The 111,459-nt window shown below is 40.4% G+C and overlaps 3 protein-coding genes across 4 annotated transcripts; 1 reads left to right on the top strand and 2 right to left on the bottom strand.

Moving 5' to 3' along the window:
* Positions 1-6,230: 6,230 nt before the first annotated feature.
* Sod1 (Superoxide dismutase 1) lies at positions 6,231-8,444 on the top strand. Its single transcript, XM_065235847.1, has 3 exons — positions 6,231-6,241; positions 6,314-6,395; positions 7,832-8,444. The coding sequence occupies exons 2-3, from the start codon at positions 6,330-6,332 to the stop codon at positions 8,225-8,227; spliced, it is 462 nt and encodes a 153-aa protein (XP_065091919.1). The 5' UTR covers positions 6,231-6,241; positions 6,314-6,329; the 3' UTR covers positions 8,228-8,444.
* Positions 8,445-9,367: 923 nt separating this feature from the next.
* On the bottom strand, positions 9,368-10,952 carry LOC135712791 (uncharacterized). The gene is made up of 2 exons (XM_065235846.1): positions 10,787-10,952; positions 9,368-10,725 (listed from the first exon to the last, which is right to left on the bottom strand). Exons 1-2 carry the CDS (start codon positions 10,880-10,882, stop codon positions 9,385-9,387), a joined length of 1,437 nt encoding a protein of 478 aa, XP_065091918.1. The 5' UTR covers positions 10,883-10,952; the 3' UTR covers positions 9,368-9,384.
* A 6,477-nt stretch (positions 10,953-17,429) lies between these two features.
* LOC135712735 (uncharacterized) lies at positions 17,430-87,901 on the bottom strand. Of its 2 annotated transcripts, none has more exons than XM_065235776.1 (7): positions 87,828-87,901; positions 70,430-70,890; positions 51,248-51,850; positions 32,696-33,114; positions 32,478-32,633; positions 18,115-18,418; positions 17,430-18,045 (listed from the first exon to the last, which is right to left on the bottom strand). In XM_065235776.1, exons 2-7 carry the CDS (start codon positions 70,545-70,547, stop codon positions 17,879-17,881), a joined length of 1,767 nt encoding a protein of 588 aa, XP_065091848.1. In that variant the 5' UTR covers positions 70,548-70,890; positions 87,828-87,901; the 3' UTR covers positions 17,430-17,878. The 2 variants fall into 2 exon arrangements, with proteins under 2 accessions (XP_065091848.1, XP_065091849.1); XM_065235777.1 differs by lacking the exon at positions 87,828-87,901 and adding an exon at positions 87,227-87,268.
* Between the last annotated feature and the right edge of the window lie 23,558 nt (positions 87,902-111,459).

The raw sequence follows: 111,459 nt of genomic DNA, 5'->3' as shown, positions 1-111,459 counted from the left end.
TGAGTGTTCAACGACTACTACAACAGTAGATGTTAAAGGTATATAACAATATTTAATTAATATTCCACAGAAACCCTCACCGAAAACGGTCTACGGTTGTCTTCTGTCCTTAACCCTGCATATGTGACATCACCATGTACCTGTTACTGTAGCAGGTTTACTCAAAGCGAGAATAGCTCCAAGACGCAATAACGTAAACATCAACAAAGATAACAATAACAATGTAAAAAAAATGGATCTTATCCTATTGAAAAATAATAATAAAGAAGATTGAATATTTATCCACTAAAATTAAAACCAATTTTTTTTTGCAAAATAAATATTTTTTGAAAATATTTTAATTTAAATTCAAAATGCCCATTTAATTTTAACTATGCCACATTTTCAAGTCAAAAATAATCCACCATTAATTTCAACACTAATATATTTTTCATTTGACAGTTCTACAATTCATTTTGAAAATTTGAACTTTTAAAAGTATCGAGCGGACAACTTTTGAATTGACGGTTGGTTGACTTTTATTTTGAAAGCTAACCGCTTTCTACCAAAAAGAACCAATGCAAACTTTTAAATCTACCAATGGTTTTTTTAATTTTATAAACGACTTTTCTTTGTGTGTAGCCGCTTTGACAGTTCAATAGGTAGACTTGGCTTCACTCTTGGCGTGACTCATTATACACCGACTCTAATCCACCTATTTGAGAAAATCGAAGTTGAAGTTAGACAGATTATTAATTTAACTGTTTAGAAACAATACATTTCGCAATACTATTTTTAATGTAGCCAGCGTATAATAACGTTGAAAATTCAGAAGAAACGGTAAAATCACAATTTTACTTTGAATTTCATTCTACAACATAGAAATAACCACATAGGGCGTTTTGACCAGTCGAGTTGTACATCGGACATGTTACATTGGACGATTTTTCTCAATGACATAATCAATGAGTCATTGGACGTTTTGTCTACATCATACTAGATTCCCTTTCACAGATTTCAGAGTATAGTACCTAACTTTAGATTGGCCCCGCCAATTGGACAATTTTTGATCAATGATTATTTTAAATAAATGAAAGTAAATTTGGATGGATGTTTTTGTATCGCATACAATGAAAGAAGAGCAATAGTTTGTATCGCTTAACTCGATTTGTTTACATTTGTTACATTGGTCTATTTGAAAAGTGACGCGAGAAATGATCATTAAATGCATTCGTATTCGTGGTATTCGTGCCCGAATACAGTAGTGCAATCACTGTAACTGGCAAGTACCCATTAATGGGTATAAAAGTACCCAATATTAGTAAGTATATGAAGCTGTCAAATAATGGGTATTTGAATATTTTCGAAAATGGGTTCTTTTGTACCCATCTTTTTGACCTCTTCAGGGAAGAAAAATGAGTATTATTTCACCCATTATTGGGTAAAAATTATCTTAATCAATAGTGAATATTGTCTAACACAAAGTATCTTACGAGGCCTTCAAAATGGATTTTTATGCTATCTGTGCCTAATAAAATGAGTATTGAAACGTAAGTTTTTATTTGGAATATATCTAGGCGCTGTACATTATGAAATTCAGATGAAATTTAATGATTTTCAATTGCTTAATTTCAGATATACAAGGAAGTGGCCGAGCACAAAGTGTTCCAGGAATGTTTGGCAAGAAGGAACTTCGGAAGCAAAAGCAACACATTGCACAGCAGGGACAGTGGATGCCAAGTAGGAAAGCGGTATGATCTTTCTAGGAGCACAAGAAGACTCTGCGGATGTAAGTGGCTGATGTATGAACCTCGCTGGAAGCGGCATTATTACAATAATTATTATCTAAATTAATAAAAACAAGTTTTTAATGTTAATGTTTCCGACATTTCAAAGAAATATGTGAAAAATCAAATTAAAATTAATTTCTAAATAGCTCAATCATCGAAAATGTAATCATTTACCCATTTTCTAAAACTTTTCATTTCTGAAAATGGGTAAAAATGACCCAATGATTTGACGTACAAGCTCTTTACCCATTATTGGGTAAAGACGTTTTACCCATTTTATGAGTTTACCTACTTTACTTCGAATTGGGTACTTTTTCACCCATTAATGGGTACTTGCCAGTTACAGTGATTGCACCATTTAAATCGAACAAGTGTGAGCTAGAGTCGGTGTATAATGAGTCACGCCAAGAGAAAAACAGTTCAACTCGCATCACGGTTTTCGAAAGATTCCCTTTCTTTTCACTTGGCAACAGAGGACTTCTACATCAACTTCAAATGACTTCTAGCGAGAAAAAAAATAGCGGCTGTAGTAAATCATTATATCAGTGATTTAATCAAATTATCTCAACCAAAAATAGTAGAAATTCTCATAAGTGATCATTACCAAACGTATCCCATGAAAATTTATTGCTCACTGTGAGTTTATGATCATTTCTTCGATTATATTTTATATTTTATTGCAATACCTTTCGTGGACCTTTCATAGCATCGTAATGTTTGTTTACTCTGCACGATAGGTAGCCGGTTTGACAGCTCAATAGGTAGACTTGGCTTCACTCTTGGCGTGACTCATTATACACCGACTCTAGTGTGAGCAAGAACACGGATACGAATTTTGTTCATGAATTATTCAAAGTGAATTGAAAGCATCTTTAAAACTAAAATATTTATGTTTGAATTAAATTCAAAAGCATGTTTATTTCAACAATATAGGATTTGGGTAAACGGTTTTTAGCGTGTCATGCCTTTTTATTTCCTTCTTGTTACACGGCGAATGAGAACGACTCAAATTTGAGTTTAGTTCACTCATAATCGCCAAAAGTGCAGGAACTCAGCGATGAGTTAATTTGCCTCATGTTTTCCCAGGTTTTTCCAGGATTTTCCAGGGAAAAATTCCCGAATTTGAGAAAAGTAAAGATTGGATTCACTCAGTCTATTGGTACTACTCCGAGACTGAATAAAATTTTCGTCAATTTCCTTATTTTCCGGCAGATTTTTTGGGTTTTCCACAGGAAACCATGGGACAAATTTTACTCATCGCTGAGTTCCTGCACTTTTGGCGATTATGAGTGAACTAAACTCAAATTTGAGTCGTTCGCATTCGCCGTGTACATTCGGAAAAAGTTGCCCCAGCTTTGCTCAATCTCAACAGAAAACGACAATCCATTCCGAATCCATTCCGGATCCTCCTCCGATACCGAACATGGAAAGAAACCGGTATGAGGACCAGTGGCAGAAACGGCAAAACGACGCTAATAACACAAACTTGCATCGGTTCCACTGAACTGGAACCCCCGGACACCAACCCCGACGGGTCCTCGCATCCCAGACTAGGACCCTCAATACCCACAGGTCATCCTTAATCGCACCCGAAAAAGAGCAGGAATTAAGATGCCCTGCCCGCAGATCTTTTTTTTTTCATTTCTTTGCAAACCGTTTTATTTTGCTTTACCCTGCACTCAACTACTAAAATAATTCCAAAATATGTATGTTTATTTTAAACATGAGAAGCATGTTTAAAATAAACATATTTATTATTGTTCGCATAGCTGTCAAACCAAACAAAAATAAATACGAATATTTTTGAAATAAACGTAACATTATTTTTATTTTAAACATTGATTTCACATGAATTCAAACATGGAATACGTTTGAAATCAACCTAATTTATGTTTGTGGCCAGAACAAACTGAGTTTACGTTTAAATTTCCTCAAATATTTTTGTTTCGACCATAGTTTTTTCTGCGTGTAGATTATCTTTTTTAGAATAAATTTTTATCATTTTTGATTCTATTTTAATAATTTTTTATTGAATTCTAATCTTTTTTGATTATATCAGGCATAACATTTGATAACGGCACAAAAGCATTTGTAAACAAACTTTCTAAGGCCCTTTCACGCGAACCAAAGAACGCCCACGCAAACCAATACCACTTTCGGAAAGCTGATAGTTGCCCCTATCCGAGGATTGCGTGGGCGTACTTTGGTTCACGTGTAAAGGGCCTTAGAAAGTTTGTTTACAAATGCTTTTGTGCCGTTATCAAATGTTATGCCTGATATATCAGTATTGAAAAAGAATCAAATTTAATACTGAAAAGATTATTTCGATTTTAATCATGCATGACTACTGCCGAAATAATCATGGCTCGGACTCAATAAGGTGAAGCGGCAATCTGCATACTTTTTAAGCTTTTTTGATTTAATTTATCTTTGAGTGTAGACCGAGGTGTATCCAATGTAACATATCCGACATTTTGAGAAAATCGAAGTTGAAGTTCGACAGATTATTATTTTAACTTTAGAAACAATACATTTTGCTCGACATTTTGCAATACTATTTTTAATATAGTCAGTGAATCACGGAACCAAATTTTGTTCATTTAATTCAAAACTATATATTTTTATTATATAAAATTATGAATAGTTCAAAGTAAATTAAAAACATGTTTTAACAAAAATATGCATGTTTGAATTAAATTCAAAAGCATGTTAATTTCAACAATACTTTATCTAGATAAACAACAAATGTAAACAAATCGAGTTAAGCGATACAAACTATTGCTCTTCTATCATTGTATGTGATACAAAAACATCCATCCAAATTTACTTTCATGTATTTAAGATAATCATTGGTCAAAAAATGTCAAATGTACAGTTTGAAATGATTGTTACTTCGGTCATTCGGACTGTCTAACATGATTGGTGCTCATTTTCTAAAGACGGGGCCCGAGATGGAAGATGACAGGTGGGCAGGAACTCACGGTCTTCCAGTGTTGGTGAGTTCTTTGCCGTTAATGTTCACGAAAAGTTCACTATTTTGCTATACAAAAATCAAAACAAAAATTTTTATCTGCGGTTTTGGACAGTTTTTGACCTGTTTCATACGACCGGAAGGTGTATGCTGGTTACAAATGCCGTGCCAAACTGATTTCCTACGCAATTAATCAATCTTTGATGTGAATTTCACTAATAAACACGAGGAGCATTTCTTATAGCAAACTTGCCATAACAAAATGGGCGATTCATTTTAGTAAACAAACTAAAGGCCGGCGCACAATAGATACGTTTTCGGGTTTTTTGACAGTTAGCCCATGCATTATCTGTCAAAAAACCCGAAAACGTATCTATTGTGCGCCGGCCTTAACACTTCTTCCGACTGTGGCACCTATGTATTAGGCGCCTAGGACGGGGCCAATCTAATGTTAGGTATTCTACTCTGAAATCTGAGTAATAGTACGTTCAGACTACAGAGTTATAACATGTTATAGCGCTATCTTGATGGTGGTTTCTGTGTTGCAATTAGTTGACAACCGTTATAACATGTTATAACTCTCTAGTCTGGACAGTGTTTAATAGTACGTTCAGACTACAGAGTTATAACATGTTATAGCGCTATCTTGATGGTGGTTTCTGTGTTGCAATTATTTGACAACCGTTATAACATGTTATAACTCTCCAGTCTGTACAGCGTTTAAGGGGATCTAGTATCATGTAGACAAAACGTCCAATATAACATGTTGGATGTACAACGTGATTAGTCAAATTAGTGTTTTTTTCTATATTGTAGCATGAAATTCATAGTAAAATTGTGATTTTACCGTTTCTACACGCTAACTTGAAAGTACCCATTAATGGTTGAAAAAGACCCATTTTGAAGAAAAGTGGCTTAACTCATTAAATGAGTAAATTTTTTACCCATTAATGAGTATCTGTTACCCATTAATGAGTAATTGTTAATCATTAATGGGTAACAGATACTCATTAATGGGTAAAATTGTTTAATCATTAATGAGTTAAGCCACTTTTCTTCAAAATGGGTCTTTTTTTACTCATTAATGAGTACATTCAAGTTAGCGTGTACTGAATTTTCAACGTTATTATTCACTGACTACATTAAAAATAGTAATGCAAAATGTATTGTTTCTAAACAGTTAAAATAATAATCTGTCGAACTTCAACTTCGATTTTCTCAAAATGGTGGATATGTTACATTGGTCTATTTGAAAAGTGACGCGAGAGTTGATTTTATTTCTCAGTTACGTTTCTGAAAGGTTTTCTACCGTTTTCGAAAGCAACCCTGTGAGCAACGAATCGTCGCACAAAAAAATCCTCGTCGTTATCACGCAACGAAAACAACCGTTGTTCGGTTGCAATCGTTGCAATGCAAAAATAGCCGACTGCGAACAGTCCATTCTCCATTCGTTTAAAAGCCACCGGAAAGTCTAGACATTTTTGCTGCAAATTTCTTCAAGGTATTAATTATTTTCAGGATACTCTAACCTCTGGTGCTGACCCTATAAATTGCATTCAAATTATTCTTCCAGTAAACCCCACATCAAAATGAAGACAAAAGCAGTGTGCGTACTGAGCGGTGATGTCAAGGGCACCATCTTTTTCGAACAGAATGTAAGTATTGTTCGGCATTTTGTTAGCAGTGTCGTCACCTTTCGTATAAATATGCAAGTGCAATTATCAGGAAGGAAAATGTCCGCTTTATGTAACTGTATATAACGTTAAACGTGCTATCGTTCGAATAATGGTGGCCGAATATTCTGGATTCCGGAAGTACTTGATTCGTTGTGAATGCATAATAGTTGGATTTGCTAGAAGAAAATTGTTTTTTTTTTACAAATTCTACCGGTATTGTACTAACAATGGTGCCGTGTGCAAAAATCATTCACTTGAATACGATGATTAGATAGTGGAATATTATTTTCATACCTATGTATACAAGATGTGATATCTTCCGCTTAATCGATTTTCTCAATGAATTGTGTTTGTGTTGGTGTTGTTGTGTACTTAAACATAATATATCTACACCTACTACTAGTTACTTTGTAGGTAAGCAATCTATATTTACAATTACTACCGCGATGCTGATGAAAACATTGCGTCGCGGAATTTTAAAATGTTGTAATACTGCCTATGTGCTATTGAACTTGGCAATGAAGTTCTTGACACAGTTTAAATCAGATTCAATCAGCGGCTGTTCATACATACATTTTAGAAATTTAAATGGACCCTAGACACTCGTCAAACTGGACACGGCCAATGAGAATAACTAAGGCTGTGAACCATTTGCCGAGTTAAATTTAACTCGTAGTTAAAAGTGACATTTCGAAAGTTATTTCTTATGTTCGAAAATCCCCGTGCTGTCGATCGACCGGTTTTCGAGCCACGGTCGTCAAAATTTAACTTTTTGTCTGTCAGAAATAACCACGCTCGGATAGCAGGGTTAATCGATAACTTTCCATCTGTCAAATTTTAACCAAAAGTTAAAATAATCCACCAAATGGTTCAGAGCCTAAGAGAGATTCATTTCGTCTCAGTCGTTTGAGGCATTTCTAAAAACTGCTATTACTTAGCGCTGAGTTTCTTCAGTTTTAAGCTATGTTCAAGTTACAGTTATGTTAGGTAGGTACTATTAAGGCCATTACCACTTCTTAGAAAACCTCTAGTGCTACATGCATTCCACAAATAAATCGCTGGGATCACATGTTCATCATTCAATGTTTGCCAAAATAAACGTTATTTAAACGGGGTTGGTTGGTAATAATCCAATGTGTATGAAAAATGATATACGCAAGGGGGGCAAGGGGTAGTTAATGAACAGACCTCTAACTTGTGAAGAAATTTAGGAGACCCTCAGAAAGAATTTTCTAAACCCTCTTCGTCTCATTTTGCTCCAGGTTTTAATTCTCTTTGGTTAGTTTATACGATTAATGCTAAATCATCGATTAATGGCAAATTCATTAATTATTTGAACCCGACGATCTCATGCCACCGCATCACTAACATACATTATCTGTGTCTCGCGCACATTTCTTCTCTCACATTTGCAGGGTGATTCGGATGCAGTTAAGGTTACTGGTGAAGTTACCGGCTTGAAACCGGGCAACCATGGATTCCACATTCACGAGTTCGGTGACAACACCAACGGGTGCACCTCGGCTGGACCGCACTTTAACCCCCACGGAAAGGAACATGGAGCCCCGGATGCTGCTGTAAGACACGCCGGAGATTTGGGAAACGTTGTGGCCGATGACAGTGGTGCCGCCAAGGTCGATCTCAGCGATAAGCAGATTTCTCTGACCGGACCTTTGAGCATCCTGGGACGTACCGTTGTCGTGCATGCCGATACTGATGATCTGGGTCTGGGAGGTCACGAACTGAGCAAGTCTACCGGAAATGCCGGTGCTCGTTTGGCCTGCGGTGTGATTGGGATTTGCAAAGCATAAATCATCCAAGCTATAGCATCAACGGAGAGTTCAAAAGACATTCTAATGGTCATGTCAAGTCGTATCCTTACTAAACCCCATGGGAAGTGGTATCCGTGTCCTCAACCGGGAATGGTTCTGATAGGTGGTCCCTAAAATATTGTATCAATAAGTTCAATGAACAAATTCCTTAATGTTTATTTTTCTGGTTTGAATAAAACTGAAAGTACATCACTCATTCGGTGACTAACAATGCTTCCGTATCCGAACAGCAATCTCAATTTCTGTACATTCTAAACATTACATCGCCTTACAGGGTGGGTCAGTAGTAATCACCGGGTACGTAGAAGGATTGACCCCGGGTAAGCACGGTATCCACATCCATGAGTTTGGAGACTTTTCACGCGGTTGCCTTTCGACTGGACCACACTACAATCCCTACGGCAAGGATCACGGTGGCCCAGATGATGAGAACCGGCACGATGGTGATTTGGGAAATATTGTAGCGCACATTACGGGACTGGCAAAGATCCAGATGGTGGATCACAAGCTAACGCTGGTTGGCGAGCACAGTATTCTGGGGAGGACACTGTCAATAACGGAATTTGAGGATGATTTGGGCAAAGGAGGTCACGATTACAGCAAAACCACCGGAAATTCGGGCAATCGAATTGCGTGTGCTATCATCGGCTTGGCCAGGGAGGAATTGTTTCCTGAAAGAGGACACCTCACGACGAGGGATTGAATGCTTGTAATTAACTTGATAAGTGCAATAAGACATGCTTTCAACCTGATTTAGGAACCCTTCCATAAGCTCTGAAATCTTGGTCGGGGAATGGAATTGCAGCAAAATATGATTGAGACTTTTGTAAATAATAATAACAGTGTCTAGGTATTTGGATGAATACTTTAAAAGGATAGGAACGCGTAAATACTAAACGATTACAGTGTAGGGCAGCCATAATTTCACTCGGGGGTGAAAGTAGGTGCTTAAATATGTATTAGGTTGCTATCTGACCAAACAAGACAGGTTAGGAATCATGTTCAAAGGAGCCATTTTTAAGAGATGTATTAATACGATAATGAAATGATGAAGGCTTTTGAAACATGAGATTTATTAACAACGTGACTTTCTCAACCTGGTAATAATATCACCAATCATCAATTTAACTGCATATTTATTCCAGCAAGCTATTTAGCGATCCCATACTGTGAATCCTCCGAGGAGGTGTCTTCTCCCATTGCTGAACACGGGTGGGTGAAGATTCAGCGGACCGAAACCCGATCGCCGGAATGTTGTGGTACGGCTGAACTTGTGGCTGCACGGGATGAATATGCATCAGGAGATTTTCAAACGAAGGCAACGAATGATTCTGATCATTTTCCGATGGCAGTTGACTGAGCGATCCCAGACCGCTGTTGACCGATTTGAAGGGTGATGGAACAGAATCTGATATGTCCTCTTGTTCCGATTCCGATGTGCTGTAATCGAACTTGCTATCCTGGAGAACAGCGGCAGAGAGGGAAAGTCGCTTTGTTTGCCTGTGAATTCGATGTTTCTTCACCGGTTGTTCGATGGAACGTTTCGGCGGTTGTTCTACGTGTGCAACGGTAGCCTCCGGTGTGGGTTCTCGTTTCTTCATACTTCGCTCTATAAAGTTTAACATCCTTTCCACCTTTTGATTACTTAACGGTTTTACTCCCGCCAATCTCGGCTCAGCAGGTGGAGCTTCCTTTGGCTGTATGCTATTCATAGTTTCAATAAAGTCCAACGGTTTCATTCGGCATTTCCTGGAGACTTTATCCACCGAACTACTGTTGGAGTGATGCGTCCGACGAACATGTTTGTGTCGACGCAATGGGGACAGTTTCTTAGATTTAATCTTTGGAGAACTAGGAACTTCCGATCCGGGTAGGGGAGGAACTTTGAACACAACTTCAGTCGAAGCACTGCTATCTTTGAACATTTGCAGGCATCGCTTCAGTTGACGGTTTGTAGTGGAAGGATCATTTTGTACAACACGAACCGGGCTTACCAGCACTGATTTCTTTTCCGGTGATGGTTGGCTTAAATCCTGCAGAATATCATCTATGAAACCGGTATCGAAATCCTGAATCAAATTTTTGTAGCTAAGGGAAGGACTGTCGAAAATGTTTAGTCCAGGGCTAACCTCTGCAAGCTTCGAATCAGCATGGCTGTGTTCAGGAGAAAGGAAATGCATGTTGAATGCTATAGGTGGACTTGCTTTTACCGACTGGTGCCCTTCGTGTGCACCTTTGAACGGTGATGGAACGTTCGTAAACGTTGTGCTAAAATCTTCCAATGGCGTTTCTTCGGCAGCTGATGAATAATAGTACACCGTATTATCGGTGTAATTTTTGAACTTGAAATTCTGGAATGGATACATGCAGAATGGCGACTCGCATTTGTAGATGGCTTCCTGCAGGTTCACATACATATACCGAACGGTACTCTGATGATTCCGCGCCATACATTTGGGGCATGGTTCCGTTTCCTCCTATTGGAGTTTTAATCAAGAGTGTCAAACTAAATCCGGCTGTTATGTGTTAAAAACTTACCGTATTTGGATCTTCATTTACGTACACTCTGCGGATGTTGATTGTCTTAGAGGTAGAGGCTTTATTTGCGACTAAGTACGCGAAAAATTCCATCATAAATCCAATAGAAAATTAAACAGGAAGAATTTCGCGATTCGCAAGACACAAAACGTGATTGACGTGAGGATTGACGTATATCGTAAACAAACTTAACGGCGCAGTGACAGACATCCAATGACATTTATATAAGGTCTGGGCCAAAGGGCTTATTGGTGTTAGTGAAATGTGCAAATGGTTAGTGGTGTTCGTATTATATGGCAATGTTTATCTTTTTACACGAAACAGCTGTTGGCAGTGACGTATTTCTATCTGTTCTCAGTATGTTGGCAGTGACGTATATCTATCTGTTAGCAGATGTTCAGCAATGTTTACAACATTTTTGCTTCTAACACCAGCAAGCTGCCTGTTGGCCCAGACCTTATATAAAGTCATTGACAGACATCATGGACGCCCTTCAGAAACGCGTTAGCTATGTATCGCATATACTACGGGCCATTCAAATAATACGTAAATCATGGTAACTGTTACCGCGAGGCAATTAATTTAAAACCAAAACCATAAGATAACCACATAGTTGCATCTCGTTTGCATAGCCCTAGCTAGAGTCGGTGTATAATGAGTCACGCCAAGAGTGAAGCCAAGTCTACCTATTGAACTGTCAAAGCGGCTACCTATCGTGCAAAGTAAATAAACATTACGATGCTATGAAAGGTTCACGAAAGGTATTGCAATAAAATATAAAATATAATCGAAGAAATGAGCATAAACACGCAGTGAGCGTTAAATTGTCATGGGATACGCTCGGTAATGATTAGTAATGAGAATTTATACTATTTTTTGTTAAGATAATTTGACAAAATCACTGATATAATGATTTACTACAGCCGCAGTATTTTTTTCTCTCGCTAGAAGTCATTTGAAGTTGTTGTAGAAGTCCTCTGTTGCCAAGTGAAAAGAATTGGAATCTTTCGAAAACCGTGATGCGAGTTCAACTGTTTTTCTCTTGGCGTGACTCATTATACACCGACTCTAGCCTAGCTGACGTTGATACCAAGGCCAAGAATATGAAATGAAAAGTAGGGCAAAAGGAGCGAGAGCTTGTTTTACATAATCTAACTGCAGTATTTACTTAGGAACGTTTCTGCGTTCAAGTGGGATAAACACGCCCACGCATGGCATGCTTGCGCATCTGGGTTACGTTTAGCTTTCCCTCTCTGTTTATCCTTAACGAAGAATATAATTATAATGTTTAAACGTTACAAATGTCACATTCTTATTTGTAGAGCCAATCAGATCTGAGTTACAAAAATAAATAAACTTACAAGATATCTGAGAAATCCCAGATCTGAGAGGGCATAGTATATAAGGTCTAAACAACACAAATTTACCCTTTCAAGGGCGATCGGAATCCTAGCTAATTAGAATAGGCAAAATTAGGTTAAAGTTCGGTATTGAAAGGGATATGTTAAACCCTGAACAAATCATGTAAAGGTTTTACATAATTATAAGTTGCTAATGCAACACATAGCCGTAAGATCACTTTGTACAATTTTGTTGAATAAAATTAAGTTTCGTAGGTTACTCCAGATTGTTCTCTTTTAGAATCCGAAAGAACTTTTGGCCTAGAAGTGAAAACTTCTCTCCTTAACCGGAGAAAAAAGTAGCTCCTAGAAGAACTCTTGACTTGGAAGTGAAAACTTCTCTCCTTAACCGGAGAAAATAGTAGCTCCTAGAATCGAGAAACAGTGTCTGACCTAGTAAGCGAAAGACTCTCCCTAACCGGAGAAGAAAGTAGCTTTTGGCGGCGACAGTGACAGAAAAAAGAGAAAAATACCCAATTTTGGGAAGACATTCCCGGAAATAAATAACCGAACAATTACTCTCGCATTTTTTTATAAAATAAAATACAATCACAACAAAATCTATTGCCAACAATCGATCCTATTGTACATCACACAAGTAAATTTAAATTGTTGTTATTACAACGAGTATTACCAACAATCAATACGAAACTAACGATTTTAAATTGGTTCACTACTTGACTAGCCTATTGGTCCCAAGCAAACGATTAACTTACCCCATTCTAGTCGAAATTCTAGTACTACGAAATATTTGTTTTGATTCGCTATGAAAGTTTGACAGATAAAATGAGAGGTTAGTGGTTTTTCCAGTGTTTCGAGGGGTGAATCGATTAGCTTGGGACCGAAGCGAGTACCAGAGCTGAGCCAAAAAGTTGAGCACGTTATTTCGGGACCTTCTAGTCTTAGAGTTACCTCTATGGTATTGCAATAGATCTACAATACGTTCCATATAGCATGAATTTTCAACAATAGAAACACAATAAAAATAATGGTATATGACTCCAGTTTGTTCGGGAAAAGTGAATTTTTGTGCGGTTAAGATACATAACAATCCCCTTGTTCTATTGTAGATTTCCCTATTTACCATATATTATATGGGGAAACAATACATTATATGGTTATTTTATCGTTGTGGACAGTACGGTTCATTTTAAATACAATAAATTCTATTGTTTGGTAACAACCCTAATAAAAATAACCATAAAAGAGCTTAACGACGTGTTCGGGGTATCATCCAAACCATTTGTGGGATAGTTTTCCCATCCGGAATACAGTTCGTTTATGGTATTTTTTTTTATATCTTTATTAAGGAGACTTTCAGCCCTGGGCTGGTTCGTCTCCCGAATTTATGGTATTTGTTCATTAGGGAATACATTGCATTGTACTTCTATGGATCTTTTTTTTACGGGTAACGCAAACTATAGAGGGTCTAGTATAAGATAGGAGCGCACAGGCTGGTTTTGAGCCAAACGAATTGTCAAAGCCGGAGCCAATCGAGCAGCGTATATCTTGATTGCATTGACAGTGTTGCAAGAAATCATCTAGCCATAGCAACCGGTGAGCACTCGTGTTTATTTCAGTTACCGTGGGGACGTAATTTGTGATTAGCCCCGGTCCCTTTCAAATTGTATCATTATTTATGTACGGTCCTTATATTTGAAATGACGTTTCACATTCATCTTTGGCCATAGGTTGCCAAGGCAGTTTGTTTTAAATCCGCTCCTCTCTTAAACGCTGTCCAGACTGAGCAGTTATAACAACAATCAATACGAAACTAACGATTTTAAATTGGCTCACTACTTGACTAGCCTATTGGTCCCAAGCAAATCGACTAACGTACCCCATTCTAGTCGGAATTCTAGTACTACACAATGTTTGTTTTGATTCATTATGAAAGTTTGACAGATAAAATGAGGGGTTCGTGGATTTTCCTATGTTTCGAGGGGTGCATCGATTAGCTTGGGACCGAAGATAGTACCAGAGCTGAGCCGTGAATCGATTAGCTAGGGACCGAAGAGAGTACTAGCACAAACGAAGTGACAGACGGAGCGGCTCGAAAACTTTGGTGACGCACCTGCTATTGCAATTTTTCAGTGTACCACATGGCAACACCCTACTACCATAGAGGTAACTCTAAGACCACTGGGTCCCGAAGAAAATCATTATTATTTTTGGCTCACTCAGTACCAGAACAACGGTCCCAAGCAGTCCCAAGCTATTTCACTCACCCCTGCATGTTCTGCATGAATCCACACACCCCTGATGTTATCTGTCAAACTTTCATAGCGAATCAAAACAAACATAGTGTAGTAATAGAATTTCAACTAGAATAGGGTACGTTAATCGTTTGCTTGGGACCAATAGGCTACTAAAGTGGTGAGCCAATTTAAAATCGTTAGTTTCGTATTGATTGTTGGTAACACCATAGAGGTAACTCTAAGACCACTGGGTCCCGAAGAAAATCATTATTATTTTTGGCTCACTCAGTACCAGAACAACGGTCCCAAGCAGTCCCAAGCTATTTCACTCACCCCTGCATGTTCTGCATGAATCGACACACCCCTGATGTTATCTGTCAAACTTTCATAGCGAATCAAAACAAACATAGTGTAGTAATAGAATTTCAACTAGAATAGGGTACGTTAATCGTTTGCTTGGGACCAATAGGCTACTAAAGTGGTGAGCCAATTTAAAATCGTTAGTTTCGTATTGATTGTTGGTAACACGGTACAATAATGAACCAAATAACTGTCTTGTCAGTTAAATTGCAGCAAAATAAACAAAAAAATACTGGGTTTTCCAGTATACGCAACTCGAACCAATTACTGAATGAACAGTTATTTTTGACAGATTGACTTTACGGACAGTTCGGTAATGCAAATTATGTCTGTGATGATTACTGGGCGATCCGCAATTCAAAAACCCAGTAAAATTGTACTGACTCCAGTAATCTAAAGTTAGTGTGTAGAGTTACCTCTATGGTTATAACATATGTTATAACGGTTGTCAAATAATTGCAACACAGAAACCACCATCAAGATAGGGACCGGGGCTTATCACAAATTACGTCCCCTTGGTAACTGAAATAAACACGAGTGTTCACCGGTTGGTAAAAGTATGGACGTCTATCAAAAGTTGTTCCAATCGATCCGTCAAAATGCACCGCTTTGCTCGATTGGAACAGCTTTTTTCAGTTTTGTGGTGACAGTCGTCCATACTTTTACTGTAGGGCTTTAATACAGATTAGCAGAAAAGGCGGCATATGAGACGTCAGTGCAGCCAGTAAAACATCGCTGAAGGGATATTTTTGATAGTTGTACAACTTTTGTTTAAAAAAATTGTACTTTTAAAACCACTAGTCAAAAGTAAAAACAAAACTTTCAATTTAAAAAGCTAATTTTTATTTTTAATATTTTTGTTGTTAAAACTATTAATTTTAAGAAACTTATAATTTGAAAATGCATCATTTTTATTAATACAATTTTCGTTGTTTGTGTGTACTATCTTCGGTCCCAAGCTAATCGAACCACCCCTCGAAACATAGTAAAATCTATAAACCTCTCATTTTATCTGTCAAACTTTCATAGCAAATCAAAACAAACATAGTGCAGTACTAGAATTTCAACTAGAATGGGATACGTTAATCATTTGCTTGGGACCAATAGGCTAGTCAAGTAGTGAGCCAATTTAAAATCGTTAGTTTCGAATTGATTGTTGGTAACTCTAAGACCAGAAGGTCCCGAAGAAACGTGCTTAACTTTTTGGCTTAGCTCTGGTACTATTTTCGGTCCCAAGCTAATCGATGCATGTCCCTCGAAACATTAGAAAATCCACGAACCTCTCATTTTATCTGTTAAACTTTCATAGCGAATCAAAACAAAAATAGTGTAAGACTAGAATTTTGACTGAAATGGGGTACGTCAATCAATTTGCTTGGGACCTATAGGCTAGTCAAGTAGTGAGACAATTGGGTTCTTTAAGGGTATTGAGGTAAATGCATATTCGTAATCTGCATTAAAAATGGAACCCAAACCCAAAATTTCACCAATTTTGGTACACAGGAACTATTTTAAATAAGAACGATTACATTTGCAAAAATCACCTAATTAGCGCCCCTCGGTGTCACTTTGTATGGGAGCGAGCTGTCAGTTTGTCAGTTTAGTGTCAAACAGTGAAGTTGTTAGTTTGCTTTAAATCTTGATTTAATAATCGAGATGAAAGTTTGTGGGTTCGAAAAAAAATATCGCTGTGCTCAGAAAACGAAGCTCTTTCAGATGATATAGAAAAACCGATATATTTTTCAAAATTAAAGAACCCAATTTAAAATAGTTAGTTTCTACCGGTTTGTAATACGACATGCACTAAACTATAGGCACGGGATATACTACAATAGATCAAATCAATGTCAACATTTTAAAAGGGCGAAATTACTGTACTCTCGAATAAAAACTTACACATGCAAAGTAACGAAACCACAGGTAGAGGAGTGATTCTTTTCGTTAATTTGCAGGGGTAAGCCTTAATTTGCGAGAAAGTGGCGGTAGAAGTTGAGATTGTATGCATATGAGTGAGAAGCGAGGGGCACGCAATACAAAGAACCGGTGCATTGAAGTTAAAATACAATCAAAAGTACCTAAAGTAATTAATGCGTTTTGAAGTAGTACTGACGGTAATTAAAATTATCTATCCGTAATTGATGTAATTAAAAGTATTGAAAATGTTATTATTGTACTCCAATTACGAAATTTCAACTGTAGGTAATGTAACTCCAATGTAAAAGTAGTTAATGTTCTACATTGTGTAATTAATGTAATTAAATCAGTAGTTAATGGAATTATTTAATGACAGCCGTTGCCTGCGTTGGAGTTAAAGGTTATTGCGTGCGCCTAGGTGAGAAGTAAATGCAAAACGAAACAATATTTCCCATGCTTGTCAGAGGCTCGAGAGTCCTTGAGTCCCCTCACTTTTACAAAATATATATGTAATCAAAGGACGATCAAGTCTCTCTCAATTTTTCAAAATGTATTTTTGGACATATATTTTTTTATGATGTTAATGTTATCAATTTAAAATGATTGTCCGGGAAATGATATTCCTGGTGAAGATTATCAGGGAAATGTAATACAATTGTGTTTTCTCATAAACGTTTCTCCAGTTATTGTTAAATTATATTTACTTTTCCAGGAAATTTTCACAAATAGATGGATTTTTTTTCGGAAAGATACACTGTAACTTCATCGCTGCATGGTTTATTTGTCACGTTTCGATAACAATAAAAATAATAATTTTATGTACAATTACAACGTCGATACATCGAATACTAAATGGAACATTATTACTTTCTTGAATCACATTGAAGTTTTGTAGGTTGCCAACTTTTTCAAAGTTTCCAGCGCATAAAAATGATAAATCGAAAAAAAATACATTTCCAGAAAACGTTTGTGGAAAATGACTGAGACTTAGAATGTTAGTATAAGTATGAGTAATGTATGAGGGTTTGGTTATCGTTAAAATTATTAAATAAATAATGATCTCAGCAGTAGAATATAATCGATTGGATGACGATAATGTAGTCGAATGGCGAATGAAGGTTAGAAGTGGGAAGAATAAATAAATTATTAAAAATATCAAATAAATAGATTTGTCTAAGTTCTCCTAGCACGGTTGAGAATGAGTGATGTTTTGCTTAGTTTTATCGCTTTTTGCACTTAAAATGGGGTTTCTTTCTCGGTATCCCCGTGGGACCGTCCGTCAGTTCGCAGATATGTAGCCCGATCCGCTTCAATGGATGGCATCGGTTTTTCGGATTCCCCCACCGTCCGTTGAACTTGAGCCATTTGGGATTGAGTGATGTTCGCCCTGCAATAGTACAAACAGAACAAAAAGACAACATTTAAAATTACGTCTTCCTGCTTCCAGAAACCTTACCCCTGGAATCATTTTCGTGTATGATTTCGACACTTTTCCACGTGGTCCACGGTGTTCCGAAGCCGTTCACGTCGTACAAACGGGGAACGCGGACGTATTTGTGCTTTCCAGGGGCAGTCCACAGGCCGTGGGATCCCTCGGCAGCAAACAGAACCGGATGATTTCCGGAAGTGATGACCGTCTTTGGGAATGTAGGCCTCTGCAGTATTCCCTTCCGTGTTTCTTGGCTGCGATATTCGAAGGTCCCCGTCAGTCGTTCGTAGGAGTAGAAGGCCCCGGCATCGTGTGCTGAGACATACATTTCCTATAGGAATCGGGGCGAATGAAACATAATATGAGCAGTTTTAAAAAATATGCAAAAATGTGAAATTTTTGGGGGTGAACCAAATATAAATAAATAAATATTGGTTCAAACAGCACAATGGATTCTAAATCAACTAATTTGGCTGCAATCTGAACCTGTCCAGCCCCGTTCTAGCCCCAGGCCCAAAGGTGATATAAAAAATGTTAGTTTTTTTTTTACTAAAATGAACTATGACCATATTATATGGCAAGTTTTGCTACAGATAAAGAACAGAATGAGCCCAACCAATGACATGTAGTTGGGCTTTAGCTCTGTGTTACAATTTTTATTACGGAGCTGGAGAATATCGAGAATTAGACTTCTTGGAGAAAAATTTTCTTCATATCTGAATCGGGTTGTTTGAAATGTGAGATTTATTGAGTGGGGCATGCGCTGATGATAATTTTCAGCACAGTAGTGGGGCTCCTTATTTTGGTTTGCGCTGTTATTCGAGTGTGTGAACGCAGTCTTACGCGGAATAATGTGCTGCTTCGGCAAGCATTAGGATGTGCGTAATAGTAGTAAAATTACGTTTATTTCTGTTGTTTACGATTGTACTGACGGCAGGAATGCGAAACAGAACAACAGCGAACGGATTCGGATCAGTTGTGGAAAAATAAAGAGCACACGCGAGATTAAACGTTTATCTTATTTATTGTCGAGCACTAAAAACACCGATCAGAACGCGGTAGCGAAACTTTGTATTGTTCTGATTGTTCACCCTCATGCCAAGATGAATATATGTACAAAGGTGTACACAACAAACAAGGGGTGAATCCTGGGGTGAATAAAGTGGTAAACCTTGCACATTCCACACTCCTCCTCAACGCTTTGCCACTTCACTGATTCTTCTCCAATCCCAGCATCTCGAAAAAGCGCCCATGCTTCTCCGGACCCAGGGGCTTCGTCATGATGTCGGCGATCATAATGTCCGTGGGACAATATTCCAAAACGATATCACCTTTTTCGCATAGCTCCTGGATGAACTTTTCCTTCGTACTGATATGTTTGGAACGCCGGCTCGATCGCTCCGTTTTCACGAATGCCAAACACCCTTGGTTGTCCTCTTTCAACACTGTCGGATCTCCCAGCGATTCACCGAAATCAGTTAGCAGCTGTCTTAACCACACAGTTTCTTGACAGGCTTCTGACAGGGCGACATATTCTGCCTCCATGGATGAAAGGGTAACACACTGTTGACGGCGGCTAGCCCACGAGATTAAGCCACCATGATAGTAGAATACTGATCCTGACGTTGATCTTCTGCTTGCAGGATCACCCGCCCAATCTGCATCGGAATACCCGACTAAGCCTTGATCGACAGCTCCACCTAAACGCAGATAGCAATCCGACGTAGCCTTCAAATATCTCAGAACGCGTTTAGCAGCGGTCCAATCTGCTTCGCTGGGAGCCGAAAAACTTCTACCAAGAATCGCCGTGGACGCAGCAATATCCGGTCGAGCAACAACCGACAAGTACAGCAGTCCACCAACTAGACACCTATATTTGGTAGCATCTTCGAACACTGCACTGTTGTTTCCATCTTTCAAAAAACCCTGATCCATCGGCGATCTAGTAGTCTTCGCTTCATGCATACCGTTCTTCGAAATGAGCTTCTCGATGTAATTCTTCAGCCGTATCCTGTAGCAATCTTCTCCACGTAGCACTTCTATTCCCAAGAAATGGCGAACTTCACCGAGATCCGTTAATTCGAACTCGTTACACAGACTGTGAACGATCTTCTTCACGATAGCATCCGATTTTCCAGATAACAACATATCATCCACATATACGAGCAGAAACACTTTTGTCTCACCTTCCATCTTCACAAACAAACACTGATCTGCACTAGATGCCTTGAATCCGAGCTTCGTGAGAACACTCTTCAACCTTGTGTTCCAGCATCTGGCCGATTGACGAAGGCCATAAATGCTTCGTTTTAAGCGGCACACTAACTCCTCCTGTCCTCGAGCTACGGAACCCGGTGGCTGCCGCATAAAAATTTCCTCTTCCAGCAATCCATTGAGGTAGGCTGTCTTAACGTCGAGGTGCCGAACCACCAACTTCTGGCTTGCAGTAATGGTGAGAAACATCCGCAAACTGGCTTGAAGTGTCACCGGGGCAAAAACCTCATCAAAATCTATCCCGAACTGTTGGGTGAAGCCCTGTGCTACCACCCTGGCTTTGAATTTCACCACCTTGTCCTCTTCGTTACGCTTTACCTTAAAAATCCATTTGGATCCCACCACTTTACGGCCTGCAGGTAGCGGTACCAACTCCCATGTTTCGTTTCGTTGGAGGGAATCCAATTCTTCCGTCATTGCGCCACGCCACTCTGAGCTCTTCATAGCTTCTTTGTAGCTTACAGGTTCCTGCACTGCACAAGCTGCTATTCCTACGACGTAATCCTCAAGGAGGTGGGGATTCACTCCTTTGTTTCCCCTCTGCGACCGACGAACCAGGTCCGAACCTTCAGCTTCGTCATCTGATGCGTCAAAGTACTCGTCGTTGATCAAACTGGTATTCTCATCTTCCTCATTACTGGGTTCCTCCTTGAACGGCCGCAATTCTATGTCGTCTTCAACTTCCATTTGCTCCATAGAAACTGGGAACTCCACCGAGGATGTTCCGTTCCCGAGTTCCAAGAATCGGGCATCTCTGCTAACGGTGATTTTGGCAGTTTCTCGGTCAACGAATCTGTACCCCTTGTGTTCCATGGAGTACCCCACGAATGTGAGTTTACGAGCCTTTCCGTCAAGTTTGCTCCTCTTCATACCTGGCACATGTACATACGCAACGCTACCGAAAATCCTAAGGTGTCCCAGATCCGGCTTTCGTCCCCACCAGAGCTCGTAGGGAGTCTTCGGCACAGACCTAGATGGCAATCGGTTCTGGAGATACGTTGCGGTAAGAACAGCTTCGCCCCAGTATCGCTTCTCAAGACCGGAATCAAGGAGCATGCATGTTGCCATTTCCGTGATCGATCTATTTTTCCTTTCGGCAACACCGTTGGACTGGGGGGAATACGCGGTAGTATACTGCGGAGTGATACCTTCTTCCATGTAAAATTTCCGCAGTCGCTTATTATCAAATTCTCCCCCGCCATCGGAGCGCACAACCCGTGGTTTACGTCCAAAATTGTTCTCTGCCCAACGCACATAGTCGACAATGTTCTTCGTTGCTTCCGACTTGTGCTGCAGCAGGTAAGTGACTGTGAACCTGCTATAGTCGTCGATGATGTGCATCACGTATCTGTTTCCACTAGGAGTGACGGTTTTCATCGGGCCGCAAAGGTCCGTGTGGACAATATCAAGGACTTGTAACGACTTCCTTGTGGTTACTTCTGGGAATGGGGCACGGGATGCCTTCCCCTCTAGACAACATTCACACACAAGTTTTAAACTACAGTCACTCACCTGCATTCCGGTCGCAAGCTGTTCCTTACCGATGCGCTCTGCAGCCGCCCAGTCGCGGTGCCCTAAACGCCGATGCCACTGATGTTGACAGTTCTCCTTGTGCTGTCCCGATGTTGCCTGCAACGATGATTCAGCAACTCTAAGGTGATACAGACCACCATGGCGGAAACCCGTCGCCACGACAGTCCCAGCTTTCACGATTCTGCAGCCTTCATTGTTGAAATGCACTTCGAAGTTCTTCAAAGTCAGCCTCTCCACAGAGATTAGGCTGGTCGACAATCCCGGCACATATTTCACATTTTCCATGTCAATCTTGATCACTTCATTGTTACCGTCAATACCGTGTATAACGCCACTACCTTCCCCAAGGATCTGAGTCTTGTTCCCATCGGCCATGGTGATCCAGCCACCAGGAAACTCATTCAGGGAGGTAAAAAACGACTTATTGTTCGTCATATGTGCACTAGCACCACTGTCTATGATCCAAGATTGACACTTTCCACTCGAAACGATAAACGCAATTCCTCTGTTGTCACTTTGGGCAGTTTTAGCCTTCACTTTATCACTTCTCTCCTTCTTGGAGGAACTTCCTTCTTCTTTCTTCAGCAACCGGCAATTTCTTCGGAGATGCCCCGGTTTATTACAGTAATGGCAAATACGGGTCTCCTTACTTCCCGACTTGTACTCGGCGGAACGCATCGCCTTTTCGGATTTCACTGAAACACTTTCTCGCTCAAGCCGCCGGTGGTATTCGTCCGCGATTTTTGATTTCACTACATCGATCGTAACATCATCCCCGGCGCGGCTGTCAAGAGCGGTAACCAACCCATCGAACGAAGGCGGCAGACTACGCAACAACATGCAGATCTTCGTATCTGCATCAAGCACTGTACCGGCCGCGTCAAGACGGTCAAACAACTCGTCAATTTCCACTAGGTGCTGTTCGGTATCACTTCCTTCCGACATATTTGTCGAGCAAAGCTTTTTCAAAAGCGAAACGCGCACTGAACGAGATGACTTTTGATGGTAGTTCTTCAGCGCCACAAATACATCGTGAGCAAGTACACAGTTCTTCACAATGGGGAGCTGGCTGTCTTCAAGTAGCAGAATGATCGTGGCTTTTGCTTTCCGGTCATTCGTCTTCCATACCGCAGTACGAACATTTTCCGCCGGGGAATCACTGACAACAACGTCCCACAAATCTTCCCGACACAATAAACTTTCCACTCGTATCTTCCACGTAGCCCAATTCGTTCCATTGAGCTTTGGAACCGAGAACTTCGCGTCCGTCATTTCGATTTAATTTTTCAACTTACAATCAAAAAAGAACAACACTCGCGGCTCGAGTCCTTCTCGAACGTTCTTTCCACACATCGCACGTAGCGGTAAGCACAAAAGAATGGCGTCACACCGGGCCAAAACTTTTCAACGTTTTCACTTTTCGATCCGATCCTACTGGGCCCATAACCTGACGGCAGGAATGCGAAACAGAACAACAGCGAACGGATTCGGATCAGTTGTGGAAAAATAAAGAGCACACGCGAGATTAAACGTTTATCTTATTTATTGTCGAGCACTAAAAACACCGATCAGAACGCGGTAGCGAAACTTTGTATTGTTCTGATTGTTCACCCTCATGCCAAGATGAATATATGTACAAAGGTGTACACAACAAACAAGGGGTGAATCCTGGGGTGAATAAAGTGGTAAACCTTGCACATTCCACATGTACATGGACATTTTAATTGATAAGCCTATCTGGCTCTTCATCGTTGTTCCATTGGATGTTCTAATTTAATGTTTGCGTTTTTCAACTATTTTGGGGGTGTGTTTTGTTTAAATTGGAAAAATGTGATAACCTACGTAACTATATATGAGTATAACCTTGAGTATAACTTTACCTAACGTGCTAGATCACGCATGATCTGTTGATCTGATCTCAGACAGGTGTCTCTGAACCTTTCCAAGATGAACACTCTCTGTTCTGCTAATGTCGGATCTCAGAATTTCGAGTCCACGGGGACTATTTTGGATCATCCTAAGGATCTTGTTCTGGATCCTTTGCAGTTTAAGGTGATGGCATTTGTAACCCTCGTCTAGGGTGACAATTAATAACCAACCCTTTTAAGTGTTTGCCGCTTTGCACGGTCATGTGCCTAGTCTGTTATGATTTGTTTTTGTTTTGGTCACACACTCGGCAACATACTCACCACTGATTTATTTGTAAATATGTTAATTTGTTGTTTTCTTAGTAGATTTTATTCGTGTAGGCATGTTTTTAGAATTAGAATGTAGCGTAAAAATTATCGTTTTAAATTGTCTCGCGTCTAGAATAAAATTAGATCCCGTTTCTCCTTCCGCTGCAAAAGAAGGCGAAAAACATTAGCAGCATAACATTCGAGCGCGGTTGCAGGAGAACGATGGCGGTTGTTGTATTGTTTGTGATTGTCGAGAAAGGAGAGAAGTTACGAATCACGGTTAGAATATGACGCGTTTTATTTGCCCCGTCCGTTTGAGTGGAAACGAGAAGTTTGAGTGCTATTTTTAATGGCGTGTTTCCGCTGGAGGCATAATTCCCTCGTGGAAGTGACGTAGTTTCCCCGAAATGTGCCGTGGTTCGTGAGCTGCATAAGCGAAGGGTGTCGGATCGCCGCAAAGGGAAGCTAAGCGTAAAGGATTCTATCGCTTCGCGGCTAACCACCAAGGATCCCCGAACACCCACCGTCATCACTGCGGTGGCTCAGCCAGTAGAGCCAGTCTCGCCACCGTAGTAAGAGCCAAGGAGAGACGAAGCAGGCCAAACCGAAGGAGTGTTCGTCTGGGTAGTCCACTGCGGTGACTACCGGGACCACCTTCGGCGAGTATTTGTTTCGGTGATTCGTCACCATCGCCGGGGGGTTCCGACAAAGGAGCCTCGCCCCCCCCCCCCCCCCCGATAAACGCCAAGGACCGCTGCTAGGCAGCCAGAAGTGTGGAAGGAGAAAATGCTCGGCACAGACCGTGTCTGGAGCCGACGTTAACCACGTGAACTAGCAAAACCGCATCCACCGCCGCCGTCATCAAAAAGCCCCACCAAGTGGCACCGAGGACAGAGAGGAGAACAGGTGATCAGAGTAGAATAGACGTTGTAAATCTCATATTTCTTTCTCTTTTTCTTATCAATCCATCCAAATCCGAACGTCTTAGGGGGAAGTACTCTGCTCGTACCCGTTCGGTAAAACTTTGATCTTCATTTTAAAGGCTATTGAATTTGAATATAATATCATAACATGTTCAACCTTGTTTAAATGATCAAATCTTGTCATTTTAGTGGAGATTTAGTTTCAAAGTAGCTGAAAAGCAATTGAATTGAATTGCATAAATTTTACCGAAAAGTTCAGCTGTTCAGATTTCGGTAAAAATTACCAATGTCGGCGATAATTTCTAAGTGTGTAGGCTGGCAGGTAAGCCGCAACTTACACATTTGGAACAACTCTCCCAGATTGACATACCAAACTCAATACAGCTAGGATTAGTTGTCTATGGGCTACAAAATGGTGAGTGACAATCTGGAAGGAGCTCCGGTTCTCACGCTCCACGAGTCATATGATCACAAAAGACTGCCCGCTGAAACATGGACACAGCTGGATGGCGTAGCCTGGGCAATGTTGTCAATCCGACAATAGCAGAGTGAGGAGGTGCGACGCGAACACTGGCGCGGTAACCATAGCACGGTGATACTGGAAATGCTTCGCCAACCCGAGCGTCTGTTCACCATGGAGGTGCGGCTCAAACAGCGTCTGACTGGCATCCAGCGGCTGAATAAGAAATGCTCTTCCCCGGAAGCTACACCTAAGATGGCAGCCCCATCACGGCGGATAGGAGACCTTAGGCCAACCACTCTGAAACCTTTACAACTGTTACAGAAACCAACAGAGAAAGACATCGAATTGATTTAACGGCAACGACTTTTAGCGCAAAACAACGGACACGAATTGGATCATGGAATGTATTGACGTTAGCCCAGCAGGGTAAACTGGCACAACTCGCCAACGAGGCGCGACGCATGAAGCTAGAAATCTTGGGACTGAGTGAAGTTCGTTGGCCAAACTTTGGAGAACACAAACTGCCGTCGGGACAGGTACTACTATACTCTGGTATTCAAGGTGAAAACGCTCCCCGCCATCGTGGAGTTGGTCTCCTACTTAGCGTCCAGGCAAGTGCTGCGCTCATCAAGTGGAAGCCTGTTAATGAGAGGATAATCGTTGCCAGATTTAGAACACGGGTTCGTAACCTTACCATAATCCAATGTTATGCCGTCAACTGAATGCCGTCGTGGATAAGGTTCCAAAGGGTGACATCAAGATCTACACTGGCGACTTCAATGCGAAGATCGGCTCCGACAACACGGACTATGAGCGTGTCATGGGACGCCATGGTCTCGGCGAAATGAGCGAGAACGGTGAGCTGTTTGCAGAATTTTGTGGCAATAACGACATGGTGATCGGGGGCTCGCTCTTCCCCCATCGGCCAGTGCACAAAGTCACGTGGGTTTCCCGTGATGGACATACCGAAAATCAGATCGACCATATGTGCATCAGCCGAAAATGGAGACGGAGCCTTCTTGATGTCCGGAATAAACGCAGCGCCGACATCGCGTCTGACCATCACCTTCTAATCAACGAAATCCGCCTACGCATGGCGCGGATCCAGCGACGGGAGGAGAGACTCTGGCGGCGGTTCAACACACGCCGACTTGAAGATCCAGCGGTAAAAAGGTCTTTTGTTAAAGAACTTGAGACTTGAGCTGTGGACGTTCCAGAAGGTGGCAGCGTAGAACAACAATGGACGGTCATCAAGAATGCCTTTATAGAAACAAGCGAGAACAACTTGGGTGAGCTGCGCACCCAGAGGAAAGAGTGGATCACAGATGAAACCTGGTGGGAGATTGAGGAGCGTAGAGAAGCAAAAGCCGTGATAGAGCGGGCGAGAACCAGAGGAGCCAAGAACGAAGCCCGTCAACGGTTCTCGGCTCTAGAGAAGGAAGTCAAGCGCTCTTGCAGACGGGACAAGCGAGCGTGGGTGAACTCCCTGGCCAACGAAGGGGAGAAAGCCGCAAACACTGGCGATATACGCCTCCTCTACGATATCTCACGACGCCTGAGTAGAGCAAGGATGAACCCGAGGATGCCAGTGAAGGACACGACTGGACAATTGCTTACCGACCCCACTAACCAGCTGAAACGCTGGTTTGAGCACTTCGAACAACTTCTTCAAGTTTCGACGGCCAACCAGCCATCAACATCTCGGCATGATCCGCCTAGGGTGTGGCGCATCACTCGCGTCAATTCCGAGGCCCCATCACTGCAGGAGATTGAAGCAGCTATCCGAAGCATGAAATCCAACAAGGCTCCAGGGGTCGATCGCATATCAGCAGAGATGCTCAAAGCTGACCCCATGCTATCCGCCCAAATGTTGCATCAACTATTCTGTAATATCTGGGACACCGCGACTTTTCCGGCCGACTGGATGCAGGGCATCTTAGTGAAGGTCCCAAAGAAGGAGGATCTGACTGTGTGTGACAATTGGCGAGGCATCATGTTACTGTGTATTGTTCTCAAAGTTATCCTGAATCGGATACAGGAGAAGATCGACGCGACTCTCCGACGGCAGCAGGCAGGATTCCGTGCCGGAAGATCTTGTGTGGACCATATTTTCACGCTCCGCATCATCCTGGAGCAGGTCAATCAATTCCAAGTATTCATTGACTACGAAAAAGCTTTCGACCGTCTCAATCACGAGAATCTGTGGGGCGCCCTGAGACGCAAGGGAGTCCCGGATAAAATCGTCAACCTCAGCGAAGCGCAGTATGAGGCTTTCACGTGCAGAGTTCTGCATAACGAAGCCTTGTCCGACCCTATACGGGTAGTCGCTGGTGTGAGACAAGGATGTATACTATCACCGCTACTGTTTCTCATCGTAATCGACGAGATCATGGTAGGTGCAATTGACCGTGTACCGAACCGTGGGCTGCTTTAACAGCCTATCACCATGGAGCATCTCAACGACTTCTATTTGGCTGATGATGTTGCTCTACTAGCACAACGGCGCTCTGATATGCAGATTAAGCTCAATGACCTAGCCGAACGCTCCTCTGCGGCGGATCTCACCATCAACGTCAACAAGACCAAATCGTTGGATATCAACACGGGCAACCCTTCCAACTTTACGGTAGCGGTGCAAGCAGTGGAGAAGGTCGAAAATTTCCAATATTTTGGCAGCAAAATAGCGTCGGACGGCGGGACCAAGAGGGACACAGGTGCACGAATCGAGAAGGCTAGGGCTGCCTTTGCGAGTTTACGAAACGTATGGAGATCCAACCAGATAAGTCAACGCACCAAAATCCAAATTTTCAACTCGAACGTGAAATCTGTGTTGTTATACGCCAGCGAGACGTGGTGTGTATCAGCGGAGAACACTCAAAAGTTGCAGGTCTTCATCAACCGATGCCTGTGGTATATAATTCGTGCCTGGTGGCCTCACAACTGGATCTCGAATGCCGAGCTCCATTGTCGATGTCATCAGAAGCCGATAGCAACAGAAATTCGAGAGGCAAATCAGGCAGGACATCGCAGCAGAGGCAGACCCAGGGGCTCATGGCGGCGGAACCTCAATAAGGAAATTAAGCAAGTCGATAGGAATCTGACCTGGGCCCAGTCAAGGCAAAAGCGAGCAGCCGCCCAGGATGGAAGTCTTTCACGTTGGCCCTTTGCACCGCTGGTGGTGCACATGGCCCTTAAGTAAGTAAGTAATTAGTTGTCTATAGACAGCAAGCTTATTTTTCAAAGATAAGGTGGACTTCCTATCGATAAGCGGATATACAGTGATCTTATCAAGATGTTGCACTTGGTGTTAGTTTTGTCAATGTGCTCCCTGAAAAGAAGCTTGCTGTCTAGTATTAGTCCGAGGTACACAACCTCTTTGGCCCATTCCAGCACTAAGTCTTGGTGATTGGGAATGTGGAAATATGATAAGCTGTCCTCTTGATAGGCAACCGGTTGCGAGATGTGGACCATGTTGCTCATGTAGATGCTGATGATGGCGAGAGCACCGGACCAGGTGGGAGTGTCGGGACTCAAGATGCTTCCTGCAGGTCGTTGTTCAGGATGGTGCCGTTTTGATTGCGCCGACTGTTGCAGCAAGTTTGATGTTTGGCGTTCAGGTCACCAGCGATGCTGAAATTTTCCAACCGTCGTGTTAGGTTGACAATATCTCGTCGCAGGTCTGCTACCAATCCGTCCCTGATGTAGATTTGTTTGGGGCAGTAAGCCTCAACGATGGTGATAGCAACAATCAATACGAAACTAACGATTTTAAATTGACTCACTACTTGACCAGCCTATTGGTCCCAAGCAAATCGACTAACGTATCCCATTCTAGTATAAATTCCAGTACTACACTATGTTTGTTTTGATTCGCTATGAAAGTTTGACAGATAATATGAGGGGTTAGTGGATTTTCCTATGTTTCTAGGGGTGAATCGATTAGCTTGGGACCGAAAATAGTACCAGAGCTGAGCCAAAAAGTTGAGCTCGTTTCTTCGGGACCTTCTGGTCTTAGAGTTACCTCTATGGTGATAGGGCCGACAGGAGTAGAAACTTCGATGGTCTTCAGCTGAAAGCTCGGCAGCCGCCGACAGCAGATGTTTCTACTTAGGGCGATGGTCATTCCTCCTCCCCCAGAAATAGCCTCACGAGCCGAAAATCTGGAAAGTAGACGTTAATTTCGGGCTTCATGTGGGTTTCAGTTATAACAGCAATGTCGATGTTTCGTTCATTGAGAAACCTAACGAACTCGATGTTCTTACTCGTGAGCTAGCAAGCGTTCCAGTTGACTAGCTTCAACCCTTCAGAGGCCATACTGGATGACGAAAAGGCCCAGAGTGTAAATCTGGTCGTAACGGGTTTTGCAACTGCGCAAACGTGTGGAAAGCTGGGTGAATACGGGGATCAGTTGCTCCGCTGTGAACAGAGCATCTGTGTTTTCGTTCGACGATGGTGCATCATCCTGACGCCTGAATAGTCCCGGTGGGGACGCATACGTTTGACGATTCGTGTATGCCGAAGGATTGGAGAACCCACCAGTTGACGAGACTGATGCAGCAGCGGCAGCAGCGGTGGAAGCACCGGAATTTGACGCCGTTCGTGGATGGCAGGAAAGTTCTGCCCATGGTTCTCCGGTACCCTTTTGCGGCCTGGTTTGGGCATGACTTGCTAGTTAACCGATGAGCAGCCTCAAAATTGCCGTATGTTGGGTCGGTGTTCTCCATAATCTCACAGGCATCGAGCGCGTGCTTCTTGCCACAATCGTTGCAACGGTAAGCCATATGGCAATTTTTCGTGCCATGCTCGAGCAGGAGGCAGTTGGAGCATTGGGTTACGTCACGGTGGACAGGCTTGTACTGATCCCATTTCAACACGACGGTGTGGAACAGGGCACTAATATTCTACAGATCCTTGAGGTACGTTGAATTTTTTTTACAAGGTGGACCAGATACAGCTGGTCTCGATACTTGCGAGTGTTGTCTTATCGATTCATCTTGAAAACATGAACTGGCTTGTGTCCGTTCACCTTCAATACATCAGACAGTGAGTCGGTTTTCATGTCCGGAAGTCCATGCAGGACCACCTTGAACGGCTTTTTCGCCTCAATATTGTGGGGGAAGTACTCCACGTTTTCTTTCTTCCGCAGCGTGTCAACGGCCTTGTAGTGTTTCATAGCTGGAACCATCAGCTTGAAGCCTTCAGTGCAAAGGCGGTTGGTACATTTGAGACCTTTACCGATATAATAGTCAATTTTCTCCATCAATCCGGGCGGGAACCCCTTCATGACGAAAGGCGGAAGTTTCTCTTTCTTTTCCACCTGCGGTTCATGGCCATTTTCCAGAACGGCGTAGCGGTTGTTCACCGGCAGCTTCTTCGATGCCAACTGAACGTCGGCGGTGTCTGATCTGGTTCGTTTTCCAGTCGGAAAGGCAGCCACGTCACGCCGTGGTTTTCCCATGCTTAGGTCGAACGATGATTCACTAAACAGCGCGAAAGAAAAGCGCAAACACTATCGCAACGAACTATGCGAATAACTCAAGAGAGCAAGCAAAAACCGAACTGAACTGCTTGACCGTCAAGCAGAGAATTAGTTAGGATGTGCGCTGAGCTTACAGTCTGTTGAGGAAACTATGGCAGGACTAGGCGAAAATTCACGGTTGTTGCGGTTTTCAAAAATTGAATTGTGTCAACAACTATGATTGAATCCAAAGTTTGCACATGCGCACTGCGCAGGCGCAGAGATATAGCAGTGTTGCCAGAAACTTGAAATACGAAAAAAAAATCCAACAATGGGATCCAAACAGTGCCAATGAGTGTGCCCAGGTGTGCCCAAATTTGATTTTGACGCACTGTGCGGAGTGACCAACCCCTTGTTCATAATAAACAGCCTAAGAGCCTAAACCATCAAGTCAGAATCTTCATATCTGTAGCAAAAATCTTCACATATCTGCTTCTAATTTAAACAGCTTCCGGAATTCATCTTCAAGATCAACATCAAACATTTTTACAAATAAATATTTTCAAAATGTTCGCAATTCTGTTGTATTTTATAAGGACTGTTTCAATTTGAAACTAGAACAGAAACGCACCTCTCGCAATGCTGAGTTGCAGTTTCATTATTCGAGCACTATTTTGCACCAGATTTGCAACTGCTCGACTATTCTGTTTTATTTCTGAGCGAGTTTGAAACACGAATGGAACTCTGTTTCAAATTTCTTTGGATGTGTTGATGATGTTTCGAAGAGCTCCACAAATAAAAAACGGAGAACTTCATAGAGAACAGTAAAGTTTATGGAACTTGCTGATTACAAACATGTTTTAGAACTGTGCGTTGCGCTGATCGTGTTGCAGTTTTATTTTTGACAGTTTCAAATTATAGTATTGACGAGTAGTTTAAAACAATTTTGAAACTCAGCATTGCGAACGGCCTAAGTAATAGTTGAAAATTAAATTTGAACAATCCTATATTATCAACATTATCGATCAAACGATTTTCGAACAGAAATTGGTCATGGTCATTGACTCGAAAATTTATGTTTGATGCTGATGCTTAGTGACAAAAACGTGACCATGCATCAGAACGCTGGTCCAAACCTTTTCTGGTTTCCAATCTCAGTTTCTCGGAGACTCTCAAAACCGAGGCTGATAGCCGTCAACAAGAAGAGCTAAGCGCCAGAATTCGATGCGGTAGATCTTACACCAGTAACGCACCACGAAAAGTTGATCCATCCGCGTTACGGGTAAATTTGGAATTGCCCCCCCGACGCCGAAAAAATCCGACAACCACTCATCATAATTTGTTCCGCGTCTGCTCGTGCGACATGTACGTCGCTCGATACACCTCAAGAGGTCGATGTTAATACCCTTTTAAATTTTTTTAATTTTTTTCAATTTGACAGAATGCTTTTCAAATTACCTTCACAATTTTTACGACTTACGCTTCATCTTTTATCTATTGCATTTTAAGCATTATTCTGATCCACTTCGTTGTCTTACCTTTAATAAAATTAATTTACTTACGTCAGGTTCTTTCCTCCCTCTAAAGAACAAACTCATATGTTCCCAATCACCGATGTGGCTGCCAAATTCCTTCTTTGTTCCCAAGCACATACCGAATATGAGGGGAATCGGCCATGGGCCTAGCGGTCCCAGGTTGACTGTACAGATGACTTTACCCTAAAAACAAGTAAGTTTCGATTGATAATAAATATCTTGCAGGTTAATCGCTACAGTGTTACCTGGCTATATGGATAAAACATCCAGTAAGTGACATGGAAGTGCGGATACTCGTTCGAATCTTCCCCATTGTGGATGGTGATGTCGTCTCGTCGCTCGGTGATCGTTTCCCAATCATCCGAATCGTTGTCATTGTCGTCTGCTTCGTCGTCTGCGTCTTCAGCTCGACCTTCGATGCTCTGGTCGAACAACAACTCCTCACTGGGGCTCTCGGTGCTGTCCTCCTCAGTTTTCCCATTTGGTGGCTCAACAATCGAAATTCCCCGCCGGCGACGTCGTTTTCGTATCAGCCGAATGCTTTTCTCAATTTTGTTAATGTCCGGCCTCAGCTCCGGCTGCAGCTCGAAGAGATTCTTGTGAACCGGTACGTACTGGGGATGGCGCTTGTAACCGATGCGATCGATTGTGTTGTATACGACTTCTGAAAAATGGATTCAAAGAAATGATTTATATTAACATCATTTATCTACACCTAACTCTGCTAAGCAGCGTATGATCAACTAATGTTGACCGAAAAACCTGTGGCCTCGTTTGCTGCCTACAGTGTCTGATCGAAACAGACCCAGCAGACAATCGTACGAAGAGCATTATGTGCAGTAGACTGATGCAAAATTTGAAATTTTCGCATCACAGTGTTCAATCGGTTCCAAATCGGGTCCTGATCAACATCCCAATATTTAAACTAATTTGGTAAGAAACTGACTAGGCACAATCCATTTGAATCCATTATATGGAAATTTCTATTGTAAACCACACTTTTCGTTCATTATCTTCTAGCCGTTTTTCATATTGCACTGTTAAAAAGTTCTATAACTATTCGTATGGGAAATTTTTTCAGCTACAACTTTGCAGAATATTTGTTTTCAGTAAAAAATCAAATTAAATAGCTATTTATTGTTTAAAAGATTAATAACCTGATGACATGATCAAGCAGATGTTTCGTGGGAAACACTGTGACATAGTAGCCATGATTTGAGATTGTGAATTTTTGAGATAGGTATGAACAAAACATTTGGTTTACCCATAGTAATTTCCATATAAACTTCATAAGGTTTGTGCCAACTCAGTTTCCTAATAAATAAATTAAAATTTTAGGAGACTAATCAGGACCCAACTTGAAACCGTTTAAGCAGCGTGGAGTAAAAATTTCTAATTTTGAATCAGTCTAATGTGTAGTCATCCACGCATCACTAACATGGAATCTAGTATAGCTAGCGAGGTTTTCAAACCAAAAACAAACGTAATTTATGCTTCTATTCTGCACCGGAGGAGCAGACGGAGGGCCGTTGCACTCAGTTGCACATTTCGCGTCATCCACATGGGCAGTGCGCACGAACTGCGCGTAAGGCGCGTGGCGTGATCCAATTGTTTTAATAAGTCATCGTGTGAGTCAGTTGCGATTACTGAACTCGTTACATGCTCGTGGCACGTGCTCGTAGTGCGTTTACACGTGGGATACGAGCGAGATATTTTCTATCAGCTTTGGAGTTGCGCACGCGAGCAGTAAAAGTTTTGAAAAGTTATTGTGCTCTCGATATGAATGCTGCTCAAATCAAATCAAGGAAGTTTAAAAGGTTTTCTTGCATCACACTATATTGTCGTTACAGATAAAAACTGCAAAAACCCACTTGCGCATTTTTGTGCGGTTACGTGGTGCGGAGTCACTCGAAATGGTTAAAAAAAATCCAACGATCTGAGGCAGCACCAAAGCTTATGACCCATAAACAGATTCGTTCGAAAGATAAAGTATTAGGATCAACACTTTAAATATTATGCTTAATATAAATTGGAAAGTAATAATAACGGGCCTGAGTGCAAGCAGCAAAAGCATATTCGACCGTTTGACTTGATATTGATCAGTTTTTTACTTGATAACCATTTTACAGCTTATTTCGAACTTCACAAAATATTGGCATATTCAAGGAGTTGTAATCAAATAATGAGAAAGTCACGAACGAGTTCTCATTTTTGCTCTGGAAAAAGGCGCCAATTTGTGAACGGTGTTGAGACGATGTAGAAAAATTAGCATCCTGCGTCAGATTATTTGGCAACCGCAGCCTTAAAAGTAATGCTATTTTTTCTCTGAAATGCCTATACACTATTGATCATCGAAGTCTTTCTATTCTTCGGTGCACAGGACACGGAATTTTCTAATCTATTTTAAGTCAATTTAATTTTAACGAAGTGCCCTGAAGCTAAAAGAACTTTTATGAAGTATTTTAAAATTAAAACTTGTACAAGGTTCCCAATTCTACAAAGCTTTTCCGATTTTTCATAAAGCACGTTGAATTTCTGTTTGTATCCCCACGGCCATGAAATGACATTCCCAGGTATTTAAATTACACAGATCGATGAAAGAAGCTTTGGAGAATCTAAGAGAATCGATTAATGTTACTTAGGACCTAATGCAATGTTCAGTTTGAAATATGCTTGTTTATTTCGCGCGGGAAATATTTCCATGCATTGGACGTAGCGACTATCTCACGGCTATCTTCACCTGCGTGTTATTGCGGCCGCCAGACTCTAATTTATTAAAAGACACGCAATAACATATTCTTAGTATTGTCGCGCTTATGTTAAACTCTCGTTTGGTGACGGTCCAAGCGCGCCGCTCATAAGCGCGATGCAGCCCCGCCCATAAGAATTATACACAGGTGTGTAACTTTGATAGTATTTTATGGCAGCGGCTTGCGGAGCGAATCCTGGATAAAGAGCCGCCGTGTGTTAAATCAATGGGCGCAGTCGTACGACCATAAACAGAAAACAGATGGTATAATCCCATTTTGAGAAATTATCCTGCCACACACAATATGTATGTCAGCAATGTCAGCCAACTCTCCACAACTCGATATTCTATAAGTTATAGTTTGCATTCATTTCATGCATTCATTTACATTCATTTGCCCCTAACTTTTCTCATTAACAAAATTCCGCAAAATGATGTATCGAACTTTTGTAAGTTTTGTTATTATGTGCAACTTTTACTAACAACTCAAATCCGTATCTCTTATGCATGACGAACCAGAGCGAATAGAAGCCACTACTGTTTTTCAGTGAATGTATTTTACATTCACTGAAAAACAGTAATAAGTTCTGCCCGCTCTCATTCGTGATGCATAAGAGATACAGATTTGAGTTACAGGCAAAAGTTGTAGCTAATAACAAAACCTACAAAAGTTCGCTACATCATTTTGCGGGATGCTGTTGATGAAAAAAGTTAGAGACAAATGAATGTAAATGAATGCATGAAATAAATGTAAATGATTTTCCATGCCTGTCTATAACTCGATGGATTCAGCGGTCTCTTAATTTTTTCATGTATCGCACGCTCCATACGTCACAAGTGGATACCTCCTTTGGTCGATGTTCTATGTAGTGTCATTTTGATTCTACAACTCGATATGTCGAAGGCAGAGCTTCTGAATTTTGAAATTTTGAGGTTAAAAACATGATAAAACTGATGGTCATATTGAGTACCCAGGACCTATAAGCCACATCAGAACATGCACCTGATGTCCTCGTGGCAATGATCCGCACCTTTTTTTTAATAGTTCGTTTATTTACTAGGCTCAGTCGTGTGCGACACTGCTCCGCAGTAATGTTTGGATTTACACTTTAAACAGCAGTAGTTCTAGGTTAGTATTGGGTACCAATTGCTCGTGGCGGGTTTGAGGTCAAGGTTACTTCAACTCACCTGCTATAATTTTTTTTCAGAATTAAGAAATCATTAGATGTTATAATTGTTGTATACAAGCTGTAGGTAAAATATGAAGTATCCGTTTTCGATGTTATTCGGTAAGACGGTAAAATGTGAGAACGAGAGAGTTCTGTCAGATAAAGATAGAGGGTATGAAAAAGAGAATATAGAAGTGTAAAGTTTACGAATTGGAATAAACAGATCAGAAATCATTTGGTGATAAACCAGAGCACAAGTGTTTTTAATTAACTCCCGGATATCTACCCCGAAACCATACATACCAAAGTCTCATGTATAAAAGTGGCGACGTAGGAAAAAGTTTGAATACTTTTAGAAGTTTAACACCGCGTGTGAGTGAATTATAGTGGTGAAACCTCGACGTAAGTGAATAAGTTTTGTACTGTGAAGAAAATTGGCGGTAACGCTGATTTTACGTGCAATTTTGCTGTTCAGCTGCTAAAGCAGGGCCATTTTCATCATATGCTGAGTATCATGCAGTGATTTTTGTTTAAAGGCGTTTCGTAAAAAAGGCGCATATTTAATTAAACCAGTTAGCAAAGGTTGATATTTTACGAATCCTCACAGCAGTGTATAGATTTTGTATTTTTGAAATTATAGAGAAAAGTGATTAGCAGTATTTTCCGAGGGGGACGACTCTATCTACGATGCAGGAAAGATTGTGTTTTGCTGTGGCTAGCTGCGCGCACGCTGAGTACATAGAAAGAAGATTGACGACGATTCTGAAGATTTCCTGCAAAAAGATGATGCGCGATGCAAGTAGATGCAAGAAATGAAAGAAGATTTTTCGAAGATTGATTCGCTAGTGTGAGATTTGTTGAGCATCTAGACTTGAGATTTAGATGTGTCGCCCCCCTCGGTATTTTCAGTTGTGTGAACGCCATTTTCTTTTTGACCTTTTTGACCGTGAACGACGACCGGCGCTCAATGCTTTTTCTTTTATTTTCGTAGCGCTGTGTGTGTGAAAGCCAGTCATCGCAGAATTTCATCGTCGTGCTCACCAAGTACTGCCTGAAGTTTTGGTTACAGCGGTGTGATTATTTTTTTTAGTCAGCGGTTGCAGCCTTTTTGTTGCATTGAGGTGCAGTTTTTTGTGGTCCGTATCGACCAGCGATCGGTTTAGTGAACCATACAGAAGGGTCAGTGAACCATTCGGAAGGGTCAGTGAACTCAGTTGGCACGAAGTGATCTGCCATTGGATTGCTGTTGAGTTGCTGCTGCTGTTTTTTTGGTAGAGTTGTTGTTGCTTTACTGCTGTTGCGGTTGCTGGACCGCTTTTGGATGGGTTAACTACCCCATTTCCGGCCTATTAAGCATAACCCGTACTTAGTCTTTCTTAATCTACTTAAGTTTAGCACCAAACGGAATGTTATTATTACTGATGGCTTCCAAATTTATTAACCTTTCCGTACGTACCGTAAGGTTTGAAAACGAGAAACCAATCGTTGAGATATTGTCAAAAGTCCAACACTGCTTCTTGACGCCAAACTCGGCCTACGGATTTTAAACTCGGCCTAACGCATTGAAACGCAATTGAAACGCCAGTCAATTCACTTCGGCCTATCGGATGAAGATAAAAATTGATTCGGTCGGAGCGCTTCTTTTGTTTTTGGGAATAATGGGTTCAAACCTGTATACCACGCGTTCTCATTGACTTCGTTCGGTAGCTTATAAACTAAAGTATCGCACCAAACGCATAATTGAATTGTTAACTCTTAAATCATGGATTTATTTGAAGTTTTATGCTCGATTGGCCCAAAATGGGCGATTAGGCCGAAGTAGTTGTCTACCCTATTTAGAGGCGAACCAGCCCAAGGCTGAAAGCCTCCCTAATAAAGATAAATAATAATAATTCTCTACCCTACTGCGGAAACATCTCTCTAGTAGGATCGGAGCAGGAAGGAACTTCAAGGAATAATTCAGGTAGGGGAAATGACGGCTTCGGCATGCCAGACTATTTTCGGCAACCCAAATTGAAACACTATTTTCACTGGATTTTCTTACGAAAACACTTCGCTGAATGCATGCAAACGATTCTTTATGCTTTCAGCTTCAATTTGACTATATTTTTACCACTGAGAAAAAGCAATCTAGCAAGGTTTTCTTGAAATGCAACACACGCACTACAAATTGTAGCTGATTTCGAGTTGCCGATAATAGAACAGCAGATTTACATGCAGCTCAAATGGAACGGTTGCCGAGAAAAAACTGGTTGCCGACAATACTCGCTCTCACTAGAGAAGATTGGAGCTTTGTAAAAGCGTTTCAAAACAGTTTTTGACAATTCTTTCGACTGAAATTGTTAGAGCAGCTGGCAGCAAAAGATTGTAAACAAACCAATACTGCATATGTGTGCGTTCCTTAGAGAAAAAGGCTATAGAAAGAAGGTCGCTGCTTAGGTTGCCGAGAATACGTAAATTCCCCTATGTGATTTTTTTTCCTTTTTCTTTTCATTTTGATTTCAATTTATTTTGTAATTTGATTGCACTGGGGTTGCATTTTAACAAATTTTATTTGTGTTTTGTCATTTCTTTTTCTTGCTTTTTTTTTACTAAATAAAAGAATGCTACAAACCACTACTGAGCCATTTATACCACACGCAAACCAAAAATCTATTATAATGAATGTTAGTTCCAGTTCCTATCATCCTCTGTTCATGAACATCGCAGCGAATGTTAGAAGTTGACCTTGCAGGCGATGTAATGGTTTTTTGTCTTTTTTAATTCGTGTTCTGTCTGTGCTTTCACCTACACAAGCAAGCATTTGCCTTGATTTTTATGTATAACATGGTAGAACGACGCACACCCTTGCCTCGAATCTCTCCAGCAGAAAAAGCATACGAAGTCGAGTGTGAGAGGAAATGAGCGCTTCTTGTTTGCTTTTAGGCTATCCTTATTCAGAAGTATGGAGAGAGCAGTGGAGAAAGCACAGGTCTGATAATCGCAACGTTCGTTGTTCGAGTCCAGTCGGCAACCTTTTTCCTATTTTTTTTTCGACATAATTAATTTACCTCACTAATACACTCTACATTTTTTGGTCTCCAATTTTCTTGCATTGGACCGCAGCTAGGTATATCGCATCCTCGGTTCATGCGGTCTCCACTTACATCCTCTGATGATGAATCCCACATAATTGTAAGCGAATCTTACATCCACCGGTTGGGTGCAGGTACCAGGGCGTCACAATATCAGCTTCAATCGACTAAATCGATGCGACGAAGAGACTGCTGGCTTTTATTTTCTGTTAAAGTCGAACAGCTTCGCAGCATTCTAGAACATCAGTCGGCGTGCACAAACAAATCGACAGTGAGCATGCATAAGGGCCTATACGCGATGATCGATTCTCGTCGTCGATTTTCTCTTTTGTTAATAACTCGCTAGATTTAACGTTTCTCGGTGCGTTTGCTGTTGCTTTTGATAGCCAATACAACCTGTTACTACTCTGCATTGAACAAATTCTAGAAAATTGTTTCGCTTAGCTGTAGCAATGCAAAGAGAAAATCGATGAAGAGAATCGATCATCGCGTATTCGCCCTTTTGCATGCTCACTGTCGAAATGTTCAATCGCTTGTCTCTCTTTCTCCCGTCGCTCCATTGGTCTTCCTTTCAAGCTTCGTCGAAACGGATGAGCGAAAGAGCACTCGACTTTGATAGTTTTCTCTTTCATGAAACACATCAACAGAGGTTTCATGACGTATATGACGGAAAATGAAATAACACATTTAAAGCATTTCTCACGTCAAAACACTTGAAGATTACACGTCATATTTTTAATTTATCTTCCATCCATATATTTATCTAAAAAAAATGATCGAAAACGGGACATAACGCATAAACAAATTGAAAGAGCGGTGATAGAGTGTTCGTGAAAGGGGATTGAAAGCCATAATGAGGTTCGTTTAACTAGAAAATCGACGTTAGTTACATTGAAAGCGATGAGCAAAGCAACGACGAGAAGTTCCACAGCCAGCCTTTCCTTCTAAGCGTCCTGCTTTTTTATTTTCGTTTCTTGCTGATAGTCTAGCTAGGCGTTATAGAAATGAAGTGTCGAACACGTATGTATGAGAGAAACAAAACACGAGTTCATTTTAGAGCTTCGAAATTGTAGAGCCCTGGCAGGTACTATCCCTTTTGCTCAGTACCAGGAGCAGCTAGAATGGCTGTTTTTACATTATGACTTAAAGGAAGAACAATATAAAACATCATTTCTAGCAGTTCGTGAACGTGAAGTCTATACGCAGTTAAAACTTTTATTCCCTGGAAAAGATTTCAAGGATCTAACATACAAGTAAATGACTGACGAGTTAAAAAAGCGGTATGACAAGAAAGATTTGGATGTTATTCACAGTTACAAGTTTTGGACTCGTCGTCAGGGTCAATACGAGAAATCTATTGATTTTGTTCTTGCTGTTAAGCAATTAGCGGAGGAATGTAATCTCGAAAATTTTAAAGAACGTGCGATTAGAGATGTTTTGGTAATTGGAGTTTTTGATCGTCAGTTACAAAAACGTTTATTCGACGAAGATGACCTGACGGCTGCTAAAGCTGAAAGGATTATAGTTAATCAGGAAATATCAACTGATAGAACGCAATACTTGAAAGATGACGATAATAGGAGAAATAGTTCGCGAGGCAATGTGATCGCTCGACTCGGACGTAGGGTAGATCATCCTAGATTTAGATTCAACCGTCGTAGTAGAAGCAGAAGACTTAGCAGAGATAGGTCGTTTTCGAGGGATAATAGGAAACATAGGTTTGAGAACAATCGTGATAACAATAGCAAGCCATCATTTGTATGTTCCTATTGTAAGAAACGTGGTCACACGAGGAAATTCTGCTATAAATTAAAGGAATAAAGCCCGCGTAGAAACAGAAGCAATGTTAATTTCGTAGACTCACCTAAACCCTCAATATCCGATACTTCTGGTCTTTTTAAGAGATGGAAAACTGCAACTCACCATGCATGATGATTTCGGCGATAAATAAAATTAATGAACCATGTTACGTAGAGGTAACGGCTGACGGAAAGAGACTAAAAATGGAAATCGACTGTGGTTCAGCGGAAAGTGTAGTTTCAAAAAGCCTATTTTTGAGAAACTTTAAGAATCATACTTTAAAGCCTTGCAACAAAAAGCTAGTTGTGATAGATGGTAAAAGTTTAGGTGTTTTAGGAAAAGTTTTCCAAAAACAACTTTCTTTAGTGGTATTGCAATGCAACAACGATTTTGTGCCATTGATGGGCCGTACGTGGCTTGATGTTTTCTATACAGGATGGAGAGACACCTTTGCCAGACCTTCAACAGTAATGGAAAGAGTAAATGCTGTGGCGGAAGAGGATGCATGTTTTTGACAAGGATTTTTCAAATCCGATAGTTGGTTTTACTGGGGATTTGGTTTTAAAAGAAGACAATCCAATATTTAAGAAGGCCTATGACGTTCCTTTGCGTTTAAGGAAACAAGTTCTTGCATATCTTGATACTTTGGAAAAAGATGGAATAATGACTCCAGTGGAAGCTAGTGAATGGGCTTCACCGGTCATTGTGGTAATTAAAAAAAATCAAGAAATTCGATTAGTCATTGATTGCAAAGTTTCAATCAATAAAGTAATTGTGCCTAACACATACCCACTTCCTTTGATACAAGATATTTTTGCTGCTCTTTCTGGATCGAAAGTGTTTTGTTCTTTAGATCTTGCTGGCGCATACACTCAACTTTTCGTTGTACCGGACAACGATTTTATCGGTTTTGGAGTACGGTAGTTTTTGCTTCCAGTCGGCGGCTAAAACTCACATCATCAAACTGGAACGTATCCAGTATCGTTGTCTTCGTATCGCGTTAGGATGCATGCACTCGACTCATACGATGAGTCTCGAAGTGTTGGCGGGCATGTTGCCACTATCGGATCGGTTTTCGGAATTGTCCCTCAGGCTCCTCACCCGTTGTGAAGTTATGAACCCACTGGTAATCGAAAACTTTGAGAAGCTTCTTGAGCTAAACCCTCAAACTCGTTTTATGTCATTGTACTACGTGTACATAACTCAGGATGTCAGCCCTTCACAGCATAATCCCCATCGTGTATGCTTCTCCGACTTCGGCAATTCAGTTAGTTTTGATTTATCTATGACGCGGGAGATTCGTGGAATCCCAGAACATCATCGTTCCATGATTGTTCCGTCAATTTACGCTGCAAAGTTTGGCCAAGTTGATTCCGCAAGATCGTTCTTCACAGATGGATCACTAATAGAGTCGTCCGCTGGTTTTGGTATTTTTAACGAATTTCATAGCGTCTCTCGAATGCTTCAAGCTCCTTGTTCCGTATATGTTGCTGAACTGGCGGCAATATACTATACGCTAGAAACGATCGCCTCACTTGCACCAGATCACTATTTTATTTTTACGGATAGTCTCAGTTCTGTCGAGGCTATTCGATCCATGAGGCCGGTAAAGCACTCCTCGTATTTTCTCATGAAAATACGAGAGCTTCTGAGTGCTTTATCTTTAAGATCTTTTGTCATCACCTTTGCATGGGTCCCATCTCATTGCTCGATTCCGGGCAATGAGAAGGCGGACTCACTTGCTAAGGTGGGCGCTATGCAAGGCGATATTTACGATCGACAAATCGCCTACAATGAATTTTTCTTCATTTATCGTCAACAGTCGCTCGCCAGCTGGCAAAATAAATGGAGTGAAGGAAGTTTGGGACGATGGCTATACTCGATCATCCCTAAGGTGTCGAAGAATCCTTGGTTCAAGGGGTTGGATATGGGTCGAGACTTCATTGGTCTGATGTCTCGCCTCATGTCCAATCACTATTCGTTAAACGCTCACTTGTTTCGTGTTGGGCTGGGAGACAGCAATCTCTGTGAATGTGGACAAGGTTACCAAGACGCCGATCACATCCTTTGGTCTTGTGCTGAGCATCGTGGAGTCAGATCTGAGCTGTGCGATTCCCTTCGGGCTCGAGGTAAACAACCTAATGTTCCAGTTCGGGATATTTTGGCTAGACGTGATCTGGAGTTTATGAAACTCATATATGTTTACTTTAAGAATACTAACCTTAGATTGTAAGTTTGATTAACCTTGTGTTTAGTTTGTGTATTGTGCGTGTAGTTTTTTTTTTATGTTTGTTTTCAAGATGAATAGAAATAAGTTCATGTTTTAGGATTAATTAAATATTTATATAATAAATCATATTTCAAACCTCCTTCTCCCTTTCCCCATCCAAAAAATTGTAAATCTCCACTAACCTCGAGACGACCGCGAGTAATCGGTTCAATTCCTTTAACTCTAGATTTAAGACATTATTCATGTATAATGCACTGTACGGCTCTGTAAAGTTTATTCGATTGAGCCTGTACAAATAAATTAATATAAATAAAAAAAAAAAAAAAATACACTCAACTTTTGCTTTCGGAAAAGTCCAAGAAATTAATGGTAATCAATAATGTTAATTAGTACTTGTAAGTTACAAGAAGAGGTCGTGAAATATGTGTTTTACACCTGGTTTTACACATAAAATCTGTCATTATTGCTTTAAGTGCCTGCCTCCTTCAGATACTACTCTCGGACGGTGGACCAAATCCTGACTGGGCAGGGGCAAGTAGCAAGGTCTTATCGTATGGAAAATAAAGAGGAAGATCATTCCAGTCTGAAACATCAAACGAAGTATAGGTTCTTTTATTTTGCTCCGTAAAGTCACGGTTTCCACCATTGTATATAGGATACAAAAGTTGGCGATGAGGATGGGATATATAGGATACAAAAGGGAAGATCACGGGTTCCCAATACATCTCTTACTTGTAACCAGTGGTGTGTCTATCTGTCTAAGAATGTTGAGATTGTCGCGAATTTAGTGTTTCGATTTAAATGTAATGAATGCCAGGAAAGGATTCAAATATTAGTGCCAACACCGCCCACCACCCACTGGACAGCACGCAACCACTCCACGAAGTTCCGCTACTCACAGCCAGATGCCGCTGACAGCAGGATTGGGAGGCCATCGGGAGGTGGTGTAAAAAGGGGCCATGATGGGGCGAAATTGAGCTGAAGGAAAATGGATCAACGATCGAGAGCGCAAGAAAATCACCCGCCATCGTTGCTAGCTGATTGCCTGGCAAAAGTCAAAAGTGGTAGTCGAAAACCAAGCTAGACAAACTCAAATCGAATGTGATATTCATCATAGTGAAAGATTGTTATTCGAGTTAAAGTTATTAGTCTGCACGAGTCTTGAGGCGCGAAGCTCGATCAGTAGTGGAGGAGGAGCCAACCTACTGAAATATCCAGGACCCCGTAGTTTACCGTTTACCGTTATCATTATCTCCGGCGCGAACCAGCCGCGTTTACTAGTCCGTGTTCATCGCCATTGTGGATCGGCCTTGAGCGTCGTGGACACGTTATACCGTTCGCGAACGGCTCGGCAAACGGTACCGTGGAAGCACCCGTAGGAGAAGAGGAGAGTGAAGGGTTAAGAGGTGAATCGACTGCAACCCACAGTCGAAACCGAGGGACGAAGAACAGAAGCAAAGGAAAGGAGAAAGTGAAGGTGAAGGTGTAGCGGAACGGAGGAGAAGGGGCCCCATCGACAACAGATCATCGGAAGGAAGAACTAGTGAAGGCTAAGGTAGGAGATAACCGATAAGAAAGTGGGAATGTTAGGGAAATAAACGAGACCTGTGTGAGAGTTCATCGGGGTGTGCTAAGAGTATTTGAGTGTTTCCTTGGCCGCGATAGTCACACGTGTATGCCGACCCTGAGGCAGTGTAGAGGGGGGTCTCATTAATGCTGGGCAGGGAGTAATGCAACTGTTACATACTTCACGGTGAAAAATCTTCTATTGCATATGGCTTGTTGGTACTTTTCAGCAAAAATACGGGGAATTGAGATAGGTCGAAGTTGATCTGGAACTCCTTGAATAGCCTGTTTCATGGAGAGATCATAGTCAATGGGAGAACTGTAGTTAGTAAAGCATACACGAGGGGAGTTATAGTACGGAAGGCTAATATCCGATGACATATAATTAAGATAGATTCGCACGAATCTAGACTGGATGCTCAATTCGAGCATTTCTTCGAAGTTTTCAATCACAAGGTTGTTACTGACACTACATTTAATCAATATTCTTAATTAGAGCTCCCAGAAACGTTTCTGCAGGGGTTTACTCCCGCTAGAACCTCTAGGCTCATATTGTGTGTTGAATGCATACAGTCAAGGGCAATACGTAATGATCCGTACCTTTGATTCATACCAATGTTTATCATAAGGTAAATCAAAATTTATCATGAGGTAAATCAAACCGGCTTTATTGAGTGCTCAGGGCAACAGCGGCACATCCAAAAATGTTACAGATGCTCCCAGAGAAGTAATCAAAAACAGTCTAGAAGCAACACCCGTTGTGCAGAAGATCAAATCTCATGAATCATTTGTGATTATATTGAACTTCATTCAAATCCAGCATTTTTTCGGGTGACCTTGGGGCAAATGACCAAAACCTATCATGAACCAGAACCTTTCATGTGATAAATTAAATTTCAAGAATTGTCAGATCCTATAAAGCATTCCATGTGACAGCTGCGGTCAGCTGATTTTTTTGTTTACCGAGAAGTTTTGACAGATATTTCCAATTGAAAATAGCTATATTGCATCGACAACATCTGATCACTCACACACTCAAAGCTTTTTAGCTGTCAGGTCAACTTGTAACGTTAGTGTTGTGCACACAACGAACAGCAGCTTAAGCGCCACTCTCTGACTAGAGAGACTGCTGACGCGTTTTCCGGTCCGGCTATGAGACTGAGGGCGAGTTTAAGTGGCTACGGTTTCCCTAGCTTACCCAAACGGGAAACAAAATATGCGGAAAGGAAGGAACAAACTCTTAATATTACCGTATTTAGGATGAAGCTTCACAATCCCCTAGGAGAAGAAGCATTTGTATTTTCAGGGAACTTCTCATAGTTAAAACAATATTTACATTGGTCTGGGCCTGTTCATAAACTACGTAGACAGTTTTTTGGGATTATTGACCCCCCCCCCCCTCCCCCTGCGTAGACAATCGCCCATACAAAAATTTTAAAATTCGTATGGATTGTGGATAATTTTCAACACCCCCCCCCCCCCTAAACTGTCTACGTAGTTTATGGACAGCCCCTCTGGGGAAGGTTCCTCAAATTGGTTGAAGCTCAAATTATCTATTCTTAACTTACAGTTTCGAGGCTATTGTCTTCTGCCCTTACTACAGCACTGTGGACGCCGTTCCGATGAACAAAGAATGCTGCGACGTTGCTCGATGCGTAGTGATCACGATGCGACAAAGGCGGTGTTCTACGACGAGGAAAAGTTGCAGAGCGATCGCTTGGTGGGAGTCGGCGAATGTGACGTAGCAGTGTCGAAAAACGAGAGGCCGACGCTCAACCACACTTGGCTTAGTGGGAGTCAGCAAGATTCCGATTCGATCAATGGGTCGACTTGCGCTCGATTTCCAATAGCGTTCACGAGCGGTCGATTTACTCGACGGATGAGTGGCAGTGACGGAAAGCGTGGATCACTGGGTGGGGTTATCTGATGAACTAGGGCTCGACAAATCGTTCACCCTCTGGGGTCACGAACGGATGGAAACCACCGGATATCTCACGATCCACGGTAATCACGTGATAACTTCCTATGCACTCGTCGAGGATTCGTAGAATATATAAAAAAAAACCCTTCGTTGAAGGGAAAACTACCCCGCAACGAAATTAATCTCTGCAATTCTCATACACCACGCGATAACACATACCTGCGTTTTTTTCTTCTCACAATTAATTGTCGGATTTCGACGGTTTATAATGGGTAATGAACTAGAAAAGACTACAATAACTATCAATTTAAGTATTTCACTTGTAATCTAATATCTCTGCTCACCTCACTTTTCAAATAAATTGGTACAGTTCAACTGGTATTAAGCAATAGACACGTCTGATTAGAATGCGTAGCTTCACGAAAGTGATTGTGTGGCTAATTGAAAACGCCTGATCAAGGTCCAGGCTAATTGCGTCGCAGAAAATTCAATATACATTTGTTGGCGGAACAATTGCTCAAACGCCGTGATGATCTGGAAAAGTCCGATCAAGAGGTTTTTCCATCGCATTCCCGCCTACAGTACAAGCCGCGCTATTATTTGAGATCCATATCTCTGAGTGTGAGCCATGCCGGCGCCGGTGGTGTAGTGGTAAGCGTGACTGCTTTCTAACACCCCATTTGGTCTGGGTTCAATCCCAGCCGAGGACGGTGGGATTTTTCTGAGGCATAAAAATCTCTGGTCACGTCTTCCTTCGGAAGGGAAGTAAAGCCGTTGGTCCCGGCCCATGTGTGTTGAATGGGTGCGATATCCTACGCAGGTGTGGAAGCTGCCTTCCTGCACATTCGATTGCCGTCAATGGATGGCAATCGATGTCCGTCGGTGATTGGCACTAGATTGCGGAACAGAGACCGACGTTAAATAAAGGAATGAAAATGAGTGTGAGCCATCTCACTACGCTGGCACTCATACTCCAAACATCCGGTTTGCTACCTGTGTCTGCGTAAGTGAGAGAATTCTAATTGAGTGAAGCCATAAAAAAAACAATCGTTACACGCACGCCGCACTTTATCTAGTGGTTGAAAGATGGCACCGCCACATGCTGTCAGATGGAGTTACAACAGTGTAGTCCACATGGACTGTTACAAACTGCAACATGATTTTGTCGGATGTGCGGTATTACCTGAGTACTTCGGACTCACTCAAAGTGCTTGTCACTTGGGAGCCAGTGTGAGCTGTCAAACGAACGCCAAACATTCAGACGCAACAAATGCACTTACTCTTCTTATCCATCGTCAAGCATTGTAATCTTATAAAAATGATCCATACTCTTTCATAACACATTTCTAATTTTTAGCTCAAATACAAAAACAAACAGGCTCAGTGATGAAAGCATAAAAACCAGCATATTTTTTATGAATAAGCTGAGTTTTCAATTGCAGTAAAACATACTTTGATGCAGTGTTGGGAAAATATCAAAAAATCAAATCTCCCCAACGCGCAATATCACGCTAGATTTTCGTAGACAAAAATCAACAAGCAAACAACTGCGGTTGATTTTGCAAGCTGTGATATCGCAGCTCGGAGTATCAAGCTAACAAAACTCACCAGCTGCAAATCTCAACAAACTGTGGTGAGATTGAGTTTCATGATTTTTGCTTTACACCCGAATGCAACTGGAACTGCCATAACGGCTGGCAGCAGTCACTTCGTGTCTGCCATCGGTGAAGAGTAAAAAGAGATAGCAAACTGGTATAGGGTATACGTCCCTAACCTCGGTCTAATATGCAGCCATAGATTACGTTTTTAATCATAACTCATCAATTAATTTACCTGCAAACGATATTCTACTGCTAAATGGTATGCTTAGATATGCTTATCATGTCGTTTGCTATCAGGAACCGCAAAAAGTTGAAAAACTTACTTTTTTTAAGACAAAAACTCACCAGGGAAATGTATGTAATATCGGTCTATTGTCCCCAAATTGGGTCTATTTATGGATGCAACTTCGTCCTATCCTGTTTGATTCTCAAAAAAAACGCTCTTGGTAACGTTTTCTTATGTATTTTTTTTTATCACTATCACTGTTAACTTAATACTCTTCATTCCTCAAAACATTTCTTAGAGAAAATTTTACGAAAACTACATTAAATCACTCAAGTTAAAAATTAAAAATTAAAAATTTCGCTTATCGTCTTTCGACCGCAGAATATCTAAATCAAAACATTGTGATGTTCATTATACAGGTTTGGCAGAAAAAATCTCCCTTCCTGTTCGTTCCTTATCATCCAAATGCAAACCACATTGTTGACGTTACTCTTATTGCTATATGCTGTCAAATGAATTTCATGGGCCAAAGTTAGGAACATAGAAAAGAAATGTGTCCCTAAAGTTGGGTCCATGATTTACTTGTGAAAACGTTGTTAAACAATTAAAATAAACATAAAATATTCAAACAGTAACTGTGAGTTTTACGTCTAGTGTGTATTATCAGGTAATTCCATTCAATAAATGCCATAATCAGGCCATTTGATGATCGTCAGTGCAACCTTCCCATCTTAACCTTAGAAGTCATGGCGGCTAAAAACTCCGAACAGAGTGATATTCTCAACCAGTTTTATTACTTACGAGAGCTGAAAATGTATTGAAATGTTGTGATATAAATTGATTTGTGTGTGGTACACATTTATCAATCATCAGTGATCAATATTTTCCTTATTTTTTGTGTAATATTCCTTAATTAATTATTTATTTGCGTGATAGGCCGAATGAAAGGACTAGACCCACATTACATACCGTAACCCTACTTTCTCTTTCTAAGAAAACGATGTGCAACAGAATCATTTTTGTGTCGAATCAACTCTCAGCTTGGTTTTTGCACGTTGAGAATAGTCTCGCAATAGGAGCTTGTAAAATCAATATCAAGCATGATATTTTGTTTTGCGCTTGACGAAACATATATGTAAACAAACTTTGATAGAGGCATGGGGGCTCAAGCCCTCCTGTTTCAGAGCTTTTGGCGGGAATAAACTGAGAACGAGCAAAACAGTTTTAAGCTTGAGAAAATTTTCAAGCAGTCTTCCATTGGCTTGCAAAATAAAATCGAACGACTCCGGAGTACCCAGTTTATTACAAACTGGACTAGACTAGATGCATGAAATCTTCAGAATCGTCATCAATCTTCTTTCTATCTACTCAGCGTGTGCGCAGCTATTCACAGCAAAACACAATCTTTCCTGCATCGTAGATACAGTCCCCCCCCTCCCCGCTTTTGTTCAGATAAATGGAATTAATAAAATTCATTCTAGTTTTGGCAATGTGATAGGTTACACGTGGAAGAGTTCTTTTTAAAAAAAACGTATCACAGAGCCATGAGTTCTTAACTAAAATCTTGTCTATGTACCGATTGGTAATTGGGTTGTTTAGGGGTATTGAGACAAATACATATTCGTTATCTGCATTAAAATGGAACCGAAATCCAAAATTTCATCAATTTTGGTTCACTGGAACTATTTTAAAAAAGTACGATTACATTAGCAAAAATCACCATCTTTGCCCCCGAATAGATTTAGTGTCAACGATCAAAAATATAAATCTTGATTTAAAAATCGAGATGAATGTCTACAGGATTGTTAAAAATATCGTTGTGCTCAGAAAACAAAGCTCTATCAGAAAGTGTATAAACATCGGTATATTTTTCGAAGTTAAACAACCCAATTAAAACAAATAGATGTTTGTAATTCGGATATATGTACTACTAAGTGTAACTTATCGTTGTTTTAACCTTTTAATTTATTGTGAGATATTTAAACTGAATTTTAAAATAACAGTTTTCCTCTTAAATTTCTCTAGAGTCGTTGGAAACAGTTGAATATCGAAATTAAACTTTTTGTGATGAAAATCATATCTTACATCTCACACACATCGGAACCGACTTGTTATGACTTGCCGATTTTTCTTTCATCTTGGCCTAATTTGTGCACATATCCGTGTATCGTGTGTACAACAAAAAAGTGTATGCAATTTAAAGCATTCGTATCAATCATCATTGATAACCGTGGGCCGTGGCATCGGAACGGAAATGGGGAAAAAGCGTGTTGCAACAAACAAATAAAGACCATCTACGCAGGTATATGAGACGTCCAGCAATACGATATGCCGTGTAGGTGCGTCGGAATCGAATTAAATTACAACACATGAGCCGTAGAGTGGAAATAATGAGCCTATCGAATTTAAAGCGCAATCGCGATACGCACAACATTGTAAAGTAGTATTATACTAGTATTACCGTTCTCGATGTGGCTAAAGTGATGCATAGCGGCCGGCGGCGTCGGGAAGGTAGTCGTCGGCGGTTGTAGTGGCACGGTTGACGAGAGGGGCAGCGGTTGCATGGTGACCGTCGATGAAGCAGAGCCGCCATCCATTGGGGACCCGAAACTGCTGGAGGACCCCGAACGGCACATGCTAACCACCGCGTAGATTGGCACATTTTCTTTTTGTGGATTTTGTCCGTGTATGAACGAACTCTTATCGGTTATCAGCTCTTCGATGTCGGTGTTGGTGACAAGGTACCAATTCTTGGACTCGTTACCTATGGGCAGATCAAACAACCGATCCAACGAGGTAGACGGATCGCGGAAGTTACGCTTGTTACGGTTACGTGCCTGACGCACGGTCGGATCGTAGTAGGTCAGCTCGTTCTCGTTGTCATAGTAGTAGGGGTATTGGTTCAATTCACTCACGTCCGATATCTCATTACCAGGGTAAACCGTTACGATTTTTGCCTCCTCTGCATGCACGTGCTCCAAAAACGTGGATACCGATCCCGGTAGGTATTTTTCGTTCGGTGCCAACCAAACCAAAGGGGCCCACTTTCTTACGAGTGTTTCCACTGGAAGAGAAGAAGAGAAAAGAGAAAAACATGACATCAATTAATTGTCCAACACTTAACTATAGATCTCTTCAATGGAGAGGCATGCTTGACCTACGACAACAATATATGCAGGTACAGTACAATTGAATAATGAAGGCATTTCACCAGCTGATAGCTACCGAACGAATGCTTCGTCACATTTCGATGCTCATGTCCGTTTTGGGCTTTGTTTCACTTGAGCATTAAATGAGCGTTGCGGCTGTTGGCCGTTTACTGCAATATTCTTTTATGGTTTTTACTCGAAGCTAATATGCCACTAATTATGAAACTTGATATCACGTAGTCAGTGCAGGTATTAAGGTAACCTACTTATTTGAACGAAATTCATTGGTAATCTCACGCTCCAAATGCATTCGGTATGGGTCGCTTCAGTAATCACTTTCGCTGCAATGCAAATGATTTACTTAAGCTAACCACTCCAACCATGTACGTACGGCGTACCGTTTTTCCAGTAAATTGATTCTGTGTCGTCGGTTTGGCCAAGTATCGTTGTTGCCAAATAGGATAGGCTGGCACTTTATTTTAAAGCTTTATTGTATTACTTTTACTAGAGCCACAGTTTGTCACTATGTTTATAATGTATATATTTAGATTAAAAAAAAGCACACATTTCTACAAGGTCAGGCGTGTTCTTTATTGTACAACATAAATACGATTTTAAACCATTGACGCTAGGGGTTGTTCATAAACTACTAATTTCGATTGATAATTTGATTTGCAGCAAAATAAACTCAATAAATTCCTCCAACAAAAAAGCGTTAACAATATTTAACCCGGCTTCATGAGTGATTATTGGATAACTGGGAAAAGGTTGAATAAGCGCCTTTCAAGTTCACATACAACTAAACAGCAAGATAACAGCTGTATAGAAGCGTAGAGGGATATGCGAAAAGAGCTTCTCCCAACCGTCCCAGTCCTAATGCAATGATAGGGTAAGTGTGCTAGTTTTGGTCCTTGTGTATCGTTTCAAGCTCATAACATATAATGCAGGCTTCTATCTTTTCACGAAATTATTTAAATAAATTGTTGAATAAATACAAATAAATCAATCACTATAGCCAAAAACTGGTACACTAACCCTATTACACCCTTTTATAATACTTTTATGCAAATATTGCGTCTATTTTATGTTCAAAATTGTCTTCTTCAATGCAAAAAAAAAACCGTTCGAACCGTGCCAAAACCGAACGGAAATGTACCGGTACATTGAAATTAACTGTATTTTCATCGAACAATGATATAAATTTACATGAATGTGTAAATGTCAGTTTGAATTCATTGAACAACGATGTCAAAGACTGAAAATTGATTCGACTATTGAGAAAAAAGTTATCATTATATTGATTTAGACCTATTGCTTCGCGGATACCTACGGGCGTATATATGAGCTTGTAGACACAGACAAACAGACGTAACACTTCATTGTGTATCTTCGTTCATGCATTTAACGGTTGATTTGAATATTATCAGTTCCGCGAACTACTCGCCGCAGCGCTGGCATCGGATCAATTTGACGTTTCTATACATTCTATAGAACTTTTATGCAATATTGTTTACGAGTTAGCGAGCAAGCTTGTTTTCCGCGAGAAGCCAGAGAGATGTCGTTACTGAGGTTATATGTTTTGAGATACTATGTTTTCAAGAACAAGTTTTTCAAAGAGTTACGTCTGTTTGTCTGTGTTGTAGATATGTGTAGAACAGTTGGTCTAACGCAAAAGATTAGTAACTTTTTGTTGCGAAGATCAAATCGATTTGCAGTCTTCAAAAGTTGTTTTGTATAGTATTCTCAATCTAAGTCCGAGATTTGGTAAACATTTAGAAATTTTTGGATTTTTGGTAAGCAAATGAATAGGATCGTTTCGTTTCCCATACATTTCCCATACCACATTTGAAATTCTCCCCCAAATCGAGATTATAACCAAATTCGTTAAAATGTTGGACAGTTTTTGGGAACCTCAATACGTATTAAAAGAGTAGTGGAGAACAGGGGGTTGTAAAGTTGATCCAATTTAATGTACATACTAGGAAAGATGGTCATGAATACAGCAAATCGTAAACATTTGAACAGCAAACCGTAACAATTTAACGTATTTGAAAATTTATCAGGATCCCCCTATGAATTGTAGAATTTAAATTGCTGAATGAAATGACGTTGAAATGATACACCCCTTCAATTTCCAACCAACTCTGAAAATCGCTAACTTCGCGTATGAAGTAACATAAAAACACTTTGAATGTAACAACTCAAGGCGGGAGTAGCCGTCAACAATGCTGATGATGGTACAGCACGCAACAACCACCCTACTGCTTTCTCTCTCACGTTGGTCATGACGAGAGGAGCAACACAATAGTTGGGTAAAGAAGAATTGCATTATAACACACCATCGACTGGAAATGCTCTCGCAACGTGGGGCTTTAGGTAGTGATGAAAACGTCGCTAGAACTATTCCACAGCCGCAGTCAGTTTATGAGCAATAAGAGGGACGCACATTTTTGCCTGTGGACTTGGAGACATACTTCAAGTCCCCGCGTACATCGTACGGGTTAGGCAAAAGATGTGCGTCTATCTTTAAAAACTGCCGCATTACTGGCCCTTCGCTCATTTTCAACTTCTAAAGGGTGATACGGTCAAAATTTGGTCAAGGGAAAACGCGTGTAAATCGGTGAAATCGTTTATTTAAAAAATCAAATTAAATTTCTTTTTCAAGTTCAATTAGTATAAAATTCAGGAAAAATATTCAGTTAGGCTTCCGCTTTTCCAAATCCGAATTGCCGGGCCTTACGCTTGACCCCTGCCATCAGATTTTGTACAGCCACCTTGTCCACCTTCTTCGCCGCAGAAAGCCAGTTTGCCTTGAACTGCTGCTCGCCCTTAGCAGTTTTTTTTGGTCTTCTTTAGGTTCCGCTTGACAATAGCCCAGTATTTCTCAATTGGGCGGAGCTCTGGCGTGTTGGGAGGGTTCTTGTCCTTGGGAACCACCTGCACGTTGTTGGCGGCGTACCACTCCATGGCCTTTTTACGTTAATGGCAAGATGCCAAATCCGGCCAAAACAGTACGGAACAACCGTGTTTCTTCAGGAAAGGCAGCAGACGTTTATTCAAACACTCTTTCACGTAAATTTCTTGGTTGACAGTCCCGGAAGCTATGAAAATGCTGCTTTTCAAGCCAGAGGTACAGATGGCTTGCCAAACCAGATATTTCTTTGCGAACTTTGACAGTTTCATGTGCTTGAAAACATCTGCTACCTTTCCCCTTCCTTTTGCCGTATAAAACTCCTGTCCCGGAAGCTGCTTGTAGTCGGCTTTGACGTAGGTTTCGTCGTCCATTACCACGCAGTCAAACTTCGTCAGCATCGTCGTGTACAGCCTCCGGGATCGCGCTTTGGCCGTCGTATTTTGTTTATCATCGCGATTTGGAGTCACTACCATCTTGTAAGTCGATAGTCCGGCTCGTTTTTTGGCTCGATGCACGGTTGTAGACGATACACCCAGCTTATTTGCGGCATCTCGGAGAGAGAGGTTAGGGTTTCGCTTGAAACTACCGGCAACACTCTTTGTCGTCTCAGCGGCTTCCGGTTTTCGATTTCCCCCCGATCCAGACTTCCTGGCTGTCGACAAACGTTCCCCAAACACTTTAATTACATTTGTAACGGTTGATTTGGCAACTTTTAGCGATTTTGCCAACTTTGCGTGCGAGTAGCTCGGATTTTCGCGATGCGCGAGCAAAATTTTGATACGCTGCTCTTCTTGCTTGGACGGCATTTTGACAACTGAAGAGAGAATTCCAAAATCAAAATAGGAGCAACATTCTACACATACACACCTTCAAAATGAGGGGTGTTCAGGTTTTTTAAATGCAAAATTGAAAGAAATACGTCAAGTTGATATTGACCAAATTTTAACCGTATCACCCTTTATTCAATTTCCATACTGCCGTACTCTAACGGAACTATCCACCTACTCTCTTCTAAAAGATCATTCTCTAGCTAATAAATTATCACACTAAAAGCTTCATGTTAGCATTTCCAACCAACTCTGAAAATCGCTAACTTCGCGTATGAAGTAACATAAAAACACTTTGAAAGTCATGTAAAATTTAGTGCTTCGAGACTGAAAATTTCATATTCGACGAAAAGTACGGTTGATTGTACTGAATTTCGCGTCTATTATTACTCAATTTTATGTCAAAATTGACGCTCGTATATGTTAGTCTCAGAGCACCTAAATTTACATGAATTTTCCTAAGTGTGCATTTACGAGGAAGTATACGTTTACGATGCACTTTTTGAATAACCCTAGTGTTAAAAATATTAAAACGGACGTAAATCCTTAAAACAAAGAGATAGCGATTTGCTTTCTTCTGCAAAAACGTGCAAGCACTTAAAACCAAGGTGACTACATATAGGTGTTCTAATGTGTCAATTCAGCCATGTTGGATTTTTGTATGGGACAGCGACCAAGTTTGTTTACAATTTTCTCTAAAACCAAATTGGTAAACAATGTTGGGAGTGACAAGTTGACAAATTAACAACGTCGATCGGAATCATGTCGATTTTGTTCATTTTTCAACTTGTAACTCCCAACACAGCTTACCCATTTTTGGGTAGGTTCAGTTTTGACCGATCTGGGTGGATTCTACCCAAATCTAGGTAGTTTTAAAATTGCGTGCACTGATGCCACTGATATGAACAGTGTAATATGGGAAAAGGCTAGAAGACAATGAACAAAACAGTTTCGATTTCCCATAGTAATTTTCATATAAACTTCAAATGGTTTGTAAAAAGTCAGATTCTTACCAAACGAGTTTAAATTATCGACATCAATCTTCTTTCTATCTACTCAGCGTGCGCACAGCTAGTCACAGCAAAAACCCGAGGCAAAACTCAATGTTTTCTGCATCGTAGATAGAGTCACCCCCTCGAAAATTTAAACAAAAAAGTTATGGTAAAAAATGCTTTTAATGAGTACTACCGTTTGTACTCCATTTTCACCAAATAACTTCGTCCACATGATAGATAGAAAATTGTTGTCTTCCAAAAAGTTTATTAAAATGACTTTATAGGGTTAACTACCCCATTTCCGGCATATTAAGCACAACCCGCACTTAGTCTGTCTTAATCTAGCGTAATTTAGCTCCAAATGGAATGTTATTATTACTGATGACTTCCAAATTTATTTACCTTTCCGTAGATATTGAGATATTGTTAAAAGTCCAACACTGCTTCTTGACGTCGAACTCGGCCTACGGGTTCTAAACTCGCCCTAACGCATTGAAACGCCATTGAAACGCCAATGAATTCACTTAGGCCTATCGGATGAAGATAAAGATTGATTCGGTCGGAGCGCCTAATTTTTTGACGTAGGACTACGTCTTTGATTTCTATACACTTTGTGAAAACTGAAAATGGAACATGTAACCAAATTATGAAAGATTTTGAACGTTAATAACTCAGCTGCCCCTGATCCAATTTCAATAATTTTACCACCAATCGATCAGGGCTACGCTTACGCATCGATATCAATGCTTTTGACTGTTTATGTTCAACAAGAGAGTATTGAAAAAGTAGTAAATGTCAAGCATTGTCCAAAAGCATCGAAATAATTAACAAATCCACCAATTACGTACATGCATATGGTGCTTCCCCAGCACAGTCGTCAGAGAGTAGTAAGTAGACAAAACAAGCCGAAGTGGCATTCGCCTCCGATCCTCGGGCGCGTGCGAATAGGGAGGATGGAATTGCGAAATATTTTGCACACTCATCGCCATATTCAGAACCACACGCTCCCAACGACCACACAAAATGCTCTCCAGAGTTGTAATCTTGTAACCAAACTTGGAAACAGGGGATACACTCAAAAAATAGGGGAAATGTCTCTAATGTTGGCCTATGGATCTAAGATTGGGCCCATCGCTAAAAATCTGCTATTTATCAATTTTATCTAGATGAACGCGTTATTGGGACGTTACTAATGGATATTTTGGTTGCTATTGAAAATTTAGTCGATTGCTGAATTTATGTATGGGCCCAAATTAGGGACACTTAGGCCGACATTACCTGCATTTCCCTTATATAACATATGTAATGCATGAAATCCATGTGAATTTCATATAGCTTTCCAAAAAAGTTGACGACAACCTAAAGAAATCGTTTATGGACTTTGTCGTTCAGTTCTTTCCTGGAATGTTTTGTTAAATAAGCTAGAATTAAATAAAAAGGTTTTTTTTCCAAGAGAGCCAAAACATTCAATTTTGAAAGAGAAAATTCACTCTCACGATCTCAATATCTCAACATGCCATGTATTTTGATGACACTTTGTAACATTTGGTGGGGGTGGGAGGATTAACACTCCCATTTTGCATATTCTGCATAAAAACATATTCTGCAAGAAAATACTATTTAACAAAAATTTCTAGGAAAAAACTGAACGATAATGAATGATTTCTTTTGCGTTATTTTGAGCATAATGCATCCAAAGCGTTCCATCCACTTTTCCAAATTTCTAACTTACTATCAATGGAACAGCACCATCAATAAGAAAAAATAGCCTTGACTTAATGGTGAAAACTATTTTTGTAGTTCTTTAAAAATTCTACTCTAAAAGGGCCGTTTTGTTACTTGGTTGTTGGTGATAATGATGCGTAGATGACATCCATGGCCGTGACTGTCTGCGCTTGGCGTGTTCAGTGATTTGGTGATTTGGTTAAGGAGGTGCCAAGTGTCATCGTGTTATAACATCCAGGGACTGCCATTCTTCGTCTGGCTCGATGTGGTGGTGTCAAGCTCATCTCCGGTCTGATGTACGAGGAAACCCGAGGTGTGCTAAGGTGTGCCGAGAAAATGTGATCCGTGATGCTGTCACTGAACACGCAGCTGCCTACACGTCATCATCATCTTCCAAAGGCCAAAGGCCTGTACTACCATCGGCCGTTTTCAGGGCCACCAACATTTTCCAAAAGAGTTAATTTTCTGAATATGTCCCAAATAAAATTCATATCAAAACGTTCTTTTCAGGGCAATCATAGTCATACTAAAGAGTATAAACAGAGAGAACCCCGCTAAAATTCCTATTCCTACACAAAACACAATCTCCTGCTGCAGTTAACAAAAATATGTATTATATCATACCACGTAATCTTACGTCATTATTGCGTACAACCCCATTGGGCTGTCCCTTGTAGTTTTATTTTTTTTTAGAATAATGGGTGCAAACATTCATATCACGTGTTCTTATTGACTTTGTTCGGTAGCATTAACTAATGTATCGTACCAAATGCATAATTTACCTGTTAACGCCGAAATCATGGATTTATTTGGTGTTTTCTGCTTGATAGGCCCAAAATGGGCGCTTAGGCCGAAGTAGTTCCTACTCTATACAATGTTTCCATAGATGTTCATCAATTTCAACAAGTCATAAAAAAGTGTGATTTTTTATCTGAGTGCATACCCCCTTTAAGCAAAGCTTTTTGCTACTCATGTAAAGTACTCAAAAAATGAAGGAACATTCTAGAAGACATCAAAATGTCACACTCAATAGTTTCATCACAAATAGCTACGTTTAACTTTTTTTTATTCGTCCCACTGTGCAACTGGTTGAAAACCCACCGAGAAAAAACGGTGGTTAGAACTCAGTGGTTAATGCGTTCTTCGGGGGATAGCTGTAGTTCTAAACTCACAGAATTCACACAGAACACAGAAGTAAAGGGCTTTTAATGAGGATGTAACTGTCACAGCGGGTCAGGAATGAAATTAAAGGAAATATAGCTAATATCTCCGAAATAAATCAGTTCCGTGGCTTGGTTTCTTGAGTGAACTTACTTATGGACCATTTATTGACATGAACAGATAGTTAAAAAATCATCTGCATACACACTTAAAAACAAAACAGGACGACAGTGACCAAGGACAGAGCTGCAATATTTTACCGTAACAGCTCGGTAAATTAAAAATTTGCCGCAGTTTCGTTGAACATATAATAGTTTATTGAAATTCGAATCTGGTTTTAGCAAAATTTCGGTAAAAACAATAATTGACCAAGCTTTGTCAATAGTAATCACCTGGGTACTGCGGAGTCGACCAATTTTATTTAGCAAGCCAATGGAAAACTGCTTGAAAATTTTCTCAAGTTTAAAACTGGTTTGCTCTTTCTCAGTTGATTGCCGCCAAAAGCTCTGAGCCAGGAGTGCTCGAGCCCCCATGACTCTATCAAAGTTTGTTTACATACATGTTTCGCCAAAGTATGTTTTACTGTAATTGAAAACTCAGCTGCCTCATAGAAACTATGCTGGTTTTTATACTTCCATCACTAAGCCTGTTGGTTTTATTCTTTCAGCTTAAAATTAAGAATGTGTTATGAAAAAGTATAGATCATTTTTATGATATAACAATGCTTGACAGTAGATAAGCACAGTAACTGCATTTGATGCTTCTGAATGTTTGGCTCCCGCTTGACAGTTCACACTGGCTCCCAAGTGACAAGCACCTTGAGTGAGTCCGCAGTACTCAGGTAATCACATGATCTAATTGCTGAAATTCACATAATAAGTTTACGAATTTTACGGCATTCACATTTTACTACGCCGGAAATACTTAAAATATCTGTCTAAACGAAGACGAACACATTTTCGAGGGGGACGACTCTATCTACGATGCAGAAAAGTTTGTATTTTGCTGTGGCTAGCTGCGCGCACGCTGAGTAGATACAAAGAAGATTTATGACGATTCGGAAGATTTCCTGCAAAAAGATGATGCGCGATGCAAGTAGATGCGACAAACGAAAGAAGATTTTTCGAAGATTGATTCGCTAGAGTGAGATTTGTTGAGCATCTAAACTTGAGATTTAGATGTGTCACCCCCCTCGCACATTTCAAACCTTCGTTTGGCGAGAATACGTAAAATAACTGTCATAATGAAATCGATAGAGTATTGGATGCGCATAGAAAGCGAAAGTGGTTGCCAAGCTGAAAAGAAGGTTGTTGTTTATTAATTTATTTGATAAGGCTCAAACGAATTAACTTTACAGAGCCGAGGATTCTTGTTCACTATAAAATACATCTTAAAACTATAGTCAAAAGGTACAGCACAATAAACACTTTATCTTCCGCTATCCAAAAAGCCTCCTCCATCAGAACTGAACTCGCTTCCAGTGGTTTCATTGTATGGCAGTTACGCCAACGGTGGTCAGAGCGCTTCCATAGCAGCAATGGGCGCAAAACGTGGTCAGCACTCACACACTCATCACTAAACGGTTGCTTTCCTAAGTCGACGACGCATCGACCGAAAGAACTGCTGATGAAGAACAATGAGGAGGACCACGCAATGGTTGCTGCCGAGAAAACAGACGATCGCTTGGCACACATCGAGAGTGGCCTACATAATTACAAATGACAGTAAAAATTAAAAATATACCTGTTCATGCAAGCGACTACTACTGCCTATACTAACCTGTGCGGCACTAGCAGGCAAAATCTTTAATTACTAGCAAGCAACATAGCTACTAACATGATACATTTTGTAACTTTTTCTCTAAACGTAATGGATAAAGGATACTATGTTCAAACGTTATATACTGTACAACACATTTTGAAATTCCTCCATGTTTCAATATATGCAGACGACATGAAACTTTTCATGGAGATAAACATAGCATCTGACATTCCAACATGAAATTGACGCTTTATTACACATGATGTATGAAAAATTTGTTAGAACTTAATGTAAAAAAAATGCAATTCTATATCGTTCACTAGAAAGCATGCTGTTTTTCAAGACACAGTGATGTTATCAAGTTAGAGACTTATGTGTTGTTCTCGATTCTAAGTTGCCATTTGCTGATATCTACAATAGCATTATCTGTAAAGCAAATAACGTACTTGGCTTTATCAAACGATTTAGTATGTACTTTAATGATCCTTACACAATTAAAGCACTGTTCGTAGCATATTTGAGGCCTCTTCTTGAATACTGTAGCTTAGTTTGGACTCCATATCATGATATACATGTAAACCGTATTGAGTCTGTTCAAAAGCAGTTCTTGTTGTTTGCTCTAAGAAAGTTAGGTTGGACGAATGTTCCGCTACCATCTTATGAGTCGCGATGTATGTATGTTAATAAATTTGGATGAGCTCAAAAAGCGAAGAGAGTTCGCAATCATAGCATTCACAAACGATGTTATTTCGAAATATATAAACAGTCCAGAGGTGTCAGAAAATATTATTATAATTCTATAATTTTCCAGGATCTCAAAAAGATGTTCAATGATTAATTTTCGTGCATACATTTGTCAAACAGTGCAGAATAAGCGAGAAAATATTGTTGGCCACCACTTTTAATGGAGATTCCCCATAGTGTTCTGATTTGTCATGATCGTCCGGCACCGAAACGGAATTCAATTTTTGAAGGTTAAGATTTTCACCGCATATGGTTATACCTATTTCTTTTCATTTTCCACCTTTACTCAAAAGCTTTTCTCTACCTCGTACGATTCTTCTTTAATAGCTTTTGAAATATTTAATCTGAAATTACGCACGTGGTAATGAAATTTATCCGGCGTCAATTTGGTTGCCCCATTAGTTCAATTTTCAAAAGCAGATGGTCAGGGTTTTTTTCTTCTTCTTTATTATTATTTACTGTGATCGAAAATCGACTACCACTTAAAATTATCGAATTGATGTTTGTTTGGCCATTAGTTTCTGGCATTTTGCTTCGCCGATAACCACCAACGATGTGGCAATCAATGCTAGCAGTGGCTTGCAATGGCACATAATAATAGATGCTATAGCGCAGGAGGTGTAGTGAGAAACAAATCTCATGACCGAAGATGCCTCCACACTACTTTTTACTGGCTGTTTGGTGTGAACTCTTTAGTATTAAGAAGATGTAAGGAGATCAGGGTCATATTCGAATTGAGTTTTGACTGTTGTAAAATAAAAAGGTCTAGTTAATTACTGTTATGGTTTATGAATTCATAATAAACAATATGTCAAATGCAGACAACTGAGCTTCGCTAAGAATTGACTATCTCAGCGGTTCCATTTTTGTCTTAACAGACACCATTCAATTATGATAAATGATCAGATAATCGTAAGGTGCTTTCTCATCCTTTCTGGAAGGCAAAATTTTGAATTACGTCAGCAACAAACAAATGATCCGTCATAATAGGATGTTGTGCTCACACCCAAAATTGTGATTTTCACAGTATGAACCGGACAAATCGGGTCGTCGAACCGGAGCTACAACCGTCTCCCGTGCGGCACACGTCGTAAGTTGTTTTAATTTAATTTATAGAGACGAACCAGCCCAAGGCTGAAAGTCTCTTTAATAAAAAAAAAAAAAAAATTGTTTTAATTTATTTATTCTTTGTCTCAAATTGTATAAAAACTCTACAGACTGATTCTCAACCTTATGCATCCGTGCACCTAAAATCAAAGACAGTGCTCACATTATTAAACGATTAAATCCAATTATCAGCAGGGTTGTTATAACCATACGACGTTCTATCATAGAGGTAACTCTAAGACTAGAAGGTCCCGAAGAAACGTGCTCAACTTTTTGGCTCAGCTCTGGTACTATCTTCGGTCCCAAGCTAATCGATTCACCCCTCGAAACATAGGAAAAACCAATAACCCCTCATTTTATCTGTCAAACTTTCATAGCGAATCAAAACAAACATCGTGTAGTACTAGAATTTTGACTAGAATAGGGTCCGTTAATCGATTTGTTTGGGACCAATAGGCTAGTCAAGCACCCATAAATAAAGGAATTTGTATCGATAAATAAATGAATTTGTACCCATCAACGATTCTATAACAGTGCCCAAATACACAATTTACTCGTTAGTTGGGCAGAGTTGGCACCAAGGTAGTGCTTCGTACAAAAGCGAAGTCTGACTTGGTCGTCGCCCACCTGAGGACTTCCAAGGCGGAATTCTTCACTTACGACATTCCCGATATGAAACAAGGTCGTCATCAGGGGCCTATAGAACTTCGACCCGAAGCTGAAATCAGTACCGGTACAAGCTGACCCCAAGTGCCATCTATCGGATGACGAGGAGGTACGAGAATGTGAAGGCATTCCCGGATTGCATCGTCCGCTGGGAGTCATACCGTGGCGGCTATCACGATGTGACTCAGTGCCAAAGGTGTCTGAATTTCGGACATGGCACCCGCAACTGCAACATTAAGCCACGCTGCGGAAATTGCACTCAAGACCACGCCACCTCCGGATGTGCTGCGGATGAAACTGTGGCGTCCAAATGCGCCAACTGTGGTTATGCTCACCAAGGATCCGAGAAGCAGTGCCTTAAAATCTAGGATTTCAAGTGCATCCTAAAACAGGCGTCCACCAACAATCAACCAGGACGAAGGAAGATTTTCCGCCTCTTCGTGGACAAACGAATACTCGGATACGATCCGCTCCCCCTCAAGATCTGCTGGACAAAGTTCTCCATCCCCCTATAGATTCTGGAGAGTACCAACAGCTTAAACAAATAATCCCGATCTGTTCTCAGCGCATGAACTGATGGAAATCTTCGTCAACATGACCGGTCCTCTTCGTAAGTGCCGTAATAAACCCGATCAGATCCAAGTGCTCGGTAAGTTCATCATCCAGTATGGCGTCTAAACTGCTAACTATCGGCACCTGGAATACTTGCTCTGTAAGAGCAAAAAAGATTGAGCCTTCTAACCGAGACCCATTTAAAGTCCGGTGACAGCTTCTGGTTACCCAACCACAACATTATCGGGCTTGGTCGCACCGCTCCAGGGGTGGTGAACCAAGTTCTGCACACTGCCCCATATCCGCACTTCTATCATCGAGGCCCTAAATGTGGTGTTTACTGCTCTCGACAGTGTTCCACTAACAAAGTAAATTCAAGAACAACCTGACCACCATTACTCGTACTAGCTCCCAATTTATTGTTGAGAGTGACCTGAATGCCCGTCTTGAAGCTTGGATGAACTACCAGCGGAACCGGAACGGATGTCTGTTATTCGACCATGCATGGACATGGACTTCCGGACGCCCCAACTTTCATCTCTCCGGCGGGTAATCCCTCCACCCTGGATTTTTTCCTATCAAACATGGTACTATCCAAGCCGGTACACCTCCGCTCTCAGTTCCGACCGCATGCGAAAAGACTACCACCATGTCAACTGGCCGCAGTTCGGACAGAGAAGAATGCTTTTCGGACGAAAAGTGGACAGCAACAAAGAAGAATATACACCGCTTGACACCGTAGATGACATCGACCGGGCGTTGGAAGAACTCCATCAGACCATATTCGTGGCTGACGAGTTTGACAAGTTCCTGTGAGGGGTAAGTTTGTTGCTATTGATCCCCATACCCAATTGTTGATTTGGTTGAGAAATGTTCGTAGACGCCACTTTCAGAGGACTGGAAATCTTGGCAAAAAAACGTGAAATGGCCGATCTGAACAGGCAGATTGCTTCCAGAATGGACTCACTCCGAAATGCAAGTTTTGGGCGTGTTGTCCAGAATCTGGACGACCACTCCAGACCATTTTGGAAGGTAGCCAAGGTCTTAAGAACCCAAACTCGTTCTATCTCTCAGAGACGAATATGATGACGTTCGGGTTTTAATCACCCACAGGAGAAAGCAAATGCGATCGACGAGCATGTCGCTTCATCGTATTTGCTTGGCTCAACTTTCCAAAGTCCGCTCGAAGATAAGGTTGCACAATCCATTCAAAATCTATATGCCTCCCCTTGTGTCGTGCCTCCGGCGGATGATTACAGAACAACAGATAGCAAAATTTATACCAATCCGCAATTCCAGTAAGGATCCAACATTGTCTTTAAGCTACAGACCAATCAGCCTCTTTTCAGCACTGAGCAAATTGTTTGAGAAACTCATTCTCAATCGTTTGCTCGAGTTTGTCGACGAAAACTACATTCTCCTTCCGGAACAGTTTGGGTCCAGTAGTAACAAAGCTGTATCCAAGTCCATAGCCATGGCCTTGCTAGACGTCGAAAAGGCGTTTGACAATGTCTGGCCTGACGAACTTGTGTACAAGCTTTCTAACTTCCATTCCCATTACATCTGAGTAAAATCACCCGTAACTACTTCCAGCAAAGGTCGTTCAAGGTATCGTTGAATGGTTGTCTTTCAAACACGTTTTCCATCCCTGCAGGTGTTCCGCAAGGAAGTCTGTTGGGCTCTTAGCTTTACATCTACATTTCCGACATTCCTCCCCTCGGAGACGACTGTTAATTTTTTTTTCTTTATTTAGGTTGGTTCATCTCCGACTGCTGTTAGCGTTGTTATGATATACTTCGTAGATTGGATACCAGCGACACTCACGTCTCTTCTGAAATTCTCAGTTAGACTACTTTCAGGAATAATGCTGAGGAGTAAACATTGGTTCCAATCTAAACAAGAGTAACAGAAGCATGACTGTCGCTATTCCCGGCCACGCCCATCTTTACCATAACTAGGGATAGGGAAGGAAATGTTGATGTAGTACTTACTTAACGAGAGGCCACCGACTTAGCGACACCCTCATAAGTGCTACGGAGTTGGAGGGTTGGGTAGGGTATTCGGTTAGGATTCACCTCAAGTTGGCGATGCAACCAAAAGTATGTATTGTTTATTTGTTGTTTATTTAATCTCTCGATAGCCGGCTATCGAAATAACATATTAATTTTGTTTAGTGATAATGAATTTTAAGAGTCATGACGGAGAGCTTGGGATTAAACCCATGATTTTCTGCTCAGTAAGCAAAAACGATCCCTCCAGGGTCATCGAGCATCTCAGAACCATAACGCTTCGCGACAATACTGGACTACGTTTTCGCTTGATATGCAAATAGTTTCCGAGGTTAATGTTCAATATCAAATATACAAATGGTGGACGATTTATTGTGCTGTGGAAGAGCTTGGGGTTCAATCCATGATTTTCTGCTCAGTAAGCAAAATCGATCCCTCGAGGGTCATCGAGCATCTTATAATCCACAGCGCTTCGCGTCAAAGTACGAATATATGCATGAACTATCTATTATTGAATAACTAATATTTACGATAATTAAATGAAATAAATAAAATATAAACTACAAACAAAACGTGACTGCTAAAATCACAAAAAGATATTCTCACAAATATATTTCACGCCACCAGGAATCTCAAAACCATTAGACGTTATAATGATACTCTGCACATGTTAGACACAAGAAGAGGCCAAAAAGCAAGCGTCCGACACACAAAACCCGTAAAATCCACTTGCAGTCACAATCAACGATTCTACGAATCGTAAGCGCTCACGAATCATAAAACCGCTGACTGCCGCAGATCCCGCCACTCAAGGGTGCACAAACTGGCTGTCTGCAAACAAATTATAGCACCTGCGATCCTCTACGCAGCTCCGGTGTGGGAATCATGTGCATAGAATCATAGGAATAAAGTCCAGTCCTTCGACACAAGAATTTCAGACCTCCACCAAGAGGCGAACGTACAAAAATTAAATTTTAAAATTACTGACATTAAAACTAGGTTTGTGCAGAAATCCAACACATCTGAACATGCTTTGATAAGCAATTTGTATATAATAGGTTAGGTGTATATAGTTATTGCAGGTTAGTTGTCGTTGTAAATAGTAGTTATAAGTAATCTCCTATATCAAATTTTAAACAAACCAATCCCACCAAGGTGGGAATTGTCTAAACAGCCCTGATAGGACTAGGAACTGTAAATATGAATTAAAAATTTAAAATTGACTAAAGTTGAAAAGACACGTCTGTGTCACTCGGTAATTCATTCAACCACACAAATACAAGAAATAAAGATCATTTAAAGTAAATAAAAAGTTTTTTTTCTATCATAGTAATTATATAACGACTATACTTTCTATGGATTTCCGGGTGTAAACTGATCTTATAATATATGTAAACCGTTTTATAAAATAAAATATAATGAACCCTGGATATAAGCCCTTCTTGTGTCTCTGCCTCATTTGATATAATTTCGATTACTAATCGGGAAAATGCATGGCACTGCCATGAATATGGAATGTTACTTCAGTAGTAGTATGATTTTCGGATTAGTTTAAAATTCAGGGTTAGGCTTGATGCATATATTGTGTCACGCTCTAGGGGGGCGGTTTTAAGATTTGACAAGCAATGCATAGGTATAGGAAAAACGTCACGATATGGGGGGGGGGGGGTAAATTTCTTCTCGATTTAGCGTGACATAATTAATGCATGGGCCCTTACCGCGTTTGAGTCATGTGTAGACGTAGCTACTATTAATAATATCCCATAAAATTTAAAGTGATTTATCAGCATCTACTCTCATCCTTTCAAATTTTGATAAGATACTTGATTATTTACATTGCATGCATACAATGAAAGAGAAAAGCATGTGATCCTAAGATAATACTCATTGCAGGGTTGCCACAAATCTTTGTTCACTGATGACACAGACATTTCCACTAAAGAAAGAAGTCTTCATGTTATTTGCAGCAGACTACAGAAAAGTTTAGATATTATCTCTTCTTAAAGCTATAGTAGTAGTCACATAATCACTATGAGCGGAAACACAATTTCTTGGCCAAGTCAAGTGAAATATCTTGGATTCGTTTACAGCTTATAAAAACAGTTGCAACTCGAGGGCAGAACCGCTATTACCGACATTTTGTGGACACTGCAAAAAGATCACTGTAAAACACCCAAAAGGGTGAGAAGGTCAAGTTAAAAAAACAGCAAATTGACTCTGCCTGATAAATAAGCTAATTAATAGGGTAGATTAGATAACTAGGTTTTCTTTCAATCCCACATTTCATTCAATCTATAACTGCCTATATAATCGCAGATCAGTCCTATATGGATTTTCGTTAACCATGCTTTACACTATCAATTAGCATCTACTTTTATATTATGTGATAAAACCACCGACAAACCGACATGAATGACCATAGCAAAAACAATAACATGCAAAAGTTATGAATTGGTTCGTGTCTGATCTATTCTGGACAAATTATTTTTTATTTAGATCATGGTTTTGAAAGTTTGGATCAATGCACATTTTAATCGGCCGTTTACGATTTTCGGGCATAAGTTAGAATTAAGTGCCATGTCGGTTTGTCGGTGATAAAACTATGGACTTTTATCATGAAAAATGTGAAAACAACATCAAGTCAGTTTGTCTCATCAAACAAAGTAATCGCATATCAGTCCCATCCTGAAATTCAATAGTCCATAGTTAAATTTAAAGGTTTGCTTTTCGAATTGTCATGTTTTTCGCTGATATAACAAAACATGGAAGCTTCATTGCAACAGATTATGAATTAGTTTACTACAGACATACAATTAGTTTACTATGATTTATCAAATATTTACTAGGGAATTGCATTTCGTAACTTCGACTGCCATTTTCTCAATGCCTAATTTTTCCATATGGGACTGATATGCAATATACACCTAAAAAATCGCTACCAACCACACCCCTCTCCCTCAGCCAATTTGTCGCTATGCTGGTATCATAATGAGGATGAATTTGAGGTAAAATGCACTTACATCATATTTGGTCGAACTGTGCTGCGAGCCTAGCGAGAAATTCGTTTATGCTGCCGTGGCCAAAGGAAATTTGATGAAGAGAATCGATCAACGAGGATAGGCCCTTTCCAAATGTTAAGCGAGAGTTCATATATATGACATTTGGTGAATGTCTTTCGGGTTTGTGTGACAATCGGACGAAACAAAAATAAGCTAACATAAAAATTTCAAAATTATTTTAAAACCCTTCTGGCGACCACATTACAGGATCTGTTAATGTCACGAAACATTGCAGATTCGGCATTCTTTTCATGCAAATCTGTAATAGAATCTTACATTTCCCGGTTGGGTGTAAGTAAACATGAATTTGTGTCTTAAAAATTTGATAAAATGATTAGGTTTAATGATATTTTATGTAAAAATGGTTTGCAACTATGAAATTATCAAATCGATACATAAACGAAATTTGATATGGTATCATTATTTTTTTTTTATTTGTTTGTAATAGGTATATCGCTAAACCGATCACTGAAAGACGGATCACATTCAAAAACTCCACGGTCCAAAACTATTGCTTAACCACTTTATCCTAATTCAAACCATTCCATTCACCCATGCAAGCAGGGGAAGCCTCAAGTCATGCCACGATTTCGATGACCAAAAGCAAAACGTGAGCTTTATACTTTCTCTCGGACGTGTGCAGTTTTTTTCCACCGGCATTTGGGCTCAGTTGGATCCAGCGTGAACCGGCCCGCACCAGGCTAACAACAGGTTGATCAGGAGATGGTAGTTTGGTTGTTTTTACTTCGAGCTGTTTTGCCTTGCGCGGTGTTCAAAGTCAAGTTCATAGCTAAACTGTTGTTGTTGGTGGTGGTGGCGGTGCTGCTAGGCGCACATGGTACCCCGTGTTTAAATCACAGGATTTGCTTCGACAACCCTGGTTGGGATGAGATGGCAATAAATAATGCACTGGCGGACTATTGTTATACTGAAAAGCACACACAACTGTTTAGAGCCAATAAAGAGACACCTACCTACTTCTCTCTCCGACAGACCAGATAAATCATCCGTATTTGTAGAGTGGCATTTTTCGGTGGTGAGCAATACCAGGAAAATAACAATACTCGGCCAGATCGAGTTCCGCAAGCTCATGTTCCTCTTTCCACCGGACCTGCACCTGTGTGTGGCCTTTTCGTTCCTCGAGGCTGCAGTCGTTCGGATAAATCGTGAGGTTTGTCGCTTGTTGCTGCACGATGACGTTCAAGTCGCCGTCGGCCTGCCGACTGGTTGTCGAACCCTCTACCAGCCACACTGATTTCACAGACAGACTTTCGCTGCTGCTGCTGCTGCTACTACTGTAGTGCTGTTTGATTCTGGATGTTCACATATTTACAAGCATTTCTCCATTTCTTCAACGGCGTATTTCGACACTGCACAAACCGATAGTCTTTTTGGATGCACTTTTCCTTCTCTTTCGTACCCTCATTGATTCATCCTGCAATTGAATTCGAAAAAATATGGTCAACGTGCTTCGATGTGTGCAACAAAGTAGAAAAAAACCTCAAAATTTAAAATAATAAATTACAGCTATCCCTCGAAGAACGTGTTACCCACTGGGATCTCCCAACACTTTTCTCGGCGGGTTTATAACTAATCTTATGTTTTACTCATTAATGGGTAACAGTTACTCATTCGTGGGTAAATTTAATGGGTGTAACGGCTTGTCCCTATGGGTGAAATGGGTGAAATTGTACCCATTAATGGGTACTTTCAACTTACAGTGTAGAGTCATCTGTGTGACAGTAGAAGAAATCGACAGTGAGCGTTCATAAGGGCCTAATTGCAATGATCCCACTTGGATTGCCATTTATCCATGCGTTTGCTGTTGCTTTTGATAGCCAATATAACCTGTTACAGTACTGTATTGGACACATTTCATAAAATTGCTTCCTTTAGCTGTAGAAATTTAATGAGAAAATTGATGAGGAAAATCGATCATCGTTAGGCCCTTATGTATGCTCACTGTCGAAATATGATTGCGAGTGTAATTTTTCCTGTGCATTTTACGTAGCGGATATCTCGCAGCTATCTTCACGTGCGCGTTATGGTGACCCCATACTCTAATTTATTAAAAGACGCGCAATATTATTGGCCACGCATATAATTCGATGCCAACATTTCATTAGGTCGAAACTGATCTTGTAAACAATGATTTCAACCACCGATTTCTTGCAAACAATTGCTCATAATTTTCGTTGCAAGTAGGCCCTTTCGCAAGCCTTTTCTGAAGTTTTTTTTTAAATTACTCCTTAATGCATGTGACCACTCTTTTCCCGATTGCCCAAAATATTTTTCCCGATTTCGTATAAATAACTCAATATGGTTAAAAAAAGTAAGAGGTTGTATCCAAGACACGACCGTAGATTTGAAGAAGGATTACGTGCTCGGTATCAATATTCAGTGACTGTGTTAGGGAAACCAACTTTTTCTATCACGGAACACCTCGTTTGCTGATGACAAAATTACGCATTTTCGTGTACAAAACTCACGGAATTTTTGGACAAATTTATCATTAATACAGTGCATGAACTGACATTACGCTGCTTTAACTGCATTTCTTTATGTTTGTGGCCATAAAAATTACATGAGATTTTCGACATGATTGAAGTGCATCCTCTTGGATGTAATATTAAAATCTATTTTTTGCAGTGTATACATTCGAGATTTTTTTGCTTTTTTCCAGCGTCCTGGAGAAAACCTTACATTAATTCGAACTGTTTCTGGTTAATTGACAAGGTGATGTGGTATTCGGTCATTGCGAGAATTTTTATTTACCATTTCAATACTTGACGCATTTGACCACAAAAAATTGGTTCCTGGGTACATTATCGAAGAGCTTTGGGGGTGATGTGGCTGGCAGCAAGGCGAGCGAAAGTTCAATGAAAATTAACTCTTAAACAACAATAATTTATGATGTTCCTGAAAAGAACAGTTTTATTGTGATGGTTGAGTAATGCTGATCTATTAGGGTGTTTAACACGGATGAGGTTAGCGAGCTGTATGTTGTTTGGAACGAGGGTGACGCGCTTGGCATATACATATAGCCCACAGCAACTCACGACAGCTACTGAATCCGATCAGTAGCAATGCGGATTCTTCCTCCTTCTTCGGTGAATGGACACTCATGCGGGCAGCCTTTCGTTGTGTACTGGAGAACAATGTTCAACGCCACGCACCGAAAGCACTCCTGCTGCTGCTGCTGATGATGATGACCGACCGGACACCACCACACACGGTGATTGCATAAGCACCGTTCGGCGAGACCGGATGGAATTCGATTTTGAAATCTGTGTTAAGGAAAGCGCTTTTTGGCAGGCAATCGGTAAAAATTTTGATCACCATTGCAACAGTTGGACATTTGTGTTATTTTCAATAGTGACCTATTGGAAAATTACAAAGTGTTCATTTTACCAGATTTGTAGAAAAGTTTCCAATAAACTGGCTTGTTTAGAATTAAAATCCGTCCGCTATTGACAGAGTTATAAGTGGTCATAACCTGAACACTTAGAAATACCTAATCTTACACGTGACGGAATCCATCTTTGGATGAGATGTAAACAAACATGTGCTCCGAGACTGAAAAGTTTAAAAGTACGTTTGATTGAGCTGGAGCCTTGAGCCTGGATAAAACCTATGATGAGTGCCCTAAACACGACGTGAAGATTGTCATCGGAGATACAAACGCGCAGGTCGGAAGAGAGGAATTCTTTCGCCCAATCATTGGAACAGAGAGCCTTCACTCTGCAACGAATGATAATGGCCTGAAGCTGATAAACTTCGCTGCTGCTCGTGATTTGGCCATCAGTAGCACCCACTTTGCACGCAAGGATATCCGAAAGCACACCTGGAGACACCCTAATGGCGAAACTTGCTCCCAGATCGACCACGTGTTGGTGAATGGTCGGCATTTCTCGGATGTCGTAGATGTCAGGACCTTCAGGGGTCCTAATATCGGCTCGGATCACTACCTCGAATTCGAAGAAAATTCGAGCGCATCTATCGACCATTACGAGTTCGAGAAACCGGAGATCGATGCGTTTCAACATCCAGCGTTTGACAGTAGATGGTGTTGCTGCAGAGTACCACCAGAAGCTGAATGAGCGGATAGCGGAAATCAACGTGAACGAGAATCTCAACAATCTGTGGGAAGCTGTCCATGGAGCGGTGAGCACAACAGCACGAGAGGTGATAGGTACAGCTCATAGGCGCCCCCGGAACGGGTGGTTTGACGAGGAGTGCCAGCGAGTGACAGAGGAGAAGAACGTCGCCAGAAGCCGGATGTTGGTGTCTGGTACGCGTCAGAACAGAGAGCGGTGCAGGGTAGCAAGGTCAGCCGAGAAACGAACCCATCGTAGGAAAAAAGGCAGTACGAGGAACGCGTTATTGCTGAAGCGCAAGAAAGTATGGAGCAGAATGATATGCGAAGGTTTTACGCAACTGTCAATGGCGTGAGGAGTAAGACAGCGCCGTCTCCCGCCATGTGCTATGACCGTGAAGGTAATCTGCTGACAGATAAAATGATGGTGGCTGCCAGGTGTAAGGAGTACTTCGAGACGTTGCTGAACGGAGAGAACGAGAGAGCATTTACAAACAGAACACACATCGACGACGATGGTCAAGCTGTGGAACCACCAACGCTAGAAGAGGTGAAAAAGGCAATACGAGAGCTGAAAAACAGTAAGGCTGCGGGGAAGGACGAGCTCCCAGCCGAACTTCTCAAACACGGAAGTGAGCAGCTGCACCAGATGATCCACCGTATACTGCTCAAGATATGGGAGGAGGAAGAATTGCCCGCTAGTTGGTTGGATGGTCTCGTTTGTCCCCTCTACAAAAAGGGACACAGACTGGAGTGCGCCAATTACAGAGGAATCACGCTTCTGAATTCGGCGTACAAAATATTATCACGTGTTCTGTTCAACAGATTGAGACCGCTTGAGGAATCCTTCGTCGGCGAATACCAGGCTGGTTTTCGTGAGGGCCGATCAACGACGGATCAAATGTTTACCCTGCGTCAAACCCTTGAGAAGTTCCGGGAATACAACTTGCAGACTCATCATCTGTTCATAGATTTCAAGGCAGCGTACGATTCAGTAGAAACGAGCTATGGCAGATAATGCATGAAAACGGTTTTCCGACGAAACTAATTAGGCTGATTCGTGCAACGCTGGATGGTTCGAAATGGTTGCAGACGAGATTTCGGCCTCGTTCGTGACCTTAGATGGGTTGAAGCAGGGAGATGCTCTTTCGAACTTGCTATTCAACATCGCCCTCGAAGGAGCGATTAGGAGAGCTGGCGTGCAGAGAAACGGTACCATCATCACAAAGTCGCACATGCGCCTTGGTTTTGCGGACGACATCGACATCATCGGAATCGACCGAAGAGCAGTGGAAGAGGCGTTCACGCCTTTTAAGAGGGAGACAGCGAGGATTGGTCTCACGATAAATTCTACCAAAACGAAGTACATGGTCGCCGGTAGAAAGCGTGGGAGCAATAGTGGTGTTGGTAGTGAAGTGGTGCTAGATGGCGAAAAATTTGAAGTTGTGGACGAATTTGTTTATCTTGGTACTTTAGTGACGTGCGATAATGATGTTACCCGCGAGGTGAAAAGGCGTATTGCAGCCGCGAACAGGACTCTCTACGGGTTGCGTAGTCAGCTGAAGTCCCACAGCTTGCGTACGAAAACGAAATTCGCGCTGTACAAGACGTTGATTCTGTCGATAGCCCTTTATGGCCACGAATCGTGGGCATTGAAAGAGGTCGATCGGAGAGCTTTCGGTGTCTTTGAGCGTAAAGTACTGCGAACAATATTCGGCGGTAAACTGGAAAATGTCATCTGGCGGCGTCGCATGAATCACGAGTTGTACCAAGTATATAACGGCATGGATATTGTGAAGCTTATAAAACACGGCAGGCTACAGTGGGCTGGGCATGTGGCACGAATTCCGGAAGAGCGTCAAGCGAAGTCAATATTCAGCAGGGAACCCGGAAGAGGACGTCGGCTTCGGAGTAGGCCACGCACGCGTTGGCTTTGTGCAGTTGAGGAGGACATTAGGTCCTTGAACGTCCAAGGCGACTGGAAGCGATTGGCTCAGCACCGAGACCAATGGAGACGGTTACTTCGTTCGGCGCAGATTTGAATTCAACGAGTCGTCGCCCATCAGGTACTCAGGTAGGTAGTGTATTATCTCACTTTAGTTGGGAAACTAGCTTCAGGATTTATTACAATCTCCTTTGATGCAAAGAACAAATTCTTCAAGTTATCATAGTCGAACTACATTAGAAGCATCCCGACCAACCATTTCGTTAACGGCGCCGGTGGTGTAGTGGTAAGCGTGATTACCTCTCACCCCAGCAGGCCTGGGTTCAATCCCAGTCGGTGCCGCCGGGATGTTCTGAGGCATAACATCTCTGATCACGCCTTCCTTCGGATGGGAAGTAAAGCCGTTGGTCCCCGGTTCATGAGTTGATGGGTCGATAGGTAGGGTCCAGGTGTGGGAACTGCCTTCCTGGCACGTCGGTAGCATTGGTGCTCAGCACGGAAAACAAGATCGACGGAAAAAACAAACCAAAGGAAAAAAAAAACCATTTCGTTAATTTTATTTCATTTTCTATACATCGATCTTCAAAGCCATTCATAAGAAAAATCGATAGCGATCGTCACTATTTCATGAATAATTGTAAAGATGCTTAAAAGTCTAATCATGAATCGTTTATAAAGATCTTTCTCAAAATATTGCTACCAATCGTTACCAATGTTAAAATATCGATTGTGTTGTCAGATCAAAATATCGATTTCTGTTGTAAAATCAAAACATCGATACACAACTGCTGATTTTATTTGTGATTTTTTATCTGCATAATTTCTAGTTTCGATCCCATGCCATCTGGGGTGTGCTGATTTCGTTGTTGGTTGCTAATCCTCGGGTCCACGACTGCTGTTGATGAGCTTATCAACGACAGGCAAACACACTCTAGTATGTGGTGTATTGAAATTTCTGTAAATCTTTCATACATGAATTCAATATTTATTTGTCATAACCATCAATCAGTCAGCCATGTAGGTGTAATAGAGGTAAAAAAGGTATCAATTTTTCTCATTGGGTTTCAAATACCGAGAATCCCACCACGCATGCTATCACCATAGAGGTAACTCTAAGACCACTGGGTCCCGAAGAAAATCATTATTATTTTTGGCTCACTCAGTACCAGAACAACGGTCCCAAGCAGTCCCAAGCTATTTCACTCACCCCTGCATGTTCTGCATGAATCCACACACCCCTGATGTTATCTGTCAAACTTTGATAGCGAATCAAAACAAACATAGTGTAGTAATTTGTAACTTGCTATCACGGGTTATTAAATATATAGACGTAAACTTGAAGAACTACAATGGTAAACATTTGCTGCGTCGCGGCCATCAGCTTCGACGGCATCAGTTTCATCATATAATCCGCTCGGTGTGTGCGTGTGTTCATCAACCTTTGCATTTAAATCCAAGACGTCCCGTGCCAAACATTAGTCTCCAGAGAGGACATTTTACTCACCATTGTAAAATACGGTACAAACCGTAAAAAGTGCGCGAAGTGTTAAAACCACAAATACGTGGACGGTGTTCTTGACGCCAAAAGGGCGAGCAGTGCGGTGCAACAGCATCGAATTAAGTGCACAGTGCTTAGAACTTCGAAAAAATATACTCGTCGCCAAGTGCGAAGAAATCAATAATCCAGCCCGCATCGTGCTCTCTTGCCGTGCGGATCTATTTACTTTTTGCTGAAGGAAGTGTTACTGCTACCTAAAGCTACAACAAATTTAAAAAAAACTTTTCAGTGCTCAATATTACCTGCAAATTTTCTACCTTTTTCGACTCTTATTCCTCTTCCTTCCATGTTTGGACCCTAGCCGAGGTAATCCTGCTTGGATATCGATTTAAAAAATTCCTCTTCGATCCTTCGGATTCTTATAGTAATCTGCTTGGAAATCGATTTGGAGAAACGTTTTACTGCCGCCATGGCGCCTAAACGCAAAAGAAACGGGTAATCTCTTTATCCCCCTTCTGATGAAATTTATTTGAGCAATGAATTTGATATGCTCACGGATGATGAGAATGATCCATCATCCAGGTAAAATTCCACTAAACTTTCCCGGCTTAATGCCATGAAGGAAAAGGTTCACCCTATTGTGGTAACCACTTCCGATTTCCAAGTATTCAAAATGAAAAGGAAATCCCGTCCTGGCGATTAAGCTCCATGCCCGCGTGAAGTGGGAACACTTCAGTAAGACTGGAGGAAATTTCCTAAACCTCACTCAGTGCCGTAAGTGCCAGGGATGGGGTAATGGAACAAAAAATTGCTACATGACAGCTACATGCTGTGGTGATTCCTCTCACGCAAAGGACGACTGTCCTGAGAGAGAATATCCTAAGAAATTCAAATGTGTCCCATAAATCAAATTTTCGGGAATGTAAGACTCGCAAAGCGATCCTACAATCTCGTTCTAAGCGACACGTTGCCGACCTGGTACTAATTTCTCTGCTGTTAACAACGGTCCCAAATTCTACCCGCACAAATAGGTACAAATAGCTCCCTTGCTTCAAATTCTTCACCTATCTGCTGCTAACAAAGTTCAGCGTGTAAATGGAGCTACCTATAAACCGGTGGAATTTAACCATTATAAATTGGCTCACTACTTGACTAGCCTATTGGTCCCAAGTACTAAGACCAGAAGGTCCGTGCTCAACTTTTTGGCTCAGCTCTGGTACTCTCTACGATCCCAAGCTAATCGATGCACCCCTCGAAACATAGGATAATCTTCGAGCCCCTCATTTTATCTGCCAAACTTTCATAGCGAATCAAAACAAACATAGTGTGGTACTATAATTTCGGCTAGAATGGGGTACGTTCATCGATGTACTTGGGACCGATAGGCTAGTCCAGTGTGATTTTTAGTTTTAGTTTTAGGATGTCAATTGTTATACTGACATGCAGGTATAGAAAACCTGTTTAAAATACTGAATTGCCAAGGCAGGAACAATGTAAACACACTTAGATATATATTATAACAATTAAAGCTGGTAAGTTACGGTAGTAGTTGGAACACAGCGCAACTATCGAAACACAAACAAACATTGAAGTTTAATTATTGTTGCAACCTTATCTCCATAAATGCTGCCATAAATCTAAACGGGTTAGGATCAAGCAAAATGACTTTAGATAAATACACTTCAGCCTGCCTGTAAGTTTACTTCATAAAAGCCATTTTAAAATATTATGAATTTGTTAGGGATTTCATGAAAGTAAAACAACTTTTCACAAATAAGCCATGAAAATCAAATGTTTTGCTACCGCCATATTGCAATTATTTGTTTGATTTTTACAATCTTCCTTTTTCAATATATTTCCTATTTATATTTCCTTGGATATAACTTTATTTTGGTCAATTTAGCAATAAGAAATTGATCAAAATAAGAAAATCATAAAAAAATACATCGGCTGATGATCGATCGGAAGAATAATTAATTTGTTTTTCTCAATTAAAAATAATTGGTCAAATCGATGTTTTTAGGGTGGACTTAGTTTTTTCGATGTTTTCATTTACATTTCAAACAAGATTTAATATGGCACCTAAAACTAGGCCATTAAATGAGAATTATTTTAATAATTTTGGTAAATGATTCGCTTTTAAGATGGAGAAATCCAACAGGATTTTTATACGAGCAATTTTATTTTAATTATTTTGATAAGATCGGATGGTACTTATGAATCGTTTTCTATCTTGATTGATGCTTTTTCTAGTGGATTTAGCTAAGGAAAATGGTTCGAAAAAGGTTTTTATTGTTTCCATAGTTGGAAATGTGTACACGTATACAATAAAATCACTGTACATTTCATATGTAAGATCAATACTTGAATATTGCAGCATAGTTTGGTCACCTATTTCATTCACGCATGAGGAACGATTAGAATCAGTGCAAAAGCAATTCTTATTATTTGCTCTTCGTAAATGAGGTTGGACAAGATTTCCTCTTCCATCTTATGAAGCACGCTGCATGCTCATCAACATTCAAACATTGAAAGCGCGTCGTGAATTTGCAATGGTTTCGTTTCTGAACGCTATAGTATCGCATCGGATTGACTCAGTAGAACTGCTATCAGAGCTTAATGTTTACATACCTTCTCGACAACTGCGAACTCGAAATATATTTACTACAAATCACTATCGCACAAATTATGCCAAATTTGGTCCACTAAATCAAATTATGACTGATTGCAATAAACATAGTGAAACTATTGATTTTATAATGAGCAAAAACCAGATTAAAGCAGTACTTTAATTTTATTCATAATTTTAATACATGACTTGTTACTTGTAAAAAATGGTCTACATCTGATTGACGACAATAAATAAATGCTTAACGTCAAATTTCAGACTAATAGTGGTCATTTTATGCGATAGAGGAGGACATAAAAGTATAGAGTTGATAGTTCCGTTAGAGTACGGCAGTGTGAAAATTGTATATAGAGAGTATAAAGCTAGTAAAGGTCAATTTTGAGGAAGGCACGAATCGCGTTGATGATCTCCTTTATCAAACTCCCCTGTTAGGGAGGGATGGAGAGAGGTATCTCCCCCCGCCACCACTGGCAAAAAAATGATCGTTTATTTGCTCACGTACCTTCGATGTTCGGAAACAGTTCTATCGATTGTTTCACACTCAAGTCGTCACGTGACGTAAGCATTTATTGTTGTCAAATAGCTTTTATTGTAGCTCAATTGCGATTTTGAAATGGTTCTAATTGCGTTCGTCATACAACCATTTTGCAGTAAATCAATCTTGAAGAATTTTTAAAATATACCCTTCAGGACCCTCTCCAGGATGGGCCAACTAGACATATTCTAGTCTTAATGGGGTTTTGGTGGAGCAATGGCAAAGCTGTCTTGACTAGGGTTTTATGAATGTTGTTTTATGGGCCGTGACCGTCGGCTTTATAATTTTTTTTATATTTTTATTAAGGAGAATTTCAGCCCTGGGCTGGTTCGTCTCCTAACCGTCGGCTTTACTTCCCTTCCCAGGTAAGACATGACCAGAGATTTTATCGCCTCAAAAAATCCCAACAACTTCTGCTGTGATTGAACATAGACACGGTGGCGCCATCCTTCGAATACACGAATGAATGGAAAGCTAAAGGCTTTCCAAAATCAAACTGTTTGATGACGTTCGATTTGTTTACAATCGCTCTTCTTCTTTTTTTCTCTTTGCATTCTGACACGATAATTATTTTATACTCAAATCTAATATGAGCATTATTACATGGCAGTAATAATTGCTGTCTCCCATGAAATATATGAGAAAATAAGTAGACATTAATCTTTTTGCTTTATGTTATCGTTGGTATTAGGCTCTAACAGCAGTTTACCACACTGATCGATTGCGATCAATGCGAACAATCGTAGCCTGTTTCACCCTTTTATAAGTAAAATGGCTATTTATGCAATGTGCAATTGCAAACACGCGTGCTGTTTTTCATTTTGGCGCAGACTTGTGAAGATAAAAGTATGTCAATCAAATAAGGCAAAATGTTACCCAGTAAAAAAAAGCACAGGAAAGACGGAAAACACATAATAAACACATTCATACATCGACAATCAAGTTTATCAATGAAAATATAAAACATCAATCATTTGCATTTACAGCCGTTACAATTATCCAACTCCTTAGCCTAATTTTCAATGCAGTTACATGCACCGTCGCTTTTCACATAATGCTTGGGCGGAACGAAGCTCAAAAACAAAACAAAAAAGGAAAAGTCGTCGCCGACATGTGCGGTTCTTCCTATCGACGCGGCCTGCTGTACCGTCGCGTCGCCGTCGTCGGCGAAAAGCGTGGCGTGGAAATTTCCTAACAAAAGATAAATAACAACAAAAAATACCACGCAAGTAAAGTGTGTAAAGTGTGTACTGTCGTAAATATACAGAAAAGTACCGTTATTTGCGGATGGAGTTTTCGCCGATATTTCTTTTTCCCAATTCCTAGCTTTCCTGATCTTTGGTAGGAAGGATACTAACCGCAAATGGTATCTTTATTACCAAAACCCAGGTATCAAGGATCCCAGGAAAAAAGAATACCGGTTAAACACCATCCGCAAACAACGGTTCCTCTCTGTAGCGGAATCGTTTTACGTAAAAGTTGGAACATATCTTCCCCGTCGCGTTGATTTCCCTTGTTGTTGAGCCGCTCGTTTTACGGAATATTAAGTTAGTAAATCAAATACATACACACACGGACACACGCATTACCTTTACGGGTTATGCAACATAACTAATCTGTCATTTTTTCTCACTTTTGGAAGTTTCAATCACATCTCACATCTTTAACTGATGATGCCAAAGTATGTTTGGGAAAACCAAAGCTAATTCGTACTGAGATGAGCAAAAACAAAAGCAAAATAAACTGGAAGCTACTTCAATTAGCTTGCGTGAGGTGATTGTCGGAAATGCGATATTGATTGCGCTAATTGGTTGCAAGCAATACACACTTTTCGGAGGAGGGCGGAGGATATCTTTAAAAACAGTGTGGTCATAGTTTTTCCGATCAAATTTCGGTGTAGCATAATCTTTGCTCATTACTTCGAGCGCCCGCAGTAGGCTTTGCCCATTTCACATTCACTCATTTCGTATGTTTTCCGTGTACTTTTCGGATTATCAGCTTTAATAGCATGGTGTGGTTGTCAATTGCGTCGATTTTTTTTCCCTGAAGTACCAATAACAATTTAACGAATATTGTAAATAATTGTAAAACATTATGAAGCAAGAAGTTGGTTCGAGTAGCTGTGTTGGTGTAACGTCGCGTTAGTCATTTATTTTTATCGCAAGTAAGGGGTTTTCCCAGCTGGGTGGCATGCCGCCATGTTATTGAAACCAACATCTGAAACGTCACAATTCCAGTGTGAACTGCAAAAATGGCGTGACTGAATTGTCTTATTTTTATCAAATGAAATTATTTTCCCTTTTATGCCATATAAATGGTTGACTTCGTGGTAGAAAATCAGAAAATAATATTTTATGAGTCCTAAGTTTATTTTTCACAAAATGTAAGCAAAAATTTTAAGAATATCCATAATATCAGTCACGCCTTTTTTGAAATTCTGGATTGAATCTTCTATTTGTTTACAAATTATGAGCTGTCAAAGGGGCCCACAATTCGCGGGCCCGCAGCGATGTTAGCTCTTTTCAAGGCAAGGCAAACAAGATAGGGATGCCACCTTGCTGGGTTTTCCGAATCCATAGTTAGGAGATAAGCGGGGTAGAGTGGGTTTCCATGCCAAAGGACGAATCGATAAAACTCGACTTTCTCCGAGTTGCATGAAATACAGCATAATTTACCATATTTTTGCTAAAATCAAGCTGAACATTGCATTAGGTCCTAAGTAACATTGACAGATTCTCTTCGTCGACTTTCTCTTTGTATCCCCACGGCCATGTAAAGACATTCTCGGTTATTTTCAGCGCATAGATCGATAAAACAAACTTTCATCTAGCAACTAATATCACACACACAATAAGAAACGGTTATGTGCTCAAGTTATTAACGAAAGAGAAAAGAGTCGACGAAGAGAATCGATCAATGTTACTTAGGACCTAATGCAATGTTCAGCTTGAAATGTAGGCATTTTGGATCTTGTATTTTGTTTTTGTCAAAATGGCGTCTTTGACATTTTTCAATTAATTGTAGCACGAAAACATCACTTCTGATCGAACTGACGTCTGACCAGTTCCACGCCAAATAGCATAAAATAAATAAATAAAATTGATTCGGCCTTTTTATGTAATCTTTGCACAGAAAACGATTTAAAATGTTTCAAATATTGTTTCCCGTGCAGAAATTTCATAAAAAGCGTACACGCAAAAAAAAAAACGTTTCGATATCCAATATAAAATTCCAGAATTTTCATGCTTAGCATAAATAAGACCCTATTTTTTCGAGCCTCTATCAAATTTTCTATCAAAATCTGCGTACAGCTATGAAGGAACTCCCTGGAAATGGAATTCTAAGGAAATTTTCAGAATACATCTAAGATTATGATGAACCTAGTGCTGAACCAAATTCCAATGCAATTCTCAAGACTCCCGGAAGCAACGTTTGCCGTGTCTTTTTACGAATTTGGTTTTGACGTTCTGCCCCCTGGACAATAACTGGGAAAGATGACAGGTTATGCAGGTTAGACTACGATGCTTCCGCGCCGTCCGAAATGCTTTGCTCGCGGATTTCGCTTTTTGCTCGCTTTTATCAATTGTTAGTTCTAATGTTGTGCCTTTTCAAAATAGCTTTTGTTTAAAAAAAAGTAAGTAGGGTAGAGAACTACTTCGGCCTAATCGCCTATTTTGGGCCTATCGAGTAGACATTACATTGCACTCATTATTCTCAAAAACAAAAGAAGCACTCCGAACCAGGGTTGCTTCCACTCACTTGCTATAAAAACATATTTTTCGGAATTATGCAATCATTAGATGATATAATGATATGCTGTACTCGTAAGTAATGAGACGAGGGTTTAAAGTATGTGTTTGACTCATAAAACATGCCAATTTTGCTTTCAGAGCGTCACAATCAGCAATTTTACGACTCGTGAGTGCTCACTCTGAGTGAACGCTCACGAGTCGTAGAATTGCTGATTGTGACGCACTGAAAGCAATATTGACATATTTTATGTGTCAAACACATACTTCACATGCTCATCTTGTAACTTACAAGTACTAATTATCACTATACCATCTCATGATTTCATAATTCTGAAAAACATTTTTTAATAGCAAGTGAGTGGAAGTAACCCTGCTCCGAACGAATCATTTTTTATCTTCTTCCGATAGGCCAAAGTGAATTCAATGGCGATTCAATGGCGTTTTAATGCGTTAAGCGAATTTAGAATCCGTAGGCCGAGTTTGGGGTCAAGAAGCAGTGTCTAGGGGCAACTTGAAACGCAGTAGGCTCTGCCCGCGAACGGTTGGTTTTGTTTTCGCTGGCGCTGATTTCATCTGTTTTTCGCATATTTGTTTAATTGTATCAAATCAAACAAATATTAGTTTTCGCGTGTGGATAAGGGTAAATTAAGATCTATCACGTCTTAAGAAGTTTTTTTTAGTGATATTGTAATTAACGTGAAAAATCAGGGACAAGAATTTGTTTCAAGAAGCTGTGTTGCTGTGGTGTCGCGTCGGTTGGTTTTTCATTTCGTTTGTTTCAGGGTTGCGTCCACTCACTTGCTATAAAAACCTATTTTTCGGAATTATGCAATCGTTAGATGATATAATGATATGTTGTACATGTAAGTAACGAGAAGAGAGTTTAAAGTATGTGTTTGACTCAGAAAACCTATCAATTTTACTTTCAGAGCGTCACAATAAGCGATCTTATGATTCGTGAGAGCCACTCAGAGTGAGCACTCACGAGTCGTAAAATCGCTGATTGTGACGCACTGTAAGCAAAATTGATAGGTTTTTTGTGTCAAGCACATACTTCACGTCTTCATCTTGTAACTTACAAGTACTAATTATCACTATACCATCTCAAGATGTCATAATTCCGACAAACATATTTTTTATAGCTAGTGAGTGGAAGTAACCCTGGTTTGTTTTTGGTGCTTTGCCTCCCTCCCAAGAAGAGTTTTACCGGGTATTTTTTTCTTTGTTGGTGTTGGCGTTCTGCCTTCCGGAGGTTGCACGCGAATGAGGTGTCAAGCAAAAATTCGGTGCAAATGAAAAACTTCGAATGTGATTCAAAATGTTGTGTTGGGTTGTAAAAACAACGCGGAAGATTTTTTTCGATTACCGCGAGTGAACAAATCGGTCCTTTTTTGGAGGCAGAATTTGGTGAGATCCATCTGATTTATAATCAATCATAAATGCATATTTCCATATATTACTAAATACGCGCCAGATTTCGAAACATCACATTTCGATATCTGGAAGTGTGTTTGCAGTACCATTATTCATATGATAACGATAGTGTTTACATGTGGGGCTTATTGTATGTGAAAGTTACCTCGGAATGGACGTGAATTACCACGCATTCTGAAATGGATTGCTGAATCTGCAGTAGAGCTATCGCTTTCTAACTCCCGGATTAAACTTGCTTCAAATTATAACATCAAGGATTGTTGTAAGCAAATTTCTTCCATAATACCACTGCCGGCCAGTGGGAGTTAGATTGAATACACACACACACACAAGAAGCAGTGTCTAGGGGCAAGGCAGCGTTCAATCATGAGTAATGTTTGAGCAAATCTTGAGTAACTCAGAGTTACTCGCGTTGTTAAATAATTAATTTTGTTTTCAATATGTCAATTTGTATCGCTTTAATTTGTGCTGGTGGTTCAATCGGCTTCAGAGCCGTAACTACACAGTTCGAAAAAGTAGTGTAAATTTCTGTCACTATGATGCACATAAATGGAGCGTCACATATCATACAAATTCACATTACAGATTGTGTAAATTTATGAGTCATTTAATGAAATAATCTAAATATTGTATGCAACCATCCATCTTTGCAAGCAATATTTCTTGCAAGTTGTTAGTTTACGTGAAAAGGAAGTTTACATGGTTCAATTTTAGCATGCATGAATATTTACATCACCATTAAAATTCATAATTTTTTGGTGTGTACATGTTCATTGGAACAACAAAGTTGAACAGGTTTCTCTCCTTATTTACATACTTGTGTAGCTGCTCACGCAAATGAAAATAACATATTAGTTCTAAAATAATCTGGGAATAAGAATACGGGATTTGATCAGGGTAAAACTTAACGACGGTATACGTCCCAAGTAACATTTTAAGTTTTATGAAGTAATACAAAGCTTCTATAAAACAACATTCATAAAACCCTGGTGAAGGCTACTTTGCCATTGATGCATCCACCCAAACCTCATTAAGACTAGAATCTGTCTAGTTTGCCCATCCTGGAGAAGATTCTGAAGGGTATATTTTCGAAGCCCTTCAAGATTGATTTACTGCAAAAAGGTTGTATGACGAACGTATTGAGAACCATTAGAAACCCGTATTTAAGCTACAATAAAAGCTATTTGGCAACAATAAAAACCTTTTTCAAGCCATTTTCCCTAGCCGCTAGCTGAATCCACTAGAACAATCATCAATCAAGATAGAAAAGGATTAAAAAATACCATCCGATCTTACCAATATAATTGAAATATAAACTTATCAACCTATTCAATTTCCAACATAATTAAATCAACAGCCCTCTACTAAGTCAGTATCTAAAACAGACTTGTGTAAATATAATTTACCCTGATGACGCGTTCATCTAGATAAAATTGATAAAAAGACAATTTTTAGCGATGGGCCCAATCTTAGATCCATAAGCCAACATTAGAGCCTTTTCCCCTATATATCAATTGTAATCGGTTGAAGTAAAAACCGCTACGATCGTTTCAAGTATTGTTTGCCACACTTGACCCCATCCATCAATTTACTTGACGGTTTTTCTGTAGCACATTCTAGAAACACAACCTTCACAATTGGTATATAACTTCGGTACCCTATTTCATTCGATCGATACTCCCCAGACAGCAAACAATTAACGCAAGTTTTTCACACAGTATACTGTGGTGTATTGATGTACTGTAGGCCTCCGCTGTGGCCTGATTGATCCTCAGCGATCATCAGACGAAGGCCGGCATAAAGCGAGGCATAAAAGCGAAAACAATGGCTGGGTATAGTGTAAACATAAGACGGTATACGTAAATAAATAGTTGCAACACACTCGAATGCACATTCGGCCACACTTTTCACCCAGATATCAATCGATGAGTTAGTTGGATCCAATCGCATCATGAATTTCAATCAAAAGGCATTGATTGTCTGTTATCACTCGATTTACTTCTTCATCCGGATTCGCAACAACACAGAGAGTCATGTGTTTTGGCGTTTTCCTTTCCAACATTCTTCGCAGCATGTTTGCATCACAGTGATTGATCAGAAAACTTCTTTTCAGATTTTTAAAAACTTCCAACGCTCACGTAGCAATTATTTTCATTCCATGCACCTCATGTTCACCACCGTCGCTCGAAGGCGGCACTTCTTCCTTTCGCGTGGTCCCGCACACCCGAAAGGCAAAGAAAATTTCACTTTCTCGTAATCGAATTCGTCCAACCATAAGCCGTTCGCATTCGCCTACAAAGACATGGCATGATTTTGTTTTTCTCTTCACATTCCAGCTAAGGCTACCACATAACGGAACCGCCCCCAGCGCACAGGCCCTGATAAGAAATTTGTTTCACTCCAAATTTGGATCCGCATCGAAATGGTTGCCACTTCCATACTCGTAAAATTTTCGTAGCGCTCAAAACCTTCCAGATAATCACCATAAAATGCTAGAACTCATGGATCAACGGTGCCTCATTTTTGCCTTTACAACATCACACCGAGGAATCACTGAGACACTGACAGCAAATAATTCACGAGATTCACAACGTTTCACTGCGCTGCACGACGGCGATAACGACGAGCACGATAATTTCGATTCGAACCGAGCACACTGCACTCGCGGGGGTAAGTTTGGATAGTATGGCGGTACGTCCGTTTCGAAGCACAATTGTGCAGAAACTGAAATCGCGTGATCGGCCAACGGCTGGTAAACTTTCATTCGGCTGGGATCGACAACGAGAGCGGTCGGTAACGTAGCGGAGCATATCAGCTGGCGGCTGGTGGAGCAGACCGCAAGGTGCGAATCCACTCTCAGCTCTCGGAGAAGGTGTCTATGTTTACTTTTGATTTTGATTGGGAGATTGCATGCTATTGTGTGGCACATATGCACAAGCCTGACATGGTAGTGAGTAGGAGGAAAGTTGTTTATGATTGCGGGTACCTAAATCGAATGGATGATCATAATTTCTTCGCCAAACGAGGCTGATACCTACCTGATCTTTGCTATTATTATTTGCTTTGTTTCGTTTGCCTACTACCTTTCATTTTGTGTCACCGAAATACAAACGACTTCAATTCGTGCAGAGAATTTCAAGCGACGAACCCAATCTTTCTGGAATGATCTCAAATATGGAAAACACGTGACGAGCGATTTTTGGTATTCAATTTGATGCTACGTGGACCGGCTTGATTTATTTCGATGTCGGCATATTATAACTTTTTCATGTCTGTGTTATGTAACTTCAGGGCAACAACGGATATGGTGAAAGCCGCAATGTTACTGCAAATGTTGAGGGATGTTCTTAAAATGCGGATGAGTGTCCTCCAGGAATTAGTGGAGCAAATATTAATGGAACTTCTGCGTTGCCCACCTTATGCTCGGAATTCAATTAAAGTTCACATAGTTTTAATAAAGGCAGCTAGAAATGCCATGGTGAAAATAATAGGAATACATAAATGACCGGAACAAGTGCACCCGAGTGTTGTTAAGTATAATTTTAGCTCTGACTATGCTCTGTGCGGCCTCCCTTAACTCAGTCGGTAATGCCGCAGCTACACAAAGCAAGACCAAACTGGAGGTGGCTGGGTTTGATTCCCGGTCCGGTCTAGGAATTTTTAGGGTTAGAAAATTTCTCGACTTCCCTGGACATAGAGTATGATTATCCTTGCTACACAATTATACTAATGCAAAAATCGTAGCAGGCATCGAAAGCTTTCAATTAATAACTGTGGAAGTGCATCTAGAACACTAAATTGAGAGCACGCAATAAGCTAATATGAGATAAGCAATAAGCTTGAAAAGCGATAAAGAAGAAGATGCCCTGTGCGATGATTCCTCACACTCCTCCAGCTCACATGCGAATGTTCAAAAATCTGTAACTGTTCGTTTTTCCCGGCAAGTTCAATAGCAAGAGACTCCTCGAGCTGGGTCTCAGGGTCAGCTCACTACTTGGTAATCACGAGGAACTTCGCGGACAAGATGTGCAGCGTACGGTCACCTGACTAGAGATATTGTGTAGTGTGAATTGAAAGAATTACTTTGACGATAAACAACCCAAGCAACAATTTTTGTTTTATTTAAGTTTTATAGCAGTTGATATAACCAAATTATAAAACCTTCACTGACGACCACATTGCTTTAACAATCTCCTGAGAACCGCAATACAGCCATGTCATGGCCAATTGGCCCAGTTTTAATGCAGTCATTAAAACTTGATATGCGAACTACTTTAGGAGCATAGGATTTATGTCAGTTTTATCACACTCTAGACGTGATTGTTAAAAATGAAAACATAAAACCTCCTCCAGGTTAGAAAATTTTAACAGCCTTCTAATGACTACCATAAAACTATATTACAACCGCATAAATCGCTCCTGAAGAAGTTGATAAAACATGATACGCAAAACATTTTGACAACTTTGAAGGTTTTAAGTTGGGGTTTTAGGATGATAGTTAATATTGAGAATATTTTATTGTGGTTTTATTCTTTCGATGTTTGATGTGAAATCATGATCCTTGTCAGTTGGTAATAATGGCTGATATTATTGTACATTGAAAATAAGACGACTTTATTATAATTTTAAACCGATCTGTATATGCTTCACAGCATGCCGTGCAATATTTATGGTGATTATTATACCAAATAGGAGCATAAATTTAGTGCGCCATATGAATACTAAAATATAGGGATATTTTTAATTTGTCTGCATTAGCACCATGCATTAAAGAGTCATTCAAAGATTATCTATTTAGTACAAAACTGTTACTACTGTTGAGCAATAACCAGTCACATATTATTTAATTATACATAGATGTATGAAAGTGTTTTATTGCCTATCAATTAAAGCGTAATTATTCATACTGTGTGAAATTTGTTCATACGGCGACATTTTTTTTCGTTATAACTTGCTACTCCTTAAAAATACCTCAATATAACATATTCTCCTAGATTGGAATTCTATAGCATAACATAAACCTAATGGTTGTATCTTAGCATTTCGTAGTCCAAATTGAGAGCGTTAAGTTATATTTAAGCTATATAACTAGCTTGCTGGTTTTATTCGGTACAGCGAATCAAAACAAAACAAAAACCATGACCACCTGTCAAAAAGTCAACATTCCAAGCGATCCTCCTATTTTCGCTTGTAATCAAGATGTAAGAAATGGTTATTGGATCCACTAAAAGCTTTTTCAATACAAGGTTTAAAGCCGTGATGTCAATACTGGCCATCTCCAAACGGATTTAGTGAAACTGTCGGCGTTGCTTTAAGAAGGGTTCATGGATCTTTCGGAAGTGTATCGGAAAGCCGCTTGTTGAATATTTTTAAGAGCTCCTTCACCGCACTGTGCCTTATGTAGGGATCGTATAACTGTAGTTCCTCCAGGAGTTTCATATTGTCGATCGTCTCATCTTCATCGTGTTCAGAAGCACTGAAGGGGTTTTCATTACATATATCTGAATAGAATTGTTTTTTATAATGACAAAAAAATTCAGAGTATTTTTTGTTGTAGCAGTATATTTCTTATCTGTGAATCTTAGGCCTCTGATAAAGATGATAGTTGTAATGAAGCTTTAATGAAGGTCTAAGACTGCTTCAAGTTTTATATCGGTCATAAAAAGTGTACCATAAAACATAATTGTATGTTTTGTTTTGTTTTTATTCTTCAGTTATAAGTAGTGATGCAGAACCACCTTACAGCTACCGTTAAAACTATGAAGTCTGAGTTTTAATTTAGTAGTCATAAAACAGTTTTATAGACGACTTGACGGCCTGATTTTATGACAAGCACACAAAACCGTAATACAACCATAGGCTGGAAGGGATGCTATGATAAAACAATGATAAAATAAGAATAAATCTTCCAAGCATTTAGATTGTTACTTGGGAACGATTGCTGTTTATGCCGACGATCTGATGACACCCTCTGAGCGCTCGCTGCTGCTGACGAATAGTGGCTGATGGTTCCCAAAACGGTGGCGGAGGGTCATTTAACCACACGATGGCTTGATGGGGTTTATCGATCGTGTGTGGCTGTGTTAGCCTTCCAGGCATCCTCCCTCGTTGACGGAGATTAGCACGACCCAAGACAATACCGGAGTGACCGTGTCAAGAGGGGAATGCTCCTAAACGGTTAGGGGTTTCATCCCCGAGCTTGAAAACCTCTTTAACGAGCGGCTGGCCTAGCTGGAAATTGTCCATTCCGGTTAGATGTAGCAACCCGAGATCTATTACGCCGGATCGTGTGCATCTAGTTGAGCTTCTGACCAGACAACATGGCGACTTTCAGGCAAATTAACAGTATACAAAAGGTCCTGTGAGGGTAATAGGAGGTATTAGAGAAGCCGTACTAATCTAGTCATTAGTAGTGAGCTAGATTTAGTTATATTTTAAGCGTAGGATAGGTCATTAGCGTACCTGACGAAAACATCGTCCTTTCCCTTTTTAGCTGGATACCACTCACTCAGAAATGTGCAGGACACTTTATAATTTGGCTCTTGTGCACAAGAACGCCTGTAACTTTATGAGCAATGGCACTTCTCCTAACTTATTTGTTACTGCCTGTGAGGTTGGGGTGGGGATTGTTATCACCACCTTTGTAGATTTTGGCCCACTTCGCCTGCTGGTCTACTCTTCTATCATTTAGTTGTTGTAAAATTGCAGTTTTGCAGTGGCATTCGTTAAAGCATCAATCACATTAAGTACCTACTGCTCTTACCAGTGCTGGCTCATAATGTTTAACTCACCACTTTCACTCTTCTGGAATTCTCCAGGCGAGTGTTTCTGGATGTTCAGGAACCAGATTACTGGTGGTCGATCTAATTTTTACTAAATCAAAAAACAAAGGTTTATTATCACCAAATAAAGACTGGAATGCGCAAAAATTGGTCGACAAAAAAATCGTTTCTTTCAGTCAAAATTCATAACACAAAAAATCAGTTCAATTCATATATTTAAAGGAAAAAGTAGAAGGGCCTGTGCCTAGGGGCACGAACGGAAGCTTGACGTAGGACCGCTACTGGACAGAACAAATGTGAACATTAATTTCTTTTAATTGATCAATCATCAATTATCTTAACTCTTTCCGTTTTAATTTGTAAGCGTATCAAATTTGTAGTATTTATTTCAAAGAGAAAGTTGATGAAGAGAATCCAAGGGACTGTCAACTTGAGTATTTTCGATTCATCTACCCGACTTTAAAAGGTGTATTATGATTTTTTTTGTTATTAATGATTTTTTAAGTTTTGTGCATTTTGGTATTAAAGTGCATTCAATTCACCCCTCACAGGATTTCCTTCCGAATTATATGAATGGGGCGGGGCGGAAAGTATCGTTTGTGCAGAATATGTAAAAAAGGAGGGACTCGTGAGAGCTAATTTTCTCTCAAAGTTGATTTTATTGGCTTTCTGGGGACTGAATATACACCCAAAGCGAATTATTCCCACTTCTCTCAAATTCTATATGGATTTTTAACACTTCCTACCAGCGTTTTCTGGAAAATGGTCCGACGTTGATTAATCTCACCAATACATTCAGGCCTACAATTCCACACCTTCTATAGAGACCAGGTTGAGCCTTGATAGCTAGCTGCTTGCGGGAACTGATGACCTTGTCAAATGTCCAAATAATACTCTTAACAAATTTAAGGTGGACCTGAAAAGGACCGTTTTGTAGTGATGGTTGAGTAATTCTGAGTTTTATGTTCAACACAGATGAGGCTGTCGAGTTGTATGTCGTTTGGAGCGAGGGTGCCACGCTTGGCATATATGACCGACCCGCAGCGACTCACGAAGAGCTACTGATTCCGATCCATAGCATAGCGGTGCAGCTTCTTCCTCCTTTGATGGTTGCTTATGTGGCCTCTGCAGCTCACTGCTTGCAGGCAGCCTTTCATTGTTACTGGAGAACAATTTTCAACGCCACACGCCGAAAGCACTGCTACTGCTGCAACTAATTTCGACGACCGAACACCACCACACAGTTGTGTGGTCGTTTGGAGCGTGTGGTTCTGAGTATGGCGATGAGTGTGCAAAATATTACGCAATTCCATCAACAATCAATACGAAACTAACGATTTTAAATTGACTCACCACTTTAGTAGCCTATTGGTCCCAAGCAAACGATTAACGTACCCTATTCTAGTCGAAATTCTAGTACTACGCAATGTTTGTTTTGATTTGCTATGAAAGTTTGACAGATAAAATGAGGGGTTATTGGTTTTTCCTATGTTTCGAGGGGTGAATCGATTAGCTTGGGACCGAAGAGAGTACCAGAGCTGAGCCAAAGAGTTGAGCACGTTATTTCGAGACCTTCTAGTCTTAGAGTTACCTCTATGATTCCATCCTCCCTATTCGCACGCGCCCGAGGATCGGAGGCGAATGCCACTTCGACTTGTTTCGTCTACCTACTACTCTCTGACGACTGTGCTGGGGAAGCAGCATATGCATGTAGGTAATTGGTGGATTTGTTAGTTAATTCGACGTTTTAGGACAATGCTGGACATTTACCAGTTTTTCAATAGTTTCTTGTTAAAAATCAACGTTCAAAAGCATTGTTATCACTGCGTAGCCATATTTCTGATCGATTGGTGATAAAAGTATTGAAATTGGGCCAGGGGCAGCTGAGTTATTAAAATTCAAAATCTTTCTTAATTTGTTACATATTCCATTTTCGGTTTTCACAAAGTGTACCCCCATATAGAAATCAAAGACGTAGTCCTACGTCAAAAATGCTCGTTTATTCTTTTGGTTTGCCAAATCCGAACTGCCGTGCCTTCCGCTTAACTCCTTCTATAAAATTTTACACGTGGTCTCATCGACCTTATTCGCCGCCGAACGCCAGTTAGATTTAAATTGCTGCTCGTTTTCCATGGATTTATTAGTTTTATTGAGATTGGCATCGACCAAGGCCCAATACCGTTCGATAGGGCGGAGTTCTGGGCTGTTGGGAGGGTTGTGGTCTTTGGGTACCACAACCACGTTGTTCGCATCGTACCACTCGATTTCTTTTTCCCATAGTGGCAGCTCGCCAAGTCCGGCCAGAACAGCACAGGTCTATTATGCTGCTTTAGGGATGGTAGCAGCCGCTTTTCCAGGCACTGGACGTAGATCTTTTCATTGATGGTTCCTGTAGTAATGAGTAGTAAATGCCGCTTTTTAGACCACACGTGCCGGACGAGATATTTTCTCAGGAACTTCGATAGTTTGATGGTTTTGAAAATTTCAGCCACCTTCCCTTTTCCTGATGCGGTATAAAACCACCACTGACCTCTGCCGTCGTGTTCGCGAAAAATGTGTATCCTAGCCACGAACAAACATACTAAATGTATGGGTTGCTTAGTGTCTAATCTATTACGGGCAAATTATTTTTATCTAGATAACAAATTTCTATGGTTTTGACAGATGGGATCACTGCACATTTCAATCCGTTACGGATTCTCGATCAAGAGTTAAGTTTTAGTTTCATGTCGGTTTGTCGGTGATAAAACTCCTGTCCTGGAAGCTGCTTGAAATCCGCCTTCACATAAGTTTCGTCGTTCATGACGACACAGTCGAACTTTGTGAGCAGATTCGTATACAGCTTTCGGGACCGATGCTTTACCGACGTGTTTTGTTCGGTTCGCCACCTTCACCTTCTTAAACGTCGACAACCCGGCTCGTTTCTTGGCCCGCTGCACAGTATGGGAGACATTGAGCTTGCCAGCGACGTCCCGGATGGAGAGGTTAGGATTCCGCTTATATTTCACCGTCACCTTCTTCGTCGTCGCTACCACGTCCAGATTACGGTTGACACCGCTTCCAGGCTTCCAGGTGGGCGACAGACGCTCCCCAAACACTTTTAAAACGTTTGTCACGGTCTATTTGGCCACATCCAACTTGGCATGTGAGAACTCCGGATTCTCTTGCTGCGCGAGCAAATTTTTGATACGCGATCCTTTTACTTGGACGTCATTTTGAAAACTGGAGAGCAAACGGTGAAAACTCATCATAGCAACCATTGTATATACACTCAACTTCCAAATGCAATATTTCAGGTTTTTTATGCATTTTAACAGAAATACACCAATTTGAAGTTGACCAATTTTTGCGCGTCCCAGACTTTACCACCGCGGAAAACTGAAACATAGAGCAATCGGCTCAACAAACGCACGAAACGAATCAACTGAATATTGTAGAAACAGAGAACTGATGAACGGAATGACATTTGAGCTATGAAGGGCAGCAAAAATCGACCATCTTAGCGCCCTTTATATGAGAGCGAACTGTTAGTTTGATAGTATAGTTTCAAACAGTGAAGTCGTAAATTTGCTTTAGATTTAAAAATCAAGATGAAAGTCTATGAAAAAATATCGTTATGCTTAGAAAACGAAATGCTTTCTGATGATGTATCAAACCTGATATTTTTTCAAAATAAAAGAACCCATGCGTAATGTGGACATTGTATCTAACGACATGGACTACGAATGTTTCGCTCAATTAACTAAAAATATGTTTTATCTACGAAACACGGTTTTACGAAACGAGCGTAAAATAATTTACGAATAAAATGGTTTCAGTGTATCTCCTCTGGTCGCCGCCTCGATATCGATAGCATTCAAGACCATGTTAGCTACATCGGTGCTATTGTTTTCAATCTGAAATTCAATTACTATGTTGTGCAGTTCACGGATTATAACCAGCCTTCGCTTCGATGGAGTAAGTTGGACGATGGTTCATTACAGGTTGAGCCTCAAATGGGTTTATCGGCTGCTAGCTAAACGTTCATCGATGGTTTCGTCTTACATAGCATCACGCAGATCAATGGGGCACCCTATAGAAATGCTCGCTTTCTAGAGCTTGTCCTGTCAAATGAAGCTGCAACTCCAGCACGTACTGTTTCGGGGGCTGTTGAACCGCTGATCACACTAGATCCTAACCACCCTGCCTCGGACGTACTGGTGAAAATTCCAGTTCCGATCGTTTTTAAGGAGCACTCCATACTGCATGATTTCCGAAGAGCTGACTATTCTGTGCTTAGTGCTGCTATCTCCCACGCTGACTGGTGACCAATTGAATCAGCCAGTTGTGTTGACGACGCTGTTCACTGCATCAACCAAACGATTTGCTACTATATGAGTGAATTTGTTCTTCTTTATTACCCTACGCCGAAGCCACCATGCTACCCAAGTGACCAACAAGCCCACTAATTCGCCTTTTTACAATATGAGGCTAATATGTGGCTAATATAAAGTTTAGTATACCCCATGTTAGCCGTATATCAGCCTTATATTACAAAAAGGCGAATAAGTGGGCTTGTTGGCTACTTGGGTAATGGTCATTTGCATTGCCTGCAGGCCGGATGTGTTTCTTTTATGCTCCTTCTTGAAACTACTTCTTGTTGGGCAAGATTTCCATTCCCTAGACCACGGATTCCGCTTGTCTCATATCGCTACGCCCCAGCTTTTCAGAAATTGTTTGGCTTCGCCAGTGGTGGCACGAGTCCTGGAGTTTAACATTTTTTCCTTAACATTTGATACTTTTTGCGATAACCATTTTGACGACACACAAAAACAAACTGGCAAGCGGCAAAAATGTCATGACATTTCTAAACTGTTTTCTGCCAGCGACAGAACATTTTCGCACAAAGAAGCAGACAAGACCGGCGGCGCGCGCGACATAAATAAATTTATGTCGTGTAGAATTTTGCCGATTTCTGGCTAATTACTGCATTTATTTGATGTTTATTGCATGGAATTAAAAGATAGGAATGAAGACTGACCACTCATAAGCATTGATGTTAAAATTATGCGTAAATAAGGGAGTTGGTAATTTACTGTCACACGCAAGCCTGCAGCTAAAATTTCATTACAATAAACTGTTTGGAAAAATCAGGCTGCGAGATTTTATTTATTCTCTATCTCCGCTGTTCGCTTGGAATGTAGTTATAAACGGCCGCCCGTGTGCTGGCTGTTTTGTTTCGCTCTGGACGATGGTTTTTCAAAAAATGTACTGTTGCCACCTCTGGGCTTCGCAAAAGCATTTTGATAGGTATCCCACTTCTGAAGTTGTAGGAAGTAATAAAACTGTCTGTTGTCTTTTCAAAGGTATCTACTATCAAAGATCAGGCAGCTAGAAATAGGGAAAAAGGAATTCCGGTCATTCCTCCATCCACCAACAACGTATACAATGTACCTGTATGTATGCCTAGGAACTGCTAACAATCGAAATCGTAGCCGACTACGACGAAAAAACGTCCTAGCAACCGACCAATGAGCTGGATTACCGAGGTGAAGCAATCGGTTAAATTATGTGAGTGAAACCACTGTACGATACAAGCAATTAGTGACGTCACTAATTGCGTTTACGTTGTTAATTTGGTTCACTAATACAACAATATTTCACGATCTCTTCCTGGATCTTCACCTCTGCCTGTACTCATTGACAACCGACAGCTTAGAAATAGTTCTCAAAGTGACCCTTCCACCACCACTTCATACCAAAGACTATAACTACGTGTACATGGCCAACAGCTGTCACGGCACCAACGAAACAATTGGTGCCGGAGGAACAAAGCGACGACTATGACGATCTTTATGTAAGTCGCGCTTTGTGGCTTGCACCAGGGTTGCAAACAAAGGACAATTTTGAGGAAGGTACGAATCGGGTTGATCATCCCCTTTACTAAACTCCCTCGTTGAGGAGCGATGGACCATTGATGTATGATTTAGGTAAAGGAGTGTGCGTTTGACTAGTACTGTCGCTTGCAGGGCTGAAAGCCTCCTTAATAAAGATATATAAAAAATAGTACTGTCGCATTACCGGCCCTTCCCTCAATTTCAACTTCTATTAAATTTTCACGCTGCCGTATTCTAGCGGAACTATCAACCTATCCTCTTGAGAACTTTATCTAGTTAATAAATTATTACACTAAAGCTTCATGTTGATATTAGTATAACATTTCCTACCAACTCGGAATATGCATAGTTATGCAAATCGGAAAATTTCGAGTCTGAGAAATTCGTCTTTGGCGTGAAACTACTTCATAACAACATTCTATAGGTTGTTAACCCACCATTTGTAGCCCTCTCTTACTATAATGGATACAGGAATTGACGAAAACAAACGTTATATAATTGGAAGCTATTGATCTAATTCGCCCGTAGACCAGTTGGCCCCCATTCTAAAAAACCTGATTGGCTTAAAATGAATAAAAAGCTCTGATTTGTACAATTTCCCGATAATCCTGTGCAAATATTTAACCAAAATTACCCGCCACCATAACTGACCATGGCGAATGTGGAATTCCTTTCCCAGCCTTCATCACGTGGTCTCACCATATTTACCTTCATCAGCCGTAGCGAAGTGAAATTCTTCAAAAAAGAAAAAAACAACAACTCGAGAAATGCAACTTGTAAGGACAACAAGATTTCCATGCACACACATTCATCAGCCAAGCTAACAAGCATACAGCATGCATGTTAAAAGGCCTTCGGCTTCACTCAGGCCATGACGACTGCGGCGACGGACCGACCGACGCACGGACAGCGAGTGCAATTGCAGTACCTTGGGCTCTGAAGGTATGTCGGTAGGTACATATGTTGTCCGTACACAGCATCTGCATAAAGCGTCGTTCGTTCACGAAAAGGGAAAGCTACCGGTGCGCACAAGTGAAATAATAATAAAAAAAAAATAACATCACAACTAAAAACAACTCACCATTGAACTTTGGTTGACCATCAGGAGACCATCAGACAGCTCGTGGAACCGGATTGTTTTTACCGTCCTCTTTCGCTCCGTCTGTTGCACTTACTCTCCTAGACGGCGCGGTCCGAGAGTTTCCCAACTTTTTTGACCGAATCTAGGTGTTGCCATAAAGTGCATAAAATTAAATGCGTCCGAAAAATGAATGCTACCTTGCAGTAGTAACCTTATTGTAACCTTGGCATTTATCACTGAGGTCGAATGTCCATTCAGATACCTTACAAAAAGTTTACTGATGGGCTCCATCTGTATTGGATGACAGCAATAATAATCTTCAATAACCCGTGTGATATTTATGAGCACATCGAACTCAAAGATAACGATTTTCAAAGCTAACTTGTGACTGGTTTCTCTTCATTTAAAATTGGGGGCCACCTTGGCCATAAATAAATGTTAGGTTCTGGTCTAAATTTTGAATGGACGATTCAATGATATCGATGCCCAGCTGCAGAGCTGCGTAAATCGAACGCTTTATAGTTTGTTTGTTTTTTTTTCGAATCGAGAATCTATGTTGCAACCACCAACAACAGAAAGTCGTTAAAATCAAATCTCGACCTTAGACAAATCGTTTCCCCCATAGTCTTTACGTAATACACCATCTAGCCAACGCAAAACAAGTGAACTGAATCAAAATAAATGATTTGGGTATTTTAAGCCGACTCAATGTTGTAATCATTTTACAGTCGACGATTTGTATCGCATTTCTTCCGTTTCCACATTATTAACGCAGAGTCGGTTGAGCATTTGCATCCATCCAGTATGGAACTAATTAGCATGATCAAACGATGTAGTCTGCGAGAAAGGCATTTCCACAAATAAAGACATGTCATATAATAATGGTAGCAAGGGTCGTTGCACAGTGGCGCTTTTGTTTCCACAGATTTAATACTAGATATGGAACTACTTAAAAAAAACTACCAGTTATGGCATAGTAGCCATAACTTGTGCACTTACCATAACCGGTACACCAACCCTATGGTCCAACACCACAACGGGACTAAAATTAACCCAGGATTTAAAAAAATAGACGGGTGCAATTTTTTTTTACTATAGGTCATTAGGTAAAATATGCCATTAAGGGGAAGTTCGCCGCTCAGAAAAAATAATAATCATGGCTTAAAGTTGGACTCAAAAAATCGACCTTTCAGTTTTGGTGAGAGTCGAATTTTTTTTATGATGAGGTAGAAAAAATGTTTTTACATGTAAATTTTCTCAAGAATCTAAGGAAAAGTTGATTTTCTTTGTTTTTTTATATTTTTTCCACTCACCGGAACAAATCACAAGTTTTTCTTTTGTCACTCGATGCTCGCACCAGTCGAGGTGGGGGGGGGGGGCTTCGCTTTAGCCTTATACTTCTTTGAAGCTGTGATTTTTGACACTAAAGCCACAAATGTTGACTTTATTATTTGTAACACTCTAGTTATCAACAAGACATTTCGCGCATAAGTTTTTGTATCTTTTCAAGGAAGAACATTGGTAATAATGTAGATGAATAGGATCAAAGCAATTGATTTTTGGGTATTGATAAATTCCGGATAAACCATCAAGCGGAATACCACAAACGTAACAGTTCTTATGAAAAAAAAAACGTTCTGTTTTCGATACTTCCTCCCTATCCAAATATAACTCAGTTTTCTCAACAATTGTTCGTGCTTCAAAAAATCTAACTAGACGTATGAATTCAGGAAGGTCTATTCAACAAAATCCAAGCGTAATATTCAAAGAAAGGAGCCAAAATCCATCTTGGCTGAACATAAAAACCAAATTTTAACAAAAATACGTAGTTTTGTCAATTGAAACCTGGCTTTGTGTCTCATATGTCTCATCACATATGAATTCAGCAAGGTCAATTCTATAAAATCTAAGTATAACTTTCAAAGGACAGTATCAAAATCCTACTTAGCAGAAAATGAAAACCAAAAAAAAAAACCTTTTCGAATTACAAACCCGGTTAAACTTTCACGTATGGATTCAGCAAGGTCCATTCTAAAAACTACAAGCCTATTTTTCAAAGATATGAGCCAAATTGCAATTAGGCAGAACCGAAAAACCAAATCTCTATGAAAATACGGATAAATTCAGCAATTCGGTAAAATCCACTCCTATTTTTCAAAGGAAGGAGCCGAAATTCAATTTGGCTTAATAAGAAACCCAAATTTCTATAAAAATACGTACTTTTGAGAATTCAAACCCAGTTTTTTAAAAAATTGTGCATGCTTCAAAAAATTTACCATCACGTATGGATTCAGCAAAGTCCATTCTAAAAAATTCAAGTCTATTTTCAAAGATCGGAGCCAAAATTCAACAAATACGTACTTTTGTGAACTCGGTATTCTTAAAAATTGAAGAAATTCAACCCTCACGTATGGATTCAGCAACTTCTATTAAAATACAAGCCTATTTTTCAAAGATAGAAGCCAAAATTCAGTTCGGAAAAACAGAAAAATTAATTTTCTATGAAAATACCTTCTTTTGTGAATATTAACTAGGTTCGTCCTTCCGGTATTCAGCAAGTTCCATTCTATAAAATCCAAGCACAAGTTTTAAAAGATTGAACCGAAATCCAACCTGGCTTCAAAAAAATCTACCATCACGTATGAACTCACAAAGGTCTATTCCATAACATCCAAGCCTGTTTTTCAAAGGACGGAGCCAAAATCCAACTTGGCTGATCAAGAAACCCAAATTTCTATAAAAAATACGTACTTTTGTGGATGTAAACCCAGTTTTATCAACAATTGTGCTTGCTTTAAAAAAAAATCTACCATCAGGCATGAACATAAAATTTCAGCCTAATTTTCAAAGGATGTACCTCTCACAAGAACGAGGAAGGGATCTAAGGGAGCGGAATCTACGTTTAAAGTTAGGTGAATCACTTCAGGAAAGCTCAGACTAACATTCAATATAATTCAATCACGCAACAGAAAAGTTTGGACTCCCTAAGGAAGGTTTTGAACCACTTCAGAAAAGGTTGGACACCATTTGGAAAATTTAGGCTCAAAAAATTGTCGGTTCACTTCGGAAAACTTTCTACACTTTCACTAAGCAAGATTGTGTCCTTGCCAAATGCCAAAGCAGTTAACAAAAATCTGGAGCTCACTTGGGAAAATATCAAACCCGTTCTGAATAGTTTAGTTTCCGTTCGGAAAAAGATGAATCAATGCAGGGAACCTTGGATTCATTTAGGAAAAGGATTAATCAGCTAATGTTGCCTCTCTTCAGAAAATGCGAAACCAATTCTTTAAAGATTGGCTTTGGAATATGTTGAATCACTTCAGGAAAGTTTTGACAAATTTAAAAAGGATTGAATAACATAACAGAAAAGTTTAGACTCATTTAGAAAAATATTGATGACTTATTCGAAAGTTTGAACTCACTTCAAAAAAGTTCAGACTCAGTTTTGATACTGCTTTGAAAAGTTTCACCTCAGTTAGGAATTTCCTGAATCGTTTCTGATTTGGTCGCACTTCTAAAAATTTTAAACAAATTTTCAAATGATTGGATTTCGCTCGGAAATTGTTGAATCACTGTAGAAAAGAAGTGAATCATTAAGAATCATTGCAGAAGGTTTGTAAGTTAAGAAATGTAGGTCGAATGCAAAAATCTGGAGTGGCAAAAAAACGGTGGGCTGGGCATATCGTAATAATGTCGGATAACGACCCACTGAAAATGGTTCTTTGGAGTGATCCGACTGGGACAAGACGAAGATGTGCGCAACGAACAAGAGGGATCGATCAGATTGAAGGTGGCTTACCTAGTGAGTTGCCAAACAAGATTAGGAATGATGTTCGATACAATCAGTTTTCAACAACTGAAACCGGTTGATCTGATTTCAGGGACCTGTCATGCCGTACTTGTCAAGTACCAAAATTCCTTAAAAGAACAAGGTGATACAATAACAACAACATAATAAAATCTAGCCCAAATGAATTTGCGAAAAATAAATATACACTGAAAGTTTTATTTTATTTCCCCCTTGGTGATATTCCAAAATTTTGAAGAGGGGTGGGGGGGGGGGGCATGACAAAATAAAAACTTGATATTTGTTCCGGTCAAATATAAAGAAAAATATAAACATGCTGAAAAAAAAAAATATTTCCGGGGCGGTAAACTTTTCCTTAGGCCGAAATTTGATTCACCATTCGTAATTTAAAACCTTATGGTGAGATTTTACCTGATTTAACCCGTCCTACTAATTGAATTTCTACCAAATTGCTTGAATCTCCATTCAGAAGAACACTACGCATTTTGTTTCGACCCCTTCCGATTTAACTAAATAAAACTTTGCTCACATGTTCGCTGGTACCAAAGGTTGCATTTTTGATTTAAATATAATTTTTTTTTCTCCATAGTAACTTTTGAAAAGGGCGTATACAAAAAAAATCATAGCATGCAAATAATTGATCTGATCAATTAATCTCATTTTTCTGTTGTTCTTCTTGTGCTTCAATTTGCTCATGTTGTGTTGTTGGAGATGGGATTTCAAGGAACATATTTTAGGTATTCTGTACCAGGTATGCTTGTGTCCTCGTCGATTATGCGCAGGGTGATGATTATCAATTATCAATTGATATCATTTGTAGTACTAAAAGGAAGATACACGTTCGTCCGAAATGAATTCGTACATACAGCGATAACCCGAAACTAATTTTGTTTACTAACGTTTCGATGCTTTTTTTTGTATATTCGTACAATGCACGCATTTTCAATTTAAAATATACGAAAAACTCGTACTTTTTTTTCTATAAACACGAAAATTTCGTATTTATTTTACGAAGCATTCGTTCCAATATGAAATAAAATCAGTGACGAGCGTGACAGTTTTAACGAAATTAGTTTCGTAGAGTGTACGAATCTCTTTCGTTGCAGAAAACAACAAATTAATCCGTAAAACTAGCGAGCGATTTCGTTGTTTAAACGAAATATTATTTTCAGTGAGTCTAACGAGCAGTGATTGGACATGAGCCTTGACATAACGCGTATAAAGTCACGGCTCATGTCCAACCCTTTAAACCCTTTGATACCTGTGGGAGAATAGAATGTAACCATCTTCCCAATTCACCATCATTCAATTTTTGTTGCCAACTGATGAGGACTTGCTGACGAGCAATGGAGAAAAATTCGTTGAAGGCGATTTGTCGCTCAAAAATATCGCCTTCCATAGCGCCCACCAACGAGTCCGCTTTCTCATTACCCGGAATTGAGCAATGATATGGGACCCAAGATAAGGTGATAACTAGTATAGGAGCAGTTAGATAAATCACTCAGTTTAGATCGTATTTCAGGCAGGAAATACGAGGAGTGCTTCATTGGCCTCATTGAACGAATAGCCTCCAATGAGCTAAGACTTTCCGTAAACATGAAATAATGGTCAGAAAGTAGTAAGACAATTCGCACTACTGCGTAAAATATGGCTGCTAGTTCCGCAACGTATACGGAGCATGGTTTTTGCAGTTGATATGAGGCGCTATGGAATTGATTAAATACACCAAATCCATGGTACTTGATTGCAAAAATTGAGGGAACAACCATCAACCGATGGTGATCTGGTATTCCATGGATTTCTTGCATCATTTTCAGATCATAATTTACAGAGATTGAAGGCTTGAAAGCAATCACGATTGGAGATTAATGAAGAAGGACCAACCTCCAGCTTCATGTACTCATAGCATTTTTTTATATAATGCGTTTATTTTTCCAGGCTCATTTGTCGTAGCTTTGCGGAGCCGATATTCATTGCTCGGGTTACAAAATTACTTAAAACTAACGTTAGTAAAGCGGGGGCCGATTACTCGCGGCTATCTCGAGGTTAGGGGTAACAAATTGTAACAAAAGGATGGAAGGGTAGGGATTGAGAACACAAGGTTTTTTCGAGCAATGTGCTCTTGATCTCGAATTAAGTGACATACTGATGAAAAAGACAAACATGGGGGTACACCGATGGGCAGCTAAAAACTTGGGAGAACACAAGATGACACTAACTACTAAATCCTCCGATCTATCCGTTTTAAAAACACATAAATTAAATTCAAATAGTCGAGTTCTCGGCTAGCCAAGACATCTCTAACGGGTATCGCGGGTTGTTTCCTCGGGCCCTGAGGGATGCTAGCAACACAATGGAGGGTGCATGACCAAAGCACGTGATCGATCTCGTGATAGCCACTACCACAAGCGCACATATTGCTGCCTGCGAGCCCGATTCGGAAGAAATGCGAGTCTAACGAGTAGTGATTGGACATGAGCCTTGATATGACACGTATAAAGTCACGGCTCATGTCCAATCCTTTGAACCATGGCTTGTTCGATACCTGTGGGAGAATAGAATGTAACCATCTTCCCAGATCACTCTCATTCCATTTTTGTTGCCAGTTGGTGAGGACTTGCTGACGCAAAGGCGCCCACCTTAGCTAGCGAGTCCGCTTTTTCATTACCCAGAATTGAGCAATGAGATGGGACCCAAACTAAGGTGATAGTATAGGAGCAGTTAGATAAAGTACTCAATTTAGCTCGGATTTCGGTCAGGAAATACGAGGAGTGCTTCATCGGTCTCATTGATCGAATAGCCTCCAACGAGCTGAGGCTATCTGTAAAAATAAAATAGTGATGAGATGGTAGTGAGGCAATTTGCTCTACTGCGTAAAATGTGGCTGCTAGTTCCGCAACGTATACGGAACAGGGTTTTTGCAGTTAATATGAGGCGCTATGAAATTCGTTGAATACTCCAAATCCAGTGGAACTATAAACGGTTGATCCATCTGTGAAAAAACTTGTTACTGACATGGTGGTACTTGTTTGCAAAAATTAAGGGAACAACCATCGACAGATTGTGATCTGGTATTCCACGGATTTCTTGCAATATGTTCAGATCAAAATTTACAGAGAAACTCTAAAAGTTTTGAAGGCAAACACGAGTGGAATTGAATGAAGCAGGACCAATCTCCAGCGTCATGTACTCGTAATAGAGATTCATGAATCTTGTTTGAGGATTTCAGTCGAGCAGCTTCTCAAAGTTTTCTATTTCCAAAGGATTCATTACTTCACAAAGGATGAGAAACCGGAAAGACAGCTCAGCGAAGCGATCTGTCAGTGGGAGAACACCCGGGAGTACTTCGAGGTTCATCGTATGAGTCGAGTGCATTTTTTTCCTCTGTTCGGGACTTAACACTACTGCGACCAGTAAATTGATCTATTGTAGTATATCCCGTGTCCTTAGTTTAGTGCATGTCGTATTACTCCATCACTATTGAGAAATGATGGAGTATTCGATTTTTTTACAGTTGCCACTCTTGCATTTATCGCAAGGATCCGACTCTAATTGAAAGGTACCGCTATTTATACCCTTCGGAGTGTTGAAACACCCTCCAAAGGCGCGCCCCTTTGTCAGTCACAATTGGATTCCTTAGCAACAAAATAAGGTATGACACCGATAATGACCATGCATCAGAACCCTAGTCTTAACAACTTCAAACTAGGGAAAAACGAATAGAAGATTAGGAATCACATAGATGAATACAACTAACTCATTTTTTTTCCTTGTTTCAAGATCATCCTCGGTAGACAAAGCCGAGTCTTGTACAGTACTGGACAAAATAAATCATACGCTCAACCCAAAAAAGTACAGTACATCATATTTTAGCTATTTTGCACGCCATTTAAGCAGTATATTCAGAAAAGTTCAAGTATTTCTCATGATGCATTCAATTAGCTGAATGAAAATTGTTATAATATTCTGCTATTTTTGTTGCAAATTTAAATAAATATATACTCACTTTGTGCTTGGACAAAATAAATCATACGCTCCTAAGATTTTATTTTTTAGCCATCGAATAAAAACAAAATCTGAACATTTGGCATCACGGCGTAATATTTGACTGTTCTTGTTCCAGGAAGCGTGCGCGCATCGCACCATTGTGTTTTGTTTGCGTCATTTTTTTTTTTTTTTTCCTTGGATTTGTTTTCCGTCGATCTTGTTTTCCGTGCTGAGCACCAATGCTACCGACGCCAGGAAGGCAGCTCCCACACCTGGACCCTACCTATCGACCCATCAACTCATGAACCGGGGACCAACGGCTTTACTTCCCTTCCGAAGGAAGGCGTGATTACAGATGTTATGCCTCAGAACATCCCGGCGGCGCCGACTGGGATTGAACCCAGGCCTGCTGGGGTGAGAGGTAATCACGCTTACCACTACACCACCGGCGCCGCTATTTGCGTCATTTGAAAAGTGAAAAATGTCGGGACAGCAGATTTCGCTCGACGTTAGAAATTTGGTGATTTGCGATCGTGAAAAAGGAATTTCTGTTCGGAAAACTGCCGAAAAGTACTCGATCTCAGTTGGAGCTGTTCAGCACACATGGAAAAAAGTACGAATCACGAGGAATTGTGAGGAATTTATCCGGACAAGGACGTGATCGTGCGACAAGTAATCGTGATGACATCAGAATTGTTCGAAATGCTAAGCAGAATACGAAGTATTCGTCGAGCCATATTGTGGAATCGATGGATCTCAATGGAAGTCGACGTACTGTTCGCCGGAGACTTAATGAGAGCGGTTTGAAAAGCTGTTTGGCATCGAAGCGTCCTTTTATCAACAAGCGGAACCAATGGAAGCGACTGGAATTTGCTAAAAAGTACGCCAGAATGACTGTGGACTTCTTGAAACGAGTTCTGTGGACGGATGAGAGAAATTTGAGGCATTTGGACAGAAAAGGCGATCAAGGGTTTGGTGAGGTTCCGGTGACGCTCTTAAAACCATACATTCAAAAGACGGTTCAACACGGAGGCGGAAATATCATGGTATGGGGAGCATTTGCGTGGTCTGGTGTTGGAAGCTTGGCTCATATAAAGGAAATAATGACTGCAGATGTGTACATTGACTTGTTAAGTGAAAATCTGGAAGTTTTGCTACTGAAAACTGGCCTGTAATCCAATTACATTTTCCAACAAGATAATGGCCCAAAGCACACAGCGAAGAAAACAACGGCATTTTTCAAATCAAATCGGATCAAAACGCTGGAATGGCCTCCCCAATCTCAACCCAATTGAAAATTTGTGGTCTTACTTGGACAACAAAGTGGATAAAGCATCGGTTTCCAACACAAACGTTTATTTTGAAGCACTTGAAGCAGCGTGGGAGAATATCGATTCAGGATATCTACAAAACCTCGTCAAAAGTATGTCAAGACGGTTGGAAGCAGTGTTGAAAGCAAAGGGTGGTCATACCAAATACTGTGAGTGTTAAAATGTAAGTTGAAATTTGAATTAAACAAGAATTTTCAATGAGAAATCAGACGTATGATTTATTTTGTCCAACTCGAAATTCTCCTTTTACAACTTATAAATGATGATTGAGAAAGTCATACAATATATTGAATAATCTATACCTGCACAGTTTTAGCAAAAAACATAAAGAAGTATTTCAGAACAAACCATTATTGTATGTTTGAATCTACCTGATATATCGAGAAAATTTAATGGGTGTATGATTTATTTTGTCCAGTACTGTAACTATCAACAAGGCATAAAAAGTAACAAGGACTAAGATGTGTTCCTTGGATTACTGAAAAATCCTGCTCCCCTAGTTTGAAGTAGTCAGGACTAGGAATCGGTGGTAGATCTTACATCCCGTAACGTACCACGAAAAGGTGATCTACCCACGTTACGGGGCGAGTCGAGTGCATACAGCCTAGCGCAATACGAAGGCAATGGAATTGGATCCGTTGCAGCTTCAGCATGTGTGTTTTTGTTGCGGATTGGAACCAAAAGCTGCCATACTCTAAAACCGAAAGGATGGTTATTCGGTACAACCTGATCAGATCTTTCGGGTGGGCTCCCCACCAAGTTCCGGTAATTGTGCGAAGAAAATTAATCCTTTGCTGGAATTCTTGTTTCAGATACGCAATATGTTTTCCCCACGTGCATTTGGAATCGAACCAGACACCTAAATACTTAAAAGAAATACTTTGAGTGATTGTTTTACTCATTAGTTGAAGCTGTAACTGTGCAGGATGATGCTTCCTAGAAAAAACGACCAACTCAGTTTTCTCCGGAGAGAATTCTATACCCAGCTTCATAGCCCAATTGTCTACTTGCCTAAGGTATCTTGCAATGGTCCTTGCAGGTCCGGTGCATTTGGCCCTATAACGGATACAACGCCGTCATCTGCAGGCTGCCTTAGTGAGCAATTTTCTTCAAGACAACCATCAATGTCTTTTACATAAAAATTATAAATAAGGGAGCTTAAACATGAGCCCTGGGGGAGACCCGTGTAACTAATTCGTGAAGTTGTCGAGCTTTCATGAGAAAAACTTATATATTTCTCAGACAACAAGTTGCTCATAATTGGTGAAAACCCACTATCGTGGAGTTTATCCGACAGGACATCGCTACAAACAGAATCAAAAGCCCCCTTAATGTCCAAGAAAACTGAACCCATTTGCTGTTTTTGTGCAAAGCAACGCAAGACAGTCGCTCGTTCTTTTGCCACTCCGAAATCCAAATTGCGTATCTGAAAGTAGACCTATTTGTCTAGACGAAAAAGGACAATTTTCTCCAACAATTTCCGTATACAGGACAGCATCGCGATGGAACGATACGAGTTATAATCCGACGCAGGTTTACCAGGTTTTCGAATGGCGATAACTTTTACCTGCCTCCAGTCACCCGGAACAATGTTGTGCTCCAGAAATTGATTGAATAAGTTCAACATACGAATCTGCTCGATCAAGGCGAATAATGTTAAAATCATGTAAAGGGAGGTCGGTGTCTGAAGGTCTTATCTACTACAGTGAGTTATAAACTAAAAATTTGAATGTGTCAAGTTTCGGTATAAAACTTCTACAGTTCCTCTGAAGAACAGAGATCATATCCCCGACCTCATTCGGAAAATTATGCATCAAAAGATATGATCGATGCAAGGAAGGACCACCTAGAAGCTCGTTGCTTCAAAAGAGTTTTCACAATTGGAATCACTAAATTAATAATGTTCCTCGTTGAGTCAGAGACGTTGAATATATTGAGGATGCTCTCCACAATTCCAGAAAACGTGAACATTGGAGCATGTTCTTGCTGATTTAAAAAAAAATTATATCTGTGGTTTTAGATGGCGGAAAGTCCTTGTTAAAATTACAAGATTTAAATCCCGGTGGTAGGGGTTTCGGTACATTTCCGCTACCTCTTAAATTTGTCAAGGTAGGTTGAGAGTCCATACGAGAGGTCTTACGAGGATTTTGAGTGACGTTTTTTAATCGCTGTCTCGTGTTGTCTTTATAGACAAAGGTACTAACTTCACCAACCTCTGGAGTCAGAGAAGGTTAGATATTGTTCACGCTTTTTTTGAGGAATTTATCATGTTTATTTTACTGCGAATCAAATTAATCGAAATTAGTTATAAGTAACACCACCAAATTATTTACACTGCACCGGAACCTGGAATCGAACTCGAGACGACCTAGTTGGCGAACCGCGATACTACCAACTTCGCTACGCCAACACTTTGAACTGAACGGCGCCGGTGGTGTAGTGGTAAGCATGATTACCTCTCACCCCAGCAGGCCTGGGTTCAATCCCAGTCAGCGCCGCCGGGATGTTCTGAGGCATAACATCTCTGATCACGGGAAGTAAAGCCGTTGGTCCCCGGTTCATGAGTTGATGGGTCGATAGGTAGGGTCCAGGTGTGGGAGCTGCCTTCCTGGCACGTCGGTAGCATTGGTGCTCAGCACGGAAAACAAGATCGACGGAAAAAACAAACCAAAGAAAAAAAAAAAAACACTGAACTGTTTTACATGCCCTTTTACAACACAATCGCTGAGTAGAGGCTTTATAATAGTACACATGAATCCCTTTTCTCGTCTAGTTAATTCAGCTTTGTAAAGAAGCAGAGTAAAAGCTGTAAAACTGCACGAGTCTAAAAATAAACGTAGTTGACTGTAAAATAGCTTCTAAAGTAGCGGAGTTGATTTCCAACCAACCCTGAAAATCGCAAACTTCGCGTATGAAGTAACATAAAAACACTTTGAATGTTCTAAAGTAGCGCTAACACCGTTTATTAGTTGAGTACATGTTGTTTAGTTGTTGAAAAAGAACTTTTGATGTTTATGTTATTCAGCAAGAGAAGTTGGTCGTGTAGAAGCCATCAAATAAGTAATAATTTCACTTTATCTTTAAGCTAAAAGTTGAAAGTTAATTAATATTTGCATAGAAGTGACATTATCGTTTATTGGGTGATGTTATTCAGTGCGACTGACAAATTGAATAATGGTTGTGAAAAAGTTGAGTAAACGCTCTCCAAAACTATTTTGTTAGCTTCTGCTTATAGCTGTATCTGCACCTT

The sequence above is a fragment of the Ochlerotatus camptorhynchus genome, unplaced genomic scaffold (assembly GCF_037179485.1).
Source record: "Ochlerotatus camptorhynchus isolate MF236.1 unplaced genomic scaffold, CSIRO-AGI_Acam_v1.1 ptg000503l, whole genome shotgun sequence".
Taxonomy (NCBI): domain Eukaryota; kingdom Metazoa; phylum Arthropoda; class Insecta; order Diptera; family Culicidae; genus Ochlerotatus; species Ochlerotatus camptorhynchus.
The sequence above is the reverse complement of the archived record's forward strand: the minus strand, read 5'-3'. Positions and strand labels throughout refer to the sequence as shown.

Coding starts and splice junctions, on each gene's coding strand:
- Sod1 (XM_065235847.1), top strand. CDS start 6,330: ATGAAGACAAAAGCAGTGTGCGTACTGAGCGGTGATGTCAAGGGCACC. Junction 6,396..7,831: donor CCATCTTTTTCGAACAGAAT/GTAAGTATTGTT, acceptor TCACATTTGCAG/GGTGATTCGGATGCAGTTAA.
- LOC135712791 (XM_065235846.1), bottom strand. CDS start 10,882: ATGATGGAATTTTTCGCGTACTTAGTCGCAAATAAAGCCTCTACCTCT. Junction 10,726..10,786: donor TAAATGAAGATCCAAATACG/GTAAGTTTTTAA, acceptor AAACTCCAATAG/GAGGAAACGGAACCATGCCC.
- LOC135712735 (XM_065235776.1), bottom strand. CDS start 70,547: ATGAGCTTGCGGAACTCGATCTGGCCGAGTATTGTTATTTTCCTGGTA. Junction 51,851..70,429: donor TCTGTCGGAGAGAGAAGTAG/GTAGGTGTCTCT, acceptor CTTCTCTTCCAG/TGGAAACACTCGTAAGAAAG. Junction 18,046..18,114: donor ACACGAAAATGATTCCAGGG/GTAAGGTTTCTG, acceptor GTACTATTGCAG/GGCGAACATCACTCAATCCC.